The sequence below is a fragment of the Ostrea edulis genome, chromosome 3 (assembly GCF_947568905.1).
Source record: "Ostrea edulis chromosome 3, xbOstEdul1.1, whole genome shotgun sequence".
Lineage (NCBI taxonomy): Eukaryota > Metazoa > Mollusca > Bivalvia > Ostreida > Ostreidae > Ostrea > Ostrea edulis.
In genome coordinates, this window is record NC_079166.1 from 89,658,070 (window position 1) to 89,802,248 (window position 144,179).

At 35.1% G+C, this 144,179-nt stretch overlaps 3 protein-coding genes and 2 long non-coding RNA genes across 5 annotated transcripts; 4 read left to right on the forward strand and 1 right to left on the reverse strand.

Moving 5' to 3' along the window:
* Positions 1–7,050: 7,050 nt before the first annotated feature.
* LOC130052990 (putative nuclease HARBI1) lies at positions 7,051–16,575 on the reverse strand. Its single transcript, XM_056159355.1, has 5 exons — positions 16,221–16,575; positions 8,669–8,820; positions 8,159–8,271; positions 7,771–7,882; positions 7,051–7,564 (listed from the first exon to the last, which is right to left on the reverse strand). The coding sequence occupies exons 1-5, from the start codon at positions 16,511–16,513 to the stop codon at positions 7,173–7,175; spliced, it is 1,062 nt and encodes a 353-aa protein (XP_056015330.1). The 5' UTR covers positions 16,514–16,575; the 3' UTR covers positions 7,051–7,172.
* Positions 16,576–28,492: 11,917 nt separating this feature from the next.
* LOC125656229 (uncharacterized) lies at positions 28,493–32,664 on the forward strand. Its single transcript, XM_056161067.1, has 4 exons — positions 28,493–28,586; positions 29,786–29,954; positions 30,242–30,417; positions 32,511–32,664. Exons 1-4 carry the CDS (start codon positions 28,513–28,515, stop codon positions 32,662–32,664), a joined length of 573 nt encoding a protein of 190 aa, XP_056017042.1. The 5' UTR covers positions 28,493–28,512.
* Positions 32,665–33,754: 1,090 nt separating this feature from the next.
* On the forward strand, positions 33,755–37,827 carry LOC130052991 (uncharacterized). Its single transcript, XR_008801417.1, has 3 exons — positions 33,755–33,954; positions 36,589–36,672; positions 36,901–37,827. It is a non-coding gene; the product is annotated as an uncharacterized LOC130052991 (long non-coding RNA).
* Positions 37,828–53,800: 15,973 nt separating this feature from the next.
* Positions 53,801–58,660, forward strand: LOC130052992 (uncharacterized). The gene is made up of 2 exons (XR_008801418.1): positions 53,801–53,871; positions 56,994–58,660. It is a non-coding gene; the product is annotated as an uncharacterized LOC130052992 (long non-coding RNA).
* A 19,350-nt stretch (positions 58,661–78,010) lies between these two features.
* Positions 78,011–115,937, forward strand: LOC125653117 (atrial natriuretic peptide receptor 3-like). Its single transcript, XM_056159356.1, has 12 exons — positions 78,011–78,387; positions 90,825–90,934; positions 98,306–98,440; positions 102,128–102,364; positions 105,324–105,430; positions 107,478–107,585; positions 107,728–107,838; positions 109,113–109,251; positions 109,379–109,533; positions 111,266–111,392; positions 113,394–113,475; positions 115,664–115,937. The coding sequence occupies exons 1-12, from the start codon at positions 78,149–78,151 to the stop codon at positions 115,722–115,724; spliced, it is 1,611 nt and encodes a 536-aa protein (XP_056015331.1). The 5' UTR covers positions 78,011–78,148; the 3' UTR covers positions 115,725–115,937.
* The last annotated feature ends 28,242 nt before the right edge of the window (positions 115,938–144,179 follow it).

A 144,179-nucleotide genomic window follows, 5' to 3' on the forward strand; every position in this document is an offset into this window, starting at 1 on the left:
AGAGACAGGAATGCAACGCGATTTCGTCAAAATCTGCTCCGGTGCTATGTTGCGTGAAAAAGACAGCAGTACCCGGTCATAAATAACATCAGTCGATGTGTCCCACCTGATTTCTGGATCGGTCACCCTTTTAATTGCCGTCAATTACTCTAAAATCCAAAATAAACATACTTTCGAAAAAATTCACTCGCCGTAAGTTTTGTGTGACGTCACGTCATTTGCTGCTGAACTATCGCGGTTGAATTTTATCATGTTTACAAGAAAAATATTTAAAGAGAAATAAAACGTCTTTTTTATGACTAGCTTTTGTGTTTGTTATTTTTTAAGAGACAATATTTAACTGGTAATTAAATTTTAATTGAGTGTTTTAAAAGTTTACGTTTGAAAATAAAGGGAGGTAATTTTTTCAAGAAATCAATAATGTGCTTCAAATTTGAAGAAAGATGCCCAACAACTTATATATATATTGTGTTTGATATCACACTTCGAATGGAGCCCATCATCATGTTGGGGGTGGAGACACAATAAAGTTTTCAAACCCATCAGGAAAAAAAAAAAGACTTATTGAGTACAGTACATGAATTCTCAAATATATCTAGATCTATTACAATTTCAAACAACAGATGTACAGTTGCAGTTGCAGTTTGTGCATTCCTTCATTTTAGGGTAGTATAATTTACAACGCTTATTTTCTCATTAAATAACATTCTTCAATTTAAGCCGTTTAAACCTAGCTAGCTCATTTTTCAATAAGGCCTAAAAGCACTATTAAAGTATCATGCTGAATTTTCTTCTCATCCTCACAAATATCAAGGGTTCTTCGTGAACTCATGGTTCTATGGGATGGACTCAGCTAGGGCTGCTAACACTGTAGGAATGTTTTCTCAATGTACCAATGTCCACTGTATGTCCCAAATCAAGCTGATTTATAAATCCTTGAATATGGATTTGCCCCCCCCCCCCATCATGATTTTTAAAAGGTCTGTCATTGACGGTGCCACTGGAAAATTCAATAGCAAAAGGAGCATCGATGGTTTTTTGAATGCTAAGTGAGGGATCATGAAACTGTCTTAAAGTTAAGTCAAAATTTTGACTTTAAATTAAGATTTTGACTTATCTAAGATTGCTGACTTAAATGGATCACAAAACGAACTTAAGCAAATCTTAACTAAGATTGTCTTAACTTAAGTCTAAGTCTAGAATCTTAAATTGCTATGGCAACAAGGAACTCTTTTGCGTAGAGGTAGAATTTGCAATCGTAGAAAAAAAACAACAAAAAAAACAAACAAACAAATTGTCTAAAAGTTAGGATCCACCACAGAAACGAAATTGGGCGAACTCGTTTCACACAATCGAGTGATAGATCCGGTAATGACCCCTTATAACTTAATTGGATCATATAAGAAGGCTAATCCGTGCGCTGAATTTTTGAAAGCTATTGCTGCTACTTTTTTGTTTACCGACGGCTTATTATTTTCTAAAACGCAAGCGAATTGTTTTCTTACCCGGATGATGAATCAAGTGCCGTCGATGGCGGAACTCTTTTCAGTATGAAGGTAAGAAATTATATCGTCTGCTTGTATACATTAACAACCATGGCGGTAGAGGAGAATAGCGTGAAGAGGCAAAGGAAATCGAACTGGAGTTCAAGAGAAGAGATCATCCTTGTTGGGGAAGTTAAAAAAAGGGAGTCCCTATTATTTGGGAAGTTGTCGGAGCCAGGCAGGACTGCCTTAGACAAGGCGAAAGCCTGGCAGGATATTGTCAGTCACTTGAATGCGTAAGTAGGTCTATATAACCTGTGGTCTTTTTTTCCCTCTCAGGAAATCCATTCATTTAAATATGAAATCTAGCACTTACATGAACGTTTTCTCTCAATACTCGACATACAAAATATATACAAATAATTATCGGCACAACCACAATAATTGGCAAAGACCCAACATATCAAGAATGTACCAGTATAATATAAGTTTTATGCCAATTTAAAATTCACTCAATTTGACAATTACTGATTTGTCTTCATTAATCATCAACCAAGTAAATTTATCCTTATTTGTTAAATATATAAAAAATTTGTTGAGCTTGTATATACCAATAAGAAAAAACATATTTCTCTCTTCAACATAGAATGGACAATGAGTGAGGAAATGAAATTCATCTTCTACACAATTAAGGTTACATAATTCATATATATTCTTTTGTTTCTTTCTAAAGAAATATCTTCTGGCCAGACTGGGTTTTTATAAATTCAACTATATAATCAGTATTATACATTACTGTGAATAGTACACAGGTATGAATCTGTATGAAATGTATACACATACTTAAAAATGTCACAGCATGTATAAACTGATGAAGGCCTCCATGTACATGTAACTAGCATAATGATTCATACTAGTGTGGCAGTATACATTAGATATTTCATATTACTGAACCAGGCAGCTATTTTCAAAATTATTTGAGTCATCGACATTACATTTTAAATATTTTCAAAGATCATATTTGTTGTTCAATAGTTTCCAATGTACATGAAAAATTGATGGAAATTTATATAAAGATCAATCATGTAATTATTTGTTGATTGATAGAGGGAATTCTGTTAGTATTTTAATGTGAACTCAATTTATGGAGATGTTAAATTAGGTATAGAAGATTTTTTTTATTGCTTAAAGACCCAATTTTAAGTTGACACCCCCAAATTGTAAGCTTCCTGCCAATCAAACTTTAACAATAGATCTCAGGTGGAGTGACATCTGCAGACATTGTGGTCTGGGGCTACCCCAGAGAAGTGTTTTGATAACAATAACAGCCAGTTCTTTAGATCTTGAGGAAGCCCAGTATACCTGAGTTTTGATAGCAATGACCTGTCCACAACTGCTCATAATTCAATTGTTTTTTTTAAAATGCAATTTCAATATAATTGTAATTTTCCCCCTCTATATACCTGTATTATAAATTACACAATCAGAAATCAAACAATAATTTGCACAATAATTTCTAAAACTTGTAACTTATTGAAATAATTTATGCCATCAATTTATGATACCTCTATATTTATAACAGAAATTATTCATTGAGTCAATGACAGAGAGAGAGAAAGAGGGGTGGGTGTAGTATGTGTGTCAGCTACCCTTAGGAATACAACCATATGGTCATGAGATGAGTCTTTAAGTTTTATAGGCATGTGTACGTTGTTTGTATTATGTGGTAAATGCATTAAGTATGTGTACAGTAGTTTTGTTTACTTTTTTCATAGTGGTAATACATCTGCCCAAAGAAGTGTGTTAGAAATTAAGAATTGGAATAGACACAGCTGGTAACAGATGTTTACTTTCTAAAACATAGTAAGCAGCAATTGAGCTATATATCAGAATTCTTTATTTGATGCTAATTATAAGACTTCATAATGTATCAGAGCATCAAAAACTGTAGTTCACATGAGGCTCAGGTGAGCTTCTCTGGTCATATTTTGTCTGGCATCAGTCTGTCATTTTGTTATTATTGTTGATGCTTTTGGAATTTCAATTTATGGTAATATTTTCATTTTAATTATATGGTATCAGACCATGTGACCTTGACCTCCATAACAGCAAGGTCATGATATGTCATGAATCTTTGGGGTTAGGTTGGTATGGAGTCAAAATATATATGTGATTGAAATAAAGATTGACTCAGGTGAAAATTGATAAATAATCACATGTTGAAAGAATTCAAACATCAAATAAGTACTATAAAAATCATAATTTCTCTTTAGAGCCTATTGGTGACTTGGAGAGCCTATTTCTACTGCTGCCTCCAAGCCACACTGCTTCTCCATCAACATCAGCTGCAATTGTATCGCCATTGCCCATTCCATCCGTTACTACTTCTTCATCCTCCACTTGTTCATCATCATCATCAACAACAATTTCTTCAACATCAGCATCAGTAACTCGGCCCTCTACTACCGTAGCATGTACAACTCCATCCCCCATAACACCAGACACGCTTCTGAGTGAAGAGCTTTTGAATATTAGAGAGAGGAGAAAGCTCATCAAAGAGCAACAGGTGCTAACTAGAATTCAGAAACACTACTTTATGTTGAAAATAAAACAGAGAGATCCATTTTTTGACATGGAATGTTTTATGAGTGAAAGTTAATTACCTCCCCTCAAAAACAAAAACTGGCATTACTCATAGTATAATATATATATATATATATATATATATATATATATATATATATATAATTACTTGATAGTATTTAACTTTGCAAACAATACTGAAAATAAATTTTAGTAAAGCACATATGTGTAACTCAAACGAAGGTGCAAGTGAGCTTTTCTGATCGCTTTTTGTCCGTCGTCTGTCTGTCTGTCCGTCTGTCTGTCTGTTAAACTTTTCACATTTTCGACTTCTTCTCCAGAACCACTGGGCCAATTTCAACCAAACATGGCCAAAAGCATCCTTGGGCATGGGTGAAGGGCTTTCAAGTTTGTTCAAATGAAGGGCCATGTCCCTTTCAAAGGGGAGATAATCACAAAAATGCAAAAATAGGGTGGGGTCATTTAAAAATCTTCTTCTCAAGAACCACAAGGCCAGAAGAGCTGAAATTTACCTGAAAGCTTCCTGACATTATGCAGATTCAAGTTTGTTCAAATCATGGCCCTCGGTGGTAGGATGGGGCAACAAGGGAGGGGGGGGGGTCAAAGCTTTACATACAAATATATGAAAAAGCTTTAAAAATCTTCTTCTCAAGAACCATTGGGCCAAAGAAGTTGACATTTACATGAAAGCTTTCTGACATAGTGTAGATTCAAGTTTGCAAAGGGTAGTTTTGGCCATAATAAGGACTAAGGTTTTACATGCAAATATATATGGAAAGTCTTCAGATATGGGCCAAGGTGACTCAGGTGATCGTTGTGGCCCATGGGCCTCTTGTTTGTTTTTTTAATTATTTTTAATGCCAGTTTTTGTTCATTTTCCTCTCTCTAGTATTCAGAAGCTGTTACTTTTTGTTGTTCATACTGTTTCTTTAATAGTTCACCTTAATTCAGTGGTATGCATGCATCTATATAATAGTATGGATTAACAACTGATATTGAATGATTTCATTGTATGTTGTCATAATGAGTAATTGTTGTTTGCAATATATTTCTATCATGCGCAAGGTTTAATTTATTAAGATTTTTGCAAAAACCTATGACATCACACGAGGATCGATCAACCTTAACAAGTTTTTAATGTATTTTTATCATTCTTATTGCAAATGTGCAATTCTCTGATGTTGAGAAATACCTTTCTTTAGGTAAGTCTGACATCTTTAAAAGAGTGGCAACATACACATGGTCTTTGGTTATTGAAATAAACTAAACTGTGTCTTTTTCCCAGCTAATGCATACAATATCATGAATCACATATACATGTAATTTCTGCAAACAACAATTACTCATTCTGACAACATACAATAACCAAAATGTGTGATTTTCTGATGTTGATGTATACTTCTGTTTTTGTATGTCTGACATCTTTAAAAAGGTGGCAACATATATATATATATATATATATATATATATATATATATATATATATATATTTGGTTATTAATTAAATTAAACTATATTGATTGGAAATTGATAAAGTTTTCCCACTTTTAACCATTAATATTGATAAGTCATATGAGGATGGAGCTACCTTAATATGACCAAAATAACTACTACTATAATGAATTACATACTTAATTGTGGACGTCAGGGAAATCATTGTAGAATGGACATATAGCATAAAAAATACCAGCTCAGGAGTTATTGCCTTTGACAACATTTTTTATCATCATAAATAATTGATTAGTTATGGTTAATATAAACTTGATTTTCAAAGTCAGACAGTTTAGATTTATGTATTGGTATGTGCATTTCAATACAGTAATTTGTTCTTAAATGAGACAGTAAACCATATAAGTTTGGAATGTTATTTTCACAAAGCATGAGAAAATATACTGCCCATGCATATAATATAATAGTTTTCAACTGTAATAATGTTATGATTTAGTGGAAATTTACCCAAAATAGTATTAAGTAAAATTATTTTTTTCACACATGACAAACATATATATTAGTTTCTACCTTACTATTGTAAGTGGTTTTGATGTTGATCTTTTTAAATGAAAAATGTATCAAATCAATATATAATTGTTCAAATACTAATGACATATTAATTCTCCCTTCAATTCCCAATTGAAAAGGGAAGTTAACTCCCTATGGAGTAACTGAATTATATTTTGTTTACAAGATATTTTCAAAGTCTATTTGAAAACTACAGCTGATTTTTCAATGCAGTGGCTACAATATATCAGACTCGAATTTGATTCATTAATTACCTCTCAAAAGACTTGATAATGCAACTATATTCGTTACTTGTTCAATAGTGTAATTACTAGCTATAATTTTAATATGAATTTAATAAAAATGATATTTTCATAGTATATGAATAACAAGTGATTGTGAGGTCAAGTTGTGTTTTACCATCCATCCTTTCAGATTTAGATTAAACCATTTCAGTATTTTATCAGTGAGCATTGATGTACATTGTAGGCAATCTAATTGATAATGATAGAATTCATCAATGTCCATTTCATTCTATTATTTACACATGTATATATATTTGATGTATTACACTTTCACTACATTTGACATCGAAATTGTTATACATTTCTTGATGTACATCTATAAGATGATTGCATTTTCTAAAAATGATTAATATTTTTTACAATTTGTTGAAGATATTGTACACAATTAATGGAATAAAATAAATTTTATTGTTTTTGTGCAGTTTCCTTTCTTCCTCTCATTAAATCTTGTGAATACTTAGAACTCCTCTGTGGCCTATCAGATGGACTTGAAACTTGTACAATATGCTTCATTATAAAACTATAGAAAATGGAAGGGGGGACATCATTGTGATAAAACAATTATTTCAAGTTTTGTATTCCTATAGGAGTTACATGAGATTGATCACCTCTAAATATGGCTGTGAAAATGATAAACTGGTATACTTGTAGAACTGGAATAGATAGAGACAGGAAGTCTTTGGAAATGATAAAAAGATGTTTTGACCAACTAACTAGTACATATGTACCTCCGGTGACCTTGACCTTTGACCTTGATTGATATATTACAATCATAATTTGTTCATTGATTAAAACATTGTCTGGCAATGATATCCCTGTATGTGAAACCGTTGTTGTTGGCGTGATCAATCTCTTGGACATCTGGTCCAGCTATGAGTAGGTCATCAGCTGAAATGGTCACAATGTCCTGTCTCAAAATTCCTATATTATGTAGAACCACACATGCCACCACATATTGACAGGCTCTATCCGGTTTTGTCAGCAGACCAACTGCCAGGCATGGAAACCTCCTCTTTAAAATCCCATAAGTTTGCTCAATTACAACTCGTGTACGGCACAGTGCTGAGTTGAACCGCTCTTTGTGTCGTACATCATTGGTATTGTTGTAGGGAGTCATTAGATAGGTTTTGCATGGGTATCCAGAGTCACCAAGCAGCAAGCCATCATGCTGACTTGTAATTGTAAAGTGTGGCATATGTTCCTCTCCTATGAAAGATTATGTCTGAACAGATTCAATACATTGCAATTGGTTGATCATCTTTTAAGATAAGTGGTTCTGAGTTTATATACCTTTCTGAATTTATGAGTTACTTTGTGAAACCACGTCATTTACATCTATATCTTGTCTATAAGTTTTGATATATGACAAAAATATTTACCATTCTCAAACTGACGACATAGAGTACTTTCTCTAAAGACTCTGGAATCATGGCAAGACCCTGGCCATTTCGCCACACAGTTGGTTATAACAAAATTGGTGTCGCATGACATCTGAATTTTTTTTTTTACAATATTCATGAATATTGATACATTGCATATTACAGTCCAATGTAACTATCCTGCATGATACAAATGAATATTTATACACACCTCTAGTTTGATAAGTTTTTCAATATAATGGTCATGAGCAAAAGTCAACTACTTACCCACTCCTTGATTTTTATTTTTTTTTTTACAAATCATGTATCACCATAAATTATAGAATTTACACAATAACAGTAATGGGGAATGGAGAACAATGCGAAACAGTCTTTAAAACATATTTACCATAACATTTAAGGAATGATATCCTTTCCGGTTGACGTAGTCCGGTTCACTTTCTACTGGCGTCTGTATTCGAATAAATGTGCCATCAACACAGCCCAACACACCCGGAAACCCTACAAACAATACATTGTGTTATGAGGGACTGGTTCAAGTCCTAGGTGCATCTAAACACATTAGACTGTTAATTTTGATCATTACAAAGTGGTTAATTGGATATGGACAATACATTGTGTCTTTACCCCCCCCCCCACCTTCCCCTTAGCTCTATTATAAAATACCTAAACAATTCGTTATCCTTTAAGCATGTTTTCGAATTACATGTGTCAATGATAGGATTTTTTATAAAGTATGGATTTATAACCGCTATCTAAATAGGAGATGCGTTTTATTCAGTTTAGGAGGGTTGAAAAGCATGAACTGAAATGCATGTAGGACGAATAGTGTGGACTAATTGTCATGCGCTTGGAAATGTGAAGGTCATGTGAAATGGAAAGTAGCTTTAATTCATACCTGCGATGTTGTGGAACTTTCTCTTGGTATTAGTCGCGTTTTGGTCAGTTGGGAATATAATATAACGATTAGCGAGGCTAACTAACGCTGACGCAACCCTTCTAATGCATCTCCCAGCCGTTAACTTGGAGAGGTGTATTGAATCTCCAATAGCACGTATTCTCGAATTTTCCCGCGATAGGGGGCGCGACGGTTCTAGAGGTGGTTAACAGAGCGTTTGGTTTTCGCGTCATCGCTTGAGTGTAATGTAAACAATACCGTATATCGCCAAGAAACGTCTATTAAAGCAACAATGCCGCAATATTGCTGTGTCCCAGGGTGCAATAACTCAGGAGGACACAAATTTCCATCAAATCCGGAGCTACAACAGAAATGGGTCGTCGCTATCAAGAGAATCGACCCCAAAACGAAACGGTTATGGAGGCCTAAACATATCTGTGACTTGTACTAAACTTAAACACTGTTGGAATTGAGTTTGAAAGAAAACTCAATTCCAACAGTGTTTAAGTTTCGGAACAGCATTACTGATGAGTCGCCTCGAGCGAAGCGGTACAAAAGCAGAGAGGTCTGTGATGATTTATCTTTTCAAGAGCTTGATAATTTAAATATTCAATGTGAAACTGAAGTCACAACGATGGGGGAAAGTTCAAAACCAGAATCATGCTGTCCTAATACATGTGATGAGGAAATTCAGTGTGAAATTCCTTCATCAGTGAAATACTCAATCGATAATTTCTGTGTAGACGATAGAGCAATTTTGTATTGCACTGGGTTTGATGATTTTGACCACTACATGATGTTCTTCTACTGCTTGGGGCCTGCTGCATTTGAATTAAAATACCAATGCTCCCTACTACACCCTAAAGATCAACTGTTTATGACCCTTATGAAATTGCGACAGGCCAAAGATGATGTAGAGTTGTCATTGCTGTTCAAAGTTTCCGAATCAACTGTATCCAGGGTAATAGTCCAGTGGATAAATTTCCTGTACTTCCAATTAAAAGAGCTCAACATCTGGCCATCTAAGGATATAGTTGAGGAAACCATGCCAGTTGATTTTAAGAGGAAATTTCCGAAAACAAGTTGAAGAGTAATTCTTGATGCAACTGAGGTTCCTATTCAGAAACCATCGCATATAAACTGTCAAAGTGTAACTTGGTCAAATTACAAACATAAGAACACATTGAAAACCATGATTGGTTGCAGTCCTAAAGGTGCTGTTACTTTCATATCAGATTCCTATGGAGGTTCAGCAAGTGACCGGCAGATAATTGAAAAATAATGTTTGCTTGATCCAACCATAAAGATGTTTGAGAAGGGAGATAGCATTATGGCTGATAGAGGAATTATGATTCAGGATTTGTTTGCTTGTCGTGATGTAGCTGTGAACACACCCACCTTCTTGAAGGGGAAATCGCAGCTAGAAGCACATGAAGTTGTCAAAGATAGGAGAATATCATCAAAACGTATTCATATCGAGAGAATTATTGGATTAAGCAAGAGTTACAAAATTCTGAAACATGGCATACCATGCAGCAAAATTCTGTTAGGTTCTAGAAAAGTTTTCATATGTTTTGCCATATCTAATTTAAAGAAGTGTATTGTACACAAAAATGCATAGACTTTCAGAGCTTCCAGAACTTAAAGAATTCATTGAAGTCATGAATACATAGAATGTATACTTGTTACATGTACTGCTTGATGAAAGTATAATTTTGAAGATTAAGGGCATACGCAACATTTCTGATATTTCCTAAAAAAAACCCAAACACATTTCATCTGAATTGGAAGAGTTCATGTATGATTTCCGAAATAGGTTTCAATTTTATATTGTAGTTTGTGTATTGGCCTTGGTATTTCAGTGGTTGGATTAACTAGTAATTTAAACTATGCTAACTCTATAACAGATGTGGTAATATACCTCAAGAATTTTTGTAGAAACGAGATAGAATGTCATAAAAAATTATATATAATTTAAAAATGTTGCGTATGTCCTTAAATACCAAGTATGAAATAAAATAAGATAAAGAGACAACATTGACTGCGTACAGTAGTTCATTTAATTGCAACATGATACATAATGATTTATTCAGTATTTCATTAGTAGTTTAAAGTCAGATGTGACTGAATTCCCCAGAAATCAGAGGAAAACTGGTCAAAAAGGGAGGAAAACACCTCACCCTACCTGGAAAAATATAATTTTCTGCCACTTTAGATCGAATCCAGAGTGTTTCATTTTTTTTCGAAAATTGAGCAAATCAGAGGATTTCCTCTGAAAAGATGAAAAATCACACCCCTGTAGGGTCTATCGGATATATGCCATATGAGAAGAAACGTTCACAAAATCTTGTAACAGATGGACAGAAAATACAAAAACAATGTCTCCCCATGGAAAAGAGGTGACATAATTTATATGACCTGTTGCTTGTGACAAGCTGGCCCTGCATTTTATCATCATGACATCCAAAATTGTGTAAGTAACACCACATTCTAATAATGTGGTATTTTACATGTAAATTAGTACAAGTCACAGATATGTTCATAATTTTGATGCAATGAATGGTCTGTAATATTTCTCAAAAAATACTTTCAACTTTGGCAACAAAGAATGTTCACAGTAATATGTGTCAAGAGGGATTTTCTGAACAAAAAGATCCCTAAGAGTGAAAACAACAAAACAACAAAATTTTCTTTTGCTTATGTACAGCTGACCCTGTATTTGATCATAATAATTATGGGACTTTTTCAATACAACATTTTCATTGTCATCAAACATAAGATATTTGAAATGTGCTCCTGGTTTGACCATTTCATTTTTTCCACTGTAGGAGCATTTGACCTCAACAATTGCAGATTCATCCACAACTGCATCTGGGGATGCTCCCAAATATGGGTAGTCTAAACACACAAAAAGCCCACATTCTTTTGTTTTTATACAAAATTTGTCGTCAAACAATTTCAAAGCTTTTTTTTTCATAATTTTTCCCATGTAAAATACCTTTGGTTTTGATTCTTGAGCACATAAGGGAACTACATAACTTATTTGTATTGCGTCGACAAGTAGCCTTGCAGACTTCCCCAAATCGTGATGCAGTTAGCCTCCACTCCCTAGCCTCAAACCATTTCGAGTTTCTGCTCTGTCCTCTAGTTGACACTTCTATTTGGTGAATTTTGCGTTCATCGACCTACAAATATTTCATCATTTTTTAGAGAAACATTTATTAGACCTAGTAATTATATAAAATAATAACTTGTAATAATGGCATGTTCACAATGAAAATAAACTTTATGTATTATATATTGGTATTATTTAACATGAATTCATCTGGTAAACATAAATTTTTTTTACGTAATAGTATTTCTGCATCACGAAAAAAATTGTGAAAATAACATTATGTATCAATATTGTTGATAAACCCATGAAAAGGAAAAAGGGGAAAACTTTTTTAATCAATGCAGTTTTATACAAGATTTTCATACATTAATTTCTAATATTTTTTATACATGTCTTTAATAATTACCTACCATCAAAGCATTATCAAATATTTGTTCTGTAAGTGGCAAAGGACCATAATCATGCATCATGGACACAAACTATGTTTTAAAAGAAAAGAAAATTGCAACACTATCAAGATGATTCTTGAGCTGTCAATCATGTTTGTTGTGTTTAATCAAATACAAATGGTCAATTTTATAAAACCACTTAAATTGACAGCAAAATTCATACTTATATATGATGATTAATGCAAAGATGTGTGGTTATATAAAAAAGATTTTATACATATTTGTACATAAGCTCTCATTACATTCAAGACAATTATGCTGTGCTCTACATTAAGGGTTACATCCTATTCTGAACTTTATTTTCCCTGTTTTACATACATGTGTTCTTCAAATATACCGAGTACAGTACCTGAAAATTTGCTCTTGGGTACAGATACCGCATAGAGATATCTTTGGATGTCTGGCTGCAGTAGTTAGTAATAATGTTTTGCACCATTGAGTTGTAAGATGGATTGCTTCTGTGTTTGAGTGGCTTAGGATCCTCAAAAAACTCTTCATATGGCCTCTTTTTGGAAGGAAGATCCTCTGCTTTTACTGGAGAACCTGTTACATGTATATTCAAACATGTCTATAAATCAAACAATATTTTATTCAATACTGAATGGAGATGGGCGGCATGATGAACCTATATTTGCCCATGTCTGCAAACATGTTTATAAAAGAATAGGTTGCTTACTAATATTGCAATTTGACAGACAAATGCTAGGGACAGCACACTGACTGTAAAAAACTCATGGTTTCCTTAAACAAGAGGCTCATGGGCCACATCCCTGACCTGAGTCACCTTGGCCCATATTTAAAGATTTTCACTATATATTAAAAGGGTATAATTCCAATGTTATTTATTACAATTGTTTTGATTGGACAAAAATAAAGCTGAACAAGAGTTGATACATCAATAAATCCGAAAACGCGATGTATTCATACACGCCTGAAAACAAATAACATAGTGCAGGGAAACTATTCAAATTTTTGCAATTGTTAATAAGTGAATGAATTGGAATTATAAGAATCAAACATTTTTTTTGAAGAATTTATTGAAGTGTAAACTCCGGACATTTTACTCACAAACTTAACATAAAAGTGCTTCGCATTTACATACCACTATATGTACTCTTTGATCTATTGAAAGACATATGATTTTCTGTGCAGGATTTTGCAATTCTCAATGTCCCACTTTTTGCAAATCTCTCGAGCATGATGCAAACAGCCGCCAGGTGTTTGCAGGTGCCATGGGGCCCTCTCCCTGCTGGACATTCAAAATGTGTGCTCAGAGGGTCTCTTGAGATCCTGACTTTATATTTGTAGGTAACCTATCAAGTAGATATGAAAATAATCCTTTACAAAACCCACACAAATGTATGTTACTAGTGAAAATTGTGAATCAGTCTCTTTAAAAAGTCATACTAGTAATGTCTATTGTAAATTTGCTGCAGGTTTATGTCTGTCTAATGCTGTAAAATAAAAGCTGATGAGATTGGGCTGGGTTTTAATTTAGCCTAAATGGTGAAGCAAGTTTATTATATACAGAAGGATGTTAGTTGTGTATATAATGTTACCTCCATATCTTTGATATTCATTTCCCTCCACAAGCAAAATTAGGCCATGAAATTTTTTATACATGTGCATACCAGAGAATGCTACTGTCTGACTTACTTTTTGTTTCATTGAGGCGCCCACTATTCCTGTGAGGTAAATATCATCCTCAATGCAAACAGAACATGCCAAAACTTTGTTAGAGTCGAACATGTCTTGGCCCTTTACCAATGCTTTCAGATCTCCAGTACATTGTCTGTCATCTAATTAAAAAAAATCTAAATAATTAATATGATACAATATTTTTTACATGCTTTCATACAAAGGATATAAAAGGATTTTTTAATATGAATAAAATATGTGACAATTTTGCTGTTTTCTAAATTTGATCCTTTTGACAGAATTTTCCTATGATTCTCGGAACATTTTCATCACAAACATTTACAATACTAAGTTTGTGCAAAACACAAAAGGGCCTCTATTGTATCATATGTAGATCTTTCAGATTTAATAAATTCTTCAGTTTTTAATAGCATTCCTATATAACTTATAAATTGTATACATGTACCTGCTAATCGATATAAAAAATATGCTTCGATCTGTTCCCTTGTAGTTTTGGGGATAATGCACTTGTGCTCTTGAAGGATCTGTTTAAAGCCAGCCACTGGCCATCCAACATCAAGGGGCTCTGGTAGTAAAATTGGATCCTCCTTGAAATTCTTATTTCTATTATAAGCCTCCAATCTACCAATAAAATAGTATCTGATAATCATGCGTATACAACTTGTTTAGACCAAACAAGTTTCTTAATAAATTTAAAATAATACATGTCAATAGGGCATAGTATCAAAAAATGTTATAATTAGACATTCAGTACTTGGTTAGGCAAAAAAAAAATGTTTGTTTCAGGTTGCCTCTGATTTAAAAAAAAAAGGGTCGGTAAGTAGGTTTTTATTTTTTTTTTAAAATTATTTAAAAATAAATAAATAAATATGTGCCTTCAATGAAAATTTGATAGTTACAGTTGTTGTATAATGCGTTTAATAGATAAAAATGGGTTCAGGGCACAATATTTAATTCATTGACCAAATACACATTATGTGATTGAATTTTGATATATATACATTTACAATAAATGTCTTAGCATATATCAAAGTTGTCAGACACCATATACCAATTTTTAAAGGTGGTACAGAATATGCACAATAGTTGTGCACACTTTCCTACATGTATTTATTCATGTCAGAACATTGTGACTCATTTGTTTGTAATCAATGTGTCAGCTACTTCTATCCAAAACACAATATTCAACCACATACACAATATATTTGACAAAAAGCATTGCATAGTATATACTCCATACAATGTTTCTTAGGCTAAAGGCTACCCTTGCACTCGGGTTTGAGTGACTTTTGTACATGTGTATTCTTGTGGAAGTCCTATTCTTCCACCGGATAGTTCTTTATAATTACTTACATAACAACAAAGCAGCTTCTAAAAGATTTGCCGCCATTGTTGTCGTCGACACTTTTAGCTCTTAACAAAATGATTTTGAGTAATAGTTTGTACATCCATAAATTTAAATCGGAAAATTGAAAAAAATTAATAGGGTCAGTGGGTATATTTAGGGCCAGTCAGGCGACCTGAAACAAACATTGTTTTTTTATTTTGGCCTTACAAGTACGCATAGAAAATTTGATCTATAATTTATATACTCAATACATTTATCTAAAAACAATTTTCCTGAACTCATTTTTCGTTCAGTTTTGATGAAATTAAAAGCGCTGATCTTGGAATATTCACAGTATGATTTCATAATTACAGAATAATTCCATCATATTAATCTGTTGTACAGAAATAACAAAAGCACAAAGTTTATTTTTAGCGAAAACTTTCGAATCAAAAATATAGCATCGTGAATAAATTTTGTTCGTAATACCTCTGCAGTATTTCATCATAGATCTAAACGTTTTTTTAAAAATCATGAAAGAGCTCTACTTCTGTTATTTCTAAACATTCATTAACTATTTCTACTGAGGGAAAATTGGCTCAGGGGATTACATTAGAAGCAGGCAACTATACTTATTAACAACAACCAAGAACATCCAACTTCGTCCTTGCGGGACGTATGCACAACTCGGTAAACCTATGGCTATGTGATCAGCTGGTGATGAAGTTCAAGGTTGTTAACTTCATATCGGAAACGACTGGTTTATTAGAGGAAATATTTACCTGTCTATAAGATCCTGTTTTCGACCAGTTGTCACTGCACCTCTTTTTATCAGCTCTGCTTTTATCTGTGGGACTTTCCAACATGAATAACGCGAAGAAGTTTCATTCATGGCTTGTGAACTTACGCTTCCATATACAGACGCTTGAATTTAAGCGCACTTCTAACCACCTCTAGAACCGTCGCGCCGCCTACCGAGTAATGACGTGAATGCTTACTATTAGTTGATGGAATGCACCGGTCGCAACAAACCTCAAAAACACTAAAAGCTGTACCATTGGAGGTAGGGCCAACGATCTTCTTGTGGGATGGATGACGATGTCTTCTATTATACCACAGAGAAAAATAATGGTGGGTCGGCGGAAACGGTACCTTTCATAGAGCTCCTCGTATGTCCGCATATCGAATGGGTTTAAGCGATCCCTAAATACTCTTGGTCGGGGAAGACGTCTTAGTGGACGGGCATCACGCTGATCATTTCCAACTCGCCTCAAAAATGCAACAAGTGCGGCCATTTTGAATGAACTTAGCGACAATCTTAGAAAGTTAAGACAGCTCTAAGACAGTCTTAAAATTTAAGACAAAATACCAATCTTAAATCTAAGTGATTTTTTTGTGATCCACTTTAAGACCAGTCTTAAGATTTAAGTGCAACTTTATTGATTTAAGACAATCTTAAAGTTTAAGACAGTTTCATGATCCCGGGACCTGTTATAGCAATTTTACTGGTATTATGCTATGATACTAAGCACATATATTTAGACCTTAACTTTTAATTTAGAGACAACGTTATTTGATATTCAAATTTGATACAATTATCCTACAAAACCACCCCGCGGGGATCCGGGTTAGAATAGGTCCCCAGTACCCCTTGCTTGTCGTAAGAGGCGATTAAATGGGGGCGTTCCTTCACATGAGACCGCAAAAACCGAGGTCCCCTGTCACAGCAAGTGTGGCACGATAAAGACCCCCCCTGCTCAATGGCCATAAATACCGAGAATAGGCTTAAATTTTGCAGCCCTTCACCGGTAGTGGTGACGTCTCCATATGAGTGAAATATTCTCGAGAGGGACGTTAAACAATATTCAATCAATCAATCATATAACATATATAGGTATTCATAATGTACAGTGGATGCGAAAAGAGGTTAAATCCTCACATAGGGCGACATGGATTGAATGTATTTATATAATACAAGTTTTAGGCATAGCTAAGAAAGCGTTTGAGAAAAGGAAATTTACTTTCACATGTTTTAAGAAGTGTGATACTAGCAGATTAAAAATCATAATCAGTTTTTAAAAATACCAAGATGCACTATGTAAAAATCTAAGTAGGATTGATTCGAATGAACATTTCTTTAGAATGTGGGGTATATTGAGATTATACACTTAGATTTGATTTAGGTAATGAGGTATATACTTTTGAGATTTCATCAGGCGAATGAAAATACCTTCGGAATCATTTGTGAACATTGGAATGCTATGAGGCATATATGTGAGAATTTATCAAATGATTTAGAATTGTTTTCGAATTATTTGAGAACGTTCTTGAGATTGTCGAGAAATACAATTACATTTGATCGAGATGAAATGATGAGACATATTTCTAACATTTTATCAGAGGAATGAAAATTCTTTCGGGTTAATGGTTTTTAATGTTTTTCTGAGTGATATTGTGTGGTGACACGTCTTCTTAGATGTCATTTAATAAAATGGGACACTTTTCACATATAAAAACGAGTTTCTTCCGTCGAAAGTTTACATCGATGTTAATCTTGTGTGGCCACTCTGTTATTCTCTGACTCCGACACACTTGGGCTTTTATATATGGAGAAATATAGTTCTATGAAACTGGAATTATTAGCACTCAAGTGGTCAGTTAGCGAACAATTTTCTGGACTACCTTCTTGGATCGAAATTTATTGTGTATACTGACAATAATCCGTTAAGTTATATCCACAAAGCCAAGCAGCGTGTTGACGTAACTACAATGCGCTGGATCGGATAATTGGCTCAGTTCAACTTCTCGGTGAAATACCGTTCTGGAAGGGTCAATCGAAATGTGGATGCGCTGAGTCAACGACCTATTTCATCGGAGAAAGAAAGTGTTGTGGATACTCTAAACAGGATTACGCAGAGTACATCGTTGGAGGTGTTAACGGGAAGCGTGAACTATATTGGTGAAGAAGCAGCTAACGTTCAGTTGCGTTCCGTGTGTGCGACAGCTACATTACCTGGATTTATCCCAACAGACATTGCGGCACTCCAGGAACATAATCCGGTCTTAAGTAGAGTGCGTTATTGGATGGATCGAGACGATAAACCGTCAGTTTCTGCCTTGGAACAGGGGACACAAAAGTGTCAGGAAACTACTTAATCAAAGAGACAGACTATTTGTTGAGAACTCTATGATATTCAGGAAAATTCAAGATGAAACAGGAGAACAGAATCAGCTTTTCCTTCCGGAAGTTCTAAAACAAAAAGTTCTACAGAGTGTTCACAATCATGCGGGACACCAAGGCATTGAAAGGACATATTCATTGCTAAAGAAAAGATGTTTCTGGCCAAGCATGCTACAAGATGTTCAAAAATGGTGCAAGTCCTGTGAGAGATGTTTGATAGGGAAGGCTCCCCTTCCTGCCATCAACCCCCCAGTCAGCAATCTTTTGGCATACACACCCTTAGAAATTCTCGCTATTGATTTCACAGTGTTAGAAAGGTCGTCGGATGGACGTGAAAACGTGTTAATCATGACGGACATATTTACCAAATTTACGCAAGCTGTAGCTTGCAAGGATAAAAAAGCAACAACTGTGGCAAAAATCCTTGTTAAAGACTGGTTTGTCAAGATTGGCGTTCCAGCACGTATACATAGTGACCAGGGACGAAACTTTGAAAGTTCCGTTGTCCGAGAACTGTGTAATTTTTATCATATAGAAAAATCACGCACAACGCCTTATCACCCCGAAGGCAACGGACAATGTGAGCGATTCAATCGCACCATGCATGATCGCTTAAAAACGTTACCACCAGAAAGAAAACAGAGATGGCCGGAGTATCTTCCAGAGTTGATTTACATATACAACTCCACAGTGCACTCATCTACGGGATACTCTCCACATTTCTTGTTCTTTGGTCGAGAACCTGTCTTACCGGTGGACTTCCTCCTTGGAACCAGGAATTCGTCAAGTAGTGATGCTAACGTACCTGTATCCTTTGATGATTGGTTAGAGAGCCACAAAAAAGAGGATGTGTGAAGTCTACGAGTGTTCATCCGCTAACTTGAGGAAATCGGCTAAACAAAGGAACAAACAGAGGAACAAAAAGGCTACAGATTCATTCATTCCGATAGGAACCCGAGTTCTAACGAAGAACAGAGTTCTTGGACGCAACAAGATACAAGACACGTGGTGTTCTACTCCGTATAAAGTTGTGAAATATCTTGGTGATAATGTGTATTCTATTCAACTCGCGGATGGATCTGGTCCAATCAAAAACGTCACTAGGAAGGAAATTCTAGACACCGGTGAAAAAGTGACCGCTAGTAGTGATGATTCTGAGACGGAGGATTCAGATAGTGATTACATTCCAGAACAAATACAAGAAGTAATCCAGGCTGAGGAGTAGTCGAGTCATCGCAAAACAGACGAAGAGTTCGTTGAACCAGAACAGCCGCGCCGTAGTAAACGAACAACGGCTGGAAAACATTCCAATCCGTTTAAATTACCGCAAAGTGTCGTGTCGTCAAACTCTTGTTATCAGATTTCGGTCCAGAATTCGAACTTTAAGGAACTTTGTGAATCTTGGTGTTACATTAAGTGCAACCCTTCGTGATTCTTGGACTAAACAAAGTCAGATTCGAGACATAGTTTAGAGTGTCTTGTGCAGAAAGAAATATTGTATATAGATATTTTAAAATTTATTTTTGATGTCTATGTTTACACATTTTTAGAGTTGAAGTAAATTTTCCCATTGCTGTGGTAGGCAATGATAAAAAGTGGGGAGATTTGTAAGGGGGGAACATTTTTTATATAAAATAATATAAATTGTATCAGATGGGATTCGAACCGGGTGACGAGATGCGGTCGTGTGTTATGGACGATAGGCGTTAACCTCTGCGCCATTGAGACGTTGCAACTACGTAGATATTTTTGGTATTTTGTGTGTCTGATAATTATTGCAAAATTAATTATAACTGACGTTTAAGAGTATCATATTTTATTGATTTTGGTAAAAATATCTCTTGTTGAGTTAAAATAATTTCGTGTAATATTTTTCACACTTACTGACTTATGAAGACGGTCAGTGATTGGTCAGTGTGTGTAATAATAGAACCTGCTATTGGCGGTATTTTTGCACGAGATACAGAACAACGAAGACGTGTCTGATGTTGTGTAAGTTTTTGGTGATATATTTGTCATTTTCAAGTACACAATAATTTGTCAGTGAATATTTTGAGTGTATAGATTCACTATATCGTGTGTAAGGTATTATAGGTATTATAGGAGAGTCTTTGCTAAACAATGCTGTTAGGAAGCGGAATTCGATATTTAGCATTTTCTTTAATCAGACATATAGAATTGAGAACTAGGTTATAGCTTAATGTTTTCTATTTATACTATATGGGAGAATATAATTGAGTTTTACATACATGTACTTCGGTGACACAACGGTGTTCAAGTTATATGTGTGTTTCAGTATATTTACAGTGTTTATTTTATTAATAGGTCTCTATGTAGGTGATCAGTGTATTGCGTTGACCTTGACCTGTCGTGGTGGCCATTTTTTGGGCCGGAAATTGCGTGCCTTGTTTAGGTTTGTGAACTTTGCGTATTCGCAACCTTTTTCTATTTTGAATTGCTATTTGTTCATGTTGCTAATTATGCATGTTTATAATACATGTACTACATATGAATCCTTGCATAGGAAATATGTTTGTATATATGATTGAGGTCAAGCAAATCTTGTACATTGCTTAAGTCACTAGCACAAATTGTAATGTGTTTTTATTTATTTATGTTTATAGGAGCACTGTCATTGATTGATTACATTACACTACAACTGAGAATAAACGGTGAAAAGAACTTGTGTGTTACATATATGTATATTTTCACGTTCTTGTGTATATGATTTCATGTATTTTACATAAGAATCCTTTATGAACGCAATAGTAGCGATGTATCGAACATGTATGATACAGAAAACTTGTCTGTGATGTCCTTTAACGACACTATCCGCGCCATGTTGTTTATGCATCGAATGTCGGGCTAGTTACCGTCGTCATGGTGGGCGGGGTTTACGCGAGAATCGGCGATTCGCCAATTGTAGGGCAAAGTTGACATCGATACAACTGATGTTTCGCTAGCAGACAGTCCGTTAAGAACTATGCTCAGTCCCACGATGACGGTCCAAGTCACTAATGGTGCTTAGTACCTGGGTGTAAATCAGATAGAAGGAAAAAGGTGCATTTAAACGCGTATCATTGGATGCAATGCGTAAAGTTTTACCGATATCCTCAAGATATTCCATTTATTTGTTTTCCTCGCTAACTCACATGATTTAATCAAATGCATTTTCTTATAAATGGTTGTAGCGATTCCTTTCTTTGAAAAATAGCATTTTGATAGAGTAATTTGATAGCAATTGAAGAATTTCATGCTTGTTTACTTAGTTGTTATTGTAATCTGAAAGTGACATGCCCTACAAATAAAACTCCGAGTGGATCCGTATCTCGAAAGTCCTGTATTGCACGATATGCACTTTTTCATGTCTACCCAGAGTTATTGTGTCTTACACTATTTGTTCTGAATACTTTGTAAATTTGCCGATAGGTGCCGTTGAGTTTCAAACTGCAATGAAATTCAGCATTACAAAACCCAGTGAACAGTGGGTGGTTATGAAAATTGAATTGACGATGACGTAGAGGAAGCAATGATTTCATAGGTCGATTTCCGTGGAACATTGGATTGGATTGATATCAGTATCTAGTTAAACTGTGTTGACAACTGAAATGGAGTCAGTGCTTTAATGCCCTCGGCTACCTTCATGAGTCGCTACCTATGATAAAGCACCAATGTTGAAGTGTTAACCGGTATAACTGATAAAAAAGATTGCAAAGATAGTGCGTTTACAACTAGGCTACTACGACTGGTAAGAGTCATTTAAAGTGTTTGTATTTCTTGCGGCTTTGTAAACATAGATGATACATCAACAACTGTATGTACTATATCCAAGGTATCTAGTAACTATGTATATCTCTTGCTTGCTTTCAATGTCGCCCTGTATTGACAGATACAAATTTAAATGTCGCCCTGTATTGACAGAATCAAATTCCAATGTCGCCCTGTGTGTGTAGAATCTTTTATTCTTGCGCGAGAAGATGGTAGAAAAATTCTACTCATAATTCGATTACTCTTGGTGTTTAAGCTGATCTGGGTTTTGTTTCGTCACAATTGAAGTTTATCTTATTCTTACCTTTTTACGGTCACAAGCTTATTTACGAAGTTTACTGCATTTCTACGGTACATGTACACCCCTATAAAATGACAAAAAACCCCCAAAAAACAAACAACCAAAAACAAAACAAAAAACACGCCACTGTCCGCGGTCATTTTGGACTCACATGTACCAAACATGTAAATGTTATTTTTGTCGACTTTATGCACTAATCTTACATGTATCTTGACTACAATAAAATAGATCTTCAAATTTGTCATTAGTCCTGCTCTTCTGTATCCATGTACAATTGAGATACGTTTATTCTGAGCAGTTTATTTACTCAGTTTCACTAACGAAACTATATTGATTTATCGCATTCATCACCGGTAGTATGAATTTTGCTTATATAATATCAAATCCAATAATGATTTATTCAAAGAGCAGGGTCCTTGCTTATTACGACGCTGTCATCTCATGGATAGTTATGAATTGAGAAATGTACCACAAGGTCAGTAATTTAATCATGCACATCTAATTTTTGAAAACAAGAACAACTAAAATTTCTGAATCTTTTTTCCTACAACATTCTGCCACTACGATCCCCGTGTATAATTCACGCCCACAGGCCTACAAAAGCTCTGTAGGGAAACTAGGGGCAGTGCACAACGATGGAATTGGGCCAGAATGGTGTAGCGAGGGGTCAAAACAGTCAAGATCTCCACTAACATACAATAGTTTCTTTACTTTTAAAAGTCAAAAGATGGACTTGTCACTCGATATATGTTCCTTCATGAATGCAAACAATAACGAAACAAATGTACGTCGGTAAACATTTCTCGAGCACCAAGAGATTTGGTGTCGAGAGAAGCGAGGGACCAAATCGAGTGGCAAGAGAAAAGTTTAACAACATACCTAGTACATGTTCCACATGAGAAATGAAAACTCTTTGTGGTCTCTATTTAATGTATTATAACCCTTCCGTATTTTTTATCCTTTAATCAAGATCATCAGAGTTTATCTTGATTAGTGCAATTTTGTATGGGCTGAGTTTGATAATTTGTGCCCTCAAGTGGAGTTTACCTGTATTCAACAGCCAGGTGAGGGTGCACAGTGAGTAGTTTTCAACTATTATTAGTGGGTTTTTTTTTTACACATTCAATATATCTTGCTCACGAGAATATTAACAGCTGTGAAGAAGAAACTTCAAACATTATTTGCGACTACAAATACCAGAACTGGTGCAAATCAAATGTGTATTCTAAAGAATTCTAAAAAGCTTTTAGTAAACTTGAAATTGCAAAACTTTTTCTCAAATCAACAACATCATAATGTATGACTTTCCAACACTTTACACGACCATTCTTCACGATGAATTAAAGATTAGACTTTTTGACATCATAGACAGTTGCTTCCTCAACAAATATCGAAAACGGAAATATTCATTTCTAGTGATCAGTCATACAAAAACTTACTTTGTTAAACACCACTCTAATTCCACGTGTAGGTACTCTGAAGTTGAAATAAAAATTATGATGGAGTTCCTCATTGTCAACATTTTCGTGGTCTTTGATGATCAGGTCTTCCAGCACTCTGTTGGAATTTCCATGGGCACAAATTGTGGTCCTTTGTTAGCTGACCTGTTTATATATTCTTATGAAGCAGAATTTATTCAAAAACTTCTACACGAGAAGAAATCTTTTGCTCTGGCCTTTAAATCTACAGTTAGATATATGGACGACGTATTATCTATTAACAATAATAATGTTCGTTCATATATCGATTCGATATATCCATGTGAACTCGAACTAAAAACACCACAGAGTTGTCCACTTCTGCTTCATACTTAGATATTTTATTGAAAGTAGACATTAACAACAAAGAGACAATTCAACTTGATGACAAACGTGATGATATCAGCTTCCCCATCGCCAAATTCCCATATTTATGTGGTAATATTCAATTATCATCTGCATATGGTGTTTATATCAAGACCTTGTTCTGCGTATGATCAGTTTTTAAATCGAGGCAAATTACTGACAAACAAGTTGATGGTACATGGATTTCAACAGTCAACATTTCGCAAGCTCCATGGTCGTTATAACGATCTAGTTTGTCAATACAACCTATGATAGGGCTAAATGTTGTCTCAAGTGTTTCATACCGATTGTTAGGCCGTTCGTGGCACACTGATTTTGACTACAGATAACTCCGTTTGCCTGATCGGGATGTTGGGCTCATGGCGGGCGCGACCGGTCGACAGGGGATGCTTGCTCCTCCTAGGCACTTGATCCCGCCTCTGGTGTGTCCAGGGGTCCGTGTTTGCCCAACTATCTATTATGTATTGCTTATGGGATTTATGAGATTGATCACTGATCGCTATCTTCAGCTTTCATACAGATGAACTCAATATAGTTGAAAGTTTGTACTATGTCAATACAACAGGAGACCTTAATAACATTGATTCATTACACACCAATGCTAACGATGCTAACAAACACGATTTTATTTTGGTTTAATAAATCTTTGTGATTTCAATATATGTACTGTCCATTTCGATATTTGTGGTGAAAAGAATTCTTTTACTTCAAAAGTCACAATGAAAGATGACGATAACGAAAAGTGATCAATCTCATAACTCCTATGGGCAATACAAAATAGAGAGTTTCTGGTATTATGAATAATATATCATTAGGATAAATGCCGTCTGACGTGTTTCATACCGATTTTTAGGTCGTTCCTGACACATTAATTTTGACTACGGATAACTCCGTTTACCTGATCAAGATATAAGACTCACAGCGGCTGTGACCGGTCAGCAGGGGATGTTTACTCCTCCTAGGTATCTGATCCCACCTCTGATATATCCAGTGGTCTGTCTTTGCCCAACTTTCTATTTTGCATAGCTTATTGGAGTTATGAGGTTGATCACTGTTCGTTATTCACACCTTTCATCATTACTGTTTCCTCTTATCGTCATTGATATTGCATATAATTTATTATGGTCAGATCAATTTTATGATGGTGAAATAAAAACAAATGAATGAATGACACATATTGCTTCAATTGTTGATAATGAAGCTAAAATTTTATAGTATGATATAACATTTTAGCTAGCTTCCTCGCCTCCCGCTTAAATACATTATAGATCATTGCGTTTTATCTTACACAGTTGGAGATCACGGTTTGGGAGCACGGTTAGATGCGCTCTGCTACGATGGAATACAGTTTGTTGAGGTTTTAACGACTGAAAATTAATCATGTTGGTCGTAGACAAATTTTGATAATCAAATAATTTGCTACAATCAAGACAATGGTACCGAATGACGCCAAGATTAGGTAGGATTTAATACGAGCACCACGATTATTCCACGATTAAGACAACGATTTCAATCGTAGCACAAATAGTGATAGTTTGAACATAGCATCAGGGTAGATTCAAAGCATTATGGAGTATAATTGATTGTCAATTTTCTTCGGGGAGTCGACGAGTCATTAGAAATTAGCTTGCAAAATTACTATCGTGGCAATATAAACGGTGTTGCATCAAATATGTATATTTCATTGCATGCTTTTCACTACCATGTCTAGACCAGGAACCAAGGGAGCGCTAGTTGACATTAATTTGATTGACAAACATTGTTAAAATCTAACAATAAGGACTATTACACAATGCGATTGCAAAATACAACATCAATAATTGAAAACCCAGAAAACCTTTTAGATTTATCTAACAATGCGTATTTTAATGTAAAACGTTAACTAACGTTAAGAAAAATATCTTTTCAAAATCAAGGAATTGTAAATCATGTCACGTTCATGACGTCATTCTGAAAAACTGACCGTCAAAATTATACTGCATGTATATGGAAACGATCTCCTTAACCAATACATGTGCTTGGGTCGTGTTTCATGCAAATTGTTAGGCCGTTCTTTTCACACTGATTTTGCAGTACAGATTTACTCCTTTTACCCGATCAAGATATAAGGTTCACGGTGGGTGTGACCGGTAAACAGGGGATGTTAACTTCTCTTAGGCACCTAATCCCACCTCTGATATATCCAGAGGTTTTACCAACTCTTGAATTTGTATTCGTTATAGGAGTTGAAATTGATCACGGAGAGAGTTGGGCAAACACGGACCTCTGGATATACCAGAGGTGGGATCAGGTGTCTATGAGGAGTACACATCCACTGTAGAACTGTAGACCGGTCACACCCACAGAGAGCCCCATATATGTATAACTAAACGGAGGAATGCGCAGTCAGAATCAGTGCGCTAAAAACGATCTAACGATTAGTATGAAACAATGAAAGGTTGTGATGGCAAACTAGATTGTTATAACGACCAAACAATTTGCGAAATGCTGAATGTAAACGAAACTGTTGAAACACCTGTAACATCAACTTGATTGTCAGTAGCCTGCCTCGATTTACAAACTGATCATATGCAGAAAGAATCCTTGCGTATCAAATTATTTGGGAGATATAAACACCATATGTCGGTGATAGTGGGATATGGCTTATATATATATATATATATATATATATATATATATATATATATAAAGCACTGAAGAACCAACAACATTCAGTATCCAAAACTGTCGGATCTATGTTAAATAGATACAATGGTCAGGGAAAATAATTATATAAAGCAGTAGAATGACCAACGACATGAACAATTGGAATTGTCAAATTTTCGGGACAACCTGTCCCTTCGTCAGGACGGGAAAGGATTACATTATGGAGAAAACACAAATATAATTAACAATAAGCACTAAAGCTACATTACAAAACTAGCTAAACACTTTTACAGCGGATTACATGTTGCAGGCTCTGTTATTAACTCAAAAAAGAATAACAATCAGAGCGTGAACTCATCATGTCTGGTCACTGTGGTATTAGTCGGTAAAGTGTAAAATTCATTAACCCCTTCTCTACCGTACCGGTCAATTTGACCGGTGGCGCGTAAAAACAGGGCAACGCAAAAGGAGTGCCTCTAAATCTTTGAAACTACGGTCATAAGATATATGATCTATATATCATATTTTTGGAAATTTTCTCTATTTTTTGACTATGTAAAAATCAATAAAGTAAGTAAAGCCATTAGATTAAAAAAAAGCATATAAAGTGAAGGATGGCTTCGTCTAATTATGACGCAACGCTTTTTCGCAAGGTCATTTTCCCCCTCGATATGATATTTTTTATTTTCCTTATGAATTCAATATTTTTTTTATATTTTTGAATAGCATATATTCCCTGCTTTCAGAAGATATAAAAATTATTTTTAATGCCTGGCAAAGTTATAAGAAAAAAGCAATTTTTTACACATGTACGTTTTCTTACGATTTTATTTCTCAATGTTTAAACATATCGGCGTTTTACCTATATTTATATATGGAAATAGGGAAAAGTAAATACAGCCTGTAAAAGTAGAGGAAATTTCCTCTTTGATGGGCCCTTATTTGTGTTATAATTCTCGGTAGTTTTTATATTACGATAAAATGAAATTGGGTCATGCTGCGCGGTTTTCTTTAAAATTAGCGACAAAACGTCGTCGCTATAAAAGCGATCGACGCGCGTCGCACGAAAACTATAAAATTTGTATTGTCCTCTTTTAGTAAATTCAGTACATTTTCATACACTAAAACAATATACAGATAAGTATGAAATAATCAGCCAAGTATTCTCTGCTTTTTAAAAAAAAGCATAAAACCAATATTGGTATATAACAGTTACACAACCTACTTGTAGCTTCATAAAACACCTATTGAGAATGTTACATCGGCAGAGTAAATTTAAAAAAAAGATAGATAGATAAAATACTTCAAATTCGGATATGAACGTTATAATTGTTTGGAATAGTAATAATTTTCCCCTGCCAAACAAATAAAACTAAAAGAAGTTCGCATATAGCCTCTAGGCCTATACTTTTATTTTTCCGTGATCGGGATCGCGGACCCCGCGGGATTTTCTGAAAGTGTGCACGGGGAACACATGTGTTTCGGTTTCAACGAAAACAACACAGCTTCACTGTCACAGCGAAGGCTTATATTTTACATCTTTAAAACGACCTGATGTCAGAAGATGCCATGGATCTCCTGTTGCAGGATGACCCAAACGATCATGCATTCAGTATAAACATGTACATGTAAGTTGATGTAGCCACATAGGCTGACTAGAAAAAAAAAATGCAGTTTTGTTATGTTATGAAAAATTTACGATTAATCAACGCGATTTGATGCCATGATTTGTCGTTTCATGAAAGAAAATATTTATATTTTATGATATCTAAACCAAGTGAATAACATCTAATTGCTTATTAAGAGCTGACATCATTTAATCTGTCCTGGTCCGGCATTAATCCGTCTGATTAACACCCCCTTTTTTCAGAATTCTCTCCTTACCTGACGCTCGAGTGTAAGAAGGGGTGGATAGGGGGATGGGGGTGGTTTTAATCAGACTGGGCATTCATGGCCGTTGGTTAGAGGGCTATTTTCAAGGATTTTTCCATGTTTATTAAAAATTATCTTTCTATGAAAAGAAAACACAATCTGGTAGGAAAACACATATTACGTCATTGTAATGATAAAATTTATTATCATAATTTGAATTATTTTCTTCATATTGTAACAGAAATATAAACGAAATGTGTGTTTGGGCCGAAATGGAGGGGGGGGGGGGGGGGTTACATGTACGTAACATCAATCAAAGTCTGATTATGACAGGCTAATGAAAAATCATATATAGATTTCTCTTTTATCCAAATGCATGTATTTTACATACACTGAGTAGCTTATGACCATAAATTACATGTATTACATACATGCTGGTACTGGTATGCTATGAGCTATCATCTTGCCTAGATTTTCTCTAATTTCGACTAAATCCACACCCCCATCAGAGTACCATGCAAGGGGATTTAGACACTGTGTACCATGAAGAACCAATTCAATTCTACTTTTGTATCTGGGGTCACATACTTTCCCTCAGAGTTGCAGTATTTTTGCTGGACCCTGTAGGTTTTAACCTGAATTTATTCAGTATCCCCCCCCCCCCCAATGTACATGTTAGGCATAATGCTGACACCTACATCATGCATATCTTTTTTTTTTCATTACGCACTCTGCTACTCTTGCAATGTATAATAAAATATTCCATTCATTTCTAACACATGTACGTACGCAATCCCTTACCAAATGTCACTTCAAATACAGGACATCTCTATCTTTAAATAAATTTGAGCTGTACTTAAGTGCGAAACTGTCCCTTGCTACCATGAAACTTATATTTTGCTTTAAAACATGAACCAACAATTCTTAATTGTAATTTCTTTTCATCTTTGAAAAGGGTATTGACATCCCAATATTTAGTGGGAAGTTCCCAGGTATCGTCCGCTAGTGACAGTCTGCTGGCAAATTCAGACATGCGATGGAAGGATGCTGATGTGAAGGATACAGAGACACCTGATCCAAGAACTATGGCATTTCATTCAGAGTGTCAACCTGACATTCAGTTGGTATGACTCTTTGAGGTTGAATATAGGGTTAAATCTGTATACATTTGGTTAACAATAAATAATAATTAATAAATCCCGATAATACATTTACAAATGGAATCATGGCGTCATGATACACTGAAATGCGTTCTTTACTGCATTACTAGGTATCACATACATACAAAAAGAGACAAAAAACCCCGGAAAATCATTATTCTGTTTCTAATTACAAGGTATGACAAGTTTTCTAAATGCTGACAAATAACGTAAGGTGGCCAAAACTGATTTTATTTGCAATTTCCTTTCAGATATGGGACCCGATTATTCAGAGAACTGCAGATTTTATGAAGCTGTTTTTGACAGAAGATTTGGTTTTCTCCATCTGTATTGCCACCAACCATTATGCTGAGATGGTCATATTTCGAGGGAAGGATTGTCATTATGCTTCCCAAGGAAATTCGCATCCTCTCACTGAAGAGGAATTGTATAGGTATTACTAGTTTTAAAGTACCGATATTGTGACAGTGATTTCCAGTTTAAAACGAATAATAAAATGCATGATAAAAAGATTATCTTTACCAAAATTAATCTTGCTGTGCGTCTAACACATTTATTAGATGTGTACTACAATTACCTCTGATAAAATTTCATAAGTAATTAAATGCATACTAGTAATTTTCAGAGGGCCTTGACTATTGAAAACATTTACAGAGCCAATTGTGCATTCAAAAGCTCTGACAATACATTAGTATTTAGGGCTAAGTATTAAGAAATTCTTTTTTTTCCAGATTTTTGTGCATTATCTTATACATGTTTGCTATGAAGTTCCAGTCGATAGACAGATATTGGTCAGTGCATGCCGCTATCGGAAGAACCAAGTACAGTGTATCAAGAATGGTGTCTAGAAATAAGTTTTAAGAGGTTGAATATAAGAACATTTTTGTTAAATATGATGCAAGTACATTTAAATCTAGTGATTGAAAGTAAGTACGTGAACATTGGTATACGTTGAACTTGCAGAGGAAAAACGGGTAGTACTTTTTGATAACATTTGATAGGTGCTGTTACTTAGCAACCAAATATATTTGAATGCAAAAAATTAAATTATTTTAGATTAACAATAAAGATCTTTGTTTTAATATTGCAATATTTATTCTATTTAGTGGAGCATAATGGCAAAACGTCATATTATTAAAAAATGATGGATATGTATAATGTATTTAAAGTACAAAGTTTCCATTTTATGACCTTTGACCTTAATTCTTTTCATCATATTTTTTGTTAAAAACCTTTTAAAATGATTAAGATTTATTTAAAGATTATATTTTTAAAATAATGTGACATTTACTAATCATCGTTCAATGCAATTATGTTTAAATTGTGTCGAATGTATGTAGAAAGGCAAATTATGGTCAAAATTGTACTCTGAGTGTTGTTACTTAGCAACCAAAAATATTTGTTTGTCAATAAAATTGATTTATTTGATTGTGATACTTTTGTAGTATTTTCAAAGGCACATCAGCTCATACATTTAGAATTTCCTATTTTTGACTCTAATCCAGTGAGAGGGGTCGTAATATATATATTTCAGAGAAAAAAAATTGCAAAAATGTGCACTTATATGACCTTTGACCCCGTAGACCTCTTTGAGGTCATGGGATACCTTGACAAACTTTATAAGAAATTATTCCCTGTCTAATTCCTAACAAAATTATATGTCATATGCCTATCCCAAATCGTGATACATGCAGATTTTATTCGATGTAAAAATATTGTCATTTAGTCTTTAAAAACCTCTAAAATGTGCCGGTAGAGAAAGGGTTAATGGACGAACTAACTTGGCCGATCAAAAGGTGAAACAATTAATCCGTACATCGTGGTATTTTCCCCATGACCAAACTATTGAAAATCTAAATTTCAGATAATAGTAAATGAAATTGGCGTAATGTCTAAACTATTGGTTACTTGTAAGAAACTAAAAATGGAACTTGTTGATGAGTGTCAACGATGTTGGCAGTGCTGGTACTGTTATGCATCCAGTTGGTGAAGCGAGGCGATGTATCATTGGTAATATGAGGCGGTACGCAGATATCTTAAGAGAAATAAAGTTATGAGAAATAAACCGTTGTCGTTGATCAGAGGGAGAATAACATTGTCATATCAAAAATAGGTTTAGCCAATGTTCATTCTGGCAAAGTCAATCATTTTGTTCATGTCGTTAGGACGGAATGACTTTAGTCTGTGCATCCAGAATTTTTCTTTTTTCTTTCTATCTGTGGAGCTCCAGGTTTGGTTGTGATCAATAACCACGACAGTCATGTCTTCCCATTTGTGGCCATCTAGGTTGAAATGTTCTCCAACAGGCTCAGTGATTCTTTTGGTTTTGATGGTCGACCGGTGGTTATTAATACGTTTGCGGAGATCTCCTTTTTCGCCAAGGTACTGCTTCTGGCATGCTTTGCAGCTTATGAGGTATATGCAGTTGTTTGTGCGGCAGGACGTGTTTCCGAATTTTTTTTAGTTACGTCCAGTAACCGGGCTTCTGAAAGTGTCAGTATCCTCGCTATGCTTGCACAGAAGGCACCTTTTGTCAGAACAAGCTCTAAAGCCCCCGTTTGGCAGTGGGTTGTCCAGTCTTGCTCTATCTACCATGTCCTTGAGATTTCGAGGCCGTCTGAAGGCTGCCATTGGTGGCTCTTTGAATACTGTTGCCATTCTTTCGTTGTTGTAAAGAACTGGCAGGTGTCTACGCAAGATGGAGTTGAGACTCTTCAAGACGGGATGGAAGGTAGTCAAAAGTGGGACTCTGTTACTTTTTCTCTCTCTCTTTTTATTGTAACAGGGTGTTTCGGTCTTTGCTGGACAACTCATCGATTGCCGATTGCACTGGGGCAGCCCTATAGCCTCTTCTGCATAGGTGTGTTTTCAGGAGTTGGCTCTGTTCTTGGAAGGATGTTGTAGATGAACAGATGCGACGAACTCTAGTGGCTAAACCTTTGGGCACTCCTTTGAAAGTATGAGGAGGATGGCAGCTCGATGACATCAAATATAGGTGAGAGTCAGTTGGTTTTGTGTGAAGACTGAACTCTATTTCACTATTGTTCAGAGTGGATGTGGTGTCCAAGAAGGTGTTCGTTGAACATGAAATTTCCACTGTGAATTTGATGGAATGGTGGAACGAATTGGTGAGAGAAATAAAGCCGTCGAGACTCTCTCGGCTGCCAGTCCATTTCATTTCTATGTCATCAATGAAATGCAACCAACTGAGGAGCCTGGAAGGCGACTGGTTTAGTAGGTTGCGTTCAAGTCTGCCCATGAAAATGTTGGCATATGATGGAGTCATCTTGGTTCCCATAGCAGTGCCACTTATCTGCTAATAGTGCTCACCGTTGAACATGAAGTTGTTCATTTTGAGAACATGTTCAAGTAGTTTAATGCGAGATACACTTGAATAAAATCTTATCTCAACGTCAGAAAATTGCATTTTTCCTTAAACAGCGTTATCAAAATTTCATAAAAACTGGTTAAAACGCTATAATAATATTCATAACAATCTTATGAAACTGTTTCTTTACAAAACTATACAAAATGTCTGTGAAAAATAAAGGAAATCTATCGCATAATAGCCGTGTTTCGAGTTCCTCCGGAACACAGTGTTTATTCTGTTTTTAGTCACGCCGCGTCAAAAATGTTCCACAGGGTTACTTCCGGTATATCGTTGTTTACCTTTGTTTACCAACAGTCGACACTTCGTGTATTAGGCCTAGTAGGGTGCAGATAGCGTTAATTCTGTCGATCATCATGAAATTTAAATACACATGTAATAGTTTGGGGTGTATGCGGTACATATTTGTTTATGAGCGTTTGATAAGCTACTATTAATCTACGAAATACAACGAAAGATTTCGTCAAGAACAGAAGAAGACGATGTTGTCGTGTAACTCACACAAGGCCCAGCTGTCTAGTAACCGGAGGGGGAAAGGAAAAGAACGTATTAGACTCAGTGACACCTGTCAAACAGGTAAAATGAAAATTATGACGATATTTTATATATGATTAAACAAAACACAATGTGCACTGCTTCATAAAGCAGACATTAGGTCCAGTACAGTCTAGGGCCTATGTGAAATAGAATTTACGTTATCAAATCAGGGCCAAAATGGACATAAACATGTAACATATATAATTATTAAAATGTAACGGGAACCAGTCTGTTTCCGGCCGCAAAGTGCACTCAGTCTGCCCAAAGCATAACAACTATCAAAGTACCCTTAAACTCTGTACTGAAGGGCGTAATACTAAGGGACAGACTAAGTCCACTGACAATGTCAATTTACAATGACTGGTCCTGTTTTTTTTCAACCCAGGTTCAGATATAAGATTCCTAGATTATGATCAACACCTTTGAATAAGAATAGAGTTTGAAAGTTTTAACAGATCATTTATTATAGTATAATGCTGAATAATTTGATTGACAACAAATAATAAACAAGTTTTCAAAATAACCTCCAAAAATGTAAACAAAATAAAAAGGTAAATGAGTTAGAAATCGAAAATGAATTTAAATAACAGAAATATATAAGGGGGAAATGAAAATATTATGGCCTTAAAATATCAAAGGAGAAGGGAATAGGCTTCCATACAACACCTAACAAACCCAAAAGCACATGGTGACTCGCTATACCAGTAAAACTGTATGTAAATTCTAAGTATCAATAAGGTACTAAGCTCAGTAATTTCTCTACATAAAAAAATAACTACAATGCTCTATAAGGTAAAGTTGTAAAGGGATATCTAATTCAACCTTGATCCAGTCTGACTCTATCCAGGGACTAAATTACATCTTAAGAATTTAGACTATTTCCTAAACACGATAAAAATAAGACTGCACGAGCAGTCCGGGATTTAACCCAAGAGAAGAAGAGAAGAATAGAGAGAGCTCGAACCTGTGGGTTCTTTAGCCTCTAGTAAAGTGACTTGAAACTGCCGCTGTCACTGTTTATATACTAACTCTAACCAATGAAAATGACTCTAACTAAGAGACTTTGAAAACTGCAGGATGAAAATCTAAAACGATTTCTGGTGAGTTTAAGGCACTAGCTTTAAACCAATGAAAAGTCAGGAAACAAATTAATGTTGGAATGATTGACAAGATGGAGGCAAATTCAACAGTATAAACAGCACATGTGAAAAAAAATAGTAAAGTGAACAATTTACATCAGATTCAGACTTTACACAAAAATGATGATCTACAGGAAGTATAGTAGCATAAACATAGGTAATGAATTAACAATTTAAATATCAATTAAACCAAACCTGTCACAGATTTAAGACATAAATAATAACAATATACAGTGAAGAGTAATATATTAGCTATAACATTATAGGCAATATAGGTATTTGAAATAGCTTTATTATTTAAAGATAGTTTAGATTGAATTAGACTGGGTTTCTAAGTGCAATGGTATAGCCATATGTGGGTGAGGATAAAATTATCTACTTGGGTATAGTCAATATGCTGTCTAATTTGAAAATAATTATTTATCAACTAATACTTGTGTCACAATTAAGACTTTGGAGTTTGATTTCTAATGATATACTCATGTAATTGGAAGAATTTTTAGCATGGCTTTTGATTATTGTAGTAATGTTATTGACTTTTCTTCACAATCCAGTAGGTATTTGTGATTACTGCTCATATTTACATCACTGAACAAAATATATATCTGATCATGATTAAGGGAAAAATATTCCTTTCAGCAACATCATTTCAATTATGTGCTCATAGACTGGTCCAGCGCAATCTCTAGTATAATTAGCCATGTATATATATGCTTAATCTAGCTATATGCTTTTTAAAGCTAATTGAAATAGCTATAGAAAGCTAACTGAAATAGCTTGATATAACTATTTCAAATCTTCTATCAAATATAGTTTTAAAGCATAAAAATTGAATTTCTAAGTGAAAATATTTCATCCTTGTACTCAAAACAACACACTGTAAACAAAAAATGCTTCTTAAACTATGTACCTTAGGAAGAATTTTGATTCTAAATTGTCAAATTTTTAGGATTATTTTAAAAGTAGTTGTTAAGCAACATTTTACTCATTTTCACCGTTGAGGATCAATAGAATGATATATTGGCAATCAGATTCCACATTGTAAAGTCATCATATACTTTATCAAAGCTTCGACACACACAAGGTAGTGGACAGTTATGAATACAGAAGACATTCTCTTTCCATGAAAATTCTTAAAATGGCATATGATCTATAACTAGAATAGTGTTGTGGTTAATTCAAAGTACATGTATATTATTATGTGCCATTGCACTTAATAAATTTAATCGAAACTAGCTTAATGAAGCTATTTGAAATAGCTTTATAAAACTATATAGCTAAATATAGAGATTGTGCTGGACCTGATAGATATAGTAATACAGAGGAAATCCATCATATGCATCAAAAGTTTGAAAAAGGTGAATTGACTTAAATATTTGTAAACAAAATTGAAAAAAAAAAGAAATTAGGAAGAACCTTTTGTCTTCGTTTAAAACATGTTGGGTAGACTTTGAAGTTGTTTGACTCGGCTTTATACATGATACATGCTAAGTGCTCAAATGACTCTTGTGATGATGGATGCATATTTTTTCAGATTGATGTCAGAAGTCTGAATGCAAACAAGCTCCCATATGACTACAATGTATAAGGGAAATTAGATATATGTACAATAAATATGGTAAGCTTTATTGATAAAAGTCATGAAAACTCATACATTCACAGTTTTAATATGAATTACTTCATGTATTTCCAAATAAGTTAAAAAATATACATGTATGTGCAGTGAACAGTATTCTTAACAAATACATGAATTATAATTTCTGCATTTTCTTTTTTTTTTACGTCTTTGCTTCTCAAATTGACAAAAATCTATTATCAATATTGTGGCATCTCTCCTTTTTTTCAGGTATATGGGAACTGGATAATTTCCCATGCCTTTCACTTGAGGTCTTCAGTTTCATCATTAATCATGTGAATGTCTGTATGCCAAACTCTCATGATGTCATGTCATTACTGGACATTCCTTAACACTGGTTTATTTCAGCCACACTACCTATAACATTGCCAAAATATTAGACTGAAAATTTTCAAATACACAATATTTGAAGCAGCAAAAGAAACGAATTAGATATGTATAACACACAAAAAAGAAGAAATTAATTCTCACCTGGCCGAAATAAACTTTTTACTCCTTTTTAGCTCCCTTTCACTGCATACCAGCCGATAACTAGCAGTCATTATATGCAGATCAGTCATTGCTATCAACCTGTGTATATATGCAATGTGAAGATAACGAACAGTGATCAATCTCATAACTCCTACAAGCAATACAAAATAGATGGTTGGGCAAACACGGACCCTGGACACACCAGAGGTGGGATCAGGTGCCTAGGAGGAGTAAGCATCCCCTGTTGACCGGTCACACCCGCCGTGAGCCCTATATCCTGATCAGGTAAACAGAGTTATCCGCAGTCAAAATCAGTGTGCCAAGAACAGCTTAACAATCGGTATGAAACACGTCAGACAGCATTTGACCCAATGCGAGGTTGTATTGACGAACTAGATCGTTATAACGACCATAGAATTTGCGAAATGCTGACTTCAATCGAGACTGTTGAAATCCCTGTACCATCAACTTGTTTGTCAGTAGCTTACCTCGATTTAAAAACTGACTATACCCAGAACAAGCTCTTGCATATGTAATCAGCTGAGATATATAAACACCATATGCAAGTGATAATGGAATATTGCTACACAAATATGGGAAGTTGACGATGGAGAAGCTGAAATCATCCCGTTTGTCATACAATTGAGTTGTCAGTTTGCCGTTAATGTCTACTTTCAATAAAATATATGTTGAATAAAATATGAATGAAAATTGTTGTTCTTTGTTATTCTTTTCTTTTAGATATATACCCAATAGCATATTTCCATACACAGTACTAAATCAAAGGGGTAGGAGAGCAAGGATATAAAATATAACCTGGCTCATGTTCAACTGGTTCCATTCTTGTATACAAGTGGTTTGAGTGGAAATGTACATTTCTGATCTACATGTAAAGTACCTTGATTGCACAGGCAATATACATCACTTATGTTTGAATTTACTATTAAAGAGTACTCTTTAATAGTAAATTCGACCCCAAGCGATGAAATTACCTGTGCTTGATTGGTATTAAAAGTTGGAGCAAAGATAAATGAAAGTTCTTTTGATATATTAAAATTTTTGCAGTGACTGAACCATCGGTATGGAGCTTGGATAAATGATTATGCAGATTCTAGTATAGATCCGTACTAAGGGATAGATTATCTGGTATCCTCGTATTTTATTTAATTGGAAGATATATATACCCCCCTTCTCACTCCCTTGTGCAATTGCTTCGTAATTTTTATGAGCCTGAACCATAAGTTCATAATTGAAATTCTCTAATATATGATGCTTTATCATCTATTTAATGACGCATGAACACCGATGTAAAATACATACACTGCTCAGATGTGGATGAGGGTACAAGAATACCTATTCTTAAGATTGACAAGATGTTACACCGTCTATATTATATTTTTAAGAGTCAGTACAAACCTCATAGGTTTTCCTAAAAGTTGATATAAGCAAACTGGCTAGAACAATGACGTTTCTTTTTTGGTTCAGCTTTCACGTAATGTAATAATCGCACTGAATTTCGGCTGCTCGTGGTTTTCTACACAAATGACGCCATCGTTTCCTCTGCGTGAACGCTTTTCCCGGGTTTGGGAAAAGGTAAACTTTGACATCTTCTCAAGTAAATGTATATCCCTTACTATCCTTTATCTGATTTGCGACAGTTTGTGCCGCAAAATCTATATTTTGTCAATGACAATTTTGTTACCAGTGTAAACAAAATTAACCGGAAGTACCCCTGTGAAACATTTTGTTCATATCACGTGACCGGCGTGGCTAAATACGAAAATTCCTGGGTGTTCCGTAGGAACTCGAAACACGGCTATTGACTTGATAAATAAAGCAATGAAACATAGTTAATGCCATTGGAATCAGCACTTTAAAATACATCATTAATTATTCATGTATAACTGCAGACTTTTGGAATATTTATGTTTAGCAATTAGCTACAATAACTATTGGAAAAAACTCCTACAAAATCCACGTTCCTATCATGCATAAATCAAAATAAATCAATGATTTTGCAAATATTGATGACATCACAGGCGGGTGGAATAGCTTTAAATCTGCTTGTCAGCTGATTTTTTGAGTTTTCTTTGATAATATATGTTTCAAGTTTTTGTATATAGTGTGCACTAAAGTAATCTTTATAGTACACTGTAACCTTGAAATCGCCTCCTATATGCCTATACATTTAGAATAAAGAAAACCAACATGTGTACATATCGACTTGGCATAGGTGAAAGATGGCGATATTTTATTTCGATCAAGGCATAGTCCTAAAGATAAATAGTTGCAGGTTTAGGATTTTGATACGGAAGGTAGGATATTTTCGTTTACAAAAGATTTGGCAGTGAAAGTGGGAACTGCTCAATATTTGATTTGAGATTATGAAAGGATACTGCGCCGGTCCGGATCACTTTTTAAATTTATCATATCAATGTCGACATATGAATCATAAACTGCAAATTATATGAGTGCATCTATCACCTGTGTCGAGGTGATAAAGAACTGAAAGTCTGGCGACTAGAAATATCTCTACATCACTTGTATGACGACGTTAAACGAGGGATTTCCCCACGTGATATGATGTTTGTTTAGGTATTGACAAACGATTTTTACTAAAATTATGCACCGATTGGAAGAAAATTATTCTGATTTGAATATGCTGTTATTGTTATTTTACTTGGGACACATTAACCCCAGTGTGCAATGTTTTTGTATTACTTATAGGAAATTGATCACTGTTCGTCATTTTCATCTTTTCATAAAAGTGGATGAAACCAAGCATTAACATCAGTGACAAAGTTATTTTTACCAAAACCTGGAATAGTGACGTCTCAAACGTTACATTTTGTCTTTGTAGAATTCTTGAGAATGTTCACCACATCCAACACTCCAGTTTATGAATCGTCCACAAATACACACCGTTGGACTGAGCTTCTGGACATTCTCCGTGAAACCAATGTGTCTAATTCATCTTCCCCTCCACTCCCTGAGGAATCTCTCCCACGCCACGAGGAATCTTTCCTTCTCGCTGAAGATTCTCTTCCATCTGCTGAGGAATATTTCACACTGAATGATTCTGGAATGAAAATCATTTTCATTGTTGGTACGCTGCTCTTCTGTTTTGGAATGGTTGGAAATTTAATAACTATGGTAGTTATTGTCGTCATGAAACGTCTCCACTCTCCAACTTACGTCACAATCGCCTGTCTAGCTATATCCGACTGCGCAACCTCCTCCATGCGTTATATTAGGTTCTTGCTTCACGTGATTAAATCTTATTTCCAGGTTTATTCGACAATACGTATATTAGATATATTCTCTTTTTTGTTTCTGCATTCTGCAAATTTTCACATGATATTGTTATCGTACATTCGCTACATTTTCATTGTTAAACCTCTAAAGAGTCTAGAAATTACTTGTACTAAGGTATTTAAACTGTCTGTAATGATTTGGGTTTTCTCCATTGTAATAAGCGGAGCGTACGGAGTAAGACAAGTATTATATATAACGGACATGATATCGTATGATGTATACAACAAAACTGAAATTGGATTAGCTCTCTATGTCGGCGGGGTACCATTTGTGGTGGTAATATGCCTTCATATTGGAAAAATTTGTCACTTACGTAATATACCAGGACGAAGCGAGAGAGCTCGATCAATGTCCCTCATGTTTTCGATGATCATCATGGTATATCTAATTACTACAGTGTATCCTATGTTAAATATAGTTCTTGAATTCGAATTTAAATATTCTAATAATTTGTTTGATTTTTTTCTTTTGATAAACAATAGCATAAACCCTTTCATATATTTTGCATTTTCACCTCCAGTTTTAACACTACTCTCGAGATTAAGAAATTATCTCAAAGATATGTAGAAATTGTTTCCCGTAATTTTGGTGCTGTCCACTAACGTCCCATGAACATGTTAAACAGCAGGATTCCACTAGGATACCTCGTCAAATCTAAAGACATCAGTGATGAAAATCATCGCAGGAAATTTACGATGTTCGGCGCTTTGACTCCTGTCCCGTTCCCCAAGAGAGACAGAGCATTAACTTTAAATCCGGACTTGTCTTTCATGTCCAGTCTAATATGATATGCCAATCCAAAAGTACTGAAGGACTTGTAAATAACAGCAGCTGGAAGCAGACTGCAATCAACAGATAAGAATAAGACACTAGTCTTTCTGGAATCCCCCAGTGCAGTGCCCACCTCGCCACATGTTTCAACGGTTTTTCAAAATGATACAGGAGGATCGAAGGATTCATTTTATTAAATTCGAACATTTCATAATCAACTTAAATCGATCTTTAAAAGCTACGTGAAGCTTTTGCTTAATATATTTTTTATGGATATTGATATCTTTACAATGTGTTTCTGTATTCATTGAACATTTATTGGTATAATAAAGTTTTTTATATTCAAATTATTTGTATTCATGTACCGTAGATTTTAATGGTTTTGTAATTTTTCCGAATTATTTCCCTCTGTAATGTCTCTTAAAACTGACGGCTATACAATGTCACTGACCAATCAAATCAATTGATAACTTATGACGTATTCAATTCATTCTGGCAATTGTTTTCTTTGTTTTCAAGCATGGAAATTTCCAACAAGAGAATTATTTAAATTTGTTTCGGTTAATTACAGTAATTTGTGTGAGTTCTGATGCAAACTCCTACGAATTTTGGAAATATTTTAAGTGCGTATTTTTATTTAATTTGCAATTAAATCTGTTACAACTTAATCGAAATCTGAATTGTGTACATCTATAAATACACTGTGGCAACAGTCCAAGATGTAGGTCAAAGGTACATGGCTGCGGGATGCTTGAATGTAGTGATTATCGGACACTCATATATGTGTCGTTTACGATATTTTGTTTTTTTTGAACACCGTGGTATGACAATTTACGCTTATACCCATCACAACACAAATTTGCTCAACATTTTAACGTCATGTCAATTATCTCCACAGAATAGAGCAAACAAACAAGTGTGTTGGCAGTTTTTGTCATGGCTTTACTTATTTTAAAATATGATTGACAGAAGAAAATGCAATACAATGTATAAATGATAAATGAAATTCACAATGAGCAATGAGACATCAATGATTATATTCCATATTCTCAATGACCACGAATCATCAATGCTTAACCAATATTCACAATGAAGTCTATTGATAACTGTTCAATATTCAGATATCAATGAAGTTAAATGGTAAATGGTAAATTCCTATCTAGTGATCAGTCATCCAAAAATTATTTTGTTAAACAACACTCGGATTCCACTCACAAATACTCTGAAGTTGAAATAAAAATTATGCTAGAGTTCCTCGATGACAATATATTCGTTTTTTTGGTGATCAGGTCTTCTAACATTTTGTTGGAGTCCCCATAAGCACGAATTGTGCTCCTTTCTTAGCTGACATGTCTTTATATTCCTAACAAGCAGAATTTATTTAAAAACGTCTGGATGAGAAGAAATATCTCTGCTGTGGCCTTCAATTCGACATTTATATATATGAACGACGTATTATTTATTAACAATAATAATTTTCATTCATTTGTCGATTCCAACTCGAAATAAAACACACCATAGAGTCATCCACTTCTGCTTCATACTTAGATATCTTATTGATGTTAACAACTAACTAACAAATCAACTTTATGACAAACGGAATTATTTCAATTTCTCCCTTGTCGACTTCCCACATTTATGTAGCAATATTCCATTATCACCTACATATGGTGCAGGGGTTTCAATAGTCTCGTTTAAAGTCAGCATTTCGCAAATTATATGGTCGTTATAACGATCTAGTTCGTCAATACAACCTCGCATTGGGTCAAATGCTGTCTGACATGTATCATACCGATTGTTAGGCCGTTCTTGGCACACTGATTTTGATTACGGATAACTTCGTTTACCTGATCAAGCTATATGACTCAAGATGGGCATGATCCGGCCAATAGGGGATGCTTACTCCTCCTAGGCACATGATCCCACCTCTGGTGTGTCCAGGGGGCCCGTGTTTGCATAACAATCTATTTTGTATTGCTTGTAGGAGTTATGAGATTGATCACTGTTCGTTATCTTCACCTTTCAGTCCCATTATCTAATGCCTGTAGATATCCACCACAAGTGGGCATATTTTGTCCATGCCTTGACAAAACTGCACTATTGACGTAAAGGAGTAAAGTGAATTTGAAATTTTTCACACGTGATTTTATACAAATCTGCTAATATACCATTATGAAATACAGTTTGGGCAATATCAGAGAGATGGAAACATCTGGGTATAACTTAGGGGTGAAGTTTTGTAAGTCGGTGCAACCACCATTTCTAGCGAAAATGAAATTGGACATAGGGCTGACTGCGGGTGTGATCAGTCGACAGGGAATGTTTACTCCTCCTAGGAACTTGATCCCACCTTCACTGTGTCCAGGTGTCCGTGTTTGCTCAACTATCTATTTAGTATAGCTGATAGGAGTTATGAGATTGATCACTATTCGTTATATTCACCTTTCACATGGTATTGTTATTTCGGATTTCAAACATTTCAGTTGAGCATCACTGAAGAGACATTATTTGTCGAAATGCGCATCTGGTGCATCAAAATTGGTACCGTATAAGTTTTACATTATGACCCCTGGGTCGAGGCCCCTGCTGGTGGACTGTTAGTCCCGAGGGTCTCTACAGCCCAGTAGCTAAGTACTTCGTTACTAGCTGGAAAATACGGATGCATATTTAATTGCTGTTATAAAATTTAGAAATTCATTCCAAAATTAAGGATTATCTTTCTCATGCATAGCTTTTATCGTTAGATGAATTTGACTCCACCTTTTTGACACACTGTTTTCCCTATAATAACTCTAAAACTTCATTGCTATTTCGGATTTCAAACATTTCGGTTGAGCATCACTGAAGAGACATTATTTGTCGAAATGCGCATCTGGTGCATCAAAATTGGCACCGTACAAGGTTTACATGGAACTGTTTATCCTAACCTTTGTTTTTTTTCGGCTGCGACGTGCGAGAACATGTGGTGTTAATATTTCCGTGGTAAGATTTAAGACCAAATGATTCTACAGTTAGGTTACATAGAGTTGATATTCACAACTGTTAATTTTATAAATTTTTGAAGATGAGGCAATGCCATAGTGCCAATACTATTTCCCCGCAATGTTACACTACCACATCAGGATTACCAAATTCTTGAACAAGTTTCTCGAAACCGAGGCTCCACATCTTCCCATATCATACCAAATCATTGAATCATTATTCAATTGCCTGCAATGTTCTTCAAAAATCTGGTCCGTTCTCCTTTACATCCGATGCCCCAGTGTCTGGCGCCTTTTTAGTATGAAACTTAAGTAGCCTTGATATATTTTGGTTTTAATTCAGCCCTTTACAAGGGCACAGCTCTAGGACTGGTGGTGCAAGAGAGACTGCCCGCTTAGGTTTAGACTTTTCTGAAAACTATACTCAAGAACCGGGGATGTGGCATTCAAATGCAATTCAATTTTAAATAAGAATCAATTTTTACTCTGTAAAAATGCAATATCATTGGGTCTTCCCGAACTGCGTGTACTTTCTTCTCTGGGTTTACTTGGTTAGGTAGACGTATGTATTGTGTTGATCTACTAATTAGGTAAATGAATTATATTGATATCTGCGGTGTGTCCAGGGGTCCGTGTTTGCCCAACTCTCTATTTTGTATTGCTTGTAGGAGTTATGAGATTGATCACTGTTCGTTATCTTCACCTTTCAATTAGCTTCCTCACTATATTGAAAGTGGAGTTGAATTGGGCGTCCTGTTTTATGAGCACTTGTGACTATATGCTTCCTAGGAGACTGAGAAAGTTCTAGATTGATATAAGGTCTGCCGGGGTAATAATGTACATTGATTATTGTAAAGCGCTTTGAGCAGCATACGCTGGAAAAGTCGCTATATAAAACCAATCATTATTATTATTATTATATATCTAGTACACAATATTTTGATATAGGGTTGAAACGAAGCGGATGTTGACAGTTAGCAGTTTTCCGAATCTAGTTGAATATAACTATTTGAATAACAATGAAATTTGGACTGATTTCTAATTTAATTTTTCGGCGATATCTTTGACCAAATGTGCTTTTGATAATTTGAAGTTTTAAACGCGTTTAGGTTTTTAGCAGTATCACAACGAATAAATATCAGGCATTAAAACATTCGAACACATATGTAGCATATGCATTCAGTGAAAACAATGCGTTGCTTCCATTAAATAGAAATATATAATGATTCTAACAGAATTTACAATGACCGAATAGAAAATGTCACGTGTATTGTAATCGGGGCAACCACGGGGTATATTCTCATTTCTAAAATGGAAGATGTCTTATGGGTTAAGACCCGCCCACATTGTTTATCATTATTCATGATGGGGTACCATGATGAAAACAGCTTGTTAAAGGGTTTAAAAATCAGTTGATATTTCGGCATTCGTCATGAAAAAACCAAAGGGAACTATTAAACCTATTCAGAAATCATCGTCTGTGGCGTCTATGTATAACATTTTAACTCTTCTACAAAAGAATTGCTTTTATCAACCACGGCAATAGGTCCATTCCAATAGCCGTTTCACCTCAGCCTTTGTGTACAAACTCTACTTACCTCTATGTATATAAGAAGTGAATGCACATAAAAACAAAATTGTTTTTATTCCCGACTCAGCGATATCTAGTGCCAGTTTGTAGTTACGCCTGTTTATGATGCAGAATATTGACGTCAAAAGCAATAAAACGAACTCACATTTCCTGTCTGCGTAGTGCAACCAGGAAAATGCAGACATTTTAATAGAAGCTTTACGTAAAATAAGTGTTGCTAACACAATTCCTGATTGTTCAAATTTGAAAATACACCTTCAAAACAAAAATTAACCATTTCACAGTCACAATTTGTAAATGCAAGTTATAGATTTCGAATAGAATGTTATTCTTTTAGAAAAAATAAAATTTCAATTAGTTGAACATTATTTCAAGATATCATTTGACAGTCAAACTAAAACTTCATGTTTTGGATCAAGAATACACGGTATGGTCTGACTGGTTTGACGATTTGATCGGCATTGAAAGGACACTGGCAGCTCATTGGTATATGGTTAAGCATCTGACTGGAGATCCAGGTGTTCCTGGTTCGAACTTCGATTTTGTCAGTTGTGTTTTATCCTTTTCCCGCAACATTCAATGTTGTGATTTATCGATCCTGAATATGATACATGAAAATTCATGCACGGATGATAGTTATTTTCGAGTCTGTAAATGACTAATGGTGGCTTCACCAATCATACAGATTCAACTATACGGCCTAACATACGTACAGTTCAGTGGTAGAACTCCTGCTGGAGAACTTAATTGAATTCAGCTGTCCAATGTTTGAATCCAGTTCTCGTCGATTGCGTTTTCTTCTTTCCTCGCCATTACCAAAGGGGAATGTACAGACAGATATACAGTATTTAGCATAAGGTGATAAGTTTCAATTCACGATAAATAAATTGTAATTTTGAGTTAGTTATTATGAAGAATGAACTGCAGATTACAAAGGACAAGGTACGTTTGGGGCCAAATTTGGCCCCGCGTCCAAATTAAATGATATTCCTCAAAATTCTTTCATATGGTGTATACTTCCATAAAATGGTTATGATGTCTTCGTAAAAGGCTTTACTTATGTATAATACATATGTAAATACAGTATAGTTTACGATAACGTTGTGCCATTTTGACGTTACTTTATGCGACGTCACGAACAAGAAAGCTATGTCATGAACTCAATATGAAAATAATCCAATTTATGTTGCCATATGCTCAAAGTTTTATACAACAAATGTGCACTTTAATTTTTATTTGAAAAGTTTAATTGATTTTTTCCGAAAGTTTTAATCAATTGTAGATGATTCGATGCGGCGGATGCTGTGATTTGAAGGACGATTAGTGTAATTGTATCTAAGAATTGTAGAGCAACCCATATATATTCATTCAATTTTAACATTGTATTTACATTTGCATCCAATTTGCATTGTTTTAATCTAAATTAAATGAATATCATATATGTCATGTGTTACATTAATTGCGTTGATATCATTGCGTATCTATATCAAACATAAAACGAGTAAAATTGGAATCGGAAATATCTGTGTCGAAGATTCCGATTCTCTGATTACACACTATCTTTTTCAATGCAAACTACGTAGAGTCTTATAAAATTTAATATGCTGTACATATGCAGATTATTCATTCATTAAACTTGTAGATATGAACACCATCAACGTTGAAATTTGTATTACAGATGAACGCGGGAAATGGTTAAACGTTAAATTTAATAGTCTGCTCATTTACCAATCAAGTCGAAATTTTGCTCATTACTGACTTTCAACATGATTCATTTGTACACAAAACATCTTTGTGGTTGTTGCATGTGCTCTATCTTAAAAATGGTTTCAAAGGCATAAAAAACGGCTAATTTCGGCGATTTCGGTAAATCATGTCAATCGGAGATAAGGAAAATGACGTCACAGAACATATTACGTCACTAATTTCCACATGTATCATCAGGGCCAATGCCCTAGTGCATAATCATAATGATTAAACCAAGTGGAACCACATTTTAAATTTATCCTAATTTTGTGGCGAAATTTGGGCCTTAATGTACCTTGCTCTTAACAGATTCATCTGTTGACATATCAGATAAACAGATATATAGTATAACAAATATCTAATGTTTAGTTTAGGTAAGCGGTTTCTTGACGTGATTGCATCTCCAACATATTATAAGTCAAAATACATACTTTATAGATCGCATGCATCTGGATTGTGATTTATTTGTGCCTATTTCCTGTTTCATGAAAGAGGTTATACATTGTAAAATGTTAAGGACTTTAAAGTGAAATACAACGATGAATGAATTAATTGTATCCCTGACAATGAACAATGGAAGATGTGTTATTAGCGATAAGGAATAAAACCAAACACTATTGTCTATAGTAGCGGTACTCATTTATCTAAATACATAAGAAAATGTTGAATGAGTTAATTGTATCCATGAGAAGGCAGGGATGGACAACGAAAGATAATTTAATAACGACAAGGGTTAAAACCAAAAATTATCAATTTTTTCTATAGAATTACAATATGTAGAACGACATATATAGATCGTCACTCGGTAGAGTTTTAAGTTTGACTTTCATACCTTTTACGTAGATATATTCCTCTAAATCAATAAAGTTCAACACCAGGTGAATGAAATTGATATTAAACTATTTCTTTTTTGGGTGTTCCTAGAGATATATCATTTTATTTTATTTTATCTTTAGCTTTTAAATAAAAATTCATGAATATGAGAAAGCTCTATTTAACTTTGCTGCAATGAGGGATTTTAAAGTATCACTTAATATCGTGCTTTCCTCTTTTTAGTTCAGTTCATTGATAGTGTACCAAATTCTCAAAAGTAGTTGCGATGTGACACTGTGTGTATGTATTTATGTATCCTGTTGGCGTTTTTTTCAAATCATGTATTCATATCGAAGTACTAATTTCCAATACCTTTCAATTCAGTACCACAATGAAAATAACTATGTAATTTGGTGTCATACTGTATAAATAAAGAAAAAATCGAATAGCCCACTTAAGACATCTTATTAGACTTGCATATTATTAGTATTATAGGTGGTTAAATCTTTATGGTTTCTTTACCATCATTTTAACACGACTTTTTCAAGTGTATAATTGTACATTTATTTCAACTATTGGATTTTATATCATTTGATTGTACGGCGTGGAACTTTTTTTCCCATGCATATCATGTTTTAGATTTTAGTAATTTTACTTCACATTATTGCTGTTTTTCTAGCATTGTTTTGATATTATCTGTCTTAATGCTATTATAATTTCCTTTTACTACTTTTATAGCATGCTGTATCATTTTTATTGTGTGCAGCGCTTTAGAGTGGTTATTTATAGTCATATAGGGCGCATTATAAATAATTAAATATTATTATTTTTATTACACGGGTTATTATTTTTTTTCTGTTATTTTTCTGCAATGATAGCTACCTTCATCACCCGATGAACTAGTCGACAAAGAAAGTATTTTATTGTTTAATTAGTGCACTGGTCACCGCTGTTCTCGTATCTAATTACATGTACTTGTACTGGTTTTAACAAACATTAATTGTTATCTGATTTGATCTGGTCAATCCATGAAAATATGCCTGAATTTTAATGTTTGAAAATACTGAACGCTCTTTACATTGCACCAGATTTAAATTTAAATATGTGGAAGTCCAATGTTTTACGGAGGCGTGACGCGCCGACAGGGAGTAAGTGCAGAGAGCCTAAGATTTATTTTTAAAAATGTAAACTTACACAGGATAAGAGTAGAACAATTTCTAGTTGATATAAACTGGGTATTCTCGTGAAAATATTGAGGAAACCAGAATTATCCGTAGCTCGATTTGCATAAAATCTGACGACTTACATACCAATTATTATGCTGTTTTTATACGCTAATTTTGACTACATATTACTCCATCTACCTGATCAAGATTTAAGACTCACGGTGGTTGTGAGCAGTTGACATGGGGGGTACTTACTCATTCTCAAAGAATTGATCCCACTTCAGGTGTATCCAGGGGTCCGTGTTTGCCCAACTCTCTATTTTGTATTGCTTATAGGAGTTATGAGATTGATCTCTGTTCATTTTCTTCATCTTTCATTGAAACGTTATTCTCTCAAAATTTGCAACACGTGAATGGTAAATATTATGTATGATGGAGACGAGAAAATGTCACCTTTCTACCTGCAAGATATTGTCTGTACTCAGACGGGGTGATTTCAGCTTCTCCATCGTCAACTCTCCATATTTATGAAGTTATATTCCATTATCACCTACATATGGTGTGTAAATATCTCAGCTTATTTGATACGCAACAGCTTGATCTCTGTATGATCACTTTTTAGATCGAGGCAAGCTACTGACAAGCATGTTGATGGTGCAGGGGTTTCAACAGTCTCGTTTAAAATCAGCATTTCACAAATTCTATGGTCGGTATAACGATGTAATTTCCCAGTACAACGTATTTGGTGAAATGCTGCAGGATGTGTTTCATACGGATTGTTAGGCCGTTGTTTTCACACGGATTTTGACTACGGATAACTCCGTTTACCTGATCAAGATATAGGGCTCACGGCGGGTGTGACCAGTCGACAGGGGATGCAATACAATATCCATTTCAGAGCTAAACATGTTTCAGGAAAAGCTACTGTACTGGCTGACAGGCTCTCTCGTTTAAAATTTCCGGAAGCTTTCAGGGAAGCTCCATACTTGGCCAAACAACCAACACACGTTCCATGCCAGCTTTCTCACATTTAACACCGATGGCATGTGACTTACTACAAGTCTCTCTCAACCCTGCTACAGAAAAGGCATATCTACATACATGGGATAAGTTGTATCATTGGTCAGCATCAAAGCTTACTCTCCCATTACAAATATCTACAATTTGTAACTTTTTTGCTCACCTATATGAAAACAATTACTCGGCAAGCACGTTAGCATAACATCTCACGGCGGGTGTGACCGGTAAACAGGGGACGCTTACTCCTCCTAGGCACCTGATCCCAGCTCTGGTGTGTCCAGGGGTCCGTGTTTGCCCAACTATCTATTTTGTATTGCTTATAGGAGTTATGAGATTGATCACTGTTCGTTATCTTCACTTTCCATGTTTCCGCCATTTCATTTCTTCATAAAATTTTAAACTTGCCTGACCCATCCCAAAGTTTTCTAGTACAAAAATTGTTAAAAGTCTGTCAAAAATCATGTCATGGGGCAAATTCTCATGAAACTCATCAATGCCATAAATAATACATGCTCCAATTTTCTTCACCGTGTTTTATTGAAAGGATTGTTTCTCAATGCCTTTTTTGATTTTTCAGACTAGGGGAATTAGTGACTAAGTCAAAACAGGCTATAGTTCAAGTAATACAAAGGTCAGACGTACATTTCGAAGCAAAAGGAGGGAAGTCAAGCAGCGTAAGCTTAATGTTACATCGTGCAAAAACTATGCAAGCTGACCAATCAATTACTATTTGCTTAGAGTTCCAGCCTGACAAGGAATTCTGTCCACTTTTTTGCTCCCTTTTACTATTTGCGTAAATTCAAACATTCAAGTGGTCCCATTTTTCAGTTTGTTAGACATATAATCCCACCTCTGGTATATCCAGGGGTCGGTGTTTGCCCACCTCTCTATTTTGTATTGTTTATAGGAGTTATGAGATTGGTCACTGTTCGTTATCTTCACCTTTATCTCATAACAATATAAGAATTTCGTATGAGTAACCCATGAAATATAAGGTGATTCTATCCGAGGGTTGCATCACCTTAATATTTCATGGCAACTCATAAGAGAGTATTTTTCTCTCATATTTCTAGAAATTTTCCGTTTTCCTTGTGCCTAGCAACGGCATTTTGAACTGTACATTAAAAATAAGACCAGAATCAAATTCTACAACCTTCATTTTGGCAACTACGTTGCTGACAAAAAATCAGCCGACGAGTGTATAAGTGAATTGTACTAGAGTTATTCCTCTTTGAATGAGTACACAATAAATCGATAATCAGGGTGATGCGTGACGTCACTCGGCAGTCCATCAGCGCGAAACATTTTGACAGACCTAATCAGAATCTGAATCAACAACTGCACGCTTTTTTCTTAAAGGAGCATTGGTATCAATATTAATTGAGCAGTTATTTAATGAAGAGTGTGTGAAGAGAGATTCCAAGTGGTTTTTGTTGGTGGATATGGGCATGGATAGACTTTCGTTTTCCACACGTGCAAGGACTCGAGTCTCATGGACATTGGAGGCACCTGTTTCACCTGAGAAACATATAGGAACAGTAGACGTTGGCAGAGTGAATGTGGAGGTAGGCCTAGAACTAGTAGACCGTGTGGGCTGGGTTTCTGTAAACTGGCATAATGCACCGGATGACATAGATGTACTCGATAGCATTTTCGATATGAGGAATTTGTGACTGTTGAGTGTCTGGTAGTTGTGTATTTTTGGGTCCGGTCACATACACCTGGAGATGATCAGAGACATGGCAATCTGTCATTTTTTGTACAAGAGCTTTGTGGACGCTAGGCTAATGCTCGTCAATCGAAGTAAGTTGCAGGTTAGTTGTGTATTGATTATTACGTCATGGGATATGAAAGATAAACGTCACGTGATATGAAAGATAGAAATATCTTTCATACCTTTCTTTCATAGAATATATGTATCGTACATGTTTGCCCAACTATCTATTTTGTATTGCTTGTAGGAGTTATGAGATTGATCACTGTTCGTTATCTTCACCTTGCATACTGTTCATTATCTTCATCTTTCTCTCATGACAAGTACTTATCTTGTGCAAGTACACCAGTATCTGTATCTACATGATTTATAAGCACAACATGGTTAGGGAGAAAATGTAAATTCATTCTCAAAGCATTTCTTACATCTTATGACCTTTAGAGATAAAATGATTTCGAGAACCCATGTACAGGGGCTGATCAAGAACATTTCAAATGTGGGTTGCAATCAATTTTTGTACATTTTCCGCTCCAAAAATTAGAATCGCTCTGTATCTATAATTTATAGAATCATGTTCTCATTGTCGCTCTGTAAATACAGAATCTTATTTCGGATTTTGTTTGTATTTTAAGAATCTAAGTTGAAATATTGCTCTGTATTTATAGAATCTTATTTTGGATTTTGTTTGTATATACATAATTTTATTTGGAATGTCGTTCTGTACTTTTGATTCTTAGTTTGAATGTCGCTATATACTTTTGATTCTTAGTTTGAATGTCGGTATATACTTTTGAATCTTATTTTGAATGTCGCTCTGTACTTTTGAGTCTTAGTTTGAATGTCGCTATATACTTTTGATTCTTAGTTTGAATGACGCTCTGTACTTTTGAGTCTTATTTTGAATGTCGTTGTGCAATTACAGAATTGTATCCTAAATGTCCCTCCGTATATACAGAATTATGCTTTCAATGTCGTTCTGTAATTACAAATTGTGTTCTTCATATTTAGAGGTAAAAAATAAATACTATCCAATGTAAAAGTCTTTGATAGCTACATGCGATGATTAACTTCACAACAACGAGATTAAACGAGATGAGGAGTACACTACCGTGAAGATAGAAAATGGAGTTCGAATACGACAGTAACAATCTCAAAATGGGGTGGGATGATACACGACCAAACACTACTGTATAGCCAATCTCATCGATTCGGGAATGCCCGCTTTTGGGGTCCTATGTTGAGACATGGAGATGAATGTAATGTTCCTCTTTTCTATTTGGTTTGATCTCGGTCCAGAAAGTTTGAGATTATTGGAACAAAGTAAGGAAAGTATTTGTTTATTTTCAGAAATGGACCTAGAGACACTCTATATCGCGTGATAGTAGAATAACTGACTGTGTGTGAATTACAACTTGCCTTATAATGCCCTAATTCATCCTCGTTATCAGTAAAAGCCAACCTTCCCCATCCTTCCTATCATTGAGGCCTTCTTGTCTATTTAAGTGTAGTTTTCTATTTTTGTAATTAAATGAACACATACATTCCTTGAGACAGAAACTTGAAAGTAAGACGACGGTTCTGGCGTAACAAACGGTAAGAATATTTCGGATTGTACATGTAGCATGGGCACTGTTAAGTTCTATACCAGAAAAGGTTTGCAATGAATAAAAATCTTATTTAACTATAAAAAACTTAGACCTCTTGGCAAATTTAACTTAAGGCCATTTGATAACAAAATAGTACTTGCGGGTCATGATAAACAAAAAATCTTTTTATGTTGCCTAAGCTTTCAACTCAAGTGATCTTTTCTGATCACCGGCGGCCCCGTCCTCCGTCCATTCTTTGTCCGTCTGTCGTATTTTACAAATTTTGAAAGGTGTGTGACTCTTCAGCGATAAACTTCTGAATCCCTTTTACCCAATTATCCTTTATGATAAGTTTAGTTGAAATTTGTCCAGTGGTCTACACTGGACACATTTCAACTAAACTTATCATAAAGGATAATTGGGTAAAAGGGTTAAAAAAATTTACCGCTGAAGAGTCATACCCCCTTCAATTAGTGAGATGATTAATAGTGAAAATATGGTGAGGTATTTTAAAGGTATATGAAAAGGTTAAGGTAACGAACAATGGTCAATCTCATAATTCTTATAAAGAATACAAAATTAAGATTGGGGAAAACAAAGTCCCCTGGACACCTCCGAGCTGGGACCAGGTGCTTCAGAGAAGTGAACACTCGCTGTTGACTGGTCACACTCGCCGTTAGCACTATATCTTGAACAGTCGAACGAGGTAATCTTTGGTAAAAATCAAAATGTAAAGAATGTCCTAACAATTGGTATGAGACATATTATACAGCATTTGACCAAATTAGGTATTGTTTCTGTAAATTTGATCGTTATAATGACCAAAGAATTTGCAAAATTCTGTCTTCAAATAAAACTGCTGAAACCTCAACATCAAAGTAATCGTTGGTAGCCGGGCCTCGAATTAAAAACTGATCATGTGCAAGACATGCTCGTGCCTTTCGAATCGGTTGAGAGACATGGAATCAAGTTGTTAGTTTGACGTTAATATCGATATTAACCTCAAACTAATAACTCGATTTTATGACAAACGAGATGATTTCAGCTTCTTCATTGTCAACTTTCCATATTTATATAGAAAAATACCATTATCGCTTGTATTATGGTGTTCATATCTCTCAACTGATTCGAAAGGCACGAGCATGAAGCAAATATGGATGACTAAGTTATGTCCTAGATTTCTAGTTCACTGAGGTTAATTGAATTGAAGAGCATACGACAATTTATTCTTCTTATGTAGAAGATTTTGAATAAATTCTGTCCCTAAGAATATAAAAACATGTCAAATAACAAAGAAACACAATCCCTGCTTATGGAAAATGCTATAAGGCCGCTTCATATTACTCAGCGTGGTTTTTCCTGCCCTGTTCCCTCTTTGACAGTCCTTATGGCTGAATATGTTCCGTCAACAGTCTGCAGGTCATCCACACTTTAACGTCGCCATTATTGTTTGGTTTCCCACTTCAGCTTACGACGTCAAATGATCACGTACATCTAGAAATGGGGCATTTATATTTCGATTAAGATTGATGATTGAATTGGAAATAAGCGTGATTGCTTCTTAATCTGATCGAGTTATATTGCATAATTTGTACAGTGTAAAGCTTATATAGCTTGATAAAAACACGTGCTTTTATTCCTTTCATATTATCCTATATTCATACGGTACATACAAGTATACCTTTCAATGCCTTTTTCTCAAGATCCATTCAGAAAAGACAAACCCTATGCAAAAACTTCCTTTCTGAACTCAAAATTGTTCAAGTCGTGGCGATCGAGGGTTGGTAAAGAAAGTCAGAGATAAACGTCGTGAATGGAGATATATAGAGAAAATAATTTAGAATCTTCTCAATAACAGAAGGACCTTGATAAGTCATATTGATAAAGAAATATCCCCAGGTAATGCAGTTTCAAGTTCGCTCAAATCATGGTGGTAAGGTGTAGAATGGAACCACAGAATGGGGTAATTTTTATCAGAATATAATTCTTATTTCTTATAGGAGTTATGAGATTGATCACTGTTCGTTATGTTCGCCTATCATTAGTAATTTGTTTTTCTCAAGCGCAACAGATTAGTCACGTTAGTTAAGTACCTAAGTACTTCGTCACTAGCTTGGAAATACAGATGTATACTAAATTGTTGTGATAAAATTTAGAAATTCATTTCAAAATTAAGGATTATCTCCCTCGTGCATAGCTCTTATCCTTGGACGAATTTGTCTTTGGCTCTCTGTTTTTCCTTTTGGTGCTTAAAAGTTTTTTTCTATTTCGGTATTGCAAAATTTCGGCTTGAGTATCACTGAAGAGACATTATTTGTCGAAATGCGCATCTGGTGCATCAAAATTGGTACCATATAAGTTTTACATTACGACCCCAGGGTCGAGACCTCTGCTGGTGGACTGTTAGTTCTCGAGGGTCTCTATAGCCCAGTAGCTAAGTACGGTATAAGTTTTACATTAATGAGGAATCAACTTCAGGTGGTTCAGATTCAAGTTTATTCAAATCCTTGCGTGCAGAGGATATAATGGGTCTCAATAGAGGGTAAAATTTTGCGTCAAAATTCCATTTTCTCAAAGAGCAGCAGAGCTAGAATTAGTCATAATCTGCGAACATCCTCCGGTAGTGCAAATTCACGTTTCTTCAAATCGATTCCCGGATGATAGGTTTGGGCCCCAATTACATATTCCAAGTTTAACATTAAATTTAATGGGAAGAACTAGAAAATCATATATCTTAAATATTGACCATTAATTCAAATGGGCTACAATTGGGCATAACATTTTTACATAATGCACGAATAATGGGGAATATGAGGTATCCATAGGATGTGAGGATTAATGTTTGGATTTCCTCATCACTGGGTTTTGTATTTCATGGAAATAAAAAGGGGGAAACATTTTTCTAAAATCTTCTGACGAAGAACAACAGGGTCAGATGCACTCCCATGAGCGTTATGGCCGATAACCATCTTGTTTTGAAACTTATTTTCTTTAAAATAGATTTGGTTGATATATAAAGTGCATGAAACCAAACATTACCATCAGTGACAAAACTATCTTTACCAAACTTTATCAAAACTGCCTTTCATGGAATGGTAACTTTTGAAACGTTAAATTGTGTCTTTGCAGAATTCCTACAGATGAGAATGTTCACCACAACCATTCCCCCAGTCTATGAATCTTCCACAAATACACACCGTTGGACTGAGCATCTGGACATACTCCGTGAAACCAATGTATCGAATTCAGCTTTCTATCAACTCGATGAGGAATCTTTTCATCTCGCTGATGAATCTTTCCAACTCCTTGAGGAATCATTCCCATTTGTTGATGATTCTGGGATGAGAATGATTTTCATTGTCTGTACACTGCTTTTCGGTTTTGGAATAGTTGGAAACCTAATAACCGTGCTACTAATTGTCGTCACGCAACATCTCCACTCTCCAACCTACGTCACAATCGCCTGTCTAGCTATATCCGACTGCTTGGCCTCCTCCACGCTTTATGCTATGTTCTTGATTTCCTTATTTTATTCATATTTCCAGGTTTATTCAATACGTGTATTCGAGATCTTTACTTATTTGTTTATGCATTCTGCAAATTTTCACATGGTATTGCTATCGTATATTCGCTACGTTTTCATTGTTAAACCTCTAAAGAGTCTAAAAATTACTTGTACTAAGGTATTTAAATTGTCTATAATCATTTGGGTGTTCTCCTTTATAATAAGCGGAGTGTACGGAGTGAGACAAGCATTATTTTTGTCTGAGGTGATATCAAATGATTTACGTAAGAAAACTGAAATTGGTTTTGCTCTGTATATAGCTGGGGTACCATTTGTATTGGTAAGCTGTTTTCATATCGGAAAGATTTGTCATTGACGAAATAAACCAGAAAGAATGGATGGAGGAAGGGTTAAAGTAACTAATTCAATGTCCATCATGTTCTCAATAATCATCATGGTATATCTAATTACTACAGTGTATCCTATGTTGTATACAATCATTCCATTCAAATTTAAGTATCGTCATGATTTGTTTCATTTTTTTCTTCTGATAAACAATTGCATAAACCCTTTCATATATTTTGCATTTTCTCTCCCAGTTGTAAAATTGCTCTCCAGATTAAGAAATTATATGAATTGATAGATTGATGGATCATAGTGTTACTAAAATATTTCAGCCATTTTACGGCGGTTAACTAATTGAAATATGTTTGGTTGTTGGTGCTTTAGTTTCCGTGACGAACCTCTGTGAGCCTCCTATATATCGAAAATCAGGGAAATGACCCAAGGGGGTTGTGATCTTTAACATGGGACAAGAAATTATATCAAAGATATGTAAAATTGTTTCCGCAAAATGTTATGCCGCCCACCAACATCCAAGGGAAACTATGAGCATCTGGAGTTCACGAAGAGACATCGTCACACCTGGGGATATCACTGATCAAAGCCATCACAGAAACCTTGCATCGGAAAAATACAACAATCGACGCTTTGTCTCCTGCCTGCCTCTCCAAGAGGGACAAAACATTTATTTTAAGTAAGGACACCCTTTCCCTGTCACCCATGTCAATCCAAAAGTGTTGAAAGACATGTGTATCAAAACAGCGGAAAGCAGACTGCATTCGTGTCCATTTTAAAAAACAACAGATACGACACTAATTTTTGCGGACCCCTCCATGTTATTTCTTTGGGGAACAGCAGTGTCCACCTTGCTGAACATTTCAACGTTTTCTTAGAATGAAAGAATTCATTTTATTCAAATAGAAGATTTCATAATAAACTTAAATATATCTTTTTGTCTGTTAACAATACTAACATTCAGTCATATGTCGATTTGATATATCTCTGTGAGCTCGAAATAAGGGACACCACAGAGTCGTCCACTTCTGCTTCATACTTAGATATTATATTGAAAGTAGACATCAACGGCAAACTGACAACTCAACTGTATGACAAACGGGATGATTTCAGCTTCTCCATCGTCAACTTCCCATATTTATGTAGCAATATTCCATTATCACCTGCATATGGTGTTTATATATCTCAACTGATTCGATATGCAAGAGCTTGTTCTGCGTATAGTCAGTTTTTAAATCGAGGTAAGCTACTGACAAACAAGTTGATGGTACAGAGGTTTCAACAGTCTCGATTGAAGTTAGCATTTCGCAAATTCTATTGTCGTTATAACGATCTAGTTCGTCAATACAACCTATCATTGGGTCAAATGCTGTCTGACATGTTTCATACCGATTGTTAAACCGTTCTTGGCACACTGAATTTGACTACGGATAACCTCGTTTACCTGAACAGGATATGGGGCTCGCGGTGGATTTGGCCGGTCGACAGGGGATGCTTGCTTCTCCTGGGCACCTGATCCCACCTCTAGTGTGTCCAGGGGTCTGTGTTTGCCCAACTGTCTATTTTGTATTGCTTGTGGGAGTTTTGGGATTGATCACTGTTCGTTATCTTCACCTTTCATGCTACCTGAAACATTTGTTGAGTAGATTTCATGGTTGCTGTTCATGTCAACTATTAATATTACAATTTGTATGCAGTGTTTATATGTTTATAGGATTTTATGACGCGGAACAATATTGTCGTGGTAAAAACATGCTAGCATTCTTTATAAATATCTCTGAGATTACATCAAATCCGTTTTTCTAATCTGAATAAAACGGAAGAAAACTATATCAAACTCATGTTTAATACAATTTGTATACTGCCAGAACATATTTTATCTCATATAAAACTTGTAAGAATTACGGTCGTTCCTTAAAGGAATATATCGTTACATCTATCTATCTATCTATTTATCCTAGGCACCTGATCCCACCTCTGGTGTGTCCAGGGGTCCATGTTTGCCCAACTATCTATTTTGTATTGCTTGTAGGAGTTATTAGAGTAATCACTGTTCGTTATCTTCACCTTGCATCTATCTATCTATTCTATCTATTTATGAATTTAAATAGCGAAGACAATGAACTGTGATCTTTATCATGTAAAACTTATACGGTACCAATTTTGATGCACCAGATGCGCATTTCGACAAATAATGTCTCTTCAGTGACACTCAACAGAAAGGTTTGAAATCCAAAATAACAGTAAACTTGTAGGTCCTATGAGCTATTTTAGGGAAACACAGAGTGCCAAAAACGTGGAGTCCAATTCGTCGAAGGATAAGAGCTATGTATAAGAGAAATGATCCTTAATTTTGAAATGAATTTCTAAATTTTTTCACAGCAATTAAATATACATCCGTATTTTCAAGCTAGTAACGAAGTACTTAGCTACTGGGTTGTAGAGACCCTCGAGGACTAACAGTCCACCAGCAGAGGCCTCGACCCAGGGGTCATAATGTGAAACTTATACGGTACATATACGGCACTTTATAATTCTTATAAAGTATTAAAAAAATGAGTTGGGTAAACACAGTCCCAGAGGTGGAATAAGGTGTTTAGAAGGAGTAGGTATCCCCTGTTGACCGGATGTAGCCGCCTTGAGCGCTAAAACGTGTTCAGATAAACTGAGTAATCCGTAGTCAAAATTAGTATGTAAAGAACAGTCTAACAATTGGAATGAAACACGTCATACAGCTATTCATCCAATGACGTGTTGTGTTCTTAAGTTAGATGGATGTAATGACCTAATAATTTTCGAAATGTTTTATTTTAAACCCCTATAGCATTACCTTTTGGGTAAAAGTTAGCTTCGATTCAATACCTGATAATGTGCAGAAGATGGTCTTGCTTATACGTATCGAATTGACATAAAAACCATAATGCAGGGGATAATGGAATATTGTTATATAAATTTGGGAAGTCGACGATGTAAAAGCTGAAGTTATACAGTTGAGTCGGTAGTTTTCCGATACCTTCTATATTTAATCAAATAATGAAGAAGGCGATCTCACATATTGAGGGTATGCTTTAGTGATTAAAGTATTTTCTATGTTCTAAAAATAGAAACCTGTTACAAGAAATATCCTCGCTGAAATCATCTAATTTTATACTGAAAATATATAACAGGATACATAAAGAAAACACAGAGGTCTATTATTGGAATTCCTCTTACCTATAAAAGCTCTGTTTACATTCATCGCTTATGTCATTAACAATTTTATTTTGACGTTTTTAAAAAATACAGTAGTATATATGAAATTGTAATTTGAATATTTCTTTGTAATTTTAAATATATGGAAACCAAGAAAATTAATCTATCTTTTAATAATTATCATTAACAGTCATGGGTTTGTTCGTTATTAACTACCGCTTATATCCATACGATAGTATGGTGAAACAATATGGCGTTTGATACTGTATTCATTCAATATGTTCCTAACTGTTTTTTACAAGTTGTACAAAATCTGGAAGGGTCTCTTAAATTAGCTAAGTGTCAATTAACACCCTTGATAGCACAGGTAAAGAATAGAAATTAAAGAGGGCACTAGTGTTTTTCACACCTCCGGTAGATAATTTCCCATCTGGCCAGTGGGTCAGTCAATTTACACACCTGGACGATCTTGATCAACCTCTGGCTAAAATGTTCTTGTCTTCAAAATGTGGCTGGTATGTTAAGGGTAAATTACACATGTTTGTTAACAAATGTACTTTAAAAAGTGGCCGATGTCCGGTTTTCAGGGGTGGCCGGTTTTGTCAGACTTTCTTTGTAAGGAAATGTTAAGATTTCTGCCGGGACTTTAAAAATCGGCCGATCTTCAGGGAGAACCGGTTTTCTGAGGGGCCGGTTTGGAGAAGTTTCACTGTATATGGGCGATAGTAGGTACAGTTAAATCATTGAGGCTGTACTTGTATATTGATAACAACGTTTTAAACATTTTTCAAACATTTTGGTTGAGCATCACTGAAGAGACATTATTTGTCGAAATGCGCATCTGGTACATCAAAATCGGTACCGTATAAGTTTTACATTATGACCCCTGGGTCGAGGCCTCTGCTGGTGGACTGTTAGTCCCCGAGGGTCTCTACAGCCCAGTAGGTAAGTACTTCGTTACTAGCTTGAAAATACGGATGTATATTTAATTGCCGTTATAAAATTTAGAAATTCATTTCAAAATTAAGGATGATCTCCCTCATGCATAGCTCTTATCCTTGGACGAATTTGGCTCCACTTTTTGGGCACTCTGTTTTTGGCTATATTTAGCTCTAAAACTTCATAGTTATTTCGGATTTCAAATATTTTGGTTGAGCATCACTGAAGAGACATTATTTGTCGAAATGCGCATCTGGTGCATCAAAATTGGTACCGTATAAGTTTTACATTCAAATATCGATGATATTTTAAGGATAGATTAACAAAACATTTACTAAAACTCCTCCATTTTGTGAACTCCATGATGTACCTGTATTAGTTCGCTCTATACAAAAGATGATATCAAGTGATTTGGATGCACTGTGTGTATTTTAGAAACATCAACACATCTTCGACGTCATGTACTTTATAGTGCATTATATATATAAATTTTATTATGATGTACTTCCTACGGTGGACACTATATAGGACAACCGGAACCAAACTAGTCGACCGTGTGAGAGTCCTTAAAAAACAAATACGGGACCCGTCCGTCAGGAATACACCCTGCAGTGAACATTTTGATTGATGTGCCAATGGAAACTTTTTAATATTTCCGTTTTATAAAGTTTTAGAAAATAATGAACACTTACGGAGAACAAAAGAGGACTATTGTGTAAAGTTATTCAAACCTAAATTGAATGTAAATTAATTATTATAACTTGGATGTTTTATTTCAAGTCATTGCTTTATTTTTGGCGCCTCATTGACTTTAACTTGCGCCAATTTAGTATTCTGCCTTTTAGACGTCACAATAACGATGTCTTAACTACAATGTCTTAACAAGTACATTGTACTCCTCTGGTAAAACTTGTTACACTCTGAAGAGCCGAACTACACGGTGAAAGCGCTAAGTGCAATTAATCAAATGTGGATCATGTGTACTTAGTCATCGTTGGATATATTTTTTCTACTTATGATCTATACCATGCATGCAATTTTACTATACATATATCACAAAGAAAGTGCAGATGGTTTGAATTAGTTATTTACGTAAAACAGTGTTTCTCTCACAAATACCTAATTATTCAAATTTCAAAACACAATTTTTAAAACAAAAGTTTGTCAGCCTACAGTCACAATTCATTAAGGTTTTGAATATCATGTCATGGTTTTAGGAAATTGAAATTTAAATTAGTTGCACATTGTTTCAAAATATTAATTGGGCAGTCAAACTAAGATTTCATGTTTTGGATCAAGAATACACAGCATGGGCAGACTGATTTGACGATTTGATCGGCATTGACAGGATACAGGTATCTCAGTGGTATATGGTAAAACACATGTATGGATATCCAGGAGTTCCTGGTTTTAAATTTTGTATTGTCAGTTACGTTTTATCCTTTTCTTGTTACATTTAATGCGATATATCGTTTGGCACATGAATAACTCTGTATGGACGCAAGTTTGCTAATTTCGAGCCCAAAAATGAATAAGGGTGGCTGCAATAATCATGCAGATTAAACTATACGATTTGACACACGTATTGTTCAGTGGTAGGGCACCTGCTGGAGACCAATATTAAATTCAGGGGTCCAATCTTTGAATTCCGGTCTCGTTTCCTTCTTTCCTCGCCACTACAAAAGGAAAATGTATAGACAGAAATATAATATTTAGCATAAGCTGAAAAGTTTCAATTCAAAGTAGATACATTGTAATTGTGAGTTAATTATTATGAAGAATCAGCTTTAGATTAGAAGTTAACAGTTTAATATGTTGTGTCAGCAGACAAACGGAAATAAACAGGTGTTTGAGATTTGATGTTTGAGAATGTAGGTAAGTTATATCTAGCCGTGATCACCTAATGGTAGCACCATCAACATATCATAAGTCAAAAGATGTACTTAATAAACTGCACACTTCAGGAACGTATCTGTTCGTGCCAAGTTTCCTGTTTCATGAAAGACTGTATATGTAATTAAATTTTAAGGACTTTCAAGTTGAATACAACGTTGAATGAGTTAATTGTATCCCTAAGATGGGAGGGATGAACAATGAAATATGTTTTACTAGCGATAAGATTGTCAACCGAAGGAATTTGAAGTTTGATTTCCTTACCTTTCCTTTATTCCTCTAAATCTGATATATCAGTTCAACAATCGATAAACTTCAACACCAGATGAATGGAAGTAATATTAAACTATTTTTCTTGGTGTTCCACGAGATGTATCAAGTTTTTATTTTTCATTGTGTTTTGTTTTCTTTTTTATATTGTTCATTTCCAATTGAAAATATTACCTCGCAAAGAGGAGAGAAACCTATATCACTTGCTGGAAAAAGCGATTTAGAGGTTCATTGACAGCATGCAATAATCTCTAATATAGTTGCGATGTGAAACTGTGTATATGTATTTATGTCTCATGATGTTTTTTCATACCATGTATTCGTATTTAGATACGAATTTCAGATACGTTTTTATATGTTTTTATGTGTTTTGATGCAGTACCACAATGAAAACTATCTGTATTCAATCCTGGGTCATACTGTATAAATAAAGATTATCATTATATCATTAGTGGCCCAATCACTGTTGCTCTCGTATTCAAAATTTCTGTACCTGGTTTTTACCAAACGTTAATAGTTATATGGTTCGATCTGGTCATTCAATGAAAAGATGCCTCATATTTGTTGTTTGAAAACACACACATTTCTGTTGATTTTGCAAGACAGTGGCGTTAATATGCTCCATTTGAATCTGTTTTAGACCAAGGTTTTACAGAAGTGTGTAAGTGAAGGGAGCCTAAGTTTTATTTTGTAAAGACGCCAACGTACACACGATGCGAGCAGAACAAATCCTTTTTTATGTAATTTAGGTATTCCTGTTTGAAGTGGAAGAAAGTTTAGAAATCGGCATCATCGGTAATTATATATGATAAAATTTGACGTGCTTCGCACCCATCATAGGGCTCTTTTTTATACACTGATTTTGACTTTGGATTTCTCTGTGTACTTGATCGTGATTCCTGTATTTTGATCAGGGTAGTCCGTAGTAGTCAAACTAAGTGTGCATATAACAGCCTTACAAGCAGTATGAAGCACGTCAGACAGAATTTGACCCAGCGATAGTCTGTATTAGCAGACTAGACCATTATAACAACCATGGATTTGGCGAAGTACTGACTGTCATAGAGGCGTTTGAAACGCCTGGATAGAACATGTACCGAGTGTCATTGTTGCTGACAATTGATGATAATTACTGTTAACAAGCTGTTGGTGCTTATGAATTCTAACGATTACTGATGTTTTTACTGTTGGTGCTGATGATTTATGTTGGTGCTGAGAATTACTGATATATACTGTTGTTTGTACTGTGAGTTCTGATGTTAGGAATTTTCGCAATTCTTGCTTGTGCGAGTTGTCGTTCGTGTGAGACGGTATCCAAAATTTTGTTTGTCTATAAATGACTGAGAAATCATGTGTTACATACTATGGCTGACAACAATATTCCGGCTAACGGAAAAAATTCTAACCGATTAAAAAATTTGTACCGATGGAACGAAATATTTGTAGTAAAAAATATTGTCATATATGTAAAAATCTGTTAAAAAGGGGAGGGGTCGTAATAATAAAAAGTATAGATGATGTTAATTAATGATTGATCCGACTTACATCCACAGTAAACATTTTAGCAGAATACTATACGTTATGAAAAAAATGTACATGTGTTTTGTAAATAATTTAAATCCAGATCTTACAGACTCATTTAACCATTACAACTTTGATTGCAAAATTACAATGAAATAGAAGACTTGCAATCACAATAATTACGGATATCATCTCTTTATATGGAAAAGTAATATATAATGAAATATAGAAATAACATACCATAAGGTGCGGATGATGCTAGCCGACAGGAAGTCGTCAAAATGTATTACTGCTCTGATTCCACGGGTAAACATGGTAGATTTTTACATATACTGTAAAAATACTATTATTGAATAAAGAAATATAAAATGACCAATGCAATCAAGAGCCAATGAAATTACACAATCAAACTTTTCTCAGCCAACTCAATCCAGATGCAAAATAGAACTTTTGATAAATCAAAATTTAAGATTACATTTCATGAAACGATAAATGAAAAATTATAAAACGAATAAATGCATATAGAAATTGATATTTATACTATCCCACAATTACGATAATTATAGTTCATTTGTAGGTAAAACGTCTTTGACAGTTCCCAGTCAGGTTCAATATCATGCATGAAAGGTGAAGATAATGGACCCATAACTACTGGTCAGTATTACACTGATAAGTATTGAAAAGAATTCCACACTGCAAGCATAATCCATAATGAAGTTCATCTCAAAATTAAGGATTATCTCCCTCATGCATAGCTCTTATCCTTAGACGAATTTGACTCCACTTTTTTGGCACTCTGTTTTTGGCTATAATAGCTCTAAAACTTCATTGTTATTTCGGATTTCAAACATTTCGGTTGAGCATCACTGAAGAGACATTATCTGTCGAAATGCGCATCTGGTGCATCAAAATTGGTACCGTATAAGTTTTACATTATGACCCCTGGGTCGAGGCCTCTGCTGGTTGACTGTTATTCCCCGAGGGTCTCTACAGCCCAGTAGCTAAGTACTTCGTTACTAGCTAGAAAATACGGATGCATATTTAATTGCTGTGAAAAATTTTAGAAATTCATCTCAAAATTAAGGATTATCTCCCTCATGCATAGCTCTTATCCTTAGACGAATTTGACTCCACTTTTTTTGGCACGATGTTTTTGTTTTTGTTTTCTTTTTTTTTTTTTGGCTATAATAGCTCTAAAACTTCATTGTTATTTTGGATTTCAAACATTTCGGTTGAGCATCACTCAAGGGACATTATTTGTCGAAATGCGCATCTGGTGCATCAAAATTGGTACCGTATAAGTTTTACATATTAACTTTTGTATTCTTCATAAGATAAAGTATAATATCGATGACTGTTCCGGCATTATCGTTAAATTCAGTAAACTATATTCATTCGGGGGAAATGGGGAGGAACGGGGGCAGCTAGAGGAGAAACCTACCTTCCACGGGTTACATCTCAGACTATCAGTACAAGATATCATTTGTAGCTGTTTATGTGTGTTTTCAGTTCACATGGAGCTATATTAAAGGTATGCTTTGACGTAAGTGTAGTGGGAGAATATATTAGGATTTTGCTTTGATTTTATTTTTTATGTTAGAATTTTGACCCGAGATGCAAGAAGCAAAAATAAAGGGGGGGGAACTATAGACGCAAGTAAGGGTTTAGGACTTGCGTCAACAACACACAAACATTGCAAGTTGAAGTTTGTTGATACTTATTAAAAATGATATATTTGAAGCAATGTTCGGATATAAGTTAATTTTGGAAGCCCCTGGTGTCTTTGATGGTAGTGTTCGAAGTTAATGGTAAGTCTGTACATGTAATGATAAGGGAATTCATATTCAAAGGATTTTTTTTATTTGAGTGATTTGTAAATTCTTTGCCGGAAGTTTATATAGACCGTCCTATAGGAACAATAATTCTTACAAGGAAACATTACAAAAAGAGCTGCTAAATGTACCTGTCTGTGACCTTGCAGGAAGTGTGACTAAATACAAATGAAAAAGGTGGGTGTTTCAAAACAAGTTTTCCCCCATTTTTGTCCTGATATGTATATTGTTTTTCAGCTTACTGAGCCAATTACAACGATACCAAACACCATCCGTATACTGTGTATGAGAAAAATTGTTTTTGGAAATTTTCATTTTTATCCCCTTCTTTCATATATTTTATATTCTTAAATTCACTGTTTAGAAACAGTACTAAAAATAATAATGAGTAGTATTGCTGATTTGTGTTTTGAATGTGATTTATCATGCAGTAAAGGACAAGCATACTGCATTTACGCTTACTCCTCATAGGAACTGATTCCCACCTCTGGTATAGTCAGGGGTCCGTGTTTGCTCAGCTCTTTATTTTGTATTGCTTGTGGGAGTTGTGAGATCGATCACTGTTTGTTACCCTCCCCTTTCATGTATAGGTATATTCAATAATTAAAGATACCAGATACTATCTCTCTTTCTTTCTCTCTCTCTCTCTCTCTCTCTCTCTCTCTCTCTCTCTCTCTCTTGCGATGTGTTAGATCCAGTTTTGCTTTCATAATCTTACAAATAACTTCCAATAAAATCATCTAATCTGGGTATCAGAGATCAACACACGTCTTTGGCTCGTTGTGAAGAGGTGGAAAAATTTGGGAAGATAATATAGACTGATTTTCGAAATGATAGAGATTACACGAACTTGAAATAAAAAACACCACAGAGTTGATCACTTCTGCTTGATACTTAGATATTTAATTGAAAATGGGTATTAACGGCACACCAACAACTCAATTTATAACAGACTTGATGATTTCAGTTTCTCTACCGTCAACTTCCCATATTTATCTAGTAATATTCCATTATCACATGCATATGGTGCTTGTTTCTCTCAACTGATTCGATATGTAAGAGCTTGCTCTGCGCATCCTCAGTTTTTAAATCAAGGCAGGCTAGTGACAAAGAAGTTGAGTTTGAACAGTATCGTTGAAAGTCAGCATTTCACAAATTCTATTGCCGTTATGACAATCTAGTTTGCCATTTCACCCTATCAGGCACAGGTACAGTCATGGATGTAGAATATCTTGTATATACAGGACAGGTACAGTCGTGGATGTTATTAACCAGGCACAGGTACAGTCATGGATGTAAACTATCTTGTGTATACAGGACAGGTACAGTCATGGATGTTGTTAATCAGGAACAGGTACTGTCATGGATGTAGAATATCTTGCGTATACTGGACAGGTACAGTCATGGATGTTGTTAATCAGGCACAGGTACAGTCATTGATGTTGTTAATCAGGCACAGGTACAGTCATGGATGTTGTTAATCTGGCACAGGTACAGCCACGGATGTAGAATAATGTGTGTATACAGGAGAGGTACAGTCATGGATGTTGTCAATCAGGCACAGGTACAGTCGTGGATGTTGTTAGTCAGGCACAGGTACAGTCGTGGATGTTGTCAATCAGGCACAGGTACAGTCATGAATGTTGTTAATCAGGCACAGGTACAGTGGTGGATGTTGTTAATCAGGCACAGGTACAGTCATGGATGTAGAATATCTTGTATATACAGGACAGGTACAGTTGTGGATGTTGTTAATCAGGCACACGTACAGTCATAGATGTAGAATATCTTGATATACAGGACAGGTACAGTCGTGGATGTAGGTAATCAGGAACAGGTACAGTCACGGATGTAGAATAACGTGAGTATACAGGACAGGTACAGTTGTGGATGTTGTTGATCAGGCACAGGTACAGTCAGGGATGTGGAATATCTTGTGTATACAGGACAGGTACAGTTGTGGATGTTGTTAATCAGGCACAGGTACAGTCGTGGATGTTGTTAATCAGGCACAGGTACAGTCACGGATGTAGAATAATGTGTGTATACAGGAGAGGTACAGTCATGGATGTTGTCAATCAGGCACAGGTACAGTCGTGGATGTTGTTAGTCAGGCACAGGTACAGTCGTGGATGTTGTCAATCAGGCACAGGTACAGTCATGAATGTTGTTAATCAGGCACAGGTACAGTCGTGATGTTGTTAATCAGGCACAGGTACAGTCATGGATGTAGAATATCTTGTATATACTGGACAGGTACAGTCATGGATGTTATTAATCAGGCACAGGTACAGTCGTGGATGTTGTTAATCAGGCACAGGTACAGTCACGGATGTAGAATATCTTGTGTATATAGGACAGGTACAGTCGTGGATGTTGTTAATCAGGCACAGGTACAGTCGTGGATGTTGTTAGTCAGGCACAGGTACAATCATGGATGTTGTTAATCAGGCACAGGTACAGTCACGGATGTAGAATATCTTGTGTATATAGGACAGGTACAGTCGTGGATGTTGTTAATCAGGCACAGGTACAGTCGTGGATGTTGTTAGTCAGGCACAGGTACAATCATGGATGTTGTTAATCAGGCACAGGTACAGTCACGGATGTAGAATAATGTGTGTATACAGGCACAGGTACAGTCGCGGATGTTGTTAGTCAGGCACATATACAGTCATGAATGTAGAATAACGTGTGTATACAGGACAGGTACAGTCATGGATGTTGTTAGTCAGGCACAGGTACAGTCGTGGATGTTGTCAATCAGGCACAGGTACAGTCGTGGATGTTGTTAGTCGGGCACAGGTACAGTCGTGGATGTTGTCAATCAGGCACAGGTACAGTCATGAATGTTGTTAATCAGGCACAGGTAAAGTCGTGGATGTTGTTAATCAGGCACAGGTACAGTCATGGATATAGAATATCTTGTATATACAGGACAGGTACAGTCGTGGATGCTATTAACCAGGCACAGGTACAGTCATGGATGTAAACTATCTTGTGTATACAGGACAGGTACAGTCATGGATGTTGTTAATCAGGAACAGGTACTGTCATGTATGTAGAATATCTTGCGTATACTGGACAGGTACAGTCATGGATGTTGTTAATCAGGCACAGGTACAGTCATTGATGTTGTTAATCAGGCACAGGTACAGTCATGGATGTTGTTAATCTGGCACAGGTACAGCCACGGATGTAGAATAACGTGTGTATACAGGACAGGTACAGTTGTGGATGTTGTTAATCAGGCACAGGTACAGTCATGGATGTTGTTAATCAGGCACAGGTACAGTCACGGATGTAGAATATCTTGTATATACAGGACAGGTACAGTTGTGGATGTTGTTAATCAGGCACAGGTACAGTCACGGATGTAGAATATCTTGTGTATATAGGACAGGTACAGTCGTGGATGTTGTTAATCAGGCACAGGTACAGTCGTGAATGTTGTTAGTCAGGCACAGGTACAATCATGGATGTTGTTAATCAGGCACAGGTAAAGTCACGGATGTAGAATATCTTGTGTATACAGGACAGGTACAGTCATGGATGTTGTTAATCAGGCACAGGTACAGTCGTGGATGTTGTTAGTCAGGCACAGGTACAGTCACGGATGTAGAATAATGTGTGTATACAGGACAGGTACAGTCATGGATGTAGAATACGTTGTCAATACAGGACAGATTAAGTCGTAGATTTTGTATGAGGCACACTCACAATGTACACTCATGAATGAAAAATATCTTATGATTTCAGGACAGGTAGCGTACGGAGATGAATAATGTTGACTCTGATTTCAATTTCCTGTTTCTTCGTATTGATGAAAGAAACTTGGATAATATCTGGTTTACTTGTGTGTTTTGACTACTGTTGTAAATGTTTCTGTTAGCGAATATGGCGATCTATACAATGGATTTAAGCATAGAAATTAGATTTATTCTATTTGTCTAGAGTCTATGATACATTTTCCTCGATATTTTCACCAACCAGTAAATATTACCTTTTGGCGATCACAACTTTCTATACAATAGATTTATTAGAAATCAGCCTTCTTTTCTTATTATTTACACATGGGGTATTTTTCATTAAAAAACCATCCGTAATTATTAACATATTTACTAGAAGTTTAAACATTTCGGAAAATCTTGCTCTGATATTCCGACTTTGACATTAGTGTGCAGGTACAGTCATGGATGTCCGGTACCAGCATTGACGAGTACAGTCTGGGATGTTAGCTGACAGACACTGATGAATGAAGGATTGAAAAATATGGTGTGCCATTCGGGCTATAAGTAAAATAACCTTATTGCGTATCTTGAAAGAAAATTTCTTTTTCAAGATCTTATTATATATTAAACCGCTCATTGCATAATTATGTTTTACAATACGTTACCACTTCTAATAATATATAGCGACGTTGTATGACGCAATCTTAAAAAGTAGAGCACATTATAGGATTTATACTAGTAATGTAAACCTAAAAATAGTGTTCTTTCACGAACTCTACATATAAAAACCAGTACATTATAGGACAAGAACATGTTAGAGAATATTTCTAACAAAAAATTATTCACTTTGGACGTTAGGCCGAATTTTGATAAACATGGTCTTAGTCCTTTTCTCGAGAGGGACGTTAAACAATACACAATCAATCAATCATACGTACGTACATACAAATATACACAAGATAAGTGAATGCTGCTACGTTTTAAATACAATTACTATTTCATAAATGTTTGCAAATGATCATATGATAAGCCATAAGTTTACTTATGTCGCATCAGTTGTTGATATTTCACCTTTTTTATTGTTGAGGGGGCATTGGCAATTCTAATGTGAAGTGATTGAAATAAATGTTGCATCCGCGGAAGTAGCCAAGTAAAAAGAATCGCTTCACCTGAATAATATGTTTATAGTCCTGATGAAGTGGTCAATAAACAGAGTTTTCAATGTGAATCACAAGATTTTGAATATACAACAAAAGTATATAAATAGAATATTAGGAAAATCCCGTGAATATACAACACATCGAACATTTTGGAACCAAACCGGAACAATGTTTTAGATTGATTGATTGATTGTGTCTTGCTTAACGTTTCACTCAAGAATTTTTCACTCATATGGAGACGTTGTTTCAGAGCGCCCCTTATACACTTTTGATATGCTTCGTGATAAAATGTCTCTGTGTCAACTATTGTTTTAACTATTAAACGTCTCCATATGAGTGGAAAATCCTCAAGCGGGACGTTAACAATGTTCAACTAATTAACTATTAGGGTTTTGATAAAACTTAGTAGAAACAATATCAATTCTAAAAGACCTTGAACTTTTCCGAAAAAGTCTTTCGGGAATACCATATTTCATCTGGGAAAAAAATTTCAAACCATGTAAATATAATCTTCTTCTAAATATTATAGCATAAGAAATAGTATAGAAGCTATATTTTATTATTCGCAAAATGAAAATATTTGCAGTTATAAAAGAATTGTCTTTCTTTTATGAAAAATGTATTGTTGAGTATTACATGTTTATCACTGTAAAGAATGATGCGGGTCTAGATAAAATCCAGATTGTTCCAAGCATCATATTCTGGTATAAAACTTTGGTAGGAATCCCACCCTTATATTAATCATGCTATTTTCATATGAGATAGATTTTACTCCAGCGTTTTCCATCAAATTTCACCGTTAGGATAATTAGCATATAGAATTATCTTTTACCTATAGGTGCACTGATTTCAAAATTCTAAAATTAAGGAAAGGGAAACTTCTATATAATGTATGTTTCTTGTGGCACATAACAGAAAAATAGAATACCTGTGATTTCCTTATTTCACAAAAGAAAGGTTGTTTTTTATTTTTTTTTTTTAGAAAAATTGGTTGCATTTTCTACTAGCATATTATGCTGTTCTTACTGTAAAAATGACTTGTGTTTGCAACTATTTTGTTTGATATGATTATGATAACTTTTGTTTTATCATACCATATGCAGAATCCTTAAATATATCATACTATAAAATCGTTGAAACAGAATAAAAATCATTACCATGTAGATGATTGGAATCAAAATCGACCCCCTCCGGAAGCTTCTGTTTGTTTCTGAAGGATATGCTTATCAATATATTATGTATCTGTTTTGTGTGTGTTACTTATTTTCAACTCATGTCAAGATAAGATAAAATGTAAATATGATTAAACATACTTTCTATTTGAATTATGTTTTAACAGAGTCTAAAATATTCACGGATCCTGACATCTACAAAAAATATTTTGCATTTTCCTATTAATTGATAATTATATTAAAACAAGTAGCTGTAATTTTTCAATTGATTATATTTCACAAAGTTTTTCCACTTAGCTTTATAACTTCCCAATAGTCAACTCAACATTGAAATTCTCATTAAAGCTGTATGGTCCGAATGACAATATTATTTTCCATCTCGTAAAAACGCTATTAAATCATCGCACGTGTGTAGTTATGAGGCTGTATGACATATCATACATTATTTCACCTGTTTTAACCCAAATTATTTAATTTTAAATCGATGTTTACAAATAACCGCGTCAGACTGCCAGTTCAAGTGACAGTCACGTGACCAGTTCAAACTTTCAGATCATCGGTGGTCTTGCTGTGTAAAGCTGTGTATTTTGTTACAACAGTGCCGTGTCACAAGTTTACTAGAAATAAAAATATCAAATACTTCTTATTAATTCGTTGTTTTACGCTCTTTCAGCCTTAAAACTAGACAGTTGCGTATGAGTTAATACATCATGTTGGGATTCCCCTGACGCGCGTGGGTCTATTTATAGACGTCTATTATGGGATGATTTATATATGTACCACACATATTTACTTTCTAAATAATATTCTCACTGTTTTCTTTTACATGTAGATGTTTTCAAGCATGTAATTAAGGGAAAGTTAATAACTTTATAAAGTAATGAATCTGCTTTAAAGTAATTATGTACAAACATAATACATGAACATCGGGTCATACAGCTTTAAGGTGTTCCAGAGGATCATAAATATTTTTTACGGTTTGTATGAAGAGTGCTCTCCAAATGATGCATGAATAGGCACTAAGACAAAGTTGTTAAACAATATTTGATTGGTGCCCTCGGGCGTGACGTCACCAAAAAAAGACAATATGGGAGAAACTTGATAATACTTTGGGAAAGATACTTCTTTCGAAGTGACAATATTTTGGAGTTAAATCTACGTTTCATCAATGTTTCGTGTGTGTTATTTTGTGCAAGTAGAATCTTACGGCGGCGTAGAAAAGCCATGTAAAAAAATATATTATTCGTTCGGACGAATAAGCAATTCGTTCGGACGAATTAGCAATTCGTTAGGACGAATTAGCTATTTGTTCGGACGAAATAGAAATTCGTTCGGACAAATTAGCAATTCGTTCGGACGAATTAGCAATTTGTTCGGACGAAGTAGAAATTCGTTCGAACGAATAAGTAAATTTGTTCGGGCAAATTAGTAATTTGTTCGGACGAGTTAGCAATTTGTTCGGACGAATTTGTAATTAGCTATAAGGCAACGCCAATGCCGTAGTAAAACATCGTAAAGTGGTGGTGATTGGGAAACACAAAACTTAAATTGGGACACATGCTAAAATGGGATTCAATTCCAAAATTTTCCATATAAACATCATGAAGATGGCGACGGTAAATACAGTAAACTACATAATCACCCCCCCCCCAACCCCTGAAATAATAAGCTAAAAATGATGGGAATCCCTACAAATTGCTCAGTCTTAAAAGTTTGAGGTAGGCCTCAAGCCCCCTCCCCGGGCAAAAGTATATTAAAGGAAAATTTTCTGTAGAACAGAGTGTAACACATTCAATAAGGAAATCAATTTTTGTATAGGACGACAATAATGAAATTATGCGCCAATCAGAGCCTATCAAAGTTTTGTCAACGCAAATCTGGATATCCAAATTTTATACCAATTTTATGATATACTAGTAGGTCTACCTTTCTTTATATAGCAAATAACAATTTTAGAACAGAAATTTTCCAGAAGTGTAAGGAGGGGGCACAAACATACTCTTGTCCCCATTCCCTACAATGTACTTTTGAAAGTGTTAAGGGGACACGAGAAGGTGCGTAGCATCGTTTTTAAAAGGAGGAAGCTGGGGACCAGCTAAAAAGGAGTGGGGGTAGGGGGTCAGCCGGACCAAAAAGAATTTTAATCTGTAAAAAGGGAAAAGAAAAAAAGGAAGATTTTTTAAAAAGTTGGGAGGGGATCAGGCCCTTCCTGTCTCCTCCCTCCCTGTTGCTACGTCCCTGACGAGTATCCGCTGCCAACCCTCCCTACAAGCTTATAGATCTCTGTTTATTTATGTATAATTATACCTACATGTATCTACAGAGCTCTCTATAAAGACACGATGAAAATGTCCCTTAAATTCAACATATATCATTTTGTCCTATCGAAAAACTTTGTCCGAACAAAGTTTTTTGTTCGGACAAAAAAAAGTCGTTCGAGCAAAAACAATATTTTGTCCGAACAAAAAACTTTATCGTTCGGACGAATTACTATTTTTAAATGTGTTATCCGGGTGTTTGAATCTCTTAAATTCTCTTCTCTATTTGTCAAGCTTATCAACACCTAGATTGTAAGGAAGTCACAAAATGTGATTTGTTTCATTACTGCAGAATTCCATTTCAAAATGGGCCGAAACTTTCCTGGTTTCTTGAATAAAGCTCAATATTTTAATGTTTAAATATGTGAATTTTTAGAATATGTAAAAGTAAAACTTGTAAAAACATACATGTAGTGAAAATGTATATTTGAAACCAGGAAGGTATCAGGGATTTTCCTTGACAATGTTGGGATCTCAGTTTGATCTCTTCTCTGACTGATGAGGCCCAGGGAGACAAACTGACATACATAGTCATCATTAATTTACCATGAAACTTGGTAGGGCTGTATAACCTTGTGATTTTCATACAGACTCACTTCTCAATTATGATAGACTACAGAAAACCACAAGATTTCATAACATAACTTGTATACATTGCAGAGTTGGTCAATTCTGTAGCCCAACAATAGCTATTTAAGGTGACTCACTACACCCAGAAATAATTCTCAAATCAGAACGAATTGATTTAATTATAAAAGATATCATGATACACAATAAGTATATATTCCAAAAAGGCAAAAAATATACAAATTTGGATAAAAACTTGATTTTCAAACAAAATTATTTCAACACATATGAATAAAAGACTCTGGGGGATTTGAACTCGAGATCTGCAGTTCACCAGCCCAATGCTTTAACCACTGAGCTACGATGATAGACAAACAAATCAATCGATACAAATAATTTCACAAAACATTTAAATCGCAATCTTGTGACGTGCTGTCATACAGAGTATAAGCTTTAGTGTAGTGAGCTACCTTAAACCACTTGAAAGGCTAATTTACTTAAAACACCTTACTAAAATGTAATGAAATTGAATATTGCCAATGCAGTTCTCATAAAGATTAGCTCTACCATGCCACTTGGATTTTACACTATTTGCAGATTTAGTTTTATTAGGTCACCTGAGTAAACTATTTATTCTGCGTGTTTGTGCAGTAAGTCATTGTTGAACAGGTAAGTATAAAACTGTAGGTAAAGTTTACAGGCTATTGAGATCTCTATAAAGAATGGTGTATGTGTGAGTAGTGTGTCATTGTGATGCACTTTTCTTTATACACTTGCTACACATATAGACTGACCTGTAGTATTGAGATTCGGGTACCACTTAATAAATGCAATGGGGGGGGGGGTAGTATCCTCTTGGCACTGCACCGATCCTCCGTATCACTATTTAAACGTTGTAAAATAATTGTACTAGCATCTTTAATGGTTTTATCCATAGATAAACATGTGTGTTCGTAATACATCAAGAAATTATATGCTTAGCATTAGGCGTTGGTGTAAATTTAATCTCAGTATCCTTACGAGTGTTGTACGTCGTAATATATGTGTGAAGCAAATCGTTTTCTGTGTGTAATACGTACTGATACTGTGACACATGTCGATTGGTCTTTTGTTTACAAAAACTGAACACATTCGAGTTGGACATTTGTTGTCAATATTTGGTGTATGCGCAATAGCCTAGCCATAAAGTTTCGAATAGTAATGAAGATTCCTTTCTTCCATATTTTCAACACAAAAGAGTTCTAATTAGTATTTCGTCCGAACGAATTCTATTTTGTTCGAACAAATTGCTAATTCGTCCGAACGAATTTCTATTCCGTCCGAACAAATTGCTTATTCGTTCGGACGAATTAGTAATTCGTCCGAACAAAAAACTAATTTGTCCGAACAAATTGTTAATTCGTCCGAACGAATTGCTAATTTGTGCGAACGAATTTCTATTCCATCCGAACAAATTGCTTATTCGTTCGGACGAACTTGCAATTCGTCCGAACAAAAAACTAATTTGTCCGAACGAATTGTTAATTTGTTGGAACGAATTGTTAATTCGTCCGAACGAATTGCTTATTCGTCCGAACAAATAACTCGTTTGTCCGAACAAATTGCTAATTCATACGAACGAATAGCTAATTCGTCCGAACAAATGGCTAATTTGTCCGAACGAATAATAAATTTATTTACTTGGCCTTTCTACGCCGCCGTAGAATCTAATATGCAAATACGAAATGTTAATTCTGTGGATTGCGAAACGGAAATAATCCATCAATCATGACTACTTTCTTCTTGGAATGTTTTTTCTTGAAGATGACATAATCAACAAAGTAAATCATGGTATCAACAGAAAATGTGTGTTTTGTGTTGTGGGCATCTATTTTGATATATGGATTGACCATCACCTTCGTATCTTGTAACAAAATTGAATTCCGAATAGCATGGATGGCTCCAAAAAAGGAATATTACAATTTGAGCGCTTACTCGAGTGTTGGCGCATTAAAAGTAGCTCTAACTGCCATGGAACAAAACAATGACTTACGTCAAATACAGTCTCTGAAGGACACCAATATCAAGTAAGTAAACGCTGAATGAAAAATGCCTTATCTACAAGACATATTATGGTGTATGTGTATCATTCAAATTTTCCACTGTATTCAACAATTCAAGCCACTGGTATAAAATGCAATTGACTAATCGATCTATTAATAAATATTACAGATTGAATGAAGGAAAAATACTTGAAAAACACCAAAATATATATAATTCAGGATATGATTTTGCATATTAGTCATCGAGAACAATTGAAATATTATTTACAATTTCACTTTCATTTCAGTCTTAATTTGACAAAATTCTTTTTATAAATTTATAGATTATAGAGCTCCAATCATAACATCTTGTACTGACAAAATATACTCGTCTGGAAATGTGTGTACTGCGTAACATTTTTATACGTCCTACAAAGAATGTAGATGTATTCTTGCTATGTATCGCCTTAAGAATATGGTTTCTATGAATCATCAGCATTTCAAAATATTGCATAAAAATAGAGTTCAACACAATAGAGGGGAGTTATATTCAGCTATTCTAGAACTTTTTTCGTTGCTGGGATTTTATAAAGGTTTTTGGCTTAGATTACAAAGAGATCAACCTGTTAAATGATAATTATTTGCAATACATGTAATTCTACCATGGCAACAAAGCTCTGTGGAGGATAAAAATATGTTTACCTTTCACTGATCCTGCCACAAAGTACGAGGATGATGACATATGATTTATTATATCTCTTTCTTCACAAATATCATATACTAGATGAGGTGTACATTTTAGTATTCGTAATGTAGGGAAGTGAGACGACAACGTCCTTAACGAATAATTGTTACATAAACAATATGAAAACATTAAGGCAGGTCTGTATGGAGAGCCAAAGAGTTCAATATTCTATCTTTGTAATTATGTATTTGTTGTTACTAAATGCGCCATTGGTTCAATGTAAAATAGAAAAATGTTAATCGTTATCTTGACATTTGTAGTACATAACGGTGTATTCGTTATTTGAATGGCGTGAGATGTAAAGGAATGTAATGTCTGTGTAGATGCGTAACAAGTGAATGCATTATTTATTTAATGTATATTTGAAATTAGATCTTTACCTGATCAGGATATAGGGCTCACGGTGGGTGTGACCGGTCAACAGGGGATGCTTACTCCTCCTAGGCACTTGATCCCACCTCTGGTGTGTCCAGGGGTCCGTGTTTGCCCAACTCTCTATTTTGTATTGCTTGTAGGAGTTATGAGACTGATCACTGTTTGTTATCTTCACCTTGCATCTTCGTCATCCGTATTTGAGCCTTTGCACATTGCAGTTGCGAGTTACAGTAAAACATTTTGGTAATCCGTCCGATGATAGTTCGACATTCGAATTTGCTCTTTCGTTTACTGCATTTCAACATTTGTTCGTTGTTTTACCATTATGACGACAGAGGGCGCGCGCTACATCGAATATTTTGGGGAAACAGACTATAGAATCATATTGAAGGACCAGTTTATGTGACATTCCTTCGTAGCTATTATTTTCCCGGCCTTTCGAAGTCCGAGGTAAATTATTTTATTTTGTGCAAGAAAAATATTTTGATAAGCAAATTCATACCATATTTTTACTATGAGTTTCATTCATTCTGTTTATCATAAGTAGAGTTTCTTCTCCGACGATCTACTGATTAATAGAAAATTTCGATTATCTAATCGAAATGGCCCCCGATTATAGATAATCTATTAAAATTTTTGATAATCGATTAATCAAAATATAACTTAAAGTAATTTATTCTCGTGCTTTCTTGATTATTTTCTGTGAATGTAACTAACTCATAAGTATTAATTTGATAAATGAATCCAATGATAAAAAATACATCAAAAATGCATTTCAGAAATCACCCCAAATTCTTTACCAATTCATTCTTCATTCAATAATAAACAAATTTAATACTTGAAATTAATCGATAATATTAATCTATTATAGTGCGTCCGATTATACTGATAATCAATCATGAAAAAATATTCCGATGGTTCATCACTACGACTGTTTAAAAGGTTGGACACAATTCCCTAACAGGGCAATTGTTACACTAAAAATAGAATTGTTACTCTTTTTTAGTGTAATTAACTGTATCATTGGGATTTCCAGTTGTTTCCCCTCTATTCTCGTGTTTGCTTTGAGTAAAAAATTAAGTGCAAGAATACTTCTACATCCTCTAAATATTTAGAGTCTAGGTAGCGTATATTTACAAATATGTACAAGGACTCTATATGTGGCCAACAAGGTTTATAAATAACCTCTAACAGCTAGACTATGAAATAAAAAGATAATGTTTCTTTCTCTGCTTTAAACAGACAAAATGAGTTGTTTACAATAAAGAGGTTTGACAGAGGACAACTGGAACACTTTTTTTGACAATAGGAAAGTATCTCAAATTAAACTATATCAAAATACCCCCGGTAATGTTGATTAATGTTACATTTTTAACAAAAATATAGGAGTTTTGAAATTGGGGTGTCTGAAATTGAGTTAACTATCTTGTGGAGAGAAAAAGAAGGGGTGATCAGATACGAAACAAGTGCTTGTGGAAATAATGTAAAATTCAAATCTATAGGTCATGGCTCAGGCTACTGGTTTTATGGCCTGGCCTAGTAAAAATTATGGAAAAATAGTCCGACTGGTCTATTACATAAAAACTTTAAATATGTTACATTCAAGGTTGGCTGTCATTTAATGAAAACAACTGGTAAATGATAACTTATTCACTTTGTTTACAAATATAAAACCCAAAGGCGTTGGAACCCGGTGGGGGACTGGGGAGGGGCTTAGCCCACCCCCACCCCCTCCACTTTTTTTTGCAAAGATAGCCATAATAACCCCCCCCCCAAAAAAAAAAACGACGTAGAAACATTTATGTTGGTTTAGCCTCCTCCCCCCCCCCCCCCCCCCAATTTCCGACGCCTATGAAACCAGAATAGTTTTTGCGTCTTGTTTTAGAATTCGTACCCAATGTACATATTAACTATTTAATATTGTGAATTACGTATTTCAGTGACAGCAATGCAAAAATGGTGGGGAAGGGGCGCGAAAACGAAAATAAATCCCAATCAAAGCAAATATGTACGAGAGTTCTTGGTCTCGCACAAATAAATGTAACGTCCCTGGTGGTATATGGTTACTAAATGGCATACACTGTTTGTTTAAAGTAAACTCATGGAAAAAATCAGTCCAGTCATCTATATTGATGCTTACAGCAATGTTCTACATCAAGTCGCTGATCAAACTACTTCAGCAGCACATTTTCAACGACTTTTAGCGCCAACCGGTTAATGTTGAGTGTGCTAGACACCAAAGTAGTCCCGAGTGTGAACTGGTCCTCCTATATGATTCTATAGTCTGTTTCCCAAAAGATACGATGTAGTGCGCGACTTCTGTAGTCATAATGGTAGAACAATTTACAAATGTTGAATTGCACAAATGCGAATGTCGAACTAACATCGGACGGATTACCAAAACACATTTATCACAACTTGCATAGGCTTAACAAACTACAATGTGCAAATGTTCAACTACGGATGACGAAGATCCAATTTCAAATTTACATTAAATAAATAATGCATTCACTTGTTACGCATCTACACAAACATATATTCCATTTACATCTTACGCAATTCAAATGACGAATATACCGTTATGCACTACAAATGTCAAGATAACGATTAACATTTTTCTATTTACATTGAACCGATGGCGCATTTAGGAACAACAAATACATAACTACAAAGATAGAATATTGAACCCTTTGGTTCTCCATAGGTCTGACGTTAGAACATCTGAATTACAATTTATATCCACAGTCTTACCAATAAGATTCATTCCAATTTCTTTTATTGTCAACTTTACAGTTAAATGTAATTATGAGAAATTCATTGTGCATATGTATGTAGCAGTTTTGAAGAAGCTGCAGAATTTGGCTCTTGATAAATGCATGAAGTTACACGTTACGCAAATTTCCAATTCTTTAAAGATGAAGAATGTGAAGGGAAAAAAATCTTCTCAAGACATGCCGTTTTGTTTCAGTCCTCTTTAACCGTGGACACTGTCTCGCTAGGGGCACAGTTTGGGATTTACATTTTGCATAACCTAAACTTTCGCTACAGGCGTGAAGTGTAGGCGGAAAAAGCACGAGTCCGCCACGTTTTTACATTATCTTAGAGTTCGTTGTCTTTTGACTATCTAAACGTATTCTATAGAGTAAAAAAACTCAGCCAAATTCATTAATTTATCATTTCAAATATTATGTCATAATAAATCGTTGTTTTATTTACACAAGTCCTATGATATATAATGATATTTGTTTTTATTTCTCTCGCCCTTTTTTCCAAATAGTAATGTATGGATTAGTATATATCTATAAGTAACGCTGTTCATGATATCCTCCTCTTTTTAGTTCGCAAACAATGTTAGACTTTTGTTTTTGTACGGCAGGCGTGCAGGTGATATGTTAATTAGTCGGACCATGTCATGTTCACGAATCCATTAATCAGACGGCGTAAGGCCTCGGGCCATGGAAAACACTGTGTACATTCCGAGGCTCGTCAATTACGGCTTAATCAGCTGATTACGGTGCTATTGAGTGAAGGGAAAATACCCAAGTTCAAGATTTACAATATACATCAATGCAATAGTAATGCTACCTTTACGGTAGAGAACCAGTTCATTTTATGTATTACGTCATCGACGAACTAAAATGTTAACAAATGCAGTGCAAGACGCGTATCAATGAATATATTCATTGTGCTCCTTTGTTAGCTGACCTGTTTTTATATTCATATGAAGCAGAATTTATTCAAAAACGTCTACGTGAGAAGAAAACATCTCTCGCTGTGACCTTCAATTCGACTTTTAGATATATCGATGACGTTTTGTCTATTAACAATGATAGCTTTCATTCATATGTCGATTTGATATATCCTTGTGAGCTCGAAATAAAGGACACCTCAGAGTCGTCCACTTCTGCTTCATACTTAGATATTTTATTGAAAGTAGACATTAACGGCAACTGACAACTCAACTGTATGACAAACGGGATGATTTCAGCTTCTCCATCGTCAACTTCCCATATTTATGTAGCAATATTCCATTATCACCTGCATATGGTGTTTATATATCTCAACTGATTCGATATGCAAGAGCTTGTTCTGGGTATAGTCAGTTTTTAAATCGAGGTAAGCTACTGACAAACAAGTTGATGGTACAGGGATTTCAACAGTCTCGATTGAAGTCAGCATTTCGCAAATTCTATGGTCGTTATAACGATCTAGTTCGTCAATACAACCTCGCATTGGGTCAAATGCTGTCTGACGTGTTTCATACCGATTGTTAAGCCGTTCTTGGCACACTGATTTTGACTGCGGATAACTCCGTTTACCTGATCAGGATATGGGGCTCACGGCGGGTGTGACCGGTCAACAGGGGATACTTACTCCTCCTAGGCACCTGATCCCACCTCTGGTGTGTCCAGGGGTCCGTGTTTGCCCAACTATCTATTTTGTATTGCTTGTAGGAGTTATGAGATTGATCACTGTTCGTTATCTTCATCTTGCATTCATGTGTTGAATACACAGAAATGTTCATCAAATGTGACGCGAGTCCTTAACTTTGTAAATACACAGAAATGTTAATCAAATTTGACTAGAGCCACAAAGTACTAAAATTGGCCCTTTCGCAAAAATAAATGAGACTTTCACAGTTGATGTTCTAAGATTTAGAGGTCATAGAACAATTTATTTCATAACAATATCTTTTCTAGTTATCGTTATACAGTCGTTTAAACTTTGTATTGTTTTTCAGTATGAAAACTAAATAACGTCATGATGCTTACGTCATGGTGTTGACGTTATGAGAATCACAGGGTAAAACACCAAAAAAAAAAAAAATAGTGGACGTATAGGTTAATATATATTTTTGGGGCTTATTCTGATTGTAAATCAGAACTGTTAAAATACTAGGAACTTGTATATTTTCTATCACGACGTTTAGATTTGATATATATTGCCCCCTCCCCCCACTTTACATTTTCCCCGCTGTATTGGACATAATTGAAAAATCGTGATCAAAAATCAAAATTTCATGCGGTGATAGGACCACAGCAAGCAATATTGTTTTACCGTCTACCTCAGAGACGAGTTTATTTTTTTTAAATTGTATATCAATTTCCATTAAATTGATATTAATTGACGAGACAACTTTATAATTTTGGTTAAACTTGAGTAATTATAGTAATTAATTAGGAAATGGATTTTTTAACATCCCCCTCGTGAACCATTTTTTGTTGTTGATAAAACACGGTTGACCATTAAAATTGTAGGCACATCTGAAGTCATTTTTCTGAACGAAGTAGACTTTTAAGTCCGCGGAGGATCTCCGTGGATGTCATCTGTGCCTCCTTTATGCCCCGTGCACCTCCGTGTGATTAAACAAAGAAATAAAAGAAAGAAATTCTAAGCGAAATGTTATTAGTGGGTGAAAATTAAAACATATAAAACGGCGACTTGTATATATTTATATCATTTGATGATATCTTATTGTTATGCAAATATATGCAGAGTTGCAGACTGGGTTAATCATTTAAAAACTTGTTTATGTACTATTGATATTCAGATACAAATTCATGATATCATCCTTTCTTATCATTAAATAGAAGGTATTTACATAATATATTAAAGTTTTTGATTGATTGATTGATTGACTGTATCTTGCTTAACGTCTCACTCGAGAATTTTTCACACATATGGAGACGTCACCAAGACCGGTGAAGGGCTTCAAATTTTAGGCCTATGCTCGGCGCTTTCGACCATTAAGCAGTGAGGGTTCTTTAGCTTGCCACACCTACTGTGACATGGGACAACCCCTGATGCCAAGCGTTTGGCGATGAAATTGTCACTACTCACTACCCGTTTTAACGACTTAGGTCTGACACGGCCGCAATTCGAACCCCGGCCGACCGCATGCAGGACGAACGATCTAACCTCTCGGCCACCGCGTAAAGTTTTTTGTATGAATTGAAATAAATATCTTAACTATGCAAGAAGAGTGACCTCTAGCTGTACATGGGAATGACAATTGAACAGAAGGAGGACTAAGGGACGTAGAAAATGATGGTTGGTTTATAGATGACAGATTACTCCTCTTGAGTTCTGGATTTGACTTGCCGTATTTCTCTACATAGGACCTGCATATAGGTCTGCATTTGTCACACAGAAAATCACGATGACTATGCGTTCTTCCAGATAGTTTGCTTATTATATCCTATGAATCTTTGATATATAACATATATATGTTTGTTTCGTAGTTCTAGGGCAGTTAAAACACTTATATGACTCTTTTCTAGGCATCTGTTACAAATCAATTTGGAAACGGAAATAAATCAAAATATCAATCTTAATATGCAGAAAACACAAATGGATTGGACAACAGGCATTGTCTATATTAACCCTCTCCAAATGCACGCTGAAGTAAATTATGTCAGTGTTATTCATACATACTTAAGTATTAAGACATTATTCAGGCTGTTTCCCCTTAAAAATTGTCAAAATTTCCCCCCAAATCGTGTCAAAATTATTTGCACTTTTTAAACAATATGTTACAAATATTTTACGTATGACCTACTATTGCGTCAATGGCATCCCCATCAAGTGAATATTGGACAGTATCAAGATAGCCTTGTATAATTTCCATTTCATGATCGAGATGCATGCCATGTCGCATGAATAAGTAGCAAAAAGAAAAATTCTTTAAAAATCTATAGTTACAAAATTCCAATAGTTTACACACAAACACATACGCACGCACCCATTTACCCACACATTTATTTATGGAGGAGTTCAATATTCAAAAAATCCTAATATCAAAATAAGTTGATTGCTTTTCCAAATCAGTGAGGTATAATCGTAGCTTCTGAATTTGGTGTGAAAAACACTGGATGTAAATCATTTGATTTTGTTTCATTAGGAATGATAATAAAGCCATGTACATGTAATAGTGCAGAACTTTAAATGAGTGAGGTAAAAAATTGGGATAATAATATTTTTAAAAAATAGATAATAATAAATAACTTAGACCTTCATTCAAGGTATCGCTCTCTTCACATTCAACAATAAATGGCTAGGTAGAAATATAAACACAATATGCTACACGTACTTCTAAACTGAAATATACTATTTAACCCTGACCAGTACATGTAATACTGGTACAATAATCATTATACTATGGTAGATCTATATCACAGGTTTGGATGTCTTGATTAAAAAAATGAAGGGGTAATATTATACTATGAAAATATTAATAAATTCCATTTATATATTCTTGTCCTCCATTTTCTATTGAAAATTGTGTGTGTACGTTCTATTGGATCCGCCACTTATTTTAACTTACAGTAGCCTCCCTTGCATTTTTACAAATATGAATTAAACTCCTTAAAAGCGTCATTTGAATGTGTAAAATGATAATTTGAGAAAACAACTTCTCTTTTGAATTAAAAAATAAATTAAGAAATTTAATAAATCATTTATTTATGCCTGAAACTATGCATATAGTTACTTCTCATTGTAATTAAAAGTGAAGAAAATGCATTACAAAACACTATATGTAACAATTTTGACTTATTTAGTTTGGTAAAACAAATGTACGTCAGCAAAGAAGACGAATGACTAAACTCTTGTGCGGGAATATACTAACTGGAAAAATATCAGAATAGCTGAATGACTGGAGACACTTTAAGTAAACGAGCAAGATTATGTGTGAGGGATATTGTATGTTGTTGTTTTTTCCCCAGACAAAATCAAAAAGATTACTTATCATTTTCAAATAAAAATGGAAGTTTTTACTACTATTCCCGTACTTCCAATTCATATGCACTGGCCCGATGAGTGGTCGGCCTAGTGATAGCCCCGCGTAGCGTACTGATTCGAGGTGCAAAACTTTAAAAGATTTGGTTGAAAATGTTAACTCCCGGCTACATAATTGGTAATACTTGCTGTAGAATGGAAATTCTGTAATACTCGCGTATCTAATTTTTAGGAATCAACACAATGAAGCATTTTAATTGGCCTCTGTATCCGCAGTAATCACAATGCATCACATATACTGATGTCAGCTGTTCAGACGTCTATTCCTCTTCCTCTCGCGATATTTCAAAAAAGTTATTTTTCGATAGCAGTTAGAACGTCGCTGCGAGTTTTTTTCATTGGAAAGAATACCTTTCATTACCAATTTTTATTCAATCGAATTAAATCTTAGAGCGAAACATACGCAATATAAAAATTATTACCTCAAAGTGCAAAAAGAGGTGGTAAAATCCGGGAAAAAATCAAATACATGTATGGGTTTGACATTTAATTTCAAGTGATCAACATCCAGTTAAACAAATTAAGGTGACATGTGATTTGGGTAAATAGTATACATAGAAATCAAGGATAGAAAAAATCAACAAAAGACACTTGAGATTTCACCCCAAGCATAGGCCATTACAGGGTGTTCGTGGCTCGAGTCCTTTGTAAATATGTATGCTAAACATCCTGCAGAGTGTGCAGTAATTTCTGTATGTACTTTGTATCTACACTTGTAATGAATCTAATAATTTAATGATTATTGACAAACTTATTCCCAATTCAATTTGTAAATTGTGACACCTATCAGAGATTTGTCTTCTCTGGCACGCCAATTTCAAAACCATTTTTGACAAAGAGCAGCCATGATTTGTGAAATAAAATTTACAAATGTAGATTTAGGTTTTAGAATTGCAGTAAACTATTGTAAGATACTGTAGAATTTGATAAATAGCCAATGCTAAACCTAGATCGATAAATAGCCAATGCTAAACCTAGATCGATAAATAGCCAATGCTAAACTTAGATCGATAAATAGCCAATGGTAAACCTAGATCAGCATTCCTTGATAACAATATATATATATATATATATATATATATATATATATATATATATATATATTATATATATATATATATATATATATATATATATATATAAGGTGACAAAAATTCACCAGAAATTGGTGCTCGCGAATCATGCGGGTGTTGATTATTGGTTAACAATAACTATGAACACCATAAACGATTTCTCTGAAACATGAGAAATGTTCATAAACTACTGATAACAATATGCTTCCATATAATGTAAGATAAGTTATATTCTGTATATTACAGTATATAATGTAATTTAAGTTATATTCTGTAATATGTTTATGTTATTCCGTGTAGTTAAAACAATATACACTTGCTTTTCTCTATGAAAACAAAATTTTATTAGACTTTGATTTGTATATTCTGTACCACTTTTGAACTAATCACCTTTGCAGTTTTTTGCAAACATCATTTCTAACATTATGATGGCACAACCATTGTGACTAAATGAAATTTCATACGGTGTGTAAATGCTTGAATCAATGACGTTACAATGTGCCGACCAATCAAATATCTAGGAAATGTTGAAGCGGAAAATTCACAGAGACGTCTTTGCAGTAGTCAGAGGTTGAAAAACTGTAGTGTACAGTATTTAGGGATCCTGTACTGCCTCGCTAGTGTGCTAGCTTTTCTAAGGATGTGGTAGAATTTATTTCTTAATCACGCAAGTTAAGCAACAGCGAGTGTGATCAGCACTTGGTTGGGTGACCGCTATACGTTACAAAACTATTAAACGGTCAAAAGTTGTCGCAGGTTGAAACTGTATACATTTATTGCATGGCTTTTTGAGGACGGTCAAATTTCGCCCAAGGTAAACAAGAAACTTGGGCAAGTTAAACATAAACTGTAATTTCTTACTGCTAACTATTATTGTTTGTGATTTTGCATATCATAAATAGGCACGTAGAAGGGTTTTCCATAGACGGGGGAGGGGGGGGGTGTTCGCTTTAAAATGTCTTGACAAACAAACACCTGTTATTATTCAAAATATGCGTTAATCCTAAATTATGAGGTGGGGATGGTGCACCTAAATTACTTTTAAAATACCTCCAAACATTTCTTCCCCAAGTCCATATGTATAACTTCAAGCTTGCATTCTTTCCATTTACTACTCCTATAAAAAATATTGGGGGTGGGGCGGGGGGCTATGATTAGGATTAGCAATTTCACTGAGGGTAATTTGTAGGCCTGAATTTTTCAAAATAAACTTAAGTCGTCATTTGGATTTACGACTGAGATTTTACTTAAATTTTGACTCCTCAAATAAAAGAAAACTCAAACGTAAGTTTGAGATTTTTTCAATGACTAATTTACAAATTGCAATTGTAGGTTAGGTAATAATATACACCTATTATGTTTTTTACCAGACAAGTTTCACTCTTAAAATGACTACGTTTAGTAACATTACTGAATACGATTTGATGAAGGTGTTTAGAAAAAAGAGACTCAACTAGTAGAATACATCATTAAAGATTAAAAATGCATGAAGGTACCAAAGAGATTTTGTACTGAATATAGAAATCATATTTAGGTAAAATATACCTATTGCATGACTTATTTGGTATTAGTCAAATGTTTTCCCTCCGTAGAGGAAAAGATGTGGGGAACTGTTGCCCAAGACCTTGCACAACAGTTTCCCAGGTCTTCTCCACTACCTCGGGATAACAGTTTGACTATTCCGCAAAAAGCAATGCGATAAATGTTTCAACCTGAGAAAACTATTGACCTGTTAGTAGTCTTTCAACCTTTGTAAAGACATCGCTATGAATTTACCGCTTCAACTTCTCTTTGATATTTGATTTGTCGGCACATAGTGACGTCATATTCTATGAAATTTCATTTAGTCACAATGGTTGTACCATCATAATGTTAGAAATTATACTTGCAAAAAACTAAAGAGGTGAGTGGTTCAAAAACGGTATGGAATATAGAATATACAAATAATAAAATTTTCTAATAAAATTTTTGCTTTTCATTAGATTTTTTTTTGACTGGGATTGAGCGCAACATTTATTATATGAGACCCTCTTGGAACCGAACTATTGCACTACTTAATAATGACTAAGGTCTCCATCCCGAGTCTAACCAAATGTAGCACGGTATGGTAGTTAATGATTTCGCGTCTGATCACAGTTAGTTTTAGTTAGGAATGGTTGATTGTTCGTGTATTTTGAATGAAATATCTTCATAGGTGGTTTCACATGAATACCAGATGGTTTGAAATGTTGTTATGATTGATATTTTTTAACTTTTTAAAAGGTAATTGTGCCGAAATAAAACGTTTAAACAAGAAACACGCACTTGACTGGGAATTAACTTTACAAAATATTCACATATGTTTAAACACGTACGTGAAGGTACACAAAGTAATACACAGCGTAGGTACGTTATTTTTAATACATAGCATATCGAATGTTCCTGGTAACGTCAATTGTCTGTCATCGAATTCATTTGTTTGTAATTTTACGTCCCTACTTTTCTGCTTTCAGAGTCCGATGGTATGACACAGACTGCAATGTCAAAAGCGCCTTAGCTGCTGCGGTACACGCCAAATCCACATTCGACCCCCATCTCTTCCTGGGACCACCATGCTCTGTTGGCAAGTCCATGTGAAACTTAACTATACGTGTAATCTATTCCCTATCTAATTGCTGAAATTAAACTCTCAACTGGTTTAAAGTAACGTAACAAGGCATCGTACACGTACACTAAAAATGTATTGTACTCTGTTGTAGTGTTACCAAATTTTCAAAACCTACTTTAAAAGTCTGTAATCTTTGCAACATCAGTGTTAGGTTGATTTGTAAAATGTTTATTTGCATTTACTTATTGAACGAAATAAAACAAATACTTACAAATTCGGGAAATTAACATATATTCAAATACACAGATTATGTATGTGCTAAGTCGCTGGAAAATGGACTAATCTTAAATTGCATAGATGTATGGTAATGCCCTCGGGCAACAGTGCAAGATAGCCTGAAGGAAGGCGTTTATGCTTTACATATTCAAAAACCTCACTCTTTTTGGAAAAACTTGCGTGATCAACGATTTTATATAGAATCTCTGTTCTCTCATTACCATGCAAAGAAGATATAAAAACAATGAATAGACTTATATTTAAGTTCCTAAGGAATAAAACAGATCGTATAAAACGAAATACTTTAATACGTAGCATTAATGAAGGAGGTATTGGTGTGATAGACGTTGAGTCAAAATTAATGTCAATAAAAGCATCTTGGGTTGAAAAATTACTAAATTCAAAGGGAAAATTAAAGTCATATGTAGAATCCTTATGTCTGAAAAATAATATTTACTTTAAATATATTCTAATTACCAATGAAATAGATTTGAAAAATCATTGCTTAATCAAAAAATTTCCAATTTTCTATCAACAAATTTTTATATGTTACAATAAATGTAAACAGAGACAAACGCATTTATCAGCTACAGAATTCTTACAACAACCAATATGGAATAATAAATTATTCACATATAGAGGTAAGTCACTATATTTCCCTGATTGGAGTAAAAGTAATCTGCTCTATGTCAAAGATATATGTGACCCAAGTGGTCTTAAACCTGCTAAATGGTGTCTTGATAATTTAAAATACAAAAGTAATTGGATTTGTCAATATAAGATTTTATATTCAGTATTTAGAGAATTTATCAACAAATATGATCTTTCAATATTGTTCCATTTATCACAAACTCTCCAATAATTCCTCGCTTTCAGTACGGTAACAAACTATTAGACTTAAGCAAAGGTATTTCAAAAATATTTTACAAAATTTTATGCAATAAAAAATCACGTACACCTATTTATCAGTCATTCTATGAAAGAGAATTTCATATTCAGTGTAAATCATTATAGGTAAAAATATATAGACATAAAATTGCAAATATTTTTGATAAAAAGGTTGCGGAGTTCAACTATAAACTTCTGAAAAACTTGCTCAGCAATAATTTATTCTTAAGTAAATGCTGTCAAGATATAAGCAGTAAATGCAACTCATGTCCAAATGAAACAGAAAATTGTAAACATTTAATATTTAATTGTTCAAACGTCAAAGATATTTGGAATTTGATAAGTTCCTCATTAAAATTTGAAATTAGCTGGAAACATATTGTTATTGGTTTCTATCAGGAAACAAATGACAAAATATCAGTCCTTAATATTTTAATTTCTTTCATTGCTTATCGTATGTACAAATTCAAAATGTTATGTAGACTCAATAGCAAAAATGAAACACAAGAAAGAGTTAAACAACATATAAAATATGAATTGCTAACATATCATAAAGTACTTAAGAAATGTAACACTCATAACTCGAATTTCATAGATATTATATTAGGAATTTCGGATAAACTTTAATAAAATTAAATTAATGTGCGAGACATTATCAGTATTGTAACATACTTTTAATTAATATACATATATTTCTTACTATTTATATGTCTGTATTTATTTGTAATCGATATGTATACATAGTTCACGTACAACATGTATTCAATTATGTAAATGTAGTTTTACGTATGATATAAATCCACCTCTACTGGGAGAAAATGGTCTCCCGGCTAGGCTGCCCTAGGGTCTAGTTTCTAGTTTCTGTGTGTGTGGACCCTGAGGCATCATGAGTGGTATTATGTTTTAAGAAAACCCTAGCTTTATTATATCTAACATTATCTCACTGTTGTAATCTACAAACTCATTGTTACATTGATCATCATACAATATGAATACTGTATAGCCTATATATTTAAATGTCAACTATGACAATATTACTGTGACATGCAATGAAATATATGTATTCAATGAATGTACATCTAAATTTGTTAATATGTACCCTGGTGGTACCTTAGTAAACACTTTGTTTTATATTGAGGGAGTTTAGTCAGGGCCTCATCCCTGGCAGCTGCCCTATTATATTGGTTAGTTATTTTAAAATTGTTATAGAGTAGGCTCTGGGAAATAAATTAATATATATATATATATATATATATATATATATATATATATATATATATATAAAGTAAGGAAAAAGTTCACTTTCAATGATGTCCATGAAATTTCTGAATTCAAGGGTGTATCATGGGTGTATACATTGCATTATAAAACCACAGGAGAGGACTTCTATTTCAATATTTTTGCATGTATTTATCTTTCGAAAACGAACGCAAAATAAGGTATTTTGGCAGAAAATTAAGAATAATAATAAATTAGGTCAAGCACAAAAACGGTAATGTTTAGGATTTTTACCATTCAGTATATTTGAAACTAAACTGAATAAACTGTTTACGCTATGTACCTCCACCCCACATTTCCTTTCTCGTAGCAACTCAGCTTAATATATTGACTGGATGATTAAATTCAAAGAATAACCCAAATTAGAGGCTAAGTCCTTGTGTAGCACGAATCTTTTAATTTGGGCAATGTATCCATACGCCGTGATGAGGTTAACCAGTCACGATCACATAGGAGAGAAAGCACTCGACCATAAAACGTTGGTTTCTTATAACGCTTTCACACAGACGTACAGATATATATAGAACATGTGTTGAAACATTTTTGAAGATACTATATTTGTAATTTTATCGAAACAAATGATGTTTTCTATACAGTGGAGCCTCGGTAATCCGGACGCTATTAATCCGGACGCATCACCTTCCGGACGACTTTTCTAGGGAACGGAATTTTTATACATTATTTTGCATCATTAATCCGGAAATTTGCGTTTCGGATCCGGACGGTCACTTTTTACTACAAAACGTTATAATGCAAGGTGAAGATAACGAACAGTGATCAATCTCATAACTCCTACAAGCAATACAAAATAGATAGTTGGGCAAAAACGGACCCCTGGACACACCAGAGGTGGGATCAGGTGCCTAGGAGGAGTAAGCATCCCCTGTTGACCGGTCACACCCGCCGTGATCCCCATATCCTGATCAGGTAAACGGAGTTATCCGCAGTCAAAATCAGTGTGCCAAGAACGGCTTAACAAACAGTATGAAACACGTCAGACAGCATTTGACCCAATGCGGCGTTGTATTGACGAACTAGATCGTTATAACGACATAATGCATTGAAAATTGTACCGTTAATCCGGACGGTCATTTTGTTTAGGGAAGGTCTGTGTCGGACAATTTTAGCAAGGCGTAAATTATAAAGAAAACAAGCCAAACTTTCTAATTGAAGCGATTACCTGTACCCTGTCAACACCCCCTTCCAATTAGGTGCTGTTTGATGATAAGTCCGTTAGATAGCACGTGCCGATCGAGACATTGTATTGCCAATTTTCGCACATACGATCTTTATTGCGTGTAGTGTTGAATTTTGTAAATAAATCTGTAGTATATTATTTTATAGTCATCAATACCCTAATAGTATCAATAAATTAAACATCATGTTGTAATGATAATTTTTTTAACTGCTACGCATATCAATTGTACTGATTCGTAAATTGATATCGGCTTATTCAAATCTAAAGAGTGTAGATTATACTTCTAGGCTCTGGATTTTATACTGTTGATTGGCGTAAAATATACATTTATGTTCATGCACATGCATATGCAAGGTGAAGATAACGAACAGTGATCAATCTCATAACTCCTACAAGCAATACAAATTAGATAGTTGGGCAAACACGGACCCCTGGACACACCAGAGGTGGGATCAGGTGCCTAGGAGGAGTAAGTATCCCCTGTTGACCGGTCACACCCGCCGTGAGCCCCATATCCTGATCAAGTAAACGGAGTTATCCGCAGTCAAAATCAGTGTGCCAAGAACGGCTTAACAATCGGTATGAAACACGTCAGATAGCATTTGACCCAATGCGAGGTTGTATTGACGAACTAGATCGTTATAATGACCATAGAATTTGCGAAATGCTGACTTCAATCGAGACTGTTGAAATCCCTGTACCATCAACTTGTTTGTCAGTAGCTTATCTCGATTTAAAAACTGACTATACCCAGAACAAGCTCTTGCATATCGAATCATTTGAGATATATAAACACCATATGCAGGTGATAATGGAATATTGCTACATAAATGTGGGAAGTTGACGATGGAGAAGCTGAAATCATCCCGTTTATCATACAGTTGAGTTGTTAGTGTGTCGTTGATGTCTACTTTCAATAAAATATCCAAGTATGAAGCAGAAGTGGACGACTCTATGGTGTCCTTTATTTCGAGCTCACAGGGATATATCAAATCGACATATGAATGAAAGCTATCATTGTTAATAGACAAAACGTCATCGATATATCTAAAAGTCGAATTGAAGGTCACAGCGAGAGATTTTTTCTTCTCACGTAGAAGTTTTTTGAATAAATTCTGCTTCATATGAATATAAAAACAGGTCAGCTAACAAAGGAGCACAATTCGTGCCCATGGGAATTCCAACAAACTGATGGAAGACCTGATATATGTAGTATAAAGTTTTAACGTTTAGAATGTCAAGCATGTAGAATGTACCTGTGTACGATTGATTCTTGTTACGATGTTGTAGAGCTTTATTGCTTTCGAATTTTTAAACTCTGAGTAGAAGTGAGAAAATTACCATTTTAAGGAAAATGAAAATTAAATTCTGTATGTACCTGTAATGTAAAACTTATACGGTACCAATTTTAGTTTCACCCGAGTTTTATTCCGTTATTATCGCATCATGAAAATAATAGGTGCGCGTGACTAGAGCAAAGCAGTAGTAGGTCTTGATATTACGAGCTTAAATGATTTTGTTTTTCCGATATTGTCTTGGATAATTATAGAATAAGAAATATAAACTCTGGCAGATTGAATTTCGGTTAAAGAATGTTGTCAACTGACATGATAATCACGGAATTCTTATATCAACTTTGGACGATGAAGATTGTTTTAACAGACCGCCGAACCCGTGAATCGTGACAGATGGAAATTACCGGCCTCTTTAAAAAGTAAAAGTGTGATGAAATGTTTGAAGTGTAAATGATTATATTAGTTACTAATGATTTATTTACTTATAGTTAGATAAAGTGCTTCATTATTTGTTTTAGTGCATACGGTACACAGTTTTGTATATTTATTTGTAGGGATCTTATGTATGTACAATGTAAGCACAGGCAAATACACTGAACACGTACATTAAATTTTAGTGCTTTGAAATACATGTAAATGTTAACATTATCATAATTTATTTACTAATGCAAATGGTCAAATCCAATGATATAATGTGTTTAGTCCACTATGTATCAATAAAGTAGGCACTTATTGGTTACTTATGTAAGGATAGAAAATATGCGATTCAATTATCCGTACGTTTCATTTTTGCGGACGATTTTGCTGGAAACCAAATTGTCCGGATTAACGAGGCTCCACTGTAGTCAGTAATTGAGAAATATCCATCTTTCAAATCCACGCTTTGTTCTAATTCACCGCAACCTAGAGTTCGTACACAAAGGACCTACAACGAGGCGCTGAGTGCAATGCGATCACTGAAACGAAAATGACGTGGCATATTGTGGTAGTATCATAGACTTCAACGCCGCGTCATCTCTACCAGAAACAATCACACCAATAGGCGTTAAGTGCCATTGTGTGTGTTCCAGTCTAGAGTTTGTTTTAAAGTAATAGGCTTCAGGGAACTTCTTATCTCTGCTCGGACAACGTGTAATTCTTTCTGTTAAAATAAAACAAGCATCATTCATTATATCTATTTGCGAATTAGATGAGGCATAATAATATGATGATGATAATAATAATATTTATGTTCCGTTAGCCTCAGCTTAACCTTGCCAAGTAGACTAGGCTTGTTTTTTGGCATGACAGGCAGAACCAGTAACACAGTGTTGAATTGAAAAAATGTCATTTATTAATAAAATGACGAAAATGAAACTTGACAAAATAATGGGGGTCAGAAAAGACTAGAAAACATTGGTAAACGTCTTTGGATAAGTATTATGCAATCTGACCCCCAGCAAAATCTAACATAAAGATATATGGGGGCCAAAAACATGACCCCCAACAAACATCACATAAAATTATATGAGAATCAACTAATCTGTTATCTAAACAACACAACCTGCCTGTCCACAAAAAAGGTGGGTAATGTAAAAACTACAGGCAGGTGGGTAATGGAACAATACAGGCAGAAAACAATTACAAAGGAGGTAGTACTGGGGTTGGATGGTGGGTAACAATAATTTTCGTAGCAAAATTTTGCGTGGCTTCTCCTTCTAGTAGAACAAAGAACAATGATCACATGGTAGAAAGGTTCCACGCTGATTGGTTTAAAACATCCAAACAGCAGCTTGGGTAAACCCAGACCCTGAACAGTGTAGTATAATGTCAACAGAACTATGTAAAAATAGGAACATATAAGTACATAAAAAATACATGGACATGTCACATAAAAGTTATTATTTCACTTCGTATTAAATAATAACTTATTTATTTTTATTATACACTTTCAATTTCAAGTTTCTTCTCAAATTTCCTGCATCAGGTTAATTTTTATGCTTATCAAATGACATGTAAATAACTACAGAACTGTAGCTCTATGGTGAAAAATCTTAATTTTCCCCAGAGAGCTAACGTTCCACAGCTACCAGGTAAGAAATGTTTGAAAATTGTGAAATGCAGACAAATGCACTAGTATATTTAGTATAGTACACTAGGTATAGTATTCTTAATTCTGAATAACTAATCTAATATCGCATGTTTAAGTGATGGAAAATATAAACCTTGAAATTGCAATTCCGTTATTTTATAGGAAAAACTATGATACATCTAAAACAACAAATGCCATTAAAATGTACACATAATGATACATCATTCTACTTCGATTGTATTTCCAGCACCTGTAAAAGAGATAATGATGTTGCTTTGATTTCCACATCAGGAATTGGTCATATGTAATCATACCATACTGTAACAAACAGGTAGTATGTGCATGTGTATAATTGTATAATTATCGAAAATTGTTTTCAGGTATGAGAGGCGTTGCTCTTCTGGCGTCACACTGGAATACACCTATATTTGGATGGGTATCACAAGAGGAAGAGTTTCAAGATAAAACAATGTACTCGACTTTGGTACGTTTTCTGGGACCCTTAAACCGCTTTCGTAAGTACGACAACAAACATTTTGATTTCCCTTTGACATGTAGTAATCAGGACCATTCTCCCACCGTACATTATACATATAGGATACATCATGTTATTTGTTTTCTTTTTCGTTGAATTACTTACCATGATATGCTTGTCTATCTATCTATTTAATCATATATATGTAAAACTTATACGGTACCAATTTTGATGCACCAGATGCGCATTTCGACAATAATGTCTCTTCAGTGATGCTCAACCGAAATGTTTGAAATCCGAAATAACTATGAAGTTTTGGAGCTAAATATAGCCAAAAACAGCGTGCCAAAAAAAGTGGAGCCAAATTCGTCCAAGGATAAGAGCTATGCATGAGGGATATAATCCTTAATTTTGAAATGAATTTCTAAATTTTATAACAGCAATTAAATATACATCCGTATTTTCAAATATAAAATGTCTCATTTTTCCAAAGTTACTGGATCTTTAAAACCAAGTTTTACATAGCATCAAACACCTCAAAGATAGAAGAGTGTTATTTTATTTCTTCCGAAGACAATAACAAGTCATCTGCCAGTAGAAATGAATTAGTGTTACCGAAAAGTCTACTCTCTAGTTCCGCTGGCCAGGTTGAACTTTAATCCTAACCCCTGGGACAAATAAGGAATGTAACATAAATACAACGAGATTTTGAAAATTTACGGAAATATATCATAAAAATGTATTTGAAAATTTCACATGATGTTAGAATGGCTGACAAAGAGGTTCCAAAATATTTAAACTGATATACAGAGCCAATTATGCTTAATGTAAATTTAACATTAAAATACTCTGTGTAACATTAGCGGTTAATGTTAAAGGTCATTTAATGTTGACTGTGTGTACAAAATAACCGTAAACTAATAAATAATAGGACTGCTGATTGTCAAATCTTATTCCATCCAAGGTCACTGATCTACGTATGGGACCACTATGGGATCCTCAATATTGTTTTTATGGAATGTGCCATTTTGATTTTCATCAACCTCTTATTTTTGTGGGGAATCAACTTCTGACACACATAGGTATATATCTAGTCCTATACTAGTAATCGGAATGACGCACATCAATATTTAAGTATTTTATACTAGTTTTATGAAAGTTTATATTTTTTGAAACATTAAACACGTTTGACAAACAAGGCTGTATCTACGGGCATTATATAAATAGTTGATATTGATGATGGGGCGTGTGTCTCACGTGCAGGGGAACAAGATAAAAGATTAATTTCTTTTAACTTGTATTCCAGCATCTGAAAGTGTGAAGATAACAAATATATATCTCCTATTGAATCCAAACTTTTTAAATTACAAACATATTTTACAATACCTATGTATAGACGTGTTAATATACAATACACCTACGTGTTCTTATTCTTCGTCTTTTTTCAACTATAGTCCAACCAGACATGTCATTAATGGTGATGTTGATATAGTTGAAAATGACCTGAAATCACTTATTTTAATTTCAATTCATTTATTGATTCACCAAGCATGTTGGCATACAATCTTAAATTCAGAGAACCCCAGTCTTTCCAATGACGACAGAACTGCATCTCTATTATGCCAGGCGATTGGCTAAATATGAAAAACAAGAAATTGATACTTTGTTGGAATGGGTAAAAAGTATAAGAGGAATATTAAAATAACGTATTAGGCACATCAAACCAAACGTGCGTACCATCTATCTTTCTATTTTTAGTAAACCAGAAGTAATAAAAGAATTAGATAGGTTAAACAAGGAATATGTTTTGGATCCGACTGACAAAGTTTGTACCAACATCGTCTTAGTTTTTAAAGCTCATTATTACAACTTTATTATAATCGAGCTTTACATTAATTCTACATTTGGTAATAGTACTTATAATCCAACTGCCATTTCAAAAGATAAAATTCTTCAAAACCATGCTTCATATTTAAACAAATTTAATATCCCAGTCAATGGGACGAATGAATATGAGTTACCGTAACTATACTGGATTCCTAAACTTCACTAAAACCCTCACAAACATAGAAACATTGCTGGATCCAGTAAATGTTCTACCAAGTCCCTATCTTTGCTACTCATGGAAATGTTAACAACCGAGAAAGGAGAAAAATCAAACTATTGTGCCACAATATATGCCAGAAGTGGTGTAAATCAAATATGGATTCTAAAAAAAAAATTTAAAAACTTTTAGTCTCAAGTCGACAATATCAAAATGTATCACTTTTCAACATTTTACACGATCATTCCTCACGATGAATTAAAGACTACACCTTTTGACATCATGGACAGTTACCTGCTTAACAAAAATGGAAAAAAGAAATAAACACAATTATCTGGTATTCAATCATTAAAAAATTACATTGTAAAACAAGACTCAGATTTTACGTACAAGTATTCTGAAGTTGATATTAAAAAGATGTTCCTTCCTTTTAACAATATCTTCGTAGTCTTTAGTGATCAGTTCTTCCCACAGTCTGTTGGAATTCTCATGGGCACGAATTATTACCCTTTATCGGCTGACCTGTTTTATATCCTTATGAGGCAGAATTTATTCAAAAGTTTCTACATCAGAAGAAAAATCTCTTGCTGTAGCCTTCAAACTCGACATTTAGATATATTTGACTGCGGATAACTCCGTTTACCTGATCAGGATATAGGGCTCACGGCGAGTGTGACCAGTCAACATGGGATGCTTACTCCTCCTAGGCACCTGATCCCACCTCTGGTGTGTCCAGGGGTCCGTGTTTGCCCAACTATCTATTTTGTATTGCTTATAGGAGTTATGAGATTGATCACTGTTCGTTATCTTCACCTTGCATCTATGACATTTTATCTACTAACAACAAACTTTTCCAATTCATTTGTTGATTCGATATATCCCAGTGAATGCAATAAAAGACACCACAGAGTCTGCTTCGTACTTAGATATTTTATTGAACATGGATGTTAACAGCGACCTTACAACTCAACTTTTTGACAAAAAGGATGATTTCAGCTTCCCCATCGTCAACTTCCCATATTTATGTAGCAAAATTCCATTATATCTTCCATGCAGTGTTTATGTATCTCAACTGAGTCGATACCCAAGACCTTGTTCTGTGTATGATCATTTTTTAAATCAAGGCAGACTACTGACAAACAAGTTGATTTTACATGGGATTCAACAGTCTCGTTTAAAGTCAGCATTTTGCAAATTATATGGTCGTTATTACGATCTAGTTTGTAAATATAACCTATTATTGGCTTAAATGCTGTTCGACGTGTTTCATACCGGTCATTAGGCTATTCTTTACACATTGATTTTGACTATGGATTATTTTGCTTACCTGATCGAGATATAAGGCCCATGGTGAGTGTGACCTGTCGACAGAAAATGCTTACTCCTTTTTGGTACCTGATCCCACCTCTGGTATGTCTAGGGGTCCGTGTTTGCCCACATCTTAATTTTTTTTTACTTATAAGAGTTATGAGATTGACTACTGTTCGTTATCTTCATCTTTTTTCTATCTGATCAACACCCATGAAGAAGCTAAATCCTATATCAAACTAATTATAAAAGTGTTTTAAAGTCATGACATCAAAGGATATATCTTGTTAGGTGAGACATATGAATTAGAAAGCGCTATGGTCTACTGTATGTGTTTTTCTCTATTGTCACTCATCATTCTTCACTCTTTTCCAGCCAAAGTGATGTTCCACATGCAGTCTTTGTTTAAGTGGTCACAGTTTGCGGTAATGTATGACAAACGGGACCCATACCGGGCAGTGGCATCTGCTATTTCCGAGAAAGAATCTATCGAAAACGGGGAACAAGAGAGTAAATCTTGGTACACCATCGTCAACTCTTTTAAAGTCTCCAACGATATGGAAGAGAAAGAAATAGAGCAAATATTCCTTCAAATCAAACGATATTCAAGAAGTAAGATTTCTTTGACCATACATTGTCTATCACATCACTAAATTATCTGCAAATTTATTTTATGTAACAACATGGCAAATTTAAGAAATGAAACAGGATTAAAAGATACGATAAATTAAAGACTATGCCTTTTACATTATATCTTTTTCAATAAAAATGGAACACGTAAATATTCATATCTAGTGACCGGCCATCCAAAAATTGTTTTACAAAACACTCTGATTCTACGCACAACTACTTTTAAATTTTTTTATAAAAGCGATGTTGGAATTCCTCATTGACAATATTTACGTAGCCATTGGTGATCAGGTCTTCCAACAGTCTGTTGGAATTCCCATATGCACATTTTGTGCTCATTTATTAGCTAACCTGTTTTGTATTCTTTTGAGGCTGAATTTATTCAAAAGCTTCTAAATAAAAACTTTTATATTTTAACAATGCTCATTCTAATTCATATGTCGATTCGATATATCCCAATTAACTCAAAATAAACAACAACACAGAGTCTTCCACATCTGCTTCATATTTGGATATTTTATTGAATAAAGATGCTAACGGCAAACTAACAACTTAACTTTATTACAAACGGGATGAATTCAGCTTCTCTATTGTCAAGTTTCCATATTTATGTAGCAATAATCCATTATCACCAGAACATGGTGAGTTATTTCTCTCTCAGCTGATTCTATACCCGATAGGGCTCATTGCGGGTATGCTCGGCCAACAGGAAATGCTATTTTCTCCTAGGCACCAAATCCCACCTTTGGTATGTCCAGGGGTCCGTGCTTACCCTACTCTTAACTTTGCATTCTTTACAGAATTTATGAGATTGATCACTGTTCGTTTTCTTCACCTGTTCACCAGATACTTAAATCACAATGGGGAAATATGTAACCATACAAAAGATAATCGCAACCTCTACCATCAAAACCTATCAAATATTGACGTGATTGCCTAGGAAAAAATCACACAAAAAGTTTTGAATTGCCCTAGAAATCTGTTACCTACAATTTGCCAAAGTAGCTCAAAGGGACAAGCAGGGACTGTGCATGTTACAAACTCATAAACAGCTAACAGTGTCTTATCAACACTGATATTACCATACTTAATAAATAGCGAACAGTATCTTATCAACACTGATATTACCATACTTAATAAATAGCGAACAGTATCTTATCAACACTGATATTACCATACTTAATAAACAGCTAACAGTGTCTTATCAACACTGATATTACCATACTCAATAAATAGCTAACTGTGTCTTATCAACACTGATATTGCCATACTTAATAAATAGCGAACAGTGTCTTATCAACACTGATATTACCATACTTAATAAATAGCGAACTGTGTCTGATCAACACTGATATTACCATACTTAATAAATAGCGAACAGTGTCTGATTAACACTGATATTACCATACTTAATAAACAGCTAACAGTGTCTTATCAACACTGATATTACCATACTCAATAAATAGCTAACTGTGTCTTATCAACACTGATATTGCCATACTTAATAAATAGCGAACAGTGTCTTATCAACACTGATATTACCATACTTAATAAATAGCGAACTGTGTCTGATCAACACTGATATTACCATACTTAATAAATAGCGAACAGTGTCTTATCAACACTGATATTACCATACTTAATAAATAGCGAACTGTGTCTGATCAACACTGATATTACCATACTTAATAAATAGCGAACAGTGTCTTATTAACACTGATATTACCATGCTTAATAAATAGCGAACAGTATCTTATCAACACTGATATAACAATACTTAATAAATAGCGAACAGTATCTTATTAACACTGATATTACCATACTTAATAAATAGCGAACAGTATCTTATTAACACTGATATTACCATACTTAATAAATAGCGAACAGTGTCTTATTAACACTGATATTACCATACTTAATAAATAGCGAACAGTATCTTATTAACACTGATATTACCATACTTAATAAATAGCGAACAGTGTCTTATTAACACTGATATTACCATACTTAATAAATAGCGAACAGTGTCTTATCAACACTGATATTACCATACTTAATAAATAGCGAACAGTGTCTTATTAACACTGATATTACCATACTTAATAAATAGCGAACAGTATCTTATTAACACTGATATTACCATACTTAATAAATAGCGAACAGTGTCTTATTAACACTGATATTACCATACTTAATAAATAGCGAACAGTGTCTTATCAACACTGATATTACCATACTTAATAAATAGCGAACAGTATCTTATTAACACTGATATTACCATACTTAATAAATAGCAAACTGTGCCTTATTAACACTGATATTACCATGCTTAATAAATAGCGAACAGTGTCTTATTAACACTGATATTACCATGCTTAATAAATAGCTAACAATATCTTATCAACACTGATATTATTATACTTAATCAAGTTTGATATTAAATCAAATAAATCTATGTGCAAGATGAAATCACTAAAAGAAATTTTGAATTGATTTTCCAGTGACTCTAACTTTTTATATCTAACCTTAAAAGCAGATAAAAAAAATTATGAAAGCATCCCCAGAAAGTGTTAGTGAATGCAAAATCTTGTAAAAGGAATTCCAAAGTTCCTGCATTTAATAATTAAAACCATTAAAACATTCAGTTATACAACCTAACATTCCTGAGATATTGATAAGATTAGATGTCTTAGATTTTGAACACGGGTTCGTACAACAATCATCCAAAAGTGAAAACGTTTGAAAGGACAGTCAGTTCACTATCTCCCTACTTCAACTCTGTTGCGAGCGAATACTGTACCAATGGCAGTTATAAGCATGCATATGTAAGATGATACGCTGTCTATAAAAGTAATCCTACATCTATATGATTCACAAGTCGAGTAGATAAGAGAAAAATTATATTACAATATTTGTTAACTTTTACTTTTCTAATTTTCAGTTGTCGTAATGGCGTTGCCCTGGTTAGATATGCGGAGATACATGCTGATTGCCCATAGACTTGGAATGAGCGATGGGGAATATGCATTCCTCTGCATTCATGGTGATGTAAGATATTTTATTCATGATTTACTTCTTCCAATCAACATATGATAATGCGCACTCAGATGATATTTTATTGACTACAAATATCTATTGATGCAATTTCGTAAAAATCAATTTAATCCATGCATGTCTGTGAACATGCGAAAACATTCTAGTATATAGTGAATCAAAATTGACCATTTGTGACAATAATTACAGATGTAAAAGCAATACATCAAATAAGATACTTCTACAGCAAAATAAGTGATTCTACAGTTACTAATCAAAAATATGTGATTATATAGTTACTTATTAAAAATTAGTGATTTTACATTTACTTTCGAAAAAAACGTAATTCTATGGTTACTTATTAAAAATCAGTTATTCTACAGTTAGTTATGAAAAATAAGTAATTCTACGGTTACTTATTAAAAATCATTTATTCTACAGTTAGTTACTACGAATGAGTAATTATACAGCTACTTATTGCAAATCAGTAATTCTACAGCTACTTATTACGGATTATCTCCCTTATGCATAGCTCTTATCCTTAGACGAATTTGACTCCACTTTTTTTGGCACGCTGTTTTTGGCTATAATAGCTCTAAAATTTCATTGTTATTTCGGATTTCAAACATTTCAGTTGAGCATCACTGACGAGACATTTGTCGAAATGCTCATCTTGTGCATCAAAATTGGTACCGTATAAGTTTTCCATTATGACCCCTGGGTTGAGGCCTCTGCTGGTGGACTGTTAGTCCCCGAGGGTCTCTACAGCCCAGTTGCTAAGTACTTCGTTACTAGCTTGAAAATACGGATGTATATTTAATTGCTGTTATAAAATTTAGAAATTCATTTCAAAATTAAGGATTACCTCCCTCATGCATAGCTCTTATCCTTGGACGAATTTGGCTCCACTTTTTGGGCACTCTGTTTTTGGCTATATTTAGCTCTAAACTTTCATTGTTATTTCGGATTTCAAACATTTTGGTTGAGCATCACTGAAGAGACATTATTTGTCGAAATGCGCATGTGGTGCATCAAAATTGGTACCGTATAAGTTTTACATTGAAAATCATTGATTCTACAGTTATTTATGAAAAAATAAGTGATTTTAAGTTACTTACTAAAAATAGGTCATTATAGAGTTGCTTCACTGTCTCATATTCATAGATGATTATAATTTTAGTTTTTTATGAAAACTACGAAATTTAGACCCTAGCGAAAATCAATGACCTACAGTAGCCCATACATTTAGATACCTATGGTTACCATGTTCATTCTACGATTCCAGACATCCAAGCATACTTCAATAACTTTGATTTGTGGGTTAGATGTAACGGAATCATTCACTCTACAATAACTTTGATTTGTGGGTTAGATGTAATTGAATGATTCACTCTACAATAACTTTGATTTGTGGGTTAGATGTAATTGAATCATTCACTCTACAATAACTTTGATTTGTAAGTTAGATGTAATTGAATCATTCACTCTACAATAACTTTGATTTGTAAGTTAGATGTAATGGAATGATTCACTCTACAATAACTTTGATTTGTAAGTTAGATGTAATGGAATCATTCACTCTACAATAACTTTGATTTGTAAGTTAGATGTAATGGAATCATTCACTCTACAATAACTTTGATTTGTAAGTTAGATGTAATGGAATCATTCACTCTACAATAACTTTGATTTGTAAGTTAGATGTAATGGAATCATTCACTCTACAATAACTTTGATTTGTAAGTTAGATGTAATGGAATCATTCACTCTACAATAACTTTGATTTGTAAGTTAGATGTAATGGAATCATTCACTCTACAATAACTTTGATTTGTAAGTTAGATGTAATGGAATCATTCACTCTACAATAACTTTGATTTGTAAGTTAGATGTAATGGAATCATTCACTCTACAATAACTTTGATTTGTAAGTTAGATGTAATGGAATCATTCACTCTACAATAACTTTGATTTGTAAGTTAGATGTAATGGAATCATTCACTCTACAATAACTTTGATTTGTAAGTTAGATGTAATGGAATCATTCACTCTACACTTATAGCTCTACACTTATGACAAAATGGAGAATGATGTGTTCTCTGACAGGGTTTGGCGTCGAAACGACTCGTATGACGACATCGCCAAAGATGCATTTGAACCAGTCCTACACGTAGGTCAATCGATTATACTTTTGTTTGGTTTCTGTATGATAAATGTCAATTGTTTTAATGCAATGAAAAATATCTAGCTATGTATGTTTTTGAAATGTTTTTCATGTAAATATGTATAATTATCTGTACATTTTATTGTAGATTATGATGAAACCTTTAGAAAAGGAAAACTGGAACCTCTTCAAACAGGTCGCTATTGATTATGGCAATATGACGAATCCAAATTGGAATTTACCTGACCAGCATACTTCGGTATGTATTCCTTTTAGTGATAATTTACTCGGGTCAGTGTCTTTCACTACAGTTTTGTACGTATTTACTTATACACTCACAAATATTTTATGCAAAAACTCTGATTTCTGAAACTTTTTATTCCTTATTATACGCGAAAATTGATATTCGTAAAATTCGTATTAATTCCGCGAGAAGCTTCCATAGTTAAATCGGAACCCTTGCTCTTAAGTGTGGTCAACAGGGATGCTTACTTCTCCTAGGAACCTGATCCCACCTCTGGTATGTACAGGGGTCCGTGTTTGCCCTTCTGTTAAATTTCTAATTTTTATAGGATTTATGACACTGATCGGTATCATCACGTGTTCGTATTATCATCAAGTTATAGAGAACGACCTCCTTCAGAGTAATGCACGTGAAATTCTACATTTTCACAAACTGACCTCGAATGGCGATCTTAACATGATATGCATGTTTGATACTTTATCAGAATAGAAGTTTGAGCACCCCTGGTTTATTCTGACAAATTATGAAATCTGGTCATAAAAGAAACCCATAGATCTAAAAAGAATATGCTGAAAAATGGAGATTTTGCCATCATTGTTTCAGTTAAAATTGTGTTGGCAATTGGGGAAATTTTGAAGACAACCGTATATTAATGAAGCGAATGTGGCCCTTTTTATAAAATATATCATGATTAAGATTTCAAGCGATACACATCACAAGACGATTATTGCTTATAGGAGTTTAGATTGATAACTGTTCGTTATCTTCGCCTTTCACAATAAGTAATTATGCAAGCCTTATCTATCATGAAAATACACCATATACAAATCCAGAAAAGCTACAAGACATGGGATGTAAAGATTGATGATTGAATATTGTTTAACGTCCCTCTCGAGAATACTTAACTCATATGGAGATGTAAAGAAATTATAGCGTTTCTAGCTAAAAGATCTTACATGAACATTCTTTGAAAAAAGGGTCATCGTTCTATTATAATTTAACTAAAAATTGAGAACATTTCATTATGAGGGAAACTCATTTTTTACGTTCATCAATCTATTTTACAAATTTATATGCCTTTTATGAAGTGTTTACACGCTCTGGTTTTTCTTCTTTTTTTTTTCCTTTTCTTGTTGGCATGGTTCATTTGGTAAATTAATATTGACTATAAAACAAACACTTAAACACTGAAAACTATGTACTTTTAAGTACATGCTTGTGTGAGCAAATTGTGAGAGCCTGGTTATGAAAGGTTTATATATAAGCATTACTTATCGTTTAAATTTCAGCCTGATGCTTACTCGCCCTATCTGTATGATGCAACAATCATGTGGGCATTGCTAACAGACAAAATTTTGAAAGAAAACAAGAAGAATCCACATGACGGGGAGTATATGTTTAAGATGGCCACCACTTTGACGGAAGAAGGTATTTGTAATGCATTTTGTTTCGGTTTTTTTCCCTTCAAAATCTCAACTTTCATTACTTCTGTCGATTTAAAAAAAAAAAGGCATTACTGCCGGGTTACATGTATTATTTATTTCTATCATTACAGAGGAAATCAATGGTTTGACGGGAAAGGTCAATCTAGATTCCCGGGGAGATAGAAATCTTGATTTCCAGGTTCTAGATATGTCAGAAAACGGCACGTTTTCAAGAATTATCACCATTAGATATTTTAGGGAAGGTGAACGAGTAGTGGATTTTGAGGTATGTTTTCATTCGTTATTGACACCTTCTTTAAATATCTCAGATCAATGGACAGTTTGAGGGGTAATATATATATATATATATTTAAGGCACTAAAATGACCAACGACATAAACAACCAGATTGTCAAATTTTCGGGACGACCCGTCCCTTTTTCAGGACAAACGAAAAGAATCACATAATGTGGCCAATATTAACAGAGAATAATAACACAAACTACATATAAATACATCTAACACTACAACTACACAAATCTACAACGCAGATTACTTGTTTTTTGGTTTTTAGGCTTGCCAATCAATGTTAAAAGCGGAGCGAATTAGGACATGCCTTATTCGTCCAAAGAGCTGATCCAAAATGTACGAAGTGATGAAAATAGACTTAATTAATCTCAAGTGGAACGAGTTAACCATATTACGTTGACAAATAGTAAAGCTAACTCGTACCCAGAGAGATTCTATTTTAACTATGCATTAAGAATAAATAATTTATAAAAGATAATAATAAGAAAAAAATATCAACAACAAAAAACTAATAATGAAAATAAACTATGTAACTGAATGAACACTATAAAAATAAGATATGAAATGAACAAAAATTGGAGAGAGAAATAATGCAAATAACAAGTTTGAATAAGTAAACAAAGTGGACCAACTCCAAACAAAAACAAAGAATAAGCAGCTAGGAAATTAAATCAACATCAGACATTCCCGTACTGATCATGTCTATGTATATATAGGGGATGCTTACTCCTCCTAGGCACTTGATCCCACCTCTGGTGTGTCCAGGGGTCCGTGTTTGCCCAACTATCTATTTTGTGTTGCTTGTAGGAGTTATGAGATTGATCACTGTTCGTTATCTTCACCTTGCATATATATATATATATATATATATATATATATATATATATATATATATATATATATATATATATATATATATATCTATATATACAAAGCACTAAAATGACCAACAACACGAACAACCAGATTGTCAAATTTTCGGAACGACCCGTCCCTTCTTCAGGACAAACAAAAAGAATTACATAATGTGGCCAATATTAAGAGAGCATAATAACAAAAACTACATATAAATACATCCAGCACTACAACTACACTAATCTAAACAAAGTGGACCAACTCCAAACAAAAACAAAGAATAAGCAGCCTAGTTCATTTCATATTTTATTTTTATCGTGTTCATTCAAGATTGTTTTTTGGATCAGCTCTTTGGACGAATAAGGCATGTCCTAATTTGCTCGACTTTTGACATTGATTGGCAAGGCTAAAGACCAAAAAACATGTAGTCTGCGTTGTAAATACGTTTGTAGATTAGTGTAGTTGTCGTGCTAGATTTATTTATATGTAGTTTTTGTTATTATGCTCTGTTGATATTGGCCACATTCGGTCGTCCCGAAAATTTGACAATCTGGTTGTTCGTGTCGTTGGTCATTTTAGTGCTTTGTATAATTTTTTGTATTTGACCTTGTATCCATGTTGTGGATCCGACACTTTGAGGTATCGGGTGTTGTTGGAACTCTAGTGCTTATATATATATATATATATATATATATTCTAGAATTTAAATGTGTTATCGAGAAGGAATTTTTGCACCTAGGAGTTAACATCTACCGATTTCTTATGTCAAAGGTTTATAATGTCGATAACGAATGTTACATGTAATATTCAAATTATACTATAAATACCTCCATTTCTTATCTTTTTAATGCAAAGGGCAATAAGAATGTAGCTGAAGTTAGTCGGTGGCCGAAGGGTAAAGTGGGTGTCCAGAACGCGCCTCCTGATGAACCGGTTTGTGGTTTCGATGGAAAGAAGTGTCCGGAACAGGATGAACAGCCAGGTCAGTAACCCAACGAAAAATATTGTGTCTGCCTGGCTTACATAGTTCTTTAATCGATGGGGTGAGTTTAAACATTAATAATCCTTTTCCGATCCCTGTGGATAATTTGAGAGAAATATTGATAAGCTATTAGTTAATATGTGCTATGGGCATTGTGCACCGAAAAATCTGTCCAAATTTGGCAAATAGTCATCCTTTGTCAATGTTTCATCCATTTATGTGACAAGAATGCAAATCTAATTATGATCTATCACTCTGTAAAGTACTCATACAAAATGAAAAATGTCATAATATATAATATCCTCTCGGTCTACCAAAGGAATAAGTCATATAATGATGCTACCCGACTACAAGAATATGTATGCAATTGCAATATAATTTTTATCTAACACATCAAAAACAATTCTTATAACCTTCATTTACAGAAGCTACGGTTTTATTTCATCGAGATCTGTCAGGAATACCAATAGTTTGATACTGGATCTAATTTTGTGATTAGTTTTATGAAGTACATATGTACTTTGTATATGAAATATCTGATCAATCTGAAAACAAACCGCGCAATATTTCTGATCATGGCCTTATGGTTTGAAAAATATTTGTTGATTTTGCGTGGGAACAGGTAAGTATCTGTAAAACATAATCGTCTAAATTGCAATATAATATCATTTTACATAATGATTTCATATATCATATGTTGTTATCAGAGCGCAGGTACATGTACCTCGTACATACAGCAATACATTATCTTGGCTATGAATTTAATAAATGAAATAATAAGTGTTCAACTTTTCAGCGAAGATTGCATTTGTTCAATGTAAAATATTTTAGCTTATTTTTCCATTTCATACTAATAGAATTAATTTATCCTCATGTGATAATCACCATTGGTTTCTTTTGATATAAAAATTATATGATGGTATTAGTCTTCATTTGGTAGCAGAATTATAATTTTTATACATAACTATAGGTGTTTGAGCTTATCAATCCTCGGAGATCTTTTGAAGTATCGAAAATTTGGTCATAGGCATTTTTTGTATTACTGATGTTGAGAATACATCATTACTCATAGGGAACTTGTTTAGTGGTCATGCACTTATTCGGCTTTCTTATTTTTCTTTTTTATACTATTTCTTGTGTTGATACATGTATTTACTTATAGTTTGGATTATATAATTATATATATATAATCATCTCTCTCTCTCTCTCTCTCTCTCTCTCTCTCTCTCTCTCTCTATATATATATATATATATATATATATATATATATATATAAATAGAATAAACAGTACACAAAGTTAAAATTTTAACTTTGTGTACTGTTTATTCTATTTCTTTTAATATCTTATACCAGACACTGTGAATTTAAAAAATATTTGAAAGGGGATGCTAACTTCTCCTAGGGGCACCTGATCCCACCTCTTGTTCAACTCTTTATTTTGTATTCCTTATTGGAGTTATGAGATTGATCACTGTTTGTTATCTTCACCTTTATAGGAGTTATGAGATTGATCACTGTTCGTTATCTTCACCTTTATAGGAGTTATGAAATTGATCACTGTTCGTTATCTTCACCTTTATAGGAGTTATGTGATTGATCACTGTTCGTTATCTTCACCTTTGTAGGAGTTATGAGATTGATCACTGTTCGTTATCTTCACCTTTACAGGAGTTATGATATTGATCACTGTTCGTTATCTTCGCCTTTACAGGAGTTATGAGATTGATCACTGTTCGTTATCTTCACCTTTACAGGAGTTATGAGATTGATCACTGTTCGTTATCTTCACCTTTACAGGAGTTATGAGATTGATCACTGTTCGTTATCTTCACCTTTACAGGAGCTATGAGATTGATCACTGTTCGTTCTCTTCACCTTTGTAGGAGTTATGATATTGATCACTGTTTGTTATCTTCACCTCTCAATGATTCCAGTAATTCATGGCTGAAAGATTTCCCCTCTTCAGGAATAACAATCTTTTGAATTCAATATTGTTTCAGATAATACTTTCATCATCATCTTTTCCTCTGCTGGATCCGGATTTGTTATCGTTGTCGCAATTATCGTACATTGCATTCTCAAGTAAGACATAAACACTAAAGTATATTATTTACAGCGGATGAGAATTATGTTGTGTACATTTATATTAATGTCCTTATTATGTATTTAATTATTCCTAAGGGTTGTTTTAAATTGTTTTATATGTTATTAGGGTAATCATATCATTACATTAGACGCTATATATTAATAAGTAATAATTATGCATTTTAAATCAGACACTATGAATATTTCATTCACATGTATGTGCACATCGATTTTATATTATCTTTTCTCTCACATTTGTAAAGCGTTTTAGAGAACGAATGTTGATAGGGCGCTACATAAATCTTTTAATTACAATGTTCATATTGCCAACATCCACTCGCAATCCTAATCAATGTACGCAGAATATAAACTAACTAGTATTTTACTTTAAAGATACTAGTTTACAGGATCAGCATTGAATGAATTAGAAATACGTTTGGTAATAAATAATACCGAACAACTTGTACAGTTTACGTTCATTGGGTACACAGGAAGTTGGACAGAAACTGGAAAAGATTTATCACCTGCATATGGTGTTTATATATCTCAACTGATTCGATATACAAGAGCTTGTTCTGGGTATAGTCATCTTTTAAATCGAGGTAAGCTACTGACAAACAAGTTGATGGTACAGGGATTTCAACAGTCTCGATTGAAGTCAGCATTTCGCAAATTCTATGGTCGTTATAACGATCTAGTTCGTCAGTACAACCTCATATTGAGTCAAATGCTGTCTGACGTGTTTCATACCGATTGTTAAGCCGTTCTTGGCACACTGATTTTGACTACGGATAACTCCGTTTACCTGATGAGGATATGGGGCTCACGGTGGGTGTGACCGGTCAACAGGGGATGCTTACTCCTCCTAGGCACCTGATCCCACCTCTGGTGTGTCCAGGGGTCCGTGTTTACCCAACTACATATTTTGTATTGCTTATAGGAGTTATGAGATTGATCACTGTTCGTTATCTTCACCTTGCATATTTTAAGGTTTCTCATTTAAAGTAAGTTTTGTTTTTGGTTTCCTGTTCATTACCAAACAATGTAAAGCTATAACTGTACAAGAGAGACTAACAGATTGCTTCTCCTTAGCGAGATGACTGATGAATATAAACAAACAGGATTCAACAGTGTTCATCAGGAAAGGGTGTTTGCCAAGGGTAGTCATATGTAGTCACAGAGTCGTCCACTTCTACTTCATACTTAGATATTTTACTGAAAGTAGACATTAACGGCAAACTGACAACTCAACTGTTTGACAAACGGAATGATTTCAGCTTCTCCATCGTCAACTTCCCATATCTATGTAGCAATATTCCATTATCACCTGCATATGGTGTTTATATATCTCAACTGATTCGATATGCAAGAGCTTGTTCTGGGTATAGTCAGTTTTTAAATCGAGGTAAGCTACTGACAAACAAGTTGATGGTACAGGGATTTCAACAGTCTCGATTGAAGTCAGCATTTCGCAAATTCTATGGTCGTTATAACGATCTAGTTCCTCAGTACAACCTCATATTGGGTCAAATGCTGTCTGACGTGTTTCATACCGATTGTTAAGCCGTTCTTGGCACACTGATTTTGACTGCGGATAACTCCGTTTACCTGATGAGGATATGGGGCTCACGGTGGGTGTGACCGGTCAACAGGGGATGCTTACTCCTCCTAGGCACCTGATCCCACCTCTGGTGTGTCCAGGGGTCCATGTTTACCCAACTATCTATTTTGTATTGCTTATAGGAGTTATGAGATTGATCACTGTTCGTTATCTTCACCTTGCATGTTATTCTACCACAGTTATTGCAAAGATCAAAAGAATTATCCTGTGGGGATCCGGGTTAGAATATGTCCTCAGTACTAAATGGGGCGGTCCGTCGGATGAGACCACAAAAACCATTGTCCCTTGTCACAGCAAGTGTGGCACGATAAAGATCTCTCCCAGCTCAAAGCCCGTATGCGCGGAGCACAGGCCTAAATTTTGCAGCCCTTCACCGGCAATGGTAACGTCTTCTTACGAGTGAAATATTTTCGAGAGGGACGTTAAACAATATTCAATCATTTAATTAAAAGAAGGCCGCGGTCATTATTCTACGATATACCTTCATACGTATTAACTGATTATGAGAAAATTGATACACTTCTCGCCTGTACTTATAATAATAATGTCCTTTATTTAAACCAGGTTGAAGCTAGCAGCCACTAAGCAGCAGCCATATAAGCACGTAGAAGCTAGCAGCCATTAAGGAAAATCATCAAAGGACTGAGAGTACTCATAGAAAAATATTTGATTTGAAACCTATTCTAAAGGAAAATTTTAATTTAATTAATGTTTTGAATTAAGAAATGTCAATCGCAACACTCATGCGCACTTAGCTCACATGAGAGATTGTACACCAATGGTGAAATGAATTTATATCAGTAATTTGTAATGAAAGGAAATAAAATTGACCACACATTTCATTTTCTGATCTTTTTGATGCACGAAAGTAAGTGCACATTGATAATTTAGCTCACCTGAATATTACAATCAGTCATTAAGTACCAATGAATAGATTGATATGATAGGGAAAACTATATGATGTGGGGTGCTTTATTATCTCAAGACTAATCTTATTCTCATGTGCCAATCCATTTGATATCATATTGCATTCAAAAATCTTTTCTGTAAATTAGCTCACCTGAAGAGTGATAACCATTGCTTTGTAACAAAAGAAATCAACAAAGGAAATCTTTTGAGCAAGTGGTGTAAGGAAGCAGAATTAAATAATGAAACAAACACTTTCTAGAAACTGTAATATCTGGTGAATAATACCTCCATCTTGTGACTGTTATAACAAATTGTGCATTAGCTCACCTGATTTTGACATTGCGCATAACCTAGTAAAAAAAAAGTGTAACACGAGTTTTATGACTGGTTTTAGAGCTGTAATCTGTGAAGACAAGGCAGAAGGAACATCAATGCAAGGTAGAGAACCTCTAGGACTATCATTTACCACTTTCAGTTTGGGGCTGTAGTGGTACCACCAGGTGGCTCCCGGGGTCGGGACAGATTTCGAGTCCCTATTTCTACACTAAAAGGGGTGACAAGGACAATGTGTCCATTGATTAAGGTAGGGAGTACTAAGGGCTACTCGCTACCATGTAAAGAAGAGCTCTGGGATACCCGGAAGTATTGTTTAGCTCACCTGAACTTTGACATTTTTCGTTTCTCGTAATGAAAGAGGGGGTTTTATGACTCCTCTTCCAGCATTAATCTTTGAAGACAAGGCAGAAGGAACATCAAGGCAAGGTAGAGGACCCCTAGGACTACCACTTACCGCATTCAGCTTTGGACTGTAGTGGTACCACGAGGTGGCTCCCGGGGGTCGGGACAGATTTGGAGTCCCTATTTCTACTCTAGGAGGGATGGTAAGGACAATGTATTCATTGATTGAGGTAGAGAGTACTAAGGGCTACTCGATGCCATGTACAAGAGAACTCTGTGATACTCACAAGTATTGGTTAATTCACCTAAAGAAGGTTTGTCATACAGAAAGTATTGTTTAGGTCGTCTGATTTTTTCATACATATATCTCATGTATAGAGACTACTATAATGCATTTCGTCTTTCCATCGTAAAGATTCTCCATTTCTAGACTTATCAATCCACACATTCTGTTTGAAGCCATAGAGGTATCACGTGGTGGCCCTAGTGGGTCGGGACAGATTGATGGTCTTTTCGTCTAGTCTTTCATATACTCAGGAAGGGTCAAAGAGATGTGAGGTGATGGATCTTTGAGGAACAAGCACATTATTAATAAAAATGCAATGATTTTCCTTAGAAAATTGCGCATAGTATAAAGTATCCCTAGTATTGTGAACGAACATCGGTAGGTACTATGGGGAATTGATATAGATTTAGTTACCGACCGCCATTTAAATGAGCTGGCGACCGCCATTTAATTTAAGTGGTGACTGCCATTCATTATCTGGCTGCGCAACTCAATTTAAGTGCCGGAAGCCAATTCTTGTATGGCAAGTGCCATTTTTTATCTGGAGGTAGCCACTTAAGCTGAATGGCGTCCACCACATAAATCACCTGTTGTCTAACTGCCAGTGGTCACTTATTTCAGTTGTGGGCCGCGAATTGATGGTGGTTTTCACTTAATAATTGTGACGACCACCACTTCAGTTACTGTAAACCAACTTTATTCGTAGTTACTTTTATTTCGCGATTTACCTGCGGTAAACTGGATCGCGGCGAGTAATTTTCGCGATCGACCCGTGTTCGGGCCTGTGACATACGTTTAAGGACTGGTTATCGCGAATCTTGCGAAGTTTTATCGCTCCCGAATAATAGTTGGTTTACTGTATCTACATATGTAGATTTCTTTAATTCAAAGAAATATATAATCTACTTTGTACTTTTGAGCGCCAAATTAAAATAAACTTAAATAATAGAAGACATATTCAATTATTTGAAGATATAATCAATTGCAAGCAAAAAATCCATTACATATCTCCGCAAATATTTAATATCTTCAATTCTGAATTATTGCGCACATTAATTGATTTGTTGATAGCATTGATCATTCCGCTGAATTAATGTGTGCGCATTAATTGAATTGATGCACAATACAATTCAGTTGAAGAGAGCAATAATTCAATTAATGCAAGCATTAAATGAATTATTGCTCTCTTCAATTGAATTGTTGCGCGCATTTAATTCAATTATCGATATCATATTAATGCCTCACGCCTCCATATGAGTGACATATTCTCGTGAGGAACGTTAAACGGTACCTGTTCGAGGGAGAGTGCCTTATAAATTGGTACCTGTTAGAGGGAGAGTGCTTGATAATATGGTACCTGTTAGAGGGAGAGTGTTTAATAAGTTGGTACCTGTTAGAGGGAGAGTGCTTTATAACCTGGTATCTGTTAGAGGGAGAGTGCCTTATAAGTTGGTACCTGTTAGAGGGAGAGTGCTTTATCAGTTGGTAACTGTTAGACAGAGGTTGCTTTATAAATTGGTACCTGTTAGAGGGAGAGTGTTTTAAAATCTCTACCTGTTAGAGGGAGAGTGTTTATCAATTGGCACCTGTTAGAGGGAGAGTGTTTTATAATCTGGTACCTGTTACAAGGAGAATGCCTTATAAATTGGTACCTGTTAGATGGAGAGTGCTTTATAAGTTAGTACCTGTTAGGGGGAGGTTGTATTATAAGTTGGTACGTATTAGAGAAAGAGAGTGCTTTATAACTTGGTACCTGTTAGAGGGAGAGTGCTTGATAATATGGTACCTGTTAGAGGGAGAGTGCCATATAAGTTGGTATCTGTTAGAGGGAGAGTGTTTTATAAGTTGGTACCTGTTAGAGGGAGAGTGCGTTATAAGTTGGTACCTGTTAGAGGGACGTTGCCTTATAAGTTGGTACGTATTAGAGAAAGAGAGTGCTTTATAACTTGGTACCTGTTAAAGGGAGAGTGATTGATGATCTGGTACCTGTTAGAGGGATAGAGCCTTATAAGTTGGTGCCAGATAGAGGGAGAGTGCTTTATAAATTGGTTCCTTTTAGAGGGAGAGTGATTTATAATCTGCTACCTGTTAGAAGGAGAGTGCTTTATAATCTGGCACCTGTTAGAGAGAGAGAGAGTGCTTTATAAGTTGGTATCTGTTAAACGGAGATTTTTTTAACGAGTGTTTTAAACTCTGGTACCTGTTAGAGGGAGAGAGCCTGATCAGTTCGTAACTGTTAGAGGGATGTTGCTTTATACGTTGGTACCAGTTAGAGGGAGAGTGCTTTATAAATTGGCACCTATTAGAGGGAGAGTGCTTTAAAATCTGGTACCTGTTAGAGGGAGAATGCCTTATAAATTTGTATCTGTAAGAGGGAGAGTTCCTTATAAGTTCGTAAATGTTAGAGGGAAAATGCTTTATACGTTGGTACCAGTTAGAAGGAAAGTGCTTTATAAACTGGCACCTGTTAGAGGGAGAGTGCTTTAAAATTTGGAACCTGTTAGATGGATAATGCCTTATAAGTTGGTACCTGTTAGACGGAGGGTGCTTTATAAGTTGGTACCTGTTAGAGGGAGGTTGCCCTATAAATTGGTACCTATTAAAGAGAAAGAGTGCTTTATAACTTGGTCCCTGTTAAAGGGAGAGTGCTTGATAATCTGGTACCTGTTAGAGGGAGAGTGCCTTATAAGTTGGTACCTGTTAGAGTGAGAGTGTTTATCAATTGGCACCTGTTAGAGGGAGAGTGTTTTATAATCTGGTACCTCTTAGAGGGAGAGTGCTTTATAAGTTGGTACCTGTTAGAGGGAGAGTGCTTTGTAAGTTGGTACTTGTTAGAGGGAGAGTCCCTAATGAGTTGGTACCTGTTAAGGGAGAGTGTTTTATAATCTGGTTCCTGTAAAAAGGGGAATGCCTTATAAGTTGGTACCTGTTAAAGGGAGAGTACTTTATATTCTGGTACCCGTTAGAGGGAAAGTGCTTTATAAGTTGGTACCTGTTAGAGGGAAAGTGCTTTATAAGTTGGTACCTGTTAGAAGGAGAGTGCTTTATAAGGTGTTAGCAGTTAGAGGGAGGTTGCCTTATAAGTTGGTACCTGTTGATGCGCGATACAATTCAGTTGAAGAGAGCAATATTTGAATTATTGCAAGCATTAAATATATTATTTCTCTCTTCAATTGAATTGTTGCTCGCATTGAATTCAATTATTGATATCATATTAATGCTTGACGCCTCCATATGAGTGAAATATTCTCGTGAGGGAGGTTAAACGGTACCTGTTAGAGGGAGAGTGCCTGATACGTTGGTAACTCTTAGAGGGAGAGTGCTTGATAACCTGGAATCTGTTAGAGGGAGAGGGCCTTATAAGTTGGTACCTGTTAGAGGGAGAGTGCCTTATAAGTTGGTACCTGTTAGAGGGAGAGTGCCTTAGAAATTGGTACCTGTTAGAGGGAGAGTGCTTGATAATCTGGTACCTGTTAGTGGGATAGAGCCTTATAAGTTGGTACCTGTTAGAGGTAGAGTGCCTTATAAGTTGGTACCTGTTAGAGGGAGAGTGCCTTAGAAATTGGTACCTGTTAGAGGGAGAGTGCTTGATAATCTGGTACCTGTTAGTGGGATAGAGCCTTATAAGTTGGTACCTGTTAGAGGTAGAGTGCCTTATAAGTTGGTACCTGTTAGAGGGAGAGTGCCTTAGAAATTGGTACCTGTTAGAGGGAGAGTGTTTGATAATCTGGTACCTGTTAGAGGGATAGAGCCTAATAAGTTGGTACCTGTTAGAGGGAGAGTTCCTTATAAATTGGTTCCTTTTAGAGGGAGAGTGCTTTATAATCTGCTACCTGTTAGAGGGAGAGTGCTTTATAAGGTGGTAGCAGTTAGAGGGAGGTTGCCTTATAAGTTGGTACCTGTTGATGCGCGATACAATTCAGTTGAAGAGAGCAATATTTGAATTATTGCAAGCATTAGATAAATTATTGCTCTCTTCAAGTGAATTGTTGCTCGCATTTAATTCAATTATTGATATCATATTAATGCTTGACGCCTCCATATGAGTGAAATATTCTCGTGAGGGAGGTTCAACGGTACCTGTTAGAGGGAGAGTGCCTGATACGTTGGTAACTCTTAGAGGGAGAGTGCTTGATAATCTGGTACCTGTTAGACGGAGAGAGCCTTATAAGTTGGTACCTGTTAGAGGGAGAGTGCTTTATAATTTGATACCAGTTAGAGTGAGAGTGTTTATAAATTGTCACCTGTTAGAAGGAGAGTGTTTTATAATCTGGTACCTCTTAGAGGAAGAATGCCTTATAAGTTGGTACCTGTTAGTGGGAGAGTGCTTTATAAGTTAGTACCTGTTAGAGGGAGAGTGGTTTATAAGTTGATACCTGTTAGAGGGAGGTTGCCTTATAAGTTGGTACCTATTAGAGAAAGAGAGTGCTTTAGAAGTTGGCACCTGTTAGAGGGAGAGTGCTGTTTAAGTTGATACCTGTTAAAGGGAGAGTGCTTTATAATCTGGTACCTGTTAGAGGGAGATTGCTTTATAATCTTGTACCTGTTAGAGGGAGAGTGCTTTATACGTTGGTACCTGTTAGAGGGAGAGTGCTTTATAAGTTGGTACCAGTTAGAGGGAGGTTGCCTTGTTAGTTGGTACCTGTTGATGTGCGATAGAATTCAGTTGAAGAGAGCAAGAATTGAATTATTGCAAGCATGAAATAAATTATTGCTCACTTCAGTTGAATTGTTCCGCGCATTTAATTCAATTATTGATGTGATATTAATACGTGACGCCCCCATTTAAGTGAAATATTCTTGTGAGGGAGGTTAAACGGTATCTGTTAGAAAGAGAGTGCCTGATAAGCTGGTACCTCTTAGAGGGAGAGTGCTTTATAAGTTGGTACCTGTTAGAGGGAGAGTGCTTTATAACCTGGTATCTGTTAGAGGGAGAGAGCCTTATAAGTTGGTACCTCTTAGAGGGACAGTGATTTATAAGTTGGTAACTGTTAGAGGGAAAGTGCCTTATAAATTGGTGCCTGTTAGATGGAGAGTGCTTTATAAGTTGGTACCTGTTAGAGGGAGAGTGCTTTATTAGGTGGTACCAGTTAGAGGGAGGTTGCCTCATTAGTTGGTACCTTTTGATGTGCGATAGAATTCAGTTGAAGAGAGCAAGAATTTAATTATTGTAAGCATGAAATAAATTATTGCTCTTTTCAATTGATTTGTTGCGCGCAATTAATTCAATTATTGATATGATATTAATACGTGACGCCTCGATCTGAGTGAAATATTCTCGTGAGGGAGGTTAAACGGTACATGTTAGAGGGAGAGTGCTTGATAAGTAGGTACCTCTTAGAGGGAGAATGCTTTATAAGTTGGTACCTGTTAGAGGGAGAGTGCTTTATAACCTGGTATCTGTTAGAGGGAGAGAGCATTATAAGTTGGTACCTGTTAGAGGGAGAGTGCCTTACAAGTTGGTACCTGTTAGAGGGAAAGTGATTTATAAGTTGGTACCTGTTAGAAGGAGAGTGCTTTATAAGTTGGTACCTGTTAGAGGGAGAGTGTTTTATAATATGGTACCTGTTAGAGGGAGAGTGCTTTATAAGTTGGTACCTGTTAGAGGGAGAGTGCCTTATAAGTTGGTACCAGTTAGAAGGAGAGTGTTTATCAATTGGCACCTGTTAGAGGGAGAGTGTTTGATAATATGGTATGTGTTAGAGGGAGAATGCCTTATGCGTTGGTACCTGTTAGAGGGAGAGTGCTTTATAAGTTGTTACCTGTTAGAGGGAGAGTGTCTTATAAGTTGGTACCTGTTAGAGGGAGAGAGTCTAATAAGTTGGTACCTGTTAGAGGGAGAGTTCCTTATAAATTGCTTACTTTTTGAGGGAGAGTGCTTTATAATCTGCTACCTGTTAGAGGGAGAGTGCTTTATAAGGTGGTAGCAGTTAGAGGGAGGTTGCCTTATAAGTTGGTACCTGTTGATGCGCGATACAATTCAGTTGAAGAGAGCAATATTTGAATTATTGCAAGCATTAAATAAATTATTGCTCTCTTCAAGTGAATTGTTGCTCGCATTTAATTCAAATATTGATATCATATTAATGCTTGACGCCTCCATATGAGTGAAATATTCTCGTGAGGGAGGTTAAACGGTACCTGTTAGAGGGAGAGTGCCTGATACGTTGGTAACTCTTAGAGGGAGAGTGCTTGATAATCTGGTACCTCTTAGACGGAGAGTGCCTTATAAGTTGGTACCTATTAGAGGGAGAGTGCTTTATAATTTGATACCAGTTAAAGTGAGAGTGTTTATAAATTGCCACCTGTTAGAAGGAGAGTGTTTTATGATCTGGTACCTGTTAGAGGAAGAATGCCTTATAAGTTGATACCTATTAGAGGGAGAGTGCTTTATAAGTTAGTACCTGTTAGAGGGAGAGTGGTTTATAAGTTGGTACCTGTTAGAGGGAGGTTGCCTTATAAGTTGGTACCTATTAGAGAAAGAGAGTGCTTTAGAAGTTGGCACCTGTTAGAGGGAGAGTGCTTTTTAAGTTGATACCTGTTAAAGGGAGAGTGCTTTATAATCTGGTACCTGTTGGAGGGAGAGTGCTTTATAATCTTGTACCTGTTAGAGGGAGAGTGCTTTATACGTTGGTCCCTGTTAAAGGGAAAGTGCTTTATAAGTTGGTACCAGTTAGAGGGAGGTTGCCTTGTTAGTTGGTACCTGTTGATGTGCGATAAAATTCAGTTGAAGAAAGCAAGAATTGAATTATTGCAAGCATGAAATAAATTATTGCTCACTTCAGTTGAATTGTTCCGCGCATTTAATTCAATTATTGATGTGATATTAATACGTGACGCCTCCATTTAAGTGAAATATTCTCGTGAGGGACGTTAAACGGTATCTGTTAGAAAGAGATAAGTTGGTGCCTGTTAGAGGGAGAGTGCTTCATAACCTGGTATCTGTTAGAGGGAGAGAGCCTTATAAGTTGGTACCTGTTAGAGGGACAGTGCCTTATAAGTTGGTACCTGTTAGAGGGAGAGTGCCTTATAAATTGGTACCTGTTAGATGGAGAGTGCTTTATAAGTTGGTACCTGTTAGAGGGAGAGTCCTTTATTAGGTGGTACCAGTTAGAGGGAGGTTGCCTTATTAGTTGGTACCTTTTGATGTGCGATAGAATTCAGTTGAAGAGAGCAAGAATTGAATTATTGTAAGCATGAAATAAATTATCGCTCTCTTCAATTGATTTGTTGCACGCAATTAATTCAATTATTGATATGATATTAATACGTGACGCCTCGATCTGAGTGAAATATTCTCGTGAGGTACGTTAAACGGTACATGTTAGAGGGAGAGTGCTTGATAAGTAGGTACCTCTTAGAGGGAGAATGCTTTATAAGTTGGTACCTGTTAGAGGGAGAGTGCTTTATAACCTGGTATCTGTTAGAGGGAGAGAGCCTTATAAGTTGGTACCTGTTAGAGGGAGAGTGCCTTATAAGTTGGTACCTGTTAGAGGGAGAGTGTTTTATAATCTGCTACCTGTTAGAGGGAGAGTGCTTTATAATCTGGTACCAGTTAGAGGGAGGTTGCCTTATGAGTTGGTACCTGTTGATGCACGATACAATTCAGTTGAAGAGAGCAATAACTGAATTATTGCAAGCATTAACTAAATTATTGCTCTCTTCAATTGAATTGTTGCGCGCATTTAATTCAATTATTGATATCATATTAATTCATGACGCCTCCATATGAGTGAAATATTCTCGTGAGGGACCTTCAACGGTACCTGTTAGAGAGAGAGTGCCTTATAAGTTGGTACCTGTTAGAGGGAGAGTGCCTTATAAGTTGGTACCTGTTAGTGGGAGAGTGCTTTATAAGTTGGTACCTGTTAGAGGGAGAGTGCTTTATAAGTTGGTACTTGTTAGAGGGAGAGTGCTTTATAAGTTGGTACCAGTTAGAGGGAGGTTGCCTTATAAGTTGGTACCTGTTGATGCGCGATACAATTCAGTTGAAGAGAGCAAGAATTGAATTATTGCAAGCATTAACTAAATTATTGCTGTGTTCAATTGAATTGTTGAGCGCATTTAATTCAATTATTGATATGATATTAATACATGACGACTCCATATGAGTGAAATATTCTCGTGAGGGAGGTTGAACGATACTTGTTAGACGGAGAGTGCTTTATAAGTTGGTACCTGTTAGTGGGAGAGTGCTTTATAATCTGGTACCTGTTAGAGGGAGAGTGCTTTATAAGTTGGTACCTGTTAGAGGGAGAGTGCTTTATAAGTTGGTACCAGGTAGAGGGAGGTTGCCTTATAAGTTGGTACCTGTTAATGCGCGATAAAATTCAGTTGAAGAGAGCAATAACTCAATTATTGCAAGCATTAACTAAATTATTGCTGTGTTCAATTGAATTGTTGAGCGCATTTAATTCAATTATTGATATCATATTAATGCATGACGCCTCCATATGAGTGAAATATTCTCGTGAGGGACCTTAAACGGTACCTGTTAGAGGGAGAGTGCCTTATAAATTGGTTCCTGTTAGATGGAGAGTGCTTTATAATCTGGTACCTGTAAGAGGGAGGGTGCTTTATAAGTTGGTAACTGTTAAACGGAGGGTTTTTTTTTAACGAGTGTTTTAAACTCTGGTACCTGTTAGAGGGAGAGTGCTTTATAAGTTCGTAACTGTTAGTGGGAGAGTGCATTTTATGTTGGCACCTGTTAGAGGGAGAGTGCATTAAATCTGGTACCTGTTAGATTGAGAATGCCTTTTCAGTTGGTACCTGTTAGAGGGAGAGTGCTTTATAAGTTGGTACCTGTTAGAGGGAGGTTGCCTTATAAGTTGTTACCTATTAGAGAAAGAGAGTGCTTTATAAGTTGGCACCTTTTAGAGGGAGAGTGCTTTTTAAGTTGATGCCTGTTAGAGGGAGAGTGCTTTATAATCTCGTACCTGTTAGAGGAAGAGTGCTTTATAATTTGGTACGTGTTAGAGGGACAGTGCTTTATAATCTTGTACCTGTTAGAGGGAGAGTGCTTTATAAGTTGGTACCTGTTATGGGGAGAGTGCTTTATAAGTTGGCACCAGTTAGAGGGAGGTTGCCTTATTAGTTAGTACCTGTTGATGTGCGATAGAATTCAGTTGAAGAGAGCAAGAATTCAATTATTGCAAGCATGAAATAAATTATTGCTCTCTTCAATTAAATTGTTGCGTGCATTTAATTCAATTCTTGATATCTGTTGGTATCTGTTAGAGGGAGAGTGCTTTATAACCTGGTATCTGTTAGAAGGAGAGAGCCTTATAAGTTGGTACCTGTTAGAGGGAAAGTGCCTTATCAGTTGGTACCTGTTAGAGGGAGAGTGCCTTATAAATTGGTACCTGTTAGAGGGAGAGTGCTTTATAATATGGTACCTGTTAGAGGGAGAGTGTTTTATAATCTGGTACCTGTTAGAGGGAGAGTGCTTTATAATTTGGTACCTGTTAGATAGTGAGTGCCTTATAAGTTGGTACCTGTTAGAGGGAGAGTGCTTTATAATATGGTACCTGTTAGAGGGAGAGTGCCTTATAAGTTGGTACCTGTTGATGTGCGATAAAATTCAGTGGAAGAGAACAAGAATTGAATTATTGCAAGCATGAAATAAATTGCTGTCTTCAATTGAATTGTTGCGCACATTTAATTCAATTATTAATATGATATTAATACGTGACGCCTCCATATGAGTGAAATATTCTCGTGAGGGAGGTTAAATGGTACCTGTTAGAGGGAGAGTGCCTGATAAGTTGGTACCTCTTAGAGGGAAAGTGCTTGACAAGTTCGTACCTGTTAGAGGGAGAGTGCTTTATAACCTGGTATCTGTTAGAGGGAGAGAGCCTTAAAAGTTGGTACCTGTTAGAGGGACAGTGCCTTATAAGATGGTACCTGTTAGAGGGAGAGTGCCTTACAAATTGGCACCTGTTAGATGGAGAGTGCTTTATAAGTTGGTACCTGTTAGAGGGAGAGTGTTTTATAATAATGTACTTGTTAGAGGGAGAGTGCTTTATAATCTGGTCCCTGTTAGAGGGAGAGTGCTTTATAAGTTGGCACCTGTTAAAGGGAGAGTGCTTTATAAGTTGGTACCAGTTAGAGACAGGTTGCCTTATTAGTTGGTACCTGTTGATGTGCGATAGAATTCAGTTAAAGAGAGCAAGAATTGAATTATTGTAAGCATGAAATAAATTATTGCTCTCTTCAATTAAATTGTTGCGCGCATTTAATTCAATTATTGATATGATATTAATAAGTGACGTCTCCATATGAGTGAACTATTCTCGTGAGGGTCGTTAAACGATACCTGTTAGAGGGAGGTTGCCTTATAAGTTGGTACCTCTTACAGGGAGAGTGCTTTATAAATTGGTACCTGTTAGAGGGAGAGTGCTTTATAACCTGGTATCTGTTAGAGGGAGAGAGCCTTATAAGTTGGTACCTGTTAGAGGGAGAGTGCCTTATAAGTTGGTACCTGTTAGAGGGAAAGTGCTTTATAAGTTGGTACCTGTTAGAGGGAGAGTGCTTTATAAGTTGGTACCTGTTAGAGGGAGAGTGTTTTATAATATGGTACCTGTTAGAGGGAGAGTGCCTTATAAGTTGGTACCTGTTAGAGGGAGAGTGTTTTATAATATGGTACCTGTTAGAGGGAGAGTGCCTTATAAGTTGGTACCTGTTAAAGGGAGAGTGCTTTATAAGTTGGTACCTGTTAGAGGGAGAGTGCTTTATAATCTGGTACATATTAGAGGGAGAGTTCTTTATAAGGTGGTACCAGTTAGAGGAAGGTTGCCTTATGAGTTGGTACCTATTGATGCGCGATACAATTGAGTTGAAGAGAGCAATAATTCAATTATTGCAAATATTAAATAAATTATTGCTCTCTTCAATTGAATTGTTGCGCGCATTGAATTCAATTATTGATATCATATTAATGCATGACGCCTCCATATGAGTGAAATATTCTCGTGAGGGACCTTAAACGGTACCTGTTAGAGGGAGAGTGCCTTATAAGTTGGTGCCTGTTAGAGGGAGAGTGCTTTATAAGTTGGTACCTGTGAGAGGGAGAGTGCTTTATAAGTTGGTACCTGTTAGAGGGAGAGTGCTTTATAAGTTGGTACTGGTTAGAGGGAGAGTGCCTTATAAGTTGGTATCTGTTAGAGGGAGAGTGCCTTATAAATTGGTACCTGTTAGAGGGAGAGTTCTTTATAAGTTGGTTCCTGTTAGAGGGAGAGTGCTTTAAAACCTGGTATATGTTAGAGGTAGAGTGCCTTATAAGTTGGTATCTGTTAGAGGGAAAGTGCCTTATAAGTTGGTACCTGTTAGAGGGAAAGTGCCTTATAAATTGGTTCCTGTTAGAGTGAGAGTGTTTTATAATCTGGTACCTGTTAGAGGGAGGGTGCTTCATCAGTTGGTACCTGTTAGATAAAGAGTGCTTTATAAGTTGGTACCTGTTAGAGGGAGAGTGCTTTAATAGTTGGTACCTATTAGAGGGAGATAGCGATGTAACGAACAGTGATGATTCTCATAACTCCTATAAGCAATACAAAATAGATAGTTGGGCAAACACGGACCCCTGGACACACCAGAGGTGGGACCAGGTGCCTAGGAGGAGTAAGCATCCCTTTCCGATCGGTCAAACCTGCTATGAGTTCTATAGATATTATCCCACCTCTGGTGTGTCGAGGAGTCCGTGTTTGCCCAACTATCTATTTTGTATTGCTTGTAGGAGTTATGAGTATGATCACTGTTCGTTATCTTCACCTTGCATGTATTACAGAGGCGAGAAAATGTCACCTTTGTACCTGCAAGATATTGTTTGTGTATGAAGTGCAGCCGATTTTGACCTATAATTTCTCTTGTTCGTTTGTCCCCGGGGCACTGCAGATGTGTCACCTTCTAATTTGGGAGGCAGTCATAATTGGTCCTCAAGATGCCCCATATGAAGGGGGATTCTTCAAAGTCCATCGCATTTTTTTTTTACATCAGCTTCTACTGTTCTCAAGCGAAAGATAAATATTCTGAACCAAAAGTGCAATTCAAGATGAGATATCGGAAAAAATCTTTCTTCATCCATTTGACCTATCGAAACAGATATTTCATTAAATCTAGACAATTACCCTTAAGATTGGATATTGATGGCATATTGAATGTCTTAATAAAACATACAACCAAATACCTCCTACTTTGTTGCATTGTAGATTTATAGTAGTATCTGGATAGGCAATGTTTATAATTATAAGAAGTATTCATATTGAACATGTACATTACACTATTATTACTGTTATGAGATTGATCGCTGTTCGTCATCTTCGCCCTTTATAGACAAGATTTGTACTCATCACATTTACCTATCTTTAACATGTATACTAGTATGTGTGTAGACAAGATCAAACGGGGTGATTTCAGCTTCTCCATCGTCAACTCCCAATGTAGTTATACTCCATTATCACCTACATATGGTCTGTATATATCTGAACTGATTTGATACGCAATATCTTGATCTTCCTATGATCACATTTTGGATCAAGGCAGGCTACTGACAAACAAGTTAATGGTGTAGAGGTTTCAACAGTCTCGTTTAAAATCAGCATTTCTCAAATTCTATGGTCGCTATAACGATGTAATTTCCCAATACAATCTATAATTTTGGTGAAATGCTGTCTGAGGTGTTTCACACCGATTGTTAGGCCGTTCTTGTCACACTGATTTCGACTACGGATAACCCCGTCTACCTGATCACGATATAGGGCTCACGGCGAATGTGTGTGGTCGACAGGGTATGCTTATTTCTCGTATGCGCCTGATCCCACCTCTGGTGTGTTCATGGCTCCGTGTTTGCCCAACTATCTATTTTGCATTGCTTATATGAAATTGATCACAGTTCGTTATCTTCACCTTTGTCTCATAACAAGTACTTAACTTTTGCACATACACTAGTATCTGTATTTGTATGCTTTATACGCTCAACACGGTGAAAGAGAAAATGTAAAGTTATTGTCAAAGCCTTTCTTACATGTTATGACATTCAGAGATAAAATAATTTCCAGCCCATGTACATGTAGATGGCGCTGATCAAAATCATTTTAAATGCATGTTGCAACCGATGTTTGTACATTTTCCGCTCCAAAAATTAGAATCACTCTGAATTTATGATTTATAGCATCGTGTTCCCAATGTCGCTCTGTAAATTCATAATCTTATTTTGTATTTAGTTTGTATTTAAAGAATCTTATTTCAAATATTGTTCTGTATTTACAGAATCTTATTTTGGAATTTGTTGGTATATACAGAATTTTAATTAGAATGTCGCTCTATACTTTTGAGTCTTATTTTGAATGTCGTTTTGCAATTACAGAATTGTATCCTAAGTGTCCCTCTGTATATTCAGAATTATGCTTTGGGCGTATTTCTGTAATTACAAAATGTGTTCTTCGTATCTAGAGGTAAGGGATAAATACCTTTCAACGATGATAACCTTGATATCCACATAGAATAATTAACTTCACAATAATGATATTAAAGGAAATGACGAGAAATATCATTCTGGGGAAGTACACTGCCGTGAAGATAGATAATGGAGCTCGAATTCGACAGTAACATTCTTAAAATGAGGTGGGATGATACACGACCAAACACTACGGTATAACAAATATCCTCGATTCTGGAATGCCTGTATTTGTTGGTCCCATGTTGTGACCTGGCGATGCATATAATGTTCCTTTCTCTGGTCTGATCTCTGCCCAGAAAGTTTTGTTTTTAGAAATGTACCTAGAGACACGTTGTATTAAGTGGTAGTAGAATAACTGTGCGTGAATTACATCTTGTCTTATACTGTCCTGAGTCGACCCTCCTCTTCCTTCCCATTACTAAAGTGTTCTTGTCTATCTGAGTGTAGTTTTCTATTTTTCTCCTTAAATGATCACATGCATTCTATAAAATTGAAACTTAACTTGAGTAGGACGACCGTTCTAGCGTAAAAAAGGTAAGAAGATATTGAATTGTACACGTAGCATGCTTATTGTAAAGTTCTATATATGAAAAGGTTGGCAATTATTAAAAATCTGATTTAGACATCAAAAACTTGACACCTTTTGGCAAATTAAACTTAAGACCACTTGAAAACATAATAGTTCTTGCGGGTCATGATAAACATAAATCTTCTTTTTAATCTTGCTTAAGCTTTCATCTCCTTTAATGATGATATGTTTTAAAGGTACATGAAAAGATTAATATAACGAACATTGATCAATCTCACAATTCTTATAACGAATACAAAATTAAGAGTAGGGGAAACACAGTCCCCTGGACACCTCAGAGTTGAGACAAAGTGCCCAAAGAGAAGGGACCATGCGTTGTTGACTGGTCACACCCACCGTTAGCCCCATATTTTGAACAGGTAAATGAGGTAATCCTTAGTCAAAGTCAAAATGTAAAGAACATCCTAACAATTGGTATGAGAGACATTACACAATATTGACCCAATGGAGTATTGTTTGTAAAATGCTGCTTTTAAATAAAACTGCTGAAACTTCAACAAATCATGGGAGCGATGGGTATGGTAGAATTCCAGAATGGGATTCAATTTTTATCATTGAAATATATCAGTAAATATCTAATTATTTCTTAAAAGCAACAGATCCATGATTAGACACCTTTTAAAATAAGCAACTATAATCAGGTAGTTCACCTTAAAGTTTATTCAAATCTTGTCCTTGAGAGGATTGGATGGTTCTCAAAAGAGGGTAAAGATTTTACATTAAAAATTATTTTCCTCAAAGAGCAGTACAGCCAGAATTAATCACAATATACAAGCATCTTCCGGTTGTGCAGATTCAAGTTTCTTCAAATAAATTCCTTGGTGTCAGGTTTAGAACCAAATTAAAGATTTCAAGTTTAACATGAAAATATGATGAGAGGAATTTGAAATTGATTTACTTTAAATTTTGACGATGGGTTAAGATGGGGCTAAAATTGGGGATGAAATGTTGCATGTTACACGGGCTACAAGGGCTGAAATTTGGATTAAATAATCACAAGGGTTTACTTAAGTTGGTTATCATGTGAATAAAATTATTCCATGGAAATAAAAAGAGGGAAACATTCTTCTAAATTCTTCTGACGAAGAGCAACAGTGCCAGATACACTCCTTTGAGCGGTGTGGCCAATAGCCATCTTCTTTTGAAACTTACTTTCTTTAAAACATATTATGTTGATATGTAAAGTGCACGAAATCAAATATTAACATGAATGACAAAGTCATCTTTATTAAGTATTGTCAAAACTCCTCTGTTTGGTAACTTCTAATCCGTTAGATTTTGTCTTTGTAGAATTCTTGAGAATGTCCAACACAACCATATCCCTATTTCATGAATTGTCCACAAATAAACACCGTTGGACTGAGCTTCTGGAAGTACTCAACGTAACCAATGTATCTACCTCATCTTCCCTTCCACTCGCTGAGGAATCTCTCTCACCCATTGAGAAATATTTCCCACTTAATGATTTTGGGATGAAAATCATTTTCATTGTCGGTACACTGCTCTTCTGTTTTGGAATAGTTGGAAACTTGATAACTGTGCTAATAATTTTCACCATGAAACGTCTCCATTCTCCAACCTACGTCACAATCGCCTGTCTAGCTATGTCCGACTGCATGGCCTCCTCCATTCGCTATACCAAGTTCCTGTTTTACGTCTTTAACTATTCGTTGCAGGATTTTTTAAAATTGCGTGTATTGGAGTTATTTTCTTTTTTGTTTTTGCATTCTGCAAATTTCCACATTGTATTGTTATAATACATTCGCTACGTTTTCATTGTTAAACCTCTAAAGAGTCTAGAAATGACTTGTACTAAGGTATTTAAATTGTCTGCAATCATTTGGATGTTCTCCCTTATAATAAGCGGAATGTATGGCGCGAAACAGGCATTATATATATATGACATGATACCGGATGAAGTATTTAACAAAACTGAAATTGGTTTTGGTATCTATGTAGTGGGGGTACCTTTTGTATTGGTAATCTGTTTTCATATCGGAAAAATGTGTCACTTACGAAATAAACCAAAACGAAAGAAGGGATGTAGGGTTAAAGCAATGCATTCGATGTCCATCATGTTCTCGATAATCATCATGATATATTTATTTACTACAGTGTATCTTATGCTATATACAGTTCTTCTATTCACATGTAAGTATTGTAATGATTTGTTTGATTTTTTTCTTCTGGTAAATAACAGCATAAACCCTTTCATATATTTTGCGTTTTCACCCCCAGTTATAAAATTTATCTCCAAATTACGAAATTGTGTGAGAGATGGGTAGAAATTGTTTACCCAAAATTTGATGATGCCCACCAACGTCCAATGTAAATGATGAACAGCAGGAGTTCACTAGGAGACACCGCCAAACCTTAAGATATCACTTACCAAAGATATCACAAAACTTTTAAATTGTAAAAAGGAACAATGCGGTTCTCCAAAGAGGTACAGAACATTGACGTTAAATCCAGACACTCCTTCCATGTCCATTCTGACACGACATCAATCCCAAAATATTGTGTACGTGGTGAAGGACTTACAAATTACAGCAGCTTGACGTGGACTGCAATCGAGCCCGCTTTTACAAACAATAGATACAATAGTAATTTCCCCGGACCTCTCCCCGTTCTTTTTTCGGGAACAGCAGTGCCTACCTCATCCAACGTTTCTACGGTTTCAAATTTTCCATTTTCAAAATGATATAGGAAGATCAAAGAATGTATTATATTAAAGATAAACATTTTTTAGTAATATTAATAAATTCTAAATTTGAGTTAGTTATTCTGAAGAATCAACTGTAGATTACAAATTAACAGATTCATTTGTTGACATATCAGATCAACAGAAATATAGTATATCAAATATCTAATGTTTTGTGTAGGTAAGCTGTTTCTAGACGTGATTGCATCTCCAACATATTAGAAGTCAAAAGATACACCTCATATATCGCAAACTTCTGGAATGTGACTTATTTGTATTATTTCCTGTTTCATAAAATATGTTATACACTGTTAAATCTTACGGACTTTACTCCTGAAGTGAAATACAATGATGAATGAAGTAATTGTATCCGTGAGAAGGACATAATGAACAATGGGAAATGTGTTATTAGCGATAATGAATAAAACCGAACACTATTGTCTATAGTATCGGTACTCATTTATCTAAATACATAAGAAAATATTGAATGGGTTAAAGACCCCACAAAACACCGTACGGTTTCTCCACGGATCACTGAATGTGGGCGGAGCTTATCTATGGTCAATGTTATTTACCTGGCTAAGAGATCGGTTGTTGTGTATATTTTTATGATATACACAGGAAACTTCTCAGGTTATTACAAATTAAGCTTAGTGTCTTGATTTGTGCAAAAAAAAAAATTAATTTCTACCTATATGCATACCGCATTTCTATTTCCCGTAAACCTTCAAACTTGGTCATATTTATGTATTGCAGATAACAGGTTCAGCCCATTTCTAAACTTTTGTTTTTTAAAACTTCTAATTAAATTGTTATATATTGTATATAAATATTTTCCTAAATATGATATTACCCGGCGTTTCTGGGCACTTCCTGGTGTCCTGGGAGTTCGCGGTGTCGTGGGTGTAGTACGTAAAATATCCGTGGTTCGAGAAAATGAATAAATCCAAGCAGATCTGTGTACATGTACAACCAAATGAAGAATGATCAAGATACCCCTCAATGTGTGCCGTCTGTAGGGTTTCTGTGGCTGTAGTGTTTGCGTAATGGTGGTATACTAAACAGAAGCTGACACGAAGTCTACCCCCCCCCCCTCCTCTCTCTCTTTTGGGTTTCTGTCGACGTAGTGTTTGTGTAACGATAGCATCCCAAACAGAAGCTGACACGAAGTCTACACCCTCTCCTCTCTCTCTTTAGGGTTTCTGTGGACGTAGTGTTTGTGTAACGATGGTATCCCAAACAGAAGCTGACACATAGCTAGTCTACCCCCACTTTTCTCTCTCTCTCTTACTCTCAATCATTGACTAAATGAGTAATTATTGTCATACGTATGCAACACTAGTGCCATGTCATATTATTTCATCTATATTATTGCTACAGTTTTACATTTCTCTCTCTCTCTTTATAAATATAAAACCGTGATAAATTATAAATAGCTCAATAACTCTCTCTCTCTCTCTCTCTCTCTCTCTCTCTCTCTCTCTCAATATAAAACCGTGATAAATTATAAATAGAAATATCTCAATAACTCTCTCTCTCTCTCTATAAATATAAAGCCGTGATAAATTATAGATAGAAATATCTCAGTAACTCTCTCTCTCTCTCTCTCTCTCTCTCTCTCTCTCTCTCTCTATATATATATATATATATATATATATATATATATATAAATATAAAACCGTGATAAATTATAAATAGAAATATCTCAACAACTCTCTCTCTCTCTCTCTTTCTCTCTCTCTCTCTCTCTCTCTCTCTCTCTCTCTCTCTCTCTCTCTCTCTCTCTCTCTCTCTCTAATTATAAAGCCGTGATAAATTATAAATAACTTATTCATGCTTTTTTACTATTGTTTGATTTCTGATTGTGTAATTTATAATCCATGTGGTATCTCAAACAGAAGCATTTTTGTAACTACTGTAACAGTTTTACGCATGGCCAATATAACCGTTATACATGTTGATGTGCTGCGCCAATAAAGAATTAATTGTTCATGTTTTTATAAATAGAAAGCCACAATAAATCATTAATAGAAAATATTCCAATAACTTATGTTGTTGTTTTTTTGTTTTTTTTTTGTTTTTTGTTTTTTGATATTGTTTGATTTCGGATTGTTTAATCTACAATACATGTATATAGATGGAGAGAGAAAATACGATGATAAACTGCATTGTATAGGGGACGTTAGAAATTAAAATTTTCTAGGTGCGAGTCAATGCTATCAAAACTCAGGTATACTGGGGCTTCCCTCGAGATCTAAAGACTGCCGGTCATCATTAGCCATGATTGTTATCAAAACATCTTTCTCAGGTAGCTGTAGACCACGGTATCTGCAAACGCCAATCAACCTAAGCTCTATTGTTAAAAGTTTGATTGACCGGGGGCTTATCATTGATCACGACACAGGTAAAATTTGGGGGCGTTAACTTAAAGTTGGGTCTTTAATTGTATCCATGAGATGGCAGGAATAAACAACGAAAGCTAATCTAGTAACGATAAGGTTTAAAATTAAAGATTATCAATTTTATCTATAGAATTTGTACTCATTCTTCTGAATACACCATAGGTACCGCGACATCTATAGATCGTCACTCGGTAGAATTTTAAGTTTGACTTTCATACTTTTTACGTAGATATATTCCTCTAAATCAATAAAGTTCAAAACCTGGACTCAGTTGCACGAAGGTTAGTTAATTTTAACTGACTGTTAACTTGCCATTAACTTAAACAATCATATAGTGTTAACTTGAAGTTAACTGTCAGTTAAAGTTAACTAACCTTCGTGCAACTGAGTCCAGGTGAGTGGAATTGATATTAAACTATTTCTTTTGCTTGTGTTCCTAGATATATCTCAAGTTATCTTATTTTATCTTTCGCTTTTAAATAAAAATTCATGAATATGAGACAGCTCTATTTAACTTTGCTGCAATGAGGGATTATAAAGTATCGCTTAATATTGTGCTTTCCTCTTTTTAGTTCAGTTCATTGATAGTGTACCAAATTCTCAAAAGAAGTTGCGATGTGACCCTATGTGTATATATTTATGTATCCTGCTGGCGTTTTTTATATATCATGTATTCATATCGAATTACTAATTTCCAATATCTTTCAATTCAGTACCACAATGAAAATAACTGTATGCAATTTGGTGTCATACTGTATAAATAAAGAAAAAATCAAATAACCCACTTACACATCCTTTAAGACTTGCATATTATTAGTATTATAGGTGGTAACATTTCTATAGTTATTTTACCATCATTTTAACATGACTTTTTCAAGTGCATAATTGTACATTTATTTCAACTACTGTATTTTATGTAATTTGATTGTACGGCGTGGAACTTTTTTTTCATGCATATCATGTTTCAGATTTTAGTAATTTTACTTCACATTATTGATGCTTTTCTAGCATTGTTTTGATATCATCTGTCTTAATGCTATTATGATATCGCTTTACTATTTTTATAACATGCTGTATCATTGTATTGTGTACAGGACTTTAGAGCGGTAATTTATAGTCATATAGGGTGCTATATAAATAAATAATATTATTATTATCATTATTATTACACGGGTTATTTTTTTTTCTGTTATTTTTTCTGCAATGGTAGCTACCTTCATCACCCGATGAATTAAACGACAAAGAAAGTATTTTATTGTTTAATTAGTGCACTGATCACCGCTGCTCTCGTATCTAATTACATGTACTTGTACCTGGTCTTAACAAACATTAATTGTTATCTGATTCGGTCTGATCAATCCAGGAAAATATGCCTGGATTTTAATGTTTGAAAACACTGAACGCTCTTTACATTGCACCAGACTTAAATCTAAATATGTGGAAGTCCAATGTTTTACGGAGGCGTGACGCGCCGACAGGGAGTAAGTGCAATTGGAGCCTAAGATTTATTTTTAAAAATGTAATATTACACAGGATAAGAGTAGAACAATTTCTAGTTGATACAAATTGGGTATTCTCGTGAAAATATTCAGGAAACCAGAATTATCTGTAGCTCGATTTGCATAGAATCTGACGACTTTCATACCAATTATTATGCTGTTTTTGTACGCTAATTTTGACTACATATTACTCCATCTACCTGATCAAGATTTAAGACTCACGGTGGTTGTGAGCAATTGACAGGGGGATACTTACTCATTCTCAAAAAAATGATCCCACTTCAGGTATATCCAGAGGTCCGTGTTTGCCTAACTCTCTATTTTGTATTGCTTATAGGAGTTATGAGATTGATCTCTGTTCATTTTCTTCATCTTTCATTGAAACGTTATTCTCTCAAAATCTCCAACACGTGAATGGTAAATATTATGTATGATGGAGACGAGAAAATGTCACATTTCTACCTGCAAGATATTGTCTGTACTCAGACGGGGTTATTTCAGCTTCTCCATCGTCAACTCTCCATATTCATGAAGTTATATTCCATTATCACCTACATATGGTGTGTATATATCTCAACTTATTTGATACGCAAGAGCTTGATCTCTGTATGATCACTTTTTTAGATCGAGGCAAGCTACTGTCAAGCAAGTTGATGGTGCAGGGGTTTCAACAGTCTCGTTTAAAATCAGCATTTCACAAATTCTATGGTCGCTATTACGATGTAATTTCCCATTACAACGTTTGGTGAAATGCTGCAGGATGTGTTTCATACGGATTGTTAGGCCGTTGTTTTCACACGGATTTTGACTACGAATAACTCCGTTTACCTGATCAAGATATAGGGCTCACGGCGGGTGTGACCAGTCGACAGGGGATGCAATACAATATCCATTTCAGAGCTAAACATGTTTCAGGAAAAGCTACTGTACTGGCTGACAGGCTCTCTCGTTTAAAATTTCCGGAAGCTTTCAGGGAAGCTCCATACTTGGCCAAACAACCAACACACGTTCCATGCCAGCTTTATCACATTTGACACCGATGGCATGTGACTTACTACAAGTCTCCCTCAACCCTGCTACAGAAAAGGCATATCTACATACATGGGATAAGTTGTATCATTGGTCAGCATCAAAGCTTACTCTCCCATTACAAATATCTACAATTTGTAGCTTTTTTGCTCACCTATACGAAAACAATTACTCGGCAAGCATGTTAGCATCACATCTCACGGCGGGTGTGACCGGTAAACAAGGGATGCTTACTCCTCCTAGGCACCTGATCCCACCTCTGGTGTGTCCAGGGGTCCGTGTTTGCCCAACTATCTATTTTGTATTGCTTATAGGAGTTATGAGATTGATCACTGTTCGTTATCTTCACCTTGCATGTTTCCGCCATTTCATTTCTTCATAAAATTTTAAACTTGCCTGACCCATCCCAAAGTTTTCTAGTACAAAAATTGTTAAAAGTCTGTCAAAAATCATGTCATGGGGCAAATTCTCATGAAACTCATCAATGCCATACATAATACATGCTCCAATTTTCTTCACCGTGTTTTATTGAAAGGATTGTTTCTCAATGCCTTTTTTGATTTTTCAGACTAGGGGAATTAGTGACTAAGTCAAAACAGGCTATAGTTCGAGTAATACAAAGGTCTGACGTACATTTTGAAGCAAAAGGAGGGAAGCCAAGCAGCGTAAGCTTAATGTTACATCGTGCAAAAACTATGCAAGCTGACCAATCAATTACTATTTGCTTAGAGTTCCAGCCTGACAAGGAATTCTGTCCACTTTTGTACTCCCTTTTACTATTTGCGTAAATTCAAACATTCAAGTGGTCGCATGTTTCAGTTTGTTAGACATATGATCCCACCTCTGGTATATCCAGGGGTCTGTGTTTGCCCACCTCTCTATTTTGTATTGTTTATAGGAGTTATGAGATTGGTCACTGTTCGTTATCTTCACCATTATCTCATAACAATATAATACTTTCTTATGAGTAACCCATGAAATATAAGGTGATTCTATCTGAGGGTTGGATCACCTTAATATTTCATGGCAACTCATAAGAGAGTATTTTTCTCTCATATTTCTAGAAATTTTCCGTTTTCCTTGTGCCTAGCAACGGCATTTTGAGCTGTACATTAAAAATAAGACCAGAATCGAATTCTACAACCTTCATTTTGGTAACTACGTTGCTGACAAAAAATCGGTCGACGAGTGTATAAGTGAATTGCATTAGAGTTATTCCTCTTTGAATGAGTACACAATAAATCGATAATCAGGGTGATGCGTGACGTCACTCGGCAGTCCATCAGCGCGAAACATTTTGACAGACCTAATCAGAATCTGAATCCACAAATGCACGCTTTTTTCTTAAAGGAGCATTAATATCAATATTAATTAAGCAGTTATTTAATGACGAGTGTGTGAAGAGAGATTCCAAGTGGGTTTTGATGGTGGATATGGGCATGGATAGACTTTCGTTTTCCACACGTGCAAGGACTCGAGTCTCATGGACATTGGAGGCACCTGTTTCACCTGAGACACATATAGGGACAGTAGACGTTGGCAGAGTGAATGTGGAGGTAGGTCTAGAACTAGTAGTGGGCTGGGTTTCTGTGAACTGGCATAATGCACCGGATGACATAGATGTACTCGATAGCATTTTCGATATGAGGAATTTGTGACTGTTGTTGAGTGTCCGGTAGCTGGGTATTTTTGGGTCCGGTCACATACACCTGGAGATAATCAGAGACATGGCAATCTGTCATTTTTTGTACAAGAGCTTTGTGGACGCTAAGCTAATGCTCGTCAATCGAAGTAAGTTGCAGGCTAGTTGTGTATTGATTATTACGTCATGGGATATGAAAGATAACCGTCACGTGATATGAAAGATAGAAATATCTTTCATACCTTTCTTTCATAGAATATATGTATCTTACATGTTTGCCCAACTATCTATTTTGTATTGCTTGTAGGAGTTATGAGATTGATCACTGTTCGTTATCTTCACCTTGCATACTGTTCATTATCTTCATCTTTCTCTCATAACAAGTACTTATCTTGTGCACGTACACCAGTATCTGTATCTACATGATATATACGCACAACATGGTTAGGGAGAAAATGTAAATTTATTCTCAAAGCCTTTTTTTTTTTTTTTTTTTTTTACATGTTATGACCTTTAGAGATAAAATGATTTCGAGAACCCATGTACAGGGGCTGATCAAGAACATTTCAAATGTGGGTTGCAATCAATTTTTGTACATTTTCCGCTCCAAAAATTAGAATTGCTCTGTATCTATAATTTATAGAATCCTGTTCTCAATGTCGCTCTGTAAATACAGAATCTTATTTCGGATTTTATTTGTATTTTAAGAATCTAAGTTGAAATATTGCTCTGTATTTATAGAATCTTATTTTGGATTTTGTTTGTATATACATAATTTTATTTGGAATGTCGTTCTGTATTTTTGATTCTTAGTTTGAATGTCGCTATATACTTTTGATTCTTAGTTTGAATGTCGCTCTGTACTTTTGAGTCTTATTTTGAATGTTGCTCAATACTTTTGAGTCTTGTTTTGAATGTCGCTCTGTACTTTTGAGTCTTAGTTTGAATGTCGCTATATACTTTTGATTCTTAGTATGAATGTCGCTCTGTACTTTTGAGTCTTATTTTGAATGTCGTTGTGCAATTACAGAGTTGTATCCTAAATGTCCCTCTGTATATACAAAATTATGCTTTCAATGTCGTTCTGTAATTACAAATTGTGTTCTTCATATTTAGAGGTAAAAAATAAATACTGTCCAATGTAAAAGTCTTTGATAGCTACATGCGATGATTAACTTCACAACAACCATTTTAAACGAGATGAGGAGAAATGTCATACTGGGGAAGTACACTACCGTCAAGATAGAAAATGAAGTTCGAATACGACAGTAACAATCTCAAAATGGGGTGGGATGATACACGACCAAACACTACTGTATAGCCAATCTCATCAATTCGGGAATGCCCACTTTTGGGGTCCTATGTTGAGACATGGAGATGAATGTAATGTTCCTCTTTTCTATTTGGTTTGATCTCGGTCCAGAAAGTTTGAGATTATTGGAACAAAGTAAGGAAAGTATTTGTTTATTTTCAGAAATGGACCTAGAGACACTCTATATCGCGTGAAAGTAGAATAACTGACTGTGTGTGAATTACAACTTGCCTTATAATGCCTTAATTCATCCTCGATATCAGTAAAAGGCAACCTTCCCCATCCTTCCTATCATTGAGGCCTTCTTGTCTATTTAAGTGTAGTTTTCTATTTTTGTAATTAATTGAACACATACATTCCTTGAGACAGAAACTTGAAAGTAAGACGACGGTTCTGGCGTAACAAACGGTAAGAATATTTCGGATTGTACATGTAGCATGGGCACTGTTAAGTTCTATACCAGAAAAGGTTTGCAATGATTAAAAATCTTATTTAACTATAAAAAACTTAGACCTCTTGGCAAATTAACTTAAGACCATTTGATAACAAAATAGTACTTGCGGGTCATGATAAACAAAAAATCTTTTTATGTTGCCTAAGCTTTCAACTCAAGTGATCTTTCTCTGTCCGTCTGTCGTATTTTACAAATTTTGAAAGGTGTGTGACTCTTCAGCGGTAAAATTCTGAACCCCTTTTACCCAATTATCCTTTATGATAAGTTTAGTTGAAATTTGTCCAGTGGTCTGCACTGGACAAATTTCAACTAAACTTATCATAAAGGATAATTGGGTAAAAGGGTTAAAAAAAATTACCGCTGAAGAGTCATACCCCCTTCAATTAGTGAGATGATTAATAGTGAAAATATGGTGAGGTATTTTAAAGGTATATGAAAAGGTTAAGGTAACGAACAATGGTCAATCTCATAATTCTTATAAAGAATACAAAATTAAGATTGGGGAAAACAAAGTCCCCTGGACACCTCAGAGCTGGGACCAGGTGCTTCAGAGAAGTGAACACTCGCTGTTGACTGGTCACACTCGCCGTTAGCACTATATCTTGAACAGTCGAACGAGGTAATCTTTGGTAAAAATCAAAATGTAAAGAATGTCCTAACAATTGGTATGAGACATATTATACAGCATTTGACCAAATTAGGTATTGTTTCTTAAATTTGATCGTTATAATGACCAAAGAATCTGCAAAATGCTGTCTTCAAATAAAACTGCTGAAACCTCAACATCAAAGTAATCGTTAGTAGCCGGCCTCGAAATAAAAACTGATCATATGCAAGACATGCTCGTGCCTTTCGAATCGGTTGAGAGACATGGAATCAAGTTGTTAGTTTGACGTTAATATCGATATTAACCTCAAACTAACAACTCGATTTTATGACAAACGAGATGATTTCAGCTTCTTCATTGTCAACTTTCCATATTTATATAGAAAAATACCATTATCGCTTGTATTATGGTGTTCATATCTCTCAACTGATTCGAATGGCACGAGCATGAAGCCAATGTGGAAAACTAAGTTATGTCCTAGATTTCTAGTTCACTGAGGTTAATTGAATTGAAGAGCATACGACAATTTATTCTTCTTATGTAGAAGATTTTGAATAAATTCTGTCCCTAAGAATATAAAAACATGTCAAATAACAAAGAAACACGATCCCTGCTTATGGAAAATGCTATAAGGCCGCTTCATATTACTCAGCGTGGTTTTTCCTGCCCTGTTTCCTCTTTGACAGTCCTTATGGCTGAATATGTTCCGCCAACAGTCCGCATGTCATCCACACTTTAACGTCGCCATTATTGTTTGGTTTCCCACTTCAGCTTACGACGTCAAATGATCACGTACATCTAGAAATGGGGCATTTACATTTTGATTAAGATTTATGATGAATTGGAAATAAGCGTGATTGCTTCTTAATCGGATCGAGTTATATTGATAATTTGTACATTGTAAAGCTTATATAGCTTGATAAAAACACGTGCTTATATTCCTTTCATATTATCCTATATTCATACGGCACATACAAGTATACCTTTCAATACCTTTTTCTCAAGATCCATTCAGAAAAGACAAACCCTATGCAAAAACTTCCTTTCTGAATTCAAAATTGTTCAAGTCGTGGCCATCGAGGGTTGGTAAAGAAAGTCAGAGATAAACGTCGTGAATGGAGATATATAGAGAAAATAATTTAGAATCTTCTCAATAACAGAAGGACCTTGATAAGTCATATTGATAAAGAAATATCCCCAGCTAATGCAGTTTCATGTTCGCTCAAATCATGGAAGCAAAGTGTAGAATGGAACCACAGAATGGGGTAATTTTTATCAGAATATAATTCTTATTTCTTATAGGAGTTATGAGATTGATCACTGTTCATTATGTTCGCCTATCATTAGTAATTTGTTTTTCTCAAGCGCAACAGATTTGTCGCGTTAGTTAAGTACCTAAGTACTTCGTTACTAGCTTGGAAATACAGATGTATATTAAATTGTTGTGATAAAATTTAGAAATTCATTTCAAAAGGATTATCTTCCTCGTGCATAGCTCTTATCCTTGGACGAATTTGTC

Excerpts from the sequence above, each read along its gene's own strand:
- LOC130052990 (XM_056159355.1), bottom strand. The coding sequence starts at position 16,513 with ATGGCCGCACTTGTTGCATTTTTGAGGCGAGTTGGAAATGATCAGCGT. Across the intron at positions 8,821-16,220 it reads ACCGGTGCATTCCATCAACT|TATTGGAGATTCAATACACC; the intron begins AATAGTAAGCAT and ends GAGAATACGTGC. Across the intron at positions 7,883-8,158 it reads ATCATTCCTTAAATGTTATG|ATGTCATGCGACACCAATTT; the intron begins GTAAATATGTTT and ends AAAAAAATTCAG.
- LOC125656229 (XM_056161067.1), top strand. The coding sequence starts at position 28,513 with ATGTCAGAAGATGCCATGGATCTCCTGTTGCAGGATGACCCAAACGAT. Across the intron at positions 29,955-30,241 it reads GTCAACCTGACATTCAGTTG|ATATGGGACCCGATTATTCA; the intron begins GTATGACTCTTT and ends ATTTCCTTTCAG. Across the intron at positions 30,418-32,510 it reads CCTCTCACTGAAGAGGAATT|AAGGCACCTTTTGTCAGAAC; the intron begins GTATAGGTATTA and ends ATGCTTGCACAG.
- LOC125653117 (XM_056159356.1), top strand. The coding sequence starts at position 78,149 with ATGGTATCAACAGAAAATGTGTGTTTTGTGTTGTGGGCATCTATTTTG. Across the intron at positions 102,365-105,323 it reads AATCAAACGATATTCAAGAA|TTGTCGTAATGGCGTTGCCC; the intron begins GTAAGATTTCTT and ends TCTAATTTTCAG. Across the intron at positions 107,839-109,112 it reads TACCTGACCAGCATACTTCG|CCTGATGCTTACTCGCCCTA; the intron begins GTATGTATTCCT and ends TTTAAATTTCAG.